Source organism: Grampus griseus (assembly GCF_964374135.1).
Source record: "Grampus griseus genome assembly, chromosome: 2".
Classification (NCBI taxonomy): Eukaryota; Metazoa; Chordata; class Mammalia; order Artiodactyla; family Delphinidae; genus Grampus; species Grampus griseus.
The window spans coordinates 173210964-173355142 of NC_139018.1; the positions used below are offsets into that span (position 1 = coordinate 173210964).

At 41.6% G+C, this 144179-nt stretch overlaps 1 protein-coding gene across 4 annotated transcripts; it reads left to right on the forward strand.

Annotated features, from left to right (window-relative positions):
• Nucleotides 1–4423: 4423 nt before the first annotated feature.
• EPC1 (enhancer of polycomb homolog 1) lies at nucleotides 4424–99623 on the forward strand. Of its 4 annotated transcripts, none has more exons than XM_082647687.1 (15): nucleotides 4424–4690; nucleotides 69998–70157; nucleotides 80830–80975; nucleotides 81381–81587; nucleotides 81964–82112; nucleotides 83018–83177; nucleotides 84186–84362; nucleotides 84450–84539; nucleotides 84622–84770; nucleotides 86344–86696; nucleotides 94504–94622; nucleotides 94703–94789; nucleotides 95618–95759; nucleotides 95869–96232; nucleotides 98253–99623. In XM_082647687.1, the coding sequence occupies exons 1-15, from the start codon at nucleotides 4688–4690 to the stop codon at nucleotides 98323–98325; spliced, it is 2379 nt and encodes a 792-aa protein (XP_082503813.1). In that variant the 5' UTR covers nucleotides 4424–4687; the 3' UTR covers nucleotides 98326–99623. The 4 variants fall into 4 exon arrangements, with proteins under 4 accessions (XP_082503813.1, XP_082503811.1, XP_082503812.1 ...); XM_082647685.1 differs by lacking the exon at nucleotides 4424–4690 and adding an exon at nucleotides 31310–31728; XM_082647686.1 differs by lacking the exons at nucleotides 4424–4690; nucleotides 94703–94789 and adding an exon at nucleotides 31310–31728.
• The last annotated feature ends 44556 nt before the right edge of the window (nucleotides 99624–144179 follow it).

Consider the following 144179-nt stretch of genomic DNA (forward strand, 5'->3'; position numbering starts at 1 on the left):
AATGTGTATGGTCTTAGAGATTTGTTTCTTGCTCATATTTCTTTATGAACATAGTCACAATCAATGTCTATAACAATGCAAATGAAGTGTGGATTTTTAAAAATATAATACCAAAACACCGCGATACAGCTATGTAAATTCAAAATTAGCGTGGAGGTTTTTTTGTCACTTCACCACAGCTTCGCTGGATCTTACCCACACTGAAGCCTTCAAACTCTCAAATTCCAACATTTTAGTCTCTAAATAAGATTCACTTTCTTCAATGTGGAACTCCTCTCTGTAACTTAAAAACTTCGGCGGGATGTCACTCCATTTCTGACCTCCTCCGATGTCATTTTCCCTTTCTCTCAACATGCTGCAGGGCCATTGAGCTCATTTTACTTCCTGGAATACTCCAAGCTCCACTCTGTCTCAGAGCCTTTGCACATGCTGTAACCACTTCCGGGTCTGCTATTTCTCATGCATTTTTCTTCTCACCCTTTGGCTCCTTCTCTTCCTTCAAGTCTATCATCAATGCCATGTTCTTAGAAATAACTTTCCTTATCCTCTTATCTATGTCTTTCCCTCCCTGTTATTCTGGAAGACTGCACTCTGTTTATTTCTTAGTAGCAATTATAATTTGCAATTATGTATTTGTTTACTTGCTTGTTTCTTTGTGTTCCCACGAGACTGTGAGCTTCATGAAGGAGAGGAACTTCCTGCTTGTCCATTAATGTGTATGTAGCACCAAGCATCACGCCTGGCACACCCTAAGCTCTCAAGAACTATTTGAATAAACAACATGAGAATTATTTATCTTATGTCTTTCAGTGATAATTTTTCCAAAACATCTCACTCTACATTTGACTTTTACCAAAACAAAAGATGCTCAGATCACGTGTATAATGAATATTGTCTCAAAAACTCTGAAGAAAATTCGGCCTTTGGGAAGTGCATAACTTGAAATATGTGTATTGTGGAAAATGCATAGAATATTCTAATCTACAGGTAATAAAAGTATATATGGACATGCACATCCATATACTTATATATAGATGTACATATATACTTACATTTACATGTATAACTGTATGTATATATACATATATGAATCTCATGCATATGTAAGGGTGGGGGAAGGGATGGGAGAGAAAAGGACAGGGCTGGGGAGGTGGATAGACAAAATAGTATATAGTGAAAATGGCCCCTAGCAATTTTTTTTTCTGTTGGAAGGACAACTGTGTAGAAATTTCTCAAGAATTGTAATCTACTCTCTTCACTAGATGACTTCTTAAGGATGTTTTCCTGACTGATCACATAAATGTCGTTGAAATCGACTCTCATCAGGTAACTACTGATGAGATTACAGAATAAAACGTTCGAAAAATATCCTGGTTTAGACAATAAATTGTATAGTCACCCTAGCTATTGCTCTCTAAGAATGTTACCTATTTTTTTTTAACATCTTTATTGGAGTATAATTGCTTTACAATGGTGTGTTAGTTTCTGCTTTATAACAAAGTGAATCAGTTATACATATACATATGTTCCCATATCTCTTCCCTCTTGCATCTCCCTCCCTCCCACCCTCCCTATCCCACCCCTCTAGGTGGTCACAAAGCACCGAGCTGCTCTCCCTGTGCTATGCAGCTGCTTCCCACTAGCCATCTATTTTCCGTTTGGTAGTGTATATATGTCCATGCCACTCTCTCACTTTGTCACAGCTTACCCTTCCCCCTCCCCATATCCTCAAGTCCATGCTCTAGTAGGTCTGTGTCTTTATTCCCATCTTGCCCCTAGGTGCTTCATGATTTTTTTTTCCCCCTTAGATTCCATATATATGTGTTAGCATACAGTATTTGTTTTTCTCTTTCTGACTTACTTCACTCTGTATGACAGACTCTAGGTCCATCCACCTCACTACAAATAACTCAATTTCGTTTCTTTTTATGGCTGAGTAATATTCCATTGTATATATGTGCCACATCTTCTTTATCCATTCATCTGTTGATGGACACTTAGGTTGCTTCCATGTCCTGGCTATTGTAAATAGAGCTGCAATGAACATTTTGGTGCATGACTCTTTTTGAATTATGGTTTTCTCAGGGTATATGCCCAGTAGTAGGATTGCTGGGTCGTATGGTAGAAAAATGGAGCTGGAGGAATCAGTCTCCCTGACTTCAGACTATACTACAAAGCTACAGTAATTAAGACAGTATGGTACTGGCACAAAAGCAGAAATATAGCTCAATAAAACAGGATAGAAAGCCCAGAGATAAGCCCACACACATATGGTCACCTTATCTTTGTTAAAGGAGGCAAGAATATACAGTGGAGAAAAGACAGCCTCTTCAATAAGTGGTGCTGGGAAAACTGGACAGGTACATGTAAAAGTATGAAATTAGAACACTCCCTAACACCATACACAAAAATAAACTCAAAATGGATTAAAGACCTAAATGTAAGGCCAGAAACTATCAAACTCTTAGAGGAAAACATAGGCAGAACACTCTATGACATAAATCACAGCAAGATCCTTTTTGACCCACCTCCTAGAGAAATGGAAATAAAAACAAAAATAAACAAATGGGACCTAATGAAAGTTCAAAGCTTTTGCACAGCAAAGGAAACCATAAACAAAACCAAAAGACAACCCTCAGAATGGGAGAAAATATTTGCAAATGAAGCAACTGACAAAGCATTAATCTCCAAAATTTACAAGCCGCTCATGCTGCTCAATAACAAAAAAACAAACAACCCAATCCAAAAATGGGCAGAAGACCTAAACAGACATTTCTCCAAAGAAGATATACAGATTGCCAACAAACACATGAAAGAATGCTCAACATCATTAATCATTAGAGAAACGCAAATCAAAACTACAGTGAGATATCATGTCACACCAGTCAGAATGGGCATCATCAGAAAATCTACAAGCAACAAATGCTGGAGAGGGTGTGGAGAAAAGGGAACCCTCTTGCACTGTTGGTGGGAATGTAAACTGATACAGCCACTATGGAGAACAGGATGGACGTTCCTTAAAAAACTACAAATAGAAGAATGTTACCTATTAAATGCCAGGTGAGAATAGGGATACCAGACCGAGCGTGCATGCGTGTGCGTGTGTGTGTGGGGGGGGGGGGTCGGGGGAGGGATATGTAGAATGCAGGCAGTTGCCCACTCCTTTCTTCAGCCAATTTCTTTAAACCCGGTTCTACCCTTGGCTCACTAGAAATTTAGCTGGCAAAGAATTTTATACCGAATGTGTTCAATTAACACATGTATGCAGTATTTGACATATTTCCACATTTGCTGACTTTTGTGGCTTTACATTTGCAATCAATCATAGCCTAACGTTCATTTAACGTTAATCCTTTTTTAAAGTTTTCAACTTCGTTTTTATTTAAAAGCCCTGTTGCAACCACCAAATACCTGACTCAGCTCGCTGCTAGACACAGAGCGTCAAATTTCCCAGCCCACTTAATTTGAAAGCCTGCCAAGATAGGTGAAAGGCCTTATAAATATGTAAAACAGGAAGTTCAAATTACAGTCAAGTAAATCTCTGGTGATTGATGTTCTTTTCAAAACAGTTTTTTAAAAGAACTAATGAAAAGCAGCACATTTCTAAGACACCCCCCACCCCACCCCCGCCCCAGACCCCCAAGGCTTCACCGGAGTTCAGCCTGGACAATGTACTTTTAGTACTGTATTTATTTTGGATTTTTACCACTTCCTGGAGGCCTGGAGGAGCCACAGTGGGAGGATCCAAAAAAACTCAGTACCACAGCCATTTTGTTTGTAAGGCAGACTGGTAGAATTCTATCAGCCGGCAGACGTTTCTGAAACAATTTTTAAGAAGGAAAAAAAAAAAAAAAGTATGCCTATTGTTTGTAATGTAGCCGCTAAAAAGTATTATTTTATTTTTATTTTCTTTACAAATGGAAGTTGTCGTGGCTAAGCAATTCTATTTTTTTTTTTTTTCCCAAGGAGTTAAAGCTGCAGACGACATGAATTTTGTGCAAGGCTTCTTTGGGTACCTTCAGGACGTCCAATGGGGGAAAAAAAAATTGTTTGATGGGAATCATTTTTCACTGGCCACATTGGTATCCAAATTAGACATCGACGTCGGTGAATGACCATCTGCTTAAGAAAAGCATGCTATTCCCTAAAAACCCACATGCAAGAAATAAGAGCGTTGCCGGTCGTCAAAGGGACATTTTCCTGAGCTCACGGGCGGTCGTGGGCGCTATTGTTTTGCAGTGTCACTTCGTAGCGAGCTCAGACTTTGTCATTTGGGGGGCTGTGTGTTTAAAAGCCCAGTGTAAAATGGCACTCACACTGCATTTTTTTCCGAGCTGCAGGAGGCGGGAGGAGAGGGGGACACTGGCCTCCCAGCCAATCAGGGCCTGCCTGCTTGCCATCGCAAAGTTGTTAACCCCAGAGTCTTCTAAGGCTGCCTCGGCCTCCTCTGCTTTTAATCTTCCGCGGATATTTCTCCGATTTCTCCCAAACGCCCACAGATCCTTGAGAAGCCACCGCGAGCAGCCACCGATCAGGGAAGAAAGTATGACTTTTTATTTACCCAATATTGTGAAGATGTTGGAAGATCCGTGTGCCGCCTGGAGGCTGTTGTTTCTAGGGACACAAGTGTCCAGCCTATATTGTTACAATTCTTTTTCCAGAACTGGCTTCTTCTTCGCCTCCGCTGATGGTAAGTTTGTAATTTTAAACATTTATGTCATTACATCTTTGAACGAGCCGCCAGCTAAGAAGGATTTTCATTGTGTTTCTTCTAACAAAACCAATCTTTGTATTTTTCTTTAGCTTTGATCTCTGCACATTTCCAGCTAATCTTGTCTGGCTAATTTTTACCAGAAGAAAAAAAAAATTAGTGTTTTTTTTTTTTTTAACCCCATGACTAAAGCTAAATATTTATGATATAAATTATACTTTAATTACTGTGAGCTAAGGGAAACTCAGCTATTTCAAGATGGACTTGTTTTGTGCCAGCATGTTGGTAACGCCAAATATGTGCATATCCTCCTTATAAAAATGATGTATTACCTAATTTGTCCAGGACTAAATGATTAGCAGGCGAACTATGGATGTAGTTTGGTTTGAAACAGGCCTATTGTGGTTTTCCTGATGGATTACTTGGATACAAACTACAGAAAAGCTGCCCTTGGTATAATGAAGGTGGAGATTGACATAACCGGGTTTATATTAAGTTATGGCTGTTACTAAATAGTGGATCTTTTATTTGCTGATCAGATCTAAACTTGTGTTCCATGATAGTAATTCTCTGAGGCTCCTCATTAGATAATCTTTGCAGATCTATCTTGTTTTTTCTCCAAAAATGTATATTTGGGAGACATTTTGTAATTTGGGGCATTTTTCTAATTTTTTTTTTCTCTTTTTGCACACGGTGGGCGATCTTTTTTGTTTTGCATGGATCTGTGCTGGTGGCGCTGTATAGCTCTCAACAATTTACGTCAGTTTCACTAAAAGAAAAAAGGAGGAAAAAAAAAAGAGGTGGGGCAAGATTTGATCTATTATCCTCTCCCTTTATTTCCTAAAAGAAAGTTCAATTTGGTCAGAGGAAATTATTCAGTTGTATTAGTTTAATGTTTTCTGTGAACTGTGAAGGGTGAGAACAGACACGTCGTCACAGCCCGTCCGGGGAGCAGCAGGGCCGAGCATGCAGTTTGCAGTTGTGTTTTTTCTGATCTGATTATCTCTAGATCAGAAAATTTTCGATAGTAAGCTGTCAGCTTACCCTCTCTTTCCTCAGTAACATTTTGCATTTTCCTTCTATTACAATATCATCCATTGCTAATGTCTTCAATTGAACAAAACGTTTTGCGTTTTAGCTCACTGAACGTTGTAAAAGTTGAATTTCATTTTGAACCTAGGAATTTCTTAAATAACTATTCTAAGTTTCTCCTGGGAATTTTCTAGGAGTTTGACATATAAGAATGCCTACGTTGTTGTTTGTTTTATTTTGAAGTGATACTTCAGTTGGATTTATGTACATCCTTGCTTTAAAAAGAGCAAATATTTTGGAATAGGATAATTTTTTTAAGAATATGGATACAACTGCTTTTAACTTTAAAAATATTGGTATTTGTATATCTAAATGCAGGGTAAATCTTTTCCATCTTTGTTCTTATTGGGAGTTATCTGATTAGAGAATATGGGATTTAGGCCCAAAGCCTCCCAAGAACAAAAATGTATATTATGATATGACATAGTTTTTACTGGTCCCTGTGAACATTTTAGTTGTTTATGAAGATAGTAAGTATGTCCTTAATTGAAAAAGAAAGTGGGAGAAATCAGTCATTGTACCTAAAAACACATCATTTTGCCAAATAAAACAAACAAAAAAACTGAAATAGTATCCTAAACCACCTTTTCATATGATTGTAGAGATGATTTCTTGAGTAAAAATTTCTGGAGTTATTATTAAGTGTTGTTATTCACTTTGAAATATGTAAATGCTCATTTCACTAATCATTAAAATTTTGAAGTAAAAGAATGTGTGAAAATGACTAGGAATAGTATTTCCAATTTCTGTGTCCCTATAATTTATTTATCTGTGTAGGACCCTTTCCTTGAACTTCAAAACTATTTATATATTATGCCTATATTTTGTTTATACTCTGCTATAAAAATTTGAAAATGTTCACTGTAACATTTTATCTCTTCATAAAATTTAAATGCCGCCATCAAGACTGGTTTTGACGTTATAGATTATTTATAGAATGGAATACTGCAGGTGTAAATATATTATCTAACCCCCTGACTGTGCTGGAGCTTAGTTCCCCAAAGTTAATCTACTGAATAAAATATACTGCCCAATATGTTTATTGCTAAAATATTCTGTTATTCAGCTGGTGACGTTTTTCATTTTAATTTGTGAAAACTAAAAATGTTTATATAATGTAGCCCCTCTTTTAAAAACAGACTGATGCTGTGAAGTCCATATGTAGCTATGCAATGTTCTTTGTTCTCCTATATCATTGACTATTACATCATTGATTATGAGTAACCATTATAGTTACATCTTCACTTTTTAAAATCACCCATAGATATTTATGTTAAAGATATTCTTCTATCTGTGACTCTTACATCACTAAATAAGGAGGTTTAAATCTATGAGGCAAAAACAACTCATTGTTTTATATTATTCTCCATTTTTAAATCCACCTTGGGCTTCATTTTAGCTCTTCATTCTTTGGACGTTAATTTTTTTTTTTTTTTTTTTATTGACAACGTTTTGTAGGCATTTAGTTTGAGTTTGGTGAGATTATGATTAGAATGATTATAATAAACTATGTTTTATCAGAAAAAAGTCTTTATTTATTAAATTTGGTGTACAGGGAACTAACTCAGTTTTTCATAGTAACAGTTGCTAGATCATGAACAATAAAGAATTATTTTTTTAATCTTGAAATGTCATTTCAGTCAACAATTACACACTTATTTTTTCTTGCACACCTTTTTATCAGAGATAGTAGCAAGTAGCAAAATTGACTATGTTAAAATATCGTTATCATTTTTTTCACCCTGCCCATCCCTCTGAGGGAGGGGGAGGGGTCAATGAGTAGTGAAATGGCCAAAAAACAGTTTGCAGAAAGAAGAAAAAAATAATGCCAAAGACACGGAAAATCTGTAAATCAAATTCCAAACAATAAACCTCAGAAATACGAACTTGAAATTATGAGCTTGGTCAATAATGGAAATAAACTGAAAATGTTATTAAGACTTCATTTAGTGAACCAACATAATTTCCTAATTTATTAATTTGTATGCATTAGTATTGCTAAAGATTGGGGAAATTTTCAGGTTAGCAAACCTATTAGGAAAGATGAAGTAACAAAGGGAAGAAACATTTGCAGTGATATCAAGATGACATCATAAAATGCTGAAAATATCAATTAGCCAGAACCAATCTAATACACCTTGGAATAAACTTTTTTAAAAGAAGGAAAGATAGCTAAAAATTTTGCCCTCTGAAAACCAAGTTCAATAGAGACCTGAAACTGTATATATTTCTAATTCCACCCTCTTTTTGTGCGTACTTACCTGTGCTATTTCTTGGACATATCATTACATGTTTTGCAAAGGAAGAGACGGGGAAAGAAAATAAGAGACCAAATGGGTGTTTGTGTTATGACTTTGTTTTTTATCTTTCCCAAAAGATTCTCAAATGGAGACTCTGAAGGGAAAGTAAAGCAAAGATAATGATTTCTTGAAGAAAAAGATGAAAGGAGTATCCTTTATACTTGATTTATTCAGCATTTTTTTCTTTTGGGGGTATGTTTGTTCTAGTTTTTCTTCCTATTATGTGCTATGATGCTAAAGGGCTGAGATACAATATTAAGACAAAGAGGCAAGGATCCCTGCTCTCAGGGAGTTTACAGTCCAATGTGGTTCAACATTTTAAAGATACTTAAATCTAAGATCTTGGATGTGGGAGGTTCCCATCTGAGAATAAAGGCAAAGTAAGATTTCTGGGGTAAAAACTTAAAAAAAATTTTTTTTAATCTATTTATATAGGATTTAACAAGTGTCCTTCTGTCCTTCTACTAAAGGACCATTATTTGGGACACAGTGAGGGGAAGATAGCCCTCAGATTTTAGATATAGCCCAAACAGATGCTATATAAATAGCTGGTTAGCTAATGCAAATTTCTATTGCAAAGTGAGAAATAAAATATTAACTTATTCGCTTGAGAAGAAAGGAGACGGGGATCACTCTGGTTGTAGGAATTTTGGATGTGTCCTTGTGAGGTCCATTTAATGAAAACTTTTTTTTTTAACGTGGTGAAGCCTCATTTTGTACATTTTGCTCTCCTTGTCATGAAATAAATGTCAATGTCAATAAAAATGCTGAGATGAAGCAGGGAAATACAATTATAGTGTTGAAGGATTACATCAGAATTAAGATATTTATTTTTATTTTGAAACCTGAAAATTTTAATGATATTTATGTAACAGAAATTTTTATAATAACCTTTTGTATTTTAATTTATGAAGGTAATATAATTAGACATTTAGCTAATCGGTAATTAGTTAAGTACATCAGATATGGAGCAGGAAAGTAAGACTGCTGTTATATATAGATGAATTGGAAGGGAAGGAACTCTTCATTAAATCTCTACGTGTGGTTTAAGATCACCTCCAGAATAAAGTCACCAAATTAGTTTGTCACACAGCCAATTAAGATACTAAATGTATTATATCATATAGTTTGCTTTTGTACTAACGTAGGATCCTACTGATAATGGTGTGAAAAAATGAGGAGATTTATTATTTCAACTAAATTAATAATCAGGAGGCAAGCCAGTTCTAGGTTGGGTTCAATAGCTCAACAATGTTATCAAGTTCCTTGGTAGGTTCTATTCTTTTACATTGCCGTAATGTCAGCAGTGTCTTTCCTCATAGTCACAAGATGGCTGCTGCAGCTCCAAGCATCATATCCTGATATTACAATTTCCAGAGGGAGGAGAGTTTCTCTTATGTATCTTTTTAGAAGGGAAGAAATTCTTTCCCAGAGGCCCACAGCACACTGCTTCTTACAGTTCTTTGGCCAGGTTTGTAGGAAATGCTCATACCTAAACCCTTCACTGACCGGGAGATTGAAGTTACCTTAATCGGTTTAGCTAGGGAGGATCTTTTGGAAAGGTGAACACCTGCTGAGTAGCCAGTGCTCAATGTGGCTAGCTCCCATTTGCTTTGTATAAACTTTAATGGCTTTGTAAAAACATTCTTCAACGATAAAACATGAATATCTGTTTTCATAGAGAGCAGACTGCTCATGGATGCAGCTAATTTAGAAAAAAATAAACATTTAATTAGAGCTTACTATGTCCCAGCCTCTAGGTTAAATGCTACCTTTATTAAATATCTCCTTAAATCCTCACACAAACTTTGGGGATAGGATAATTATTATACCCATTTCACAAATGAGGAAACGGAGGCTTAGAGAGGTTTGGCCCAGGTTACACAGTAAGTGAAAAAGGTGGAGTTTGAACCTGGAAAGTCTGAAATCATAGCCTGTATAACTACCTATTCTTCTATACTGTCACACTGGATATTTGTGAATTTATGTTCTGTAAATTGGCATATTTTAAATGCACTGTATGATACTCCTGTTTAAATGAATCCTCTAGTGACTAATTTTATAAATCTAGTAATCTTTTCTTAAGATGAGTAGTGCTTACCTAATTTATCAGTTGTACATATCTGAATTTTTGTATTGAATTTGCAGAAGGCACATGTACTGCATCTCATCTCTTCAGGAACATCTCTGAAATTCTTTTAGAAGTTGCATTTCTATAGGGAAAAAAAGATCAGAGAGTAGAGAGTCAGTGAGGCTTTGTTGAAGTGGGTAAATTCATGATTCATAGCACTAGGTTGAAAGAGAATACTGGCTCCTATTTCACAACTTACAAGGTCAATTTTATGTACAAAATGTTTCCATCTTTGGGATGTATGGAAGTTTTCCCCTTGGGGGATTCAGTGTACCTCAAACTTGAGTGTGCACCGGAATCACCTAAAACACAGGTGTCTGGGCCCACACCTGGGGTTCCTGGATCAGTGGGTCTGGGCCGGGGCCTGAGAAGCTGCCAGCCCCCAGGTGCTGCCGATGCTTTCAGTCCAGAGACCACCCTTTGAGACGCTGCTCTAGGGGATCAGATGGTACCTGCCATGGTAAATATTCTGGCTTGAAATATGCCAAACTGTAAAGGATGTCATTTCATAAATGGTGAATATATGAATAAATACATATGCAGGATGAATAGGTGGTCAGGATATCCTGCTTGAGAGCTGAGCGATGACTTGAAGGAGGATTCCTCTTATCCTCAGCATGAACAACACATTTGAGACTTATTTTTCCATCAATTCATATATGTGTGTGTTTTTAACTTCAAAAAAAATTAGTCCATAATTTACCAATTATTTTTAAAACCAAGTAAAAATAGAACTTAGTTGTACTCGGTAGCAAGTTACATCTGAAAAAGACTTGTGTATCTGTGGCATTTTGATGGTTTTTCTCAAGATTTTATCCCACCAGCCACTAAAGCCCCACTTTCATTAAAAGGACACAGTTTTGATGAGACTGAGAAAGAGAGGCCGTCATGCCAATGACCTATATTTAGCTCTGAAACTCAGGCCGCTGCCCCAATGCACTGGAAACCCTCCATCCTCCCAAGACAGAGGTCACAACCTCCAGCTGAAAAACACTCTCACGTGCCAAGGAGCCAAGAGGGCCTTTCCAAGAGTGTAATTGCTTCACTGCTTTGAGACATAAAAAACAAGTTAGGGACTTCCCTGGTGGCCCAGTGTTTAAGAATCCACCTGCTAATACAGGGGACATGGGTTCGATCCCTGGTCCAGGAAGATCCCACATGCTGCGGAGCAACTAAGCCCGTGCGCCACAACTACTGAGCCTGCGTGCTCTAACTACTGAAGCCCACACGCCTAGAACCCGTGCTCCGCAAGGAGAGGAGCCACCGCAATGAGAAGCCCGCGCACCACAACACAGCCAAAAATAAATAAGTAAATAAATAAATTTTAAAAAAAGAAATAATTTAGTTCTGAAGGCTTTTGCTCATTTTTCATTAAAGTCCAAGAAACAAACCTCCCACATAAATGAGTAAAAAACAGTCAGCCAATTCAATGTCCTTAACATTTCCAGTAGCCTGTGTAAGTGTTGAGTTATCCTTGTATCCACTGGAGGCCTTGGCAAGAAGCTGGGATGAAGTACCCCGAGGAGGCAGCTTTGTACTGGTTTTGTCCAGTATCAAAAAGCGTCACTTAGCACCTGTGTAATAACAGACGCACATCATTTAAAATGGCCAGGACTGCCAGAACTGTGCTGTCCAGGATAGTGGCCACTAGCCACACGTGGCTGTATGTAAATTTAAATTTGAAGTAATTAAAATTAAACATTCAGTAGCTACACCTGGCTGGTGGTTATTGGACAACAGGTTTGTGGAATGTTTCTGTCTTAGTCGTTCAAGTTGCCGTCACAGAATATCATAAACTGGGTAGCTTATAAATGACCGAAATTTATTTCTCACAGTTCTGGAAGCTAGGAAGTCCAAGATCAAGGTGCCAGCAGATTCTGTGTCTGGTGAGGGTCCACTTCCTGGTTCATAGATGTGTCCTCGCACGGCAGAAGGGGAGAAGGAGCTCTCTGGGGTCTCTTTTACAAGGGCACCGATCCCATTCATGAAGGCTCCACCCTCGTGACCTAATCACCTCCCAAAGGCCCCACCTCCAAATGCCATCACATCGGGGGCTAGGATTTCAATATATGAATTGGAGGGTGGGGGAGGACATAAACGTTCAGTCTGCAGCAATGTCCATAGTTGTGGAAAGTTCTCTTGGAACTTCAGACCACGGTAGGCTCACAATGTAGACCAGTGGTTCTCAACTCTGTCTGCACTTAGAATCAACCAGAAACTCAAAAATAAAATGCCTGCACCCCATCCTCAGAGGTTCTAGCTGATCTGGGTGGAATCTGGGCGTAAGTATTTTGCAAAAGCTGTCCACGTGATTCTATCGATATTACATAGCCAGGGTTGAGAATTGCTGAGCGACACTACGGAAGAGAGACACTAAACCAAAAATTGGGGTGGTCAGTAGATAGTGTTGCTACTTCTCATCTCAATCTTTCAAAAGCTACAATCCATCTTCTAGGAAGTGAGGAAGGTTCAAACTGAAATAATAATTGGACAGTCCAACCAGTTCTGTCAACATATTCTGATTGCCTAATGAACAACTTTAGTTGGAAGAAAAATGGATCAACTGCTAGTCTTCAGTTACAAGTTACTTGATGCTCTCAAGAGTGAGTCTTGTATATCGAAAGACTATAGATAGTCTTGTATATTGAAGGACTTTTGGTCTCACTTATATAAACACCTCCCAACTTTTTATATACATTTATACATTTACTACATCTGATTGCCTACTTTGGTACTTTAGCAGACATTTTTAAGTTAAGAAAGTCTTACCTGTCTCATAAATTGAACTTCTAAATATGTTGCTTCTTAAGTTCTCTTTAATGTTTATACTTTATATAACTTAGTAGGAGTTCTACTTAAATGTGTAATAAGCTAACCTCTTACTCCATTAGGTCAAATGTTCTGAAACAGAAAAATTACATAGACTAAAAAAACATTTCTGTACTTATCCTAAATCTTTCTGAAGTTAAAAGATTCTTACCTACTAAGAAAAGAGTTATCCTACCAAACAATTTGTGGTGTTGCCTTCTCAAGTTTATTTTTTGTCTGCCTTCTCAGCTAATTGAAGTTTCTTGATGAGCAGAGATTTTGATTAGAACACAATTAGATCCTTGTCTGAGGCACTGATGTGACACAATGAGCCTTATTTATGTTCACTGTATCAAAAAAAACAAAAAACTATTCTCAAAGTCTACTTCCCTGAGATATTGAGTCATATCTTTACCTTTTTTTTTCAAGTCATGTCAGAATCGTTGGTCCCCGTACAAGTGGCTACATCAACTGACAAATATTTGGATTTCGCATTTCTTAATCTTTTAGAATATATAACTGTCCCTTAGAGACCTTTGAACTTGGCAGGCTTCTACATTCTTTGTGGGTTTTTTTGGTTTTTTTTTTAGTTCTCTTAATAATTTTATCTTCTGTAGATACAAATAAACATGTTTCAGATTTAAGGATTTCAGTTTCCCCCACCACATAAGAACACTCCCCATGGGGACAATCTTGTTTTACTTCCCATCTGCCAAAAATGGAATTTGATAATAGACGTAGCTCAGTAGAAAAGGCAGACGTTACTTATAACTATTCAGTTACAATTATGAGAAAACTTAAGAGCTGGCTACTTATACCCATTCCTGTGAAAAATAACAATCATCACAATAATAGAAATAATAGCTACCATTTATTGAGTTTTACTGTGTTTCAGGCACTGTGCTAAGGGCTTAAAGTGAATTATGCTGTGTAACCCTCAAAGCCCTGTGAATACTACCGTCCCCCCAATTTCCAGAGAAGAAGAAAATGGAGGCTTAGAGAAGTACTGTCTCAAGAGCCACAGAATTAGGGAACAGCGGAGCCAAGGTTGCAAGGCAGGCAGTCTGCCTTGGAACCCCTGCTCTTAATCACTGCTACAAGCTACAAGCACTCAAAGAACTCAAATAGAAGTCCCTCCCGTCCCAGGTTATCTTCATAAAGCAGTATGAAAAAGTGGAAGATGTAAATGAAAAAGGCCAAAAAAACCTCCGGTTATCCTGTTATGGGGGGAAAACACAAAAACCCAAAAAACCCTATACTAGTTGATGTTACTTTTCTTTTTTTTTTTTTTTTTTTTTTTGCGGTACGCGGACCTCTCACTGTTGTGGTCTCTCCCATTGCGGAGCACAGGCTCCGGACACGCAGGCTCAGCGGCCATGGCTCACGGGCCCAGCCGCTCCGCGGCATGTGGGATCTTCCCGGACCGGGGCACGAACCCGTGTCCCCTGCATCGGCAGGCGGACTCTCAACCACTGCGCCACCAGGGAAGCCCCCTTGATGTTACTTTTCTTAATCAAGAAAACAAAATGCCATAGCATACAGCTCAGAGCAAGTCATATAATAAAAATACCAAGAAACAAAATAAATAAAAATGTACATATAGCATCATTAGGCTCACTTTAGTCTAAACAAATATAGAACATTCAAGAAATCAATAATTCTTGCAGGCTCCTACATTCTTTCACGTTCTGTCTTGTAGGGCAATCAACTCTTGCAGATATTAACAGATTTAACTGACACTGAGTCTCTCTCATGGCTTTGATCTGACTATGTGGTCACAGTTTCCAAGGCGATTCTATTGACAAGGTTTTTTTTAACTTCCAGATAGCTGACTGGAAGTCTCTCCATACACATTTCTGTTGAAGACATTATGAGAACACTTTAAATACACAGCTTTGACCAATCTGAGTTCCTCGGTCTGCCCTTTACGACGTGTGTAACCTTTGGCCAGTTACTCAACTGTGCAGAACCCCAGTTTTCTCTTCTATGAATCGAAGTGATATTACTTACTCACCTGGCTGCTGTGAGATTACAGTGGGGTTCATGCATGTAAAGCACCTAGAATGGTGCCTGACATGACATAAGCACTCAGTGTGCACTTTAAGTTCATTTTTTCACAGTCACTCCTGATTTTAGGGATCAAAATCAGTCTTACTTGGTGTGATGGGAATTAAAAAGACCATTCTATTCAGGTGTAAGGTTGTTGCAATATTAGAGAGGCTCCCTTTGTCCTCCCCCAGGTCCTCTACAAAAAGTCAGTGAATCAGCTATCCTCTCCAAGAATTAAGATTCCTTTGCTAACTGCTCTTCACTCATTAAATAAATCCTTATTGAGCTTCTACTACATTAAAGCAACAACTATATTGTGCAGGGCCTTAAAGGATTAAAGGGAGAACAGAAGAGAAAGATCTGGGAATTGGGGTAAACCTCGTGGAGCAGGTACTTTTGACCAGAACCTTGGAAGGTGGGTAGGCTTTCAACATGTAGAAATTGAGAGAAGACATGCGGGTAAAGAAAGCAGTGTGAGCATAGGCAAGGAGGAGAGAAAACTCTGTGGCACTTGGGAATACCAGCTAGAAGTCCAGTGTGGGTAGACAGTAAGCTGTAATGCTTGGGGGCTAGAGACTGGGGGGAGATAGACCCATGATGGTAGCTGGGAAACAGCACAGGGAGGACTTGGGAACCTGGATGTTGGTCATTGCCCATCAAACATCAGTTCAAGTGCTTGTAACTGGCCAGAAAATGGTGATGGGTTAAATAGGGAGGAACTACTTCTTTGATATATAAACCTGTTTACGCATTAGGCTGGTAGAGGAAAACTCCAGTGGTCTGGATCTCCGGCCAGATAAGTTTTGGTGGGAAAAGTAAAGAAGTAAAATAGGTTGAAAGTTTGGGACAATTTTCAGTTAAGTGTGAACACTGGGCAGCAGGGGGCAGCAGGGGGCAGCACTGAAGAATTGAAAGAATGCATAAGGGATTTATTTGCTTTTGTTTACTATTTCTTGGCAATTATGAGTTTGTATCTATAAGGCTACTTGTATTGATAATAACTGAGTATTCTTTTTCCCTAAATGAATAGAAATGTAAAGAGAAAAGAAGAAAAATAACAGGCTAGCTGATGGCAGAATGACATTACTCTTCATTTGAGACCATAAAAATAGACGGTTGTCTATGTATTATTTCCTTTCAAATGTATGGGAACTCAAATTTCGTATAAAATTTAAAAGTATACATTTCAATTGGAAACACATCTTTATTTGACTCTTTAAGATTTTGTGCTGTTTTGGAAGCACACTTGTTCAGCCACACTGTGTTAAAGGAACTAGTGAAACAGTGGGGGAAATCTTGAAAATAAAATTTGAGTTAAACAATGAATAGAAATTTTAAGTACACATTCTATTTGACATACCAAATATATGGAATTTCAAATTTTGGTTTTTTATGATTATGAAATTTTATTTTAAAACTGTTTATTCTTTAGATCTAAAATTCAAGATTAGCTACACTAAATTTCATAAGATTTTTCTGGCGTAATTCACCTCTTACTACACTTTTTAAAAGTTTGGATGGTTAGTGATGTTAAGAGTGGAATATTGGAAATTTCCAGGTAGTTTCTTTTTAGCTCTGGAATTTACCATTGCAAATGCTACATTACACCCAACAGAGAAACTCTCTCTCTCCCTCTCTCTCTCTCTCTCTCTCTCTCTCTCTCTCTCTCTCTCTCTCTCTCTCTCTCTCTCTCTCGTGTGTGAGGAAGGTGGTATCACGCTGCTTCACACACTTGGGGAGGAACTTTCTTCTCTCTGTTCCTTCGTGATTCTCTCATTGTCTATCATAGATGTTTAGGAGGTCGTGATCCCTGTGTGGGTTCCTCATGTACTGCTCTTTGCTCCCTCGTTTCACCTTTGCTGTAGGTGCTTCTTTCCACGTACTGCCATAACACCATTGTCACTTTAATAGATACATAAATTACTTTACAAGGTTGTGTTAATTTCTGCTGTAGAGCAGTGATTCAGATATATATATATATGTATATATATATATACACATATATATATATAAATTCTTTTAAAAATATTCTTTCTATTATGGTTTATCATAGGATATTGGGTATAGTTCTCTGTGCTATATAGTATGTGTTGTTGTTTATCCATTCTGTATATAATAGCTTACATCTGCTCACCCCAACCTCACTCCATCCCTCTCCCGACCCCCTCTCCTTTGGCAATCACAAGTCTGTTCTCTATGTCTGTGAGTCTGTTTGTTTCGAAGATAGGTTCATTGGTGTCATATTTCAGATTCCACATATAAGTGATATCATATGGTATTTGTCTTCTCTTTCTGATTTACTTCACTTAGTATGATAATCTCTAGTTGCATCCATGTTGCTGCAAATGGCATGATTTTGTTCTTTTTTATGGATAGTAGTATTCCACTGTATATATGTACCATATCTTCTTTATCCATTCATCTGTCCATGGACATTTAGGTTGTTTCCATGTCTTGGCTATTGTAAATAATGCTGCTATGAACATAGGGGTGCATGTATCTTTTTGAATTAGAGTTTTGTCTGGGTATATGCCCAGGAGTGGGATTGCTGGGTCGCATGGTAGTTCTATTTTTAGTTTTTCAAGGAACCTTCATACTGTTCTCCATAGTGGCTGTATCAATTTACATTCCCACCAACAGCATAAGAGGGTTCCCTTTTCTCCACACCCTCTCCAGCATTTGTTATTTGTAGAGTTTTTCATGATGAATAGTCACATAAATTGATGGTTGACTATTCCATGATGGTTGAATATTGATTTCCAACTTCATTATGGAAAATCTGAAATGATGAATAAACTTTCGGTTTAAGATAGTTAACCTGAAAAATTAGTTCTTAAATATCATGAAAAGAGATGAAAATAAACCACTTTGTAAAGTAAATTTATGAAACATTTCCAGTATATTTTATTTCAATCATTTGTAAATCTGAAAATATAAAGATATAAAATTATTTTAAATGTTCCTTTCAAACCAGGGTATTCCAGAATATTCACACAGGACATACCCTGTTTGTTTTTACACAAATTAAGTTCATTAAGGACAATGCCATCTTTTTCTTTGTATCTCCCATGGTTCGTAATACAATGCTTGCACAGAGATGGAGCCCCGTAAATGAAACAATGTTAGGAAAACTTATTAAAGTATATAAAACGTAACCTAGTTTTTTGATGTAAGATTTAAACGTACTCTTCATACTTTCACCATACTTTTCAAATTGTTATTGGTTACATTGTTACTATTATTGTTGTTATTGTTGCTGTTTGGTATTTTTTTCTCAGTGCTTGAACAATAATATTGTGTTAGTTACTTTCTTTATTACATAGAAATTCCCTGCACTTTTCCAGTGGTAATATCAGACTAACTGCAGACGTTTTATTACCAGACTTAATTATTTTGACCATTTCTGCTTCAGCTTTTGTTTCGAAGTTTGTATCTTTCTTTCCATATTAATCAATATTTATTTTCCAGTTTTAATGATATATTTGTAAGCTACATGGATTTCTCAGACCACATTTGACCACACTTATGGCAAGACTACTTCTACTAAGCATTCTTTGAGAACTTTTTGTTTAATCATCAAGTGTTACTAATTACCAACTAACACAGTATAACATCTTGACTCACTCATTGAAATTACTCTCCCTAAGGCATATCTTCTAGGACTTTATTAGCTCTCATAACCTTCATAAGGGCCTTCTATACTATGTAAACATAGAGTCAGGAAATGCTGAAGGCATAGTTTCCATGGAAATCACATATCTCAAATTTAATTTTCTTTTCCTAGCGTTTTACATTTAGAAAATTTCATGTATCCCCATTTTTTTCGACCAACTACAGCAATGGGGAGATAATCATAAAATTTGAGTTGGAAGCATCGGAAGGGATCAGTAAGTCTTAGGCCTTTTTTTCAAAGTCGAAGATACTGAGGTCCAGGGAAATTAAGATCAAGATCACACAGCTAGTTGGTGGCAAAGCCAGGATTGGAACCTACATCTTTTTCTTTTTTTTTTTTTGCGGTTCGCGGGCCTCTCACTGTTGTGGCCTCTCCCGTTGCGGAGCACAGGCTCCGGAGGCACAGGCTCAGCGGTCATGGCTCACGGGCCCAGCCGCTCCGCAGCACGTGGGATCTTCCCGGACCGGGCCACGAACCCATGTCCTCTGCATCGGCAGGCGGACTCTCAACCACTGCGCCACCAGGGAAGCCCCTGGAACCTACATCTTTTAAAGTAAAATGCTAATAAATATTTAATACAGATGAGATAGCCTAGTGTGAATTATTTTTTAATTCATTGATGACTCAATTATAAAAATGTAACATGGCTTAAAAAGCTCTTTGCTTTTAAAAACTAGTCCTAAAAACTCACGTAATGGAGACAATATTATTATAAAATTAGACTATTTCCTGTATACTTAAAATTGTTTTTTTTTTATTCCCATGGGGAATTAAGAAAGACCATTATATAGAATTTGTTAAAAATTAATGCTGAAGAATCATTGTTTCTCAAGGAGAGCATGAAAGTTTATTCAAAAAAGGCACAGGTTATGGAACAACCCAAGAAAATAAAGGCAAAGAGAATTCTCTTAAGGTGGAAGGAGGCTAGGGGCTTCCCTGGCGGCGCAGTGGTTGAGAGTCCGCCTGCCAATGCAGGGGACGCGGGTTCGTGCCCCGGTCGGGGGAGATCCCACATGCCGCGGGGCGGCTGGGCCTGTGAGCCATGGCCGCTGAGCCTGCGTGTCCGGAGCCTGTGCTCCGCAACAGGAGAGGCCACAACAGTGAGAGGCTCGCGTACCGCAAAAAAAAAAAAAAAAAAAAAGAACATGGAAGGAGGGTAACGAGATGCTGGAGAAACACGCAATACTGTCCCCTACAAGCCTGATGTGAAAAAGTGTGTGTGTGCATGCACGCGCACACAGGCACTGGTATTTTTGTGAAGGGAATGAGAAAGGATGGGGTTTGGAAAATTATTCAAGAGGGAACACTTTTTTATTTAGATAGCATTTCTTTTTTTTAAGGTTTGGGTTTTGAATGTTTTTGTTCAAGAGAAAGGAGGACTAAACAGCTAGTGTAAACCCAGTGTAGCGTTTATGTTGAAATGAAAGTAATTTGGACCTGGGTCACCCTACCTGAGCAACCAATTTTCCACCCTCCACTGGAAACTACTTCTTGGTCTATAAGAAAAATACTCAGGTTTTTTGTGAAATAATATCCAACACTTATTGAAATCTTACTATCATGACAGGAACTGAAGCCATTGTAAGATTTTGTAGGGATTAAATGAGATCGTGCAAACGAAGCACACGGGCCAAAGTAAGAACTCAGTAACTTTGTTTATGTGGCTTATTTGTCTATTCCACACAATACTTGGAAGTATGCACTACCTCAGTGTAGTGTAGAAGTTAAGAATTTTATACAGGTTCACAGAGCTAGAAAAGAGCAGAGTTGAGATTCACACCCAAATCGTGTCTGACTCTGGAGCCAGCACTTTTAACCACTATATTACACTCTTTTAACAATTGTTCTTAAATCTCCTCCGTATCGTCATCTGCCAGAAACCTTGAATGCTGCTTTAAAGGTAAATTAGTGAAGAAAGTCAAGAAAACATTTTTATTTTCTGTTCTAAATGTGGGTTTAGATAAGGAAAAATTGAGAAAACTATAAAAATTTATAACCATAAAAAATATAATACAGGTACATTTTTTATCTCAAAATAATTCAAACTTATCATAGATTTCCTAAATTTTTATCTTGCGCTAGACACTCTCTCTAGAATAACTGAAAAAATATGGCAAGATAAATTAAAAGTGGTGAAAGAAAGACTATTGAAAAATAAATAAAGTGGGTGAATTTTGGTGTTGTCTTGAAGATTTCCTATTTAAGAAAATGTCTAAAGGGCCCTAGACTAGCGATAAAATCTTCTGTGATCAACTGCACGATTTGAACAGCTGACAGATGTTCTGTTTCATTGTGTTATTTGGGGGCAAATATACCTATGCCCTTCCTAACCAACTATGGTGAAGTGGAAATTAAATAACATATTCTTCCTTATTATATGGCATTTTGCAATTGTCAAAGATTTTTCACAATACTATCTCTTTTTTTTTAACATCTTTATTGGAGTATAATTGCTTTACAATGGTGTGTTAGTTTCTGCTTTATAACAAAGTGAATCAGCTATACATATATATATATCCCCATATCTCTTCCCTCTTGCGTCTCCCTCCCTCCCACCCTCCCTATCCCACCCCTCCAGGCGGTCACAAAGCACGGAGCTGATCTCCCTGTGCTATGCAGCTGCTTCCCACTAGCTATCGGTTTTACATTTGGTAGTGTATATATGTCCATGCCACTCTCTCACTTTGTCACAGCTTACCCTTCCCCCTTCCCATGTCCTCAAGTCCATTCTCTAGTAGGTCTGTGTCTTTATTCCCGTCTTGCCCCTAGGTTCTTCATGACTTTTTTTTTTTTTCTTAGATTCCATTTATATGTGTTAGCATACGGTATTTGTCTTACTCTTTCTGACTTGCTTCACTCTGTATGACAGACTCTAGGTCCATCCACCTCACTACAAATAACTCAATTTCGTTTCTTTTTATGGCTGAGTAATATTCCATTGTATATATATGCCACATGTTCTTTATCCATTCATCCGATGATGGACACTTAGGTTGCTTCCATGTCCTGGCTATTGTAAATAGAGCTGCAATGAACACACAATACTATCTCATTTGTTCTTCATAATGGTCTAAGAGGGAGGAGAAAAAGTGTTCTCTTAGATCAGGCATACAAGAAGCTCAAGGTCCAGTAACGAAATCATTTCTATAGGCTCATGCTGCTGGTAAATGGTAGGCCTTACATGAGCATCTGGATCTTCCAACATGGAAGCCAGCGTTCCTTCCAGTACATTAATGCTGTGTCTCACTACACTATGTTGCTACTTTGAATGCAAAATGTTACATAGCATTGGACTCTTTTTTCACACAGCGCTCACCCTGAGAGAAACTGTAGCAACCTGTGCAGAGAGGCCCTGACCCCCTGGGGAGGTGGCTTGACCAGATTTGGAGATTAAGCAGTCACTGGGCAACCGCCTGGTGAATCAATTGGCAATGGGGGGAGGGGGTACAGCAGAGGTCCTTGTAGATTTCAACATAGGAAACAAAACTCCGAAATGGAAAGGAAACGAAAAGATGAGTGTAAGAGTTTACATAGATTAGTTTATATATGTATCTCGGTCTCTGGTTTCATTTGAGGATTTCTTAGTTTTGTTTCCTTAGCTAAGAGTTTTGAAGCCTTTACAATGAATGTTATGTTTTAGACTGTATGTACAAAAAATAAAGCTCAGAAAAGTAGAATGACCTATTCAAAGGAATAGAATAAAAAATATCCTTAAAAAAATAGCTCGGGCTTCCCTGGTGGCGCAGTGGTTGAGAGTCTGCCTGCCGATGCAGGGGACACGGGTTCGTGCCCCGGTCCGGGAAGATCCCACGTGCCGCAGAGCGGCTGGGCGCGTGAGCTATGGCCGCTGAGCCTGCGCGTCCGGAGCCTGTTCTCTGCAACAGGTGAGGCCACAACAGTGAGAGGCCCAAGTACCGCCAAAAAAACATAGCTCGTGGGGGTTGATCGTGACTTTTGTGTCAGGTCCCTGCTAAACCCTTTGCATTAATGATTTCATTGAATCAATGTAACAACATAGATGATAGATTGTATCATGATTCCTATCTTATGGACGGAGAAACTGCAGCTCCAAGAGCATAAGTAAGAGTAAAAAATTAAATTAAATTAAATTTAAAAACCTCTCTGAATCAAAGTTCAACATGCCCTTTTTAGTGGAGACACTTTTGGAAGGAAATGTAGCTAGACATTTTAGTTAATTTAGTATTAAACACCAAATATATTGCCAAAGTATAGCAGCCTGCTCAGTTCTAGTGCCTGTCTTATTTGCACTGTTTTTACCAGGATAAAAATCTTAAGAAGTGTTAATAAAGATACATTTTTACATTTATAAGAACTTTATGTTTTTTCAAAGTTCACATGTGAGACTTCTTAAGTAATTAGATAACTTGATCAGATAAAACTTCTATTTCCTTGAATTGCCTAGGTTAGAATTTCCCAAGGTGTGCTTTTATAAAACTAAAGGTAATAATTGATAGTATATGCGTGGTAAGGGGTTGCAAGGTGAGATAACTTTGGAAAATACTGTTCTAAGTAAATAAATTTCTGCAGGACTTCTTTGAGCCTATACATTGTGAGCCTGTATGTATTTTAAAGAGAAAGATATAATAGGCAGTATTTCCCTCACTTACTGGTTTTATATGGAACTCTTTATGGAACTCTCATCTTAGAACATAACTTCTGGGATTAGTGTTTTATGAAACATATTTCTGAAAAAAACACTAAGCTAACATTTGGAAAGAATATTTAATGAGGTGGTACTATCTCAAATTACACTGAGAAGTGAGGACCACAAAATAATAGACAGTATTATTCCAATGTTATAAAATAAGAAAGTGAAAAACAGAAACAAAGCCAGAAAGACTGGAGGGAATAAAAACATCAAAAAGTTAACTGGCTAATGAATAAATCTATTAACACCAAAATATATAACCAAATATATGTGTTACCACAGTGTCCTTGTGCTGCTTGTAGCTAATGAGCCTAGTGTTTGGGAAACCTAATTCAGAAGAAATTTTAAGATCTGGGTGTGGCGTATGCTCTTGTCAGTAACTCACTTCAACAAGTCAGGTTGGTCGTTGGTTTACTATTTCTGCAACTTTAAAGATGGAAGATGTGGTTCACTTCCTCCTGTCACCAGGATTTTGTGAGGACTCGAGAAATAACGCAATATATTCTCTTCTAATGGGTCACGTGGTGGCGCGGTGCTGCTGATGTGTCCCTAGCTGTGTCCTGAGGCTAAGCTGATTTCCTTGCCTTCAGGGTGCTCTCACTCCTGTGAGCGAGTACCTAGAAAAGTCTCGTAAGGAGGCACTTATGAGGCACTTGACCTCGCTTGACTTGCCTGGGAAATGACTGATGAGCACGTTTCAGGCACCACTCAGCCCGTGATTCCTTCAGTTTTCCGCCCACGTTGTCCTGTGGCAATCGGGATTGCTGCGTCTCCAGGGACCTCCTCATCGATCGCCGCCTTGAATAGTCATCTGGCTTCTCCCAGCCTCCTCTGCTCTTCTCCTGGCCCTGCCTCTGCTGTCTTCTAGATGTTGGTGTTCCCCACGGTTCCATCCCCAGCCCCTTCTCCTCATTCCATGAATCATTCTTCACACCCATAACCACACTCCTCAGGTTTGAAACCATTCACCTGCCCTTCGCATCTCTGGAAGAGAGGAGGAAGCGGACCCGGAGTGCTTATCTCGGCATTCGGCACAACGTTACTCAAACTGTCATAAAGAAGAATACATGTAGTGAAAGTAAAAGTTTTATTTCGCTAATATTACGTTTCAGATGAGTATAGCAGTAAGTTCCTTCCTTGGGTCATAGGAGCAAAGGCAGTTCACGCAATCTCTCTCTTGAATGCCTTCCTCCCTGTCAACGTTTCTTTGTCCATCACCCACTGGTAACTTTGACTTCAACCTTTCAACATGAATTTCGACTTCATTAAACAGCTTTTTTTCTTGTTCCTCTAAGTTCCATCCCTTCACCCCTCACGTACCATTTATACCATACTGATCTGTGTAACACTCAAGTAGTATGTTTCATATGCTCAAGACTGTAGGGCGCCTAAAGGTTCCTGCATTTCCCTCTCTCCTCCCTCTCGTTTATGTCCTTCTGCGCCTTACATTGGACCCACACGTAGGCTACAGACAGTGTCTATCAGTAAGTGCCAGTCACTGGATTAAATAAGGCAACAGTAATTTAAGGGGCTTCCCTGGCGGCGCAGTGGTTAAGAATCTGCCTGCCAATGCAGGGGACACGGGTTCGAGCCCTGGTCCGGGAGGATCCCACATGCCGCGGAGCAACTAAGCCCGTGCGCCACAACTACTGAGCCTGTGCTCTAGAGCCCCCGAGCCACAACTATTGAGCCCATGAACCACAACTACTGAAGCCCGTGCACCTAGAGCCAGTGCTCAGTGACGAGAAGCCACCGCAATGAGAAGCCCACGCACGGCAACAAAGAGTAGCCCCCGCTCGCTGCAACTAGAGAAAGCCCGCACGCAGCAACAAAGACCCAACACAGCCAAAAATAAATAAATAAGTATATTAAAAAAACAGTAATTTAACGAAATCCAGTTTAAATACTACCAAATACATATTTATTTTTTATATTTATTTATATAAATACATATATATATTTATTATGAGCCTCCGGACGCGCAGGCTCAGCGGCCGTGGCCCACGGGCCCAGCCGCTCCACGGCATGCGGGATCTTCCCGGACTGGGTCACGAACCCGTGTCCCCTGCATCGGCAGGCGGACTCTCAACCACTGCGCCACCAGGGAAGCCCCCGTTGCAGCATATTTAATGGGTGTCACAGAAGCAATATCTGAACTGCTGATTTCTCTACAGAGTTGATTTATGCATGGAATTCTGTACATACTATTTAAGAACTATGTTTTGTATAAAATAAAAACAGTTCAGAATATATCCAGAAACAGTCTGCCTCTACCTTAAAAGAATAAAAGGCGAGGGCTTCCCTGGTGGCGCAGTGGTTAAGAATCCGCCTGCCAATGCAGGGAACACGGGTTCGAGCCCTGGTCCCGGAAGATCCCACATGCCGTGGAGCAACTAAGCCCGTGCACCACAACTACTGAGCCTGCGCTCTAGAGCCCGTGAGCCATGGCCGCTGAGCCTGCGCGTCCGGAGCCTGTGCTCCGCAACGGGAGAGGCCACAACAGTGAGACGCCCGCGTACCGCAAAAAAAAAAAAAAAAAAAAAAAAAAAAATGCTGCAACGCAATTTCAACATTTACTTTCTAACATACAACACATCATAAAGGGCTCCCAGTTTTTATTTTCCTAAATGTTATTTTGGAAGAATTATTTGATGCCATTTCTTTATAGCTTATTATGAAAATAAAAAGAAAGTGAAGGAATATGATTACCGCAGGCGAAGATGTATTTCGTACTTTTGCACAATGCTCTCAATTAGAGCACTGTATCATTTTTTTTAATGTTGAGATCATTGTGCATCACACGTCTTGAAGAGATTAACTGCACATTTCCCAAGTAAATACAAGCGCGGTATCTTACTTTATTCTTAGCTCTGTGAGGCTACAGGGATCATGTCTTGTTTATTATTGTTCTTCTGCACAAACGGCTTTGCCTAGCTGTCTGTAACCACCCAGGAAATATTTGTTGAATGCTTGAAGGAGGGAAGAATCTGGACTCCTGCTACCCAAACTGGTATCAGGATTTATTATTATTATTATTTTTAATCTTTTGGCCCATCAGTGAGAGTTTATCTTCTTTGGAATTCTTCTCTGAGAGTTTAACCTCAGAGGAAGTCGGTCCTAAAGTTAATCCATTTACATGATTCTTTGCTGTCAGCAAACAAATATGCCCACGTCTCTCCCACCCTCAGAAACAACGCAATCGGTGGCCCGACACGTCCCGCTTTCCTCTCTCTGCCTCCTGCCCCGATTGCCAAGCCCCTCTCTCTCGGCTCACTCCCAGTTCATGCCTCACTTCACTTTATTATCTGGTTTCTGGGGCTCCACTCTCGAGTCAGATCCCAGGGATTCTGGTCTCAGCGTTGCCTCTCACCAGCTTTGAGAGGCAGAACTTGCAACCTCTCTTAACAGGAGGCACCTCATAGATATTGAAAATTAAGTGAGATGATGCATTTAAAATGTACTTCAGGGCTTCCCTGGTGGCGCAGTGGTTGAGAGTCCGCCTGTCGGTGCAGGGGACACGGGTTCGTGCCCCGGTCCGGGAAGATCCCACGTGCCGCGGAGCGGCTGGGCCCGTGAGCCATGGACGCTGAGCCTGCGCGTCTGGAGCCTGTGCTCCGCAACGGGAAAGGCCACAGCAGTGGGAGGCCCGCGAACCACAAAAAAAAAAAAAAAAAAAAAAAAAAAAAAAAAAAAGTACTTCTGCGCTGCCTGGCACATAGTAAATGTTCGATAAGTGGTAGTTACCGTTCTTGCTGATTGAACACTCTAATAGGAGTTCAGAGATGAGAAAGATTGACGAAGGCTTAAAAATTAGTTTGAATTCACCTAACTACTTACTCATTCTTCAGATTAGGAAATTAGAACCCAGAGAAGTGACGCCGTCAAAATTTCATGAAGGAAGATCACTGAGTTGCATTTTGAAGGATAACAGCAGTAGCTTACATCCATTGAATGTTTACTGTGGACCGGAGACCGTATGAATGCTTGACATGGATTGTTTCACTTGATCTTCAAAACATGCCTGTGAAGTAGCATTTCAGTAGCTAGAAGTAGATGGTCTGAAGCTGGACAGGGAGAACAGACAGAAAGGAATAAAGAAAAAACCTGGAGACAGGAAAGACTTGGCCGATTTCTAAAGCTGGTGATGAGATGTAAAGTCCAGAGTGAAGAGCTTTTTTGTCTTACGCAGTAAGGAGAAATGATGTTGGAGAGAGTGAGGGAAAATTATAAGGCCTCGACAACCATGCCAAAAAAAACACCCACAAAACTGGCTCTATCTAATGAGCAAGATGAATCAGTGAGCTGGGGAAGGGAGGATACAGATGGAAGTGGGGCTTCAGGTTCACTGATTTGGGGGCCTGCACTGCACGATGAATGCCTGAAGGGCAGTCTGTTCTGTATCGTCATATCCCCAGGAATCCACAGCCTCAACAAGCCACCGTTGGTTCCCAGCAGCCACCGTTAGGAGAGCATTAGCCCCGTTGCCTATAAAGTAGGAGTTTCATCGAGGCTTATTGAAGGAAGGAGCGAAATCAAGGAGACTTGGACTTGGAGGTTGTTTCTAGGTGGGACGTGATGAAAGCTGAGGTGATGGTGAAGACAGTGGGAAAGGAAATAAGGAGGCAAATCCTAGAAACAATTTCAAAGAGCATTTAATGGGACTTGGGCACATACTGGGCATAAACTAATATCTAGAGCTGCATTTCAGGTTTATCATCTATAGCAAAGTGCAGCGTCAGCGCTCTAGCATTTGACATATTCTCGTTGTTGTTTAAGCAGACGTTTTGTATGTGAGATCAATCGCAATGAATCACGTTGCAAGGTGATGATCTTATGAGCGATTATTATTACCGTTAAAACGTATGTCTCTTTCCTTTCTACTCCTTCTCCCTCCACCCAGGTTCTTGCCAGTTTTATCTTATACCTGTGTTGTTATCATCTCCTACTGAACCCTGGCCAAGTCCACCTTCTCATCTCCACACACACCTGGCAGTAGCCTCCGCCCCGCTGTCTGTCCATAGAGTTGCCCTCTCCCATGAAGACCTTTTCCTCTACCATTTCACTCCCGTTACCAGTTGGAATATTAGCCATCCTTCAGAACTGAATCACACGCTATCTTCCCCATAATGTCTGATCAACCCACCTGGAACTGACTGCCTTCTTTCTGAACTCCCAGAGCACTGCAGGCCACCATCCTGCCTGGTCATGGTCATTTTGTTAACGGGGTGACCCCTTAGCAGGATCTTATTTGTATCCCCGCCATGATGGTACTGTGTGTTGCCTACTTATTCAATAAAGATTTGTGGCGTGAATCAAAACTGTTTTAAATACTGCAAGTCCCTTCCCAACCCAAAGCTTCCCTTTGGGGAAAGGCTAGTACATACAGCTTTACATTAGTATGTATCTTTTGCAACATGGCGAATGTCATCTCATTCTTGTTGTGGGTACTTAGAAAAAAAGGGAAGTTTGAGTTGGGAATAGAAAAAGTGAAAGGCAGTGCAAGATTAGCCATTTTTGCAAGGGACCTTTGGGTTGGATAAAGGATGCTGAGGAAAATTAAACCAGAGCCTTTATTGCTGCACTCCTGCCCCATAGGAGGGAGGGAAGTGAACTGAATGTAAGAGGCTTGGGACTCCAGCCTGTGGGTCTTTGGGAAGCAAGACCTACAAGTCAAAAATCCAGGGCATTGAGCTGGATGGGGACCGGTGGCAGAAAGAAAATGTCTCTCGGCAGGCAGATCACCTGCAAAAGGCAAGCTGAATTGGAAAGCATGTCTCTGAACCTGCCATGGAGGGTGAGCCTAGAATTTCTAGAGAACAGGAAATTAGTCGTATAGTGCCCATTATTACTTGTGTAGGATATGGAGAATGTTATCAATAGGCTCTTATTTTAATGAAAGTTATATATATATATATATATTCACTTTCTTGGTGGTTCACTCATGACTTAAGACTCTATTTTAGTTCTTAGGTTCCTCAATCAACCGAATTCTACCACTAGGATTTTCAGAAGTCTAATATAGTAGGCTGGCGAGGACTACTGTACTAATATCCAGCCAGTACTTTCGGAACTGTTCAACCTGGCTAATTAAGAGTCATGGTCCACGGTGCGGTGAGGATCCCAGAATGTGACACGCCCACTCAGGGCTCTGGGTTTTCCCACATGCTGCTCCCCTGGCCCAAGATACCCTTCTCCTCTTCATTTTTGCAACCTTGGCCCATACTTACGCTACACCCCGATATCATCTCCTCCAAAAAGCCTTTCCTGAATGCTTTCATTAGAGCCACTCACTCCCCACGGATTGGGTGCCACTTCTGCCTGGTTCCAAATAGCCTGAGCTCTCGCCCTCACACTTACCCCAGGTGTGGCAGTTGCCATCCGTCGGTCCTGCTCCCACCATGTAATCTCCTCCGGGAGTCCTGTGGGTGCTGAGTAATTAGCAGCATACTTAGAGGGCCGTGAAGTCTCAAAAAGTATTTGCTCACTGAATGAATAAACGCATCGTCTTAGTATAGGACATGCAGATGAATGTCCATCTGCTGCATGGGAGGTGAGCTGTCAGCATTAGAGTTTGGGGATAATTTTGGCGACCTGCAATCCGTTTTCTCCCCACCCCAGAGGGTGGTAGCGAAGCCAGCCTGAAAGATAGCACTTCGTTTCTGTGCCTTAAGCCAATAACAGTTCCCATCCAGTTCAGTATTTAAGAATAGTGATCATTTTTACTAGGTATCCCCCGGGGAGAAAAGTGGAGATACAGGACATTTTTGTATCTTGGCAAGTATTTGAAAATTTGCTGTCAAACCTATTAAAACCACCGCAACAGTCTTCCGGATTTTTAAAATATTCTACTGCAAAGAGCTCTCTAGATACTCATTTTCGTGTGTAATATAAGCCACATGGTAGCCATCACATCTACCTAAATCTCTTCTAACAATACATCTTTTCCTCTTTTTTTAAGTCTTCTTTTTTTGGTTTGACAGGAGCATTATAGTTCTTCATATAATTCAATTGTATAAAGTTTTTCAGAGGACAAATGATAAGTGTCAACCCATGGCTATGCTGAAGCAGCATTTTCTTCCAGTGTAGAAAAACCATCCGGCTCTCAAATTTTGAAGTGTCTTGCTTTAAAAAAATTTTCCCTGAAGGTTACGGTGTCCAATAATAATTATTCTCTTTGCTTCGATGACAATAAAAGAGTGCGGGTCGATAAAATGCAGAATGAAAAAAAAAACCCCACCAAAGCCCTACTTTGGAGCAACGTAGGACGCCTCCTGTTTACACGGAGCGCAATGATGGGAACTGACACAGGATCCACGCGGAGCCCATCAAATACAATCCAGAGTTTCGTTAGACGTAAAGATAATGGCTGGTAAAAGTTCCGGCAAAGTAGCATCCTGCCGCGAATGCCGTCTGCATTTTCGTCATAAGACCTGAAGCGCCGCGCCGGCCCGGGCTGGGGGCGCCCGCTCTCCCACTGCCGGGCCGGGCCGCCGGGCAGTGACAGGTGCCCGGGCCGCCGCCGCCGCCGCCGCCGCCGCCGCCGCGCCGCGCCGCGCCGAAAGCCGGCGCGCGAGGGGCGGTCGCTTCCCTGCACCCTCGCCTGTCAGCCAACGGCGCCGGGCGGGAGCGAGCGCGGGCGGCGGGTAGCGGGCGCGCAGGGCGGGGAGGTCGGCCGTGGCCCCCGGCGTCCGAGGGCCCCGCGCGTCCCGGCCCGGCCTGTTGGCGGCCGTGGGGGCGGGGGCCGGGCGGCCCGGCGCGGGGAGCGGGGCCGGGCGCCGGGGGTTGGCGGGACGCGCGCTCCGTGCCGGCGCCCGGCCTCGAGCCCGCGCCCCCCCCCCCCGCGTGCCCGCGCCGCTGCGCGATGCAGTGTGGGGAATGGCTGGGGTTGGCTGAAGAGCGCACAGTGGAGTTTTAATGTCCGCCATGTTGGCCATGGCGTATTGAGGAGAGCGAGCGAGAGAGGAGCGGAGCGGTTCGGCCTCCCACCTCCCGGCGGCTCTGAGTGCCCGGACGGCGGGCTCCGCGCTCCGCCCCTCCAGTCCCCGGCAGCGGCGGGCGAGTGGGGACCGAACCCCCGGTTCTCCATGATCCCGCTGGCCGGGGCCGTTTCCCCAGAGCGGAGAGGTATCTGCTGCGCCTGAGATGAGTAAACTGTCGTTTCGGGCGCGGGCGCTAGACGCCTCGAAGCCGCTGCCGGTTTTCCGCTGTGAGGATCTGCCCGACCTGCACGAATACGCCTCGATAAACCGGGCCGTGCCGCAGATGCCCACCGGAATGGAGAAGGAAGAGGAGTCGGTACGTGTTAACTCCCCTGTCCGACCCACCGCCGGGCCCCGCTCCCTCCGCTGCCTGCGGCGGCGGCGGCGGAGCGCAGACCCACACAAAATGGCCGCCATCTTCTCTCCGCCGCCGACTCCCGTCGCCGGCGGGGCCTTTACCTCGCCGCCCCCGGCCTCTCCCCCCGGCCGCGGCGGCCCGGCGGGGCCTCCTGTTGGGCCACCCGCTGACCCCGGCCCCTCGGACCCGGGCCCCGCGGAGTTCAGGCGCCCGCAAGGCACAAAGGGGTCACGTGACGAGGCTGCCGGCAGCCATTTTGTGGTCGGAGCGCTTGGGCTGGGCCTTGTGCATCCGGAGAGGGAGCGAGCGGGCGGGCGGGCGGCGGGGGGTGCGGCGGCCGGGCCGCGGAGGCCCCGCCTGCAGGCCTCTCCGCGGGCCGCTGGGTGGCGCTCTGGGGCCGGCTCGGCCTTCGCGCTCCGCCGGCAGCGCAGGTTCCGGGCGCTTGGGGGCCGTGCTCTCCCGGCGGCCGGGGAGGCTGGCGGGGCCGGCGCGGCCCACGTGGAGCCGCCAAGGGGCCGGGCGGGGGCGGCGGGAGCCCTGCCGCGGAAGGTCGCGGCTCCCGAGCCGCCCGGATCCGACTTAGGTGGTGCGTCCTCTTTGTGGGACTTGTACCTCCATCCCTTCCCAGTCCTACCTGGTCGGACTCCTCCTCCTGACTTTTCCTTTGATCCTTGAGAATATGTTGCGGGTTTTGGGGAGGGTACTACGTGGCTCTTCTGGAGCCTGTAACGTTATTAGTTGCTTCCCTGATAAAACCTGAGTCCGCCCGATGGCTGGGTTTCTCGAGCTAGGGGAGAAAGGACCCCATGTAAGCAGGTGTTAACAGATCTACCTGTTGGAAGAGGGCTTTCTTTCTTACCCGCCACCGAACTCAGGTTAAGTGAACCCCTTCCTAGAAATCTTAACCTGGAGGTGTTTCGGTTGGGTGGGCTTCGGCATGTAAGTGTCAACGGCTCCCGGACGCCGTACCGCAGCGGCAGCTCTCCCTGGTCGTGGAAGTTGGGCTCAGACCCACGGATAATAGGCTCTTCCCCTCGTTCCCCCAGGTCCTCGGCAGGGTCACTTGATGGCTTCTCACCCTAAGGAATTGCATACCTTGGTTTTCAGGTACAGCCACTTAAACAGGGGGCAGTGTGTTGACAGTTCCAGGAAGTCGAGGAGTCGCTGGATTGGTGCTACAGTTTTGTGGTGGAAAATCGTTCTGTCATACCTCTGTTTGGTGCTGTAAGAATTTTCTAAATGCAGAAATCCTGCTCTGTAATGTCGATTTCGAAAAATAAAGCTGTTTAAACTCTTTGGGTTGTTTGACCTTTTAAAGTCAAATAGTGGTGACCGTCGCGTGCTGCTTCCGAGAGTGCGTCTTAGCGTGTGGAGTAGTTGAGATCGTCCAGCGCGGTCCTGACCTTTAGCACGTTGCCTGTGAGACACCACCTCTCAACGTTTTACTTGTATCAGCGGCAGAGTAGAATGGTGCCGCTTGTTTATTTTTAAATAAGTGATTTGTTTTTAAAAATTAAAGTACTTGTGACTGCAGAATCTCGTCTTTTGGTTTTATTTTTGTTTCCAAGTTTTGCAGGTAATACTTTCAAGTGGGGGTGTCGTCATTACCACTGCCCTGGAAATTAATTGGTAGTTCCTGTTTTGCAGCCGAGGAAGGGGAGAGCTTTGATAAGAACAGATAACCCTGCAGTACACTTTGAAATTCAGTGAAGTCTTGCTCCTCGGAGCACATTGGACTGTCCCAAGGGCCCCAACCTGAAATCAGAGCTGAGCTCAACTGAAGTATCAAGGCTTATTAGGTTTTTACGGATCATTTCTGTTCACTGAAATGATTTTGACATTTTGTAGTTCATTGTTTTCTAACATGTTGAGTCCCTATTTTTGAGGGATTGTTTTTTTTTCCCCCTTCAGACTGACTTTTCCCATTGTCCGTGTAGAATTTGTTTCACTTCACATCCAACCAAAACTATGACCAGTGAAACATAGACTTCAGGAATAGACACTGAACTGAACAGAAGAATGTAAACAGTCCCAGGCAAACAGCTGCTGTCCAGTCCTGCGGCTCGTGCTGGCCGGGGGTGGGGGTGGGAGGAGGCTCTGTAGATCATAGGATTGAAAGTAGCATGTTAGCGCTGAAATGTATGCCAAGCACAATTAAAGGTAATTGAATTCCGAGTTAGCCGGAGGAGAAGAAACTTTTTGATAATTTGCTGAAGAATGATGTGCTTCTTATAAAGGCGAACTCATGCCTCCGATTGACATGGCAGGGTCAGGAGCGATCTAGAAACCTGAATTGAGTGTCTGGTTTAGAAAATGTGTAATCCTATGTTGATCATGAAAGATAGGGCAGAATTAGATGAGGACAGTATTGTATATATGTCACCTCACTAAGAAGGCATTTTATGATCAAATATATCTGGAAAATTGTCATGTGAACTGTACCTGCTAACTGTTACCATATTTTGTTTCTGTGGTAAACGTGGCAGAAATGCTAGGTCTAAACATAGGGAAAATAACACTTATTAAAGTATTCCCATTTAAATTTAATTTAAGCTGAACGCACTGCCTTAATTAGGCATGCCTCTTAATTTTTAAGAAACAACTTTCAGTAGAAGTCCCCTCCTCCCTTCCAAACATGAATTATACTCAACTTTAGAACTTAGTTGTTAGTCCTTTTTTTGATGAGGATTGAGAAATAACTCCAGATTGTAATAAACTGAAGGACTTGACTGCCAAATAGATGTTAGAGATTCAGTGTCTCAATCGGTATAATGTGATACATTGTAACTTGCTGTATCAAAAAGTAACAGTTGATAAAGGCTTTGATTTAATGAATAACAAGTAATTTTCAGATCATGGGAAATCAATAGGATGTCAGCTCTAAATATGAAATAAGTCCCTTAATTTAAACACATGGGGGTGCAGAGGTTGCACCATTATAATTTTTTAACATTTTAATTTTAAGATTATAATCTTAACTTTAAGGTTAGAAATGTTGAAATATACTACTTAGTGCCATGGCTTCACCTTTAAATGAAAGGGTAGTTTTTCCAAGATATCAGTACAATCGAATGTTTTTGTTACAATTGGAGCTTTACGTTTTCCTTTATGGTTACTTCTCACTTCAGCAAAGACATTCTGAAAAAGTTGGTTTTAAAGTGATACTCAACAAAGTGGAGCTGCTTGGTTCCTCTAGTAGTTTAACTTTTTTCATTGGGATGCCAGAGTGTGTGACTCCATATACTGTAAGGGGTGGAGGCTTAACCTCTTCTCCAGCCGAGGAGAAGAGAAGGAAGTGTGACGGTAATTAAAACGTTAATGATGATACCGCCTTGTTACTGCCCTACGCAGCCACCTTTGGGACTGTTGGGTGTAGGGCCCAGCCGTCGCAGTCCAACACCTGGTTTTAATAGGGTTCTAATCAGACGTATAGTCCCAGACCCCTGTCTTTCCTCTGTTCAAACTGTATCCTTCATTAGTGGCCAGTATACAACGTTATGAAAACCAAGTTTATAAAGTAGACAGGTAGGTGTTTTTTGTTTTTAATTAGGGGTTAAAGTGGAAATACGTACATATCTCTGTTAAGAGGAAAAGTAGTTAAGCACTACATTTTCAAAACGATAAAAATCTAGTTTGTTTTATAAAAACAAGCTTAAATCACTTTAAGTGATACGTTTAAAAGTCCGATTTTTCTGACAGAAACTAAGAATCCTTTCTTTCCTTTAAAATTTTGTAAACCAAGATTTCTTAGCCCTTAATCTAGATTCCTCCATTCTGTCCACCGCATTGGAAGTGAAAAGAAATATGTGAAGTCGCACCTGTACTAGAAGCAAAGCTTAATTTTTACAGCTAGTTTGAATTAGAAAGGAATTGAGGATATTTGGGGTTTTCCATTAAGTAGCAAATAATTTAAGTCAAAGATAATTGAGAAGCAATAATGAAGTCTAGTTCCAACTTTCTGTCCTGCCCAAGATATTTTTGAGTGTATCAGCTGGGTTCTGAGGGTTATGTGGAAATGATGCTAGAAGTAGTGAATTCCCATGATACGCATATACAGTTTTGTGACAGTATATTTTTCTCAGGAGAAAATTCATGTTTGTCATGAGTTTCTCAAGGTATCGATAAAGGCAGAAAACCCAAGGTTAAGATTTGCTGTTCTAGAAATTTCAGCAGTCATTTTGGTTTCATCAGTATGGAAGTTATTACATAGACTTAATCAGAGAAGAAAAATTAAAGGCAAAAATTAATCGGCAACTCGGGAAGACTGAGGGCTCTTACCTACAAAAGGAGCCTCTTGAAAACTGTAGGGCCTGGTGCCTAAAGTGTTAATATTAGCTCTTGTTTCGGTGTGCTGTTTGATATTTAAGATTTTGGATTAGTACCATTTGTACTTAGACTTCATTTTCTTATAAAACAATAATGAAAACTAATGGGCTTATGTGTCTAATGGTGTTTTGTGGGTGCTTGTGATCTGTAATGGAATTTATGCAGAACTACCTTTTCTTTCTGTTAATCAACAGGACTTAATTAAAAGTGCCATCTAAATACAGGAGAGCTTAAATCTTGTAAATAAAGAATAATAACCTGTGCTTACAGGTTCATGAATTTGTGGATAGGATTAAATATTAAACTAGCCATTCCTAATAGAATCTACGACTAGGTTTGGATAAACTGGAGGTGTAGGTTTTAGTTTAGTCTATATATTGCATTCGACCATATTGTGGTCTGTAGTAGTAGTAATGGGAGAGAAACAGATGGAAGATGTATGTGTATCTATGTACATACATAATGGCAAGAGATGAAGGTGTGGATTCTGACTATGTGATTCCATTTTTCTGAAAAGTTAAGGGTAGTTGTTATTAGCAATTGGTTAAAACGTAATTTTAAAGTAGAGGGTAGCATTTTATATAATGGAATGATGGTATGGTTTGTGATTCTATTTCTTAGAAGAAGACAACCCACAAGGAAATGAGAATTTTATATTGTAATTTGGGAGTAAAATGACTTCTGAGTCTCCAAGTGCAAAAGTAGTATGAAAGTATGAAATAAATACATAGGCAGAACTAGATAGTGTCTTTTACTTTTAAAGTAAGCTTTTGAACCCTTGAAGTGTGACTTATATTAATATGTTACAATAACTCCTCTGTAAGAATAAATCAATTTACAGGGAAATCACCGAGAAAAGAAGTGATTCAGATGTTTTAAACAACTTGCTAGAACTACTTTCAGTGAATTACTTGAAGCTTAACTGTTGACTTCTGCCCATTATCTTGGTCAAGTTTACTAAAGCCTCTGATAATAGTTAATGATTTTGAGCAATTTCGGTATTTTAAACAGAGTGGATACTTAACTTTTCACCTTTAAATATATGGATTGAATTTCATCCACCAGCCCCACTGTAGGTAGATGAAAATCAAAAACAAACGTGCTGTTCATAAATCTACTGTGACCCGTGATCTTAGTTGTCTCTCTGATGAGTAGGGATATAATCAGTTCTTTAAAAGATAAAGCCCTTCTTCGATTATTTGTTGTCATGGAGGTTATCCTTAAGAAGTTGGTTCAGCTTCAGATACGCCTGGTGACAGTTTGCTGAGTTTTGCAACACATTATTAAAGCAAATCATTTTGGTTGAATTTCCTTCCGTATAGCAAGTGCTGGCTGAAGAAGTATGACGCAGCCTTAGGGTAAAGCCAGGGGCAAAGGTAAACTGAGGTTTGAAATATCCTGTGGGTGATTTACTAAAGGTTCAAATCTTCTTTCTATATTGGGATGAATTATTTTGATTATCTTAGAATCACAAGTACCAGTTGTATATCCTCTGAGAAGAATGTACCTTGGCATTTGTGGCCTTTGACAAGTCAGTTAAGCTTACTGGATGAACTTTAGTTTCTTCCTGTGCCAACGCTCTCCTGACCTACCTTATGAGGGAGGTATAGCTCTAGGGAGTGAATCAGACGGTATCCGTGAAAATGCTGTACACATGCATTTCATTATTACCAAATACTAAGTGAATGTTCACGATGGCCTTGCTTTTTGTTGCTGTTCAAAACTACTTACATTTGTACAATCCCTTGTATTTAGGATTGTCTGGTATAAATTTGTTAGATGTGTTGTCTATCCTCAGAGGATTGTATGATGTAGTTGTGAAACGTTGTGTCTTTAAATTTAGGTAATTATTAATTGGGAAGAGCATCAAGTTGGGAGTTACTAGACCTGAGACCTCAACCAGCTTCTGACTGTGTGTGCACGCGTGTGTGTGCGTGCACACGCATGCTTGCGTGCTCTCACACACCCGGATTTTCTTAACTGCAAGATGAAGTAGGGCCGTGATAGTTTCCTGTAGTAGTGAGCATATTATGTTACCAGTGCATTTAGGTCTGTTAACTCATGTATTTTATGTGTTTTTAGAGTAATCATTACATCTTTAATTAGTTGATGGCTTCATTTGCACTCTACATAAACACAGTTTACACAGAGGTAAAGGTAACCTGGGTGCATGGATAATTGGTTCCAGTTTAGTCTAGAAGACTTGTGTTTTTTAAAGCACTTAAAGAATAAGTGCTGCAGTAGTCACAGAATGCTTTTACTGTTATGAGAGTTTGAAATTAGAATCAGAATATTGTATTGAAGGTGGCAAATTTGTGCTTTACCTATAAGATAATAAGAGTCTGAAGGGGAAACAAAATATAAATATGGCTGTTTTGAAGTCTAAAGCAAGAATTTGATCATTGTTCTAATGGCTAAGTGAAGATTTTTGAGGTATATTGTACAAAGACTAAGAAAATATAGATAAATCCAATTTCATTCACTTTTGTAGCAAATATTTATTGTGCACTTACAGTGAACTAAGGCCTCCTGTGGGCTCTGTGGATCCCAGCAAACAGCTCCCTTTTTCATGGAGCTCACATTCTAGCACCTAGGCTCTATGAGGGCAGGACTTTTTGTTTGCTTTGTTCACTGGTGTTTTTTCAGCACCTGAAATAGTGCCTGGCACATAGTAAGTGTTCAGTATTTGTTTAGTTGAATGACTGAATTCTAATGGGAAAACGGAGACAAAAAGCGAATGAATGAAAGTGGCGGTGGATCAAGACAGTATAGAATTTCAGGTGGCAGGAGGAGGATAGAGATTTCTTTGTGCAGAGGGTCAAGGAACGCTGGCTCTGAAACTTGAAGTGGGAGGAGCCAGCCCTGCGAAGGCTTGCATGGAGAATGTGCCAGGCAGAGAGACTGCAGATGCAGGGAGCCCAGGTGAGGGACAGAGGCCAGTGTGGCCGGAGGGCAGCGAAGAGGGTTGAGCAGTACGAGGATCCAGAGGACCCAGTCAGGGGCCTGTATCTGGTGAGGTATTGCAGGCCTCTGCACGGAGCTGGGGTAGTTTTGAGGTGAAGTAACAAGCCTTTAGAGAGTTTCAGGCAAGGCAGTGACATGATCCGATTTATGTCTTTTCAAGGTTATTCTCTCTGCCATGTGCAGAATGAGTCGTACCGGGCAAGAGTGGCTGTAACTAGGGTGGTGGTAGGGAAGAAGAGAAATGGATAAACTGGAGGTATGGTTTGAGGGTAGGACCAACAGAACTTGGCTGACAGATTAGAATGTACTAGACGGAGAGAAAGAATCAAGGATTAATCCCTGATCTTTACCTTGAGCAGCTGGGTGGATGGGTGATTAGGCCCCTGCTTCCTGATGTAGGGAAATTTGGGGGAGGGAGGGTTTATAAAGGATGGATTTATTACTCAGTTTGAAGTGCCTCTTACTCATTTGTGTCTAGCTGGGTACGCAAGAATGTAAGCATTAGAGCAGTCTGCACTGGAGGTGCACAGTTCAGAAGTCATGGGCTCTACGATAAATTTGAAGGTCTTTGGGTTACAGGTGTTTCTAAAGCTGTTCATTGAGGCTCAAGAAGAGGAGGAGCTGTTAGAGAATTAGGAAGAAAGTGAGGGTAAAGGTATCTCAAGAAGGAAGGACATTGGTTAAGTCCATCCACGGAGAAGATGAGTGAGGGGAGAGGGACCGTTTGATTTGATTAGATAAGATATGTGCCATCGGCCTATTTTGACAGCGTGGTGGGAAGGAAAGCCTGAGTGGAATAGCAGAAATGCTGAAAGATAAATAAAAGGGTCAGAGCAAGTATAGACGACTCCTTGGAATAGTTGTGCTGGGAAGAGGCACTGAAAAAATAGCTGGGGGGGATTGGGGGCATCAACAAATCATTTCTTTTAAAAATTAGTTACAAAGTTTAGGCAGACGCAAAGTAGGGAAGCAAAGCTGAGTCCTCCATTGCCCAGGCCGCTACCTAGAGAGTTTCCAGGCTACAGGCACAGGTAGGGGAGGCCCCAGATAGAGCCTGCCAGCCTCCTGGAGTTGAAGAGGCAGAGAATTCAGTTTGGGGAGGCTACAGTGGCTTCAGGGCTAGGTACCAGAGATGCACCGAGGTCTGCAGAGAGGTCCCCTGGAGTCTCTAGCCAAAAACTGGTCTGAGCCTGTCTGGGGGGGGGGGGAGTGGGAAGCACCTGGAAAGAAGTAGGAGGGACATTTCTGGGAGCTCACACAGGGCTGGGAATATGTTATGTCCTCAGTGACCAGAGTGGAAAGACCTCCTAATGCAGAGGGCATCAGATAAGAGTTCTCAGAGGGTCATTTCCTTAGTGGTAGGGCCAAATTAGCTCTAGACTAAACTGTTCTGGACTTACCCTAATAAAGACTAAACACTGGCCTCAAAAGGAGCCAACTAATTTCGGATAACTGTGTCCCAGAGTAAAGCCCCACAGCGTTTAGAGGAATACTAAAAGATCCTGCGACATAAAACTTAGTGCTTGGCATCCAGTTAAAAAAGAATCACCAGGTATGCAAAGATGCTGGAAAATCTAACCAATAACTAAGGGAAAAGTTAATCAACAGAGAGAGATGTAGAAATAACCCAGGTAATAGAGTTAGTAGACGAAAATGTTAAAATGGCTATTACAAATAAACAAGTTACTAGAACTAGTGTAATCGTTGGAATGATGTCATTAAAAAGGATGAAATAATCCTATTTCCTCTCCTACTCGAGGACTTTGTTCCTAAAAACTGTTTCCTATCTTTTCCTGGATTGCTTTCATGGAGGGCTTGGTCACTGATTTAAGCAGAAGTACTTTTTCCTTTTTAGAAGTAAGGAAGGATATGATATGACCAGTGGTAGAGTTGGCAGTGGGAGGGTGGGGTATTTATTCTATGATTCTATTGCCTGTATGCAGTATGAGGTGATGTCATCACCTGAGAGCAAGGGGGGGCCTTGAGACGAAGGTATGTGTGGGAAGCTCACCTACTAGAGAAGTGTAACAGGACTGATGGGCTAGCTGGGGGCTCAGGGTTTGTGATCATTTGAAGTGAGACCAGTCTGCTCACTTGGGCAGTTGAATGCAAGCATTCAACTTGAGTTCAAGAATAAAGCAGGTATATAATAAGGTCTTTCTAGGGTTGAGGTTTGCCCAGCAAGTACAAAGGGGGGAAAGAGGGATGAGGGCATTAAAAGTATGTGTGAGGTAGATGATCATGATAGACCTGGATCCAAACTGGTTAAGCAGGGAAAGGAAGGCCTCAGGGAGCTGGTGCGGACCGGGGAAGTGGTCGGACACACCGGGATGGCTCTGCGGGGGAGGGGTGCCGTGCTGGAACAGGGGAGCCTGAGCCAGGAGGGTGCCAGTTAAAGAGTGAGATGCTTGAGTTTCGATTTCAGCGGTGTATCGTCCACGTAGACGTCGTTACTCAGGGTGATGCCGACGGTGTGGGAATAGTTGAGAAGACGACCGTGAGCTCTGCCTGAGCAACAGAGTGGATACGGCAGCTCCGGGGAGAGGGAGTGAGGGTGTGAATAGCTGAGGGGTTAGGGTTTCTGAAAGGACAGTGGAGAGGAATGGTGTGGCCTGGCAGTGGCGGGCAAGGAGGACACTTAGCCCGTCTGTAAGTGTGTGGGATGTGGGAAGATACACAGCTTCTCCTTGGAAGGGCTCCGGGAGTGCTGCTTCTGGAAGACACTGCCAGGCTTAAAATAGAGCAAGGGGATGAGGGAACGTTGAAAGAGGCTGAGACTGTGGAGAGGAGTTTACTGATACGTCTTATTCTAGAGAACAGAGTGGAAGTGTGGGGGAGGGGGGAAGACCAGAAGATTGGGTCAGATTAGGGGACGTTGGGTCAGAGTGGTAGTAAGAGCTAGAGTGATGCTGTCAAGTCGTGAACTCTGGTAATGGGTGTGAAGAACAATGGGATTTATCCGGCCAACCTCAGATGCACAGATGGTTCAGAATCCCTTCCTGCCGCTGGGGACGGGGGGGAGAGCCCAAAGGAGGGGCGGCCCCACCAGACAGACACTGGCCCGATGACCTCCGAGGCCTGTCACTCCTGCCGCTCAGGTGTGTAATAATCTGTACAGAGAAGAGCTTTTGTACAGCGCACCTGTTTCAGGACCCAGGAAATGGGCCTTTACGGTTGTTACTGAGCGCCTGAGAACTCTCCCTCCTCTGCAGTGCTTCTCAACACTGCACCAGTCGCTCACCCTCAGAACATTCTGGAAAATGGGGGGGTTTGATTGTCACAGGTTTGGGGGAGGTGCTTTGGGGGACAGAAACAATGCAAGTGCCACCACGCAGAGCACAGCCCGGCAAAACAAAGAATTGCCTGTTTGACTTTTTGACTGTCCCGCAGAACATCCCAGTTGGTGAGATTTCCATTTACAGATTATCTGAGTCAAGAACCTAATTCCATTTTACTTGTAAAGTGTTTTTTGTGTAGTTTTGGTATACGCTAAAATTTCCAGGGCTGCAACTGTATATAAAGTAAGGGAATGTTGTACTTTATGTTGTAGAGAACTTTTGCAGTCACTGTTACCGTTTTGGAAATAGTAATAACTTTATCAACACTGTTAGTGGTATTTGAGTCAACAGTAGTACAGGCCTGCAAAAAGTCTGGTTTTTTAGCTCTCTGTAGACATCTCAGCTTCTGTAGTTACTTCCTTTTGTCTTCCTGGGTACATATCCCAATTATTTACATGTTGAAACACATAGTATTTTATTATAACTTACTTTCCTTTAATTTCCACTTGGTTTTGCAGTTAGATCTTTGGATTGATTATATTAAAACGTGCATAAATAGAAGAGTGGAGTAATTTGAAAAAAGGGAGCATTGGGTCTGACAGGGTTGAAAACAGCTGTTCTGCTGGGTTCAAAACACGAGCTAAGTTGTGGTCTGTGTTACTTACATTTGCCCCAGGTCTCTCTAAGTGTGGTATGAGAATGAAATGAGCCTGTGTAAAGTGTATAGCGTGGTGCTTTACTTACAGTAAGTGCTTGGATCTTTTTTTTTTTTTTTTTTTTTTGCGGTACGCGGGCCTCTCACTGCCGCGGCCTCCCATTGCGGAGCACAGGCTCCAGACGCGCAGGCTCAGCGGCCATGGCTCACGGGCCCAGCCGCTCCGCAGCACGTGGGATCCTCCCGGACCGGGGCACGAACCCGTGTCCCCTGCATCGGCAGGCGGACTCTCAATCACTGCGCCACCAGGGAAGCCCGGATCTTTTTTACTTACTATTTTAGTTTAATTTTTGTCCTTGAAGGATGGAAATGTGTTTTTTAGGTAGGATTTTAAAATTTCAACAGATTTCCATCATAGCAAATGATTTTTGATATGGAGTGTTTTGATAGAGAGTGGGTATGTTTTTTATACGTATCTAGTTGTATTTATGTCAGAATGTGAGATAATAAGCAAGGTATCAAAAAACAAGGTCTTAAGTCGTGTCAAGGAAGTCAACTCAAATGGATTATTTTCTCAACTTAAATACATGCTTGGTTTCCCAGCCTCAAATGTATGAAATGTGTTTCAAAGAATTTGCTGGAAAAAAATGTTTTCTGTACTTTTTAACAGGTTCTGTACATTTTAGTGATTTTTGGTTCTGTTTTTAAAAGATGTTTAAACGTTTTTAATCAATTTTTTTATTGAAGTATAGTCGATTTACAACGTTGTGTTAATTTCTGCTGTACAGCAAAGCAATTCAGTTATATATATGTGTGTGCGCGTATGTGTATATACATAAATATATATATACACACACGTACACACACACATTATTTTTTAAAATATATTCTTTCCCATTATGGTTTATCATAGGATATTGCATATAGTTCTCTGTGCTGTACAGATTTTTAGTTCTGGAGGCTGCTCTTTCACGTACATCCGTGCGTTTGGGTCTAAGAATTTCTGTTAAAAGATTAGGATGTGCTCTAATTCTGAAAGGTTTATAATTGCTTTTTAACCAGTCTCTGTACTCTAGTTTTCAATTTTACGCCCCCCTCAAAGTTGTCAGGATGATATTTTTGAGTCTGGTTGTTATTTTGCTATCTAAAATTCTTAAATTGCTCCTTTTTCTGATAGAATAAAATGCAAAAACCTTTCAGTGGGGTTCCCTGGGCCCTGCAGGATCTGACCGCTGCCTCCATCCCCAGTTTTTCCCCTTTCCCCTCCTTCAGCCCTGTATTCGTTGTTTGTTGCTGCATAACAGATTACTCCCAAACTTAGTAGCTTGAAACAACGAACACTTAACTTTCTCACACGGTTTCTGAGGGCTAGGAACCTTAGGAGCAGCTTATGTGGGTGATACTGGCCCCCGGATCTTTCACAGAGTCCCAGTAAAGTTGTTGGGACAGCAGCCCAGTAGGGCTGCAGCAGGCTTCCCCCAGAGGAATGGGTCCAAAAGAGAGAGAGAACACACAGTCTTCTGTGACCTAGTTTTGGAAGTTACACGTCGTCACTTCTATCTCTTGCTGTTGGTCACACAAACCAACCCTGGTAAGTGTAGGGGGCGCCTCACACGGCTGTGCATGCCAGGAGACAGGGAGCATTGGAGGCTGGCTACCAGTTGACCACATGCAGAATACTCTCCCTCCCTCCCAAAGCCCGCAAAAGTCTCGTCCCCTTACAGCGTAAGGATCTCATCCAGATTGGTTTCAGGTACAGCTGAGGCGTCTCAAATGTAGTTCATTGCGTATAGCTTCTCAGGTACAAATTCCTCTCAACCTGTGAAGCTAAAGAGACATCTGCTCCCACCCTCTGCCACCACCAGTATACAGTATTGGGTCAGGCTTGGGATAACTGCTATAAAACGTTCCTATTCAAGGGGAGTTCTTGGTCCATAGCATTTCTGAAATCCCGCCAGGCAAATGATGGTAATTCCTTGGCTGAGTGTCAACTCCTGGGTATAATTCACGCAAGCTGTCAGTTTTGCCCTTTGGGCATTCGGTTCACCCTTCCTTTTTCACAAAGGTAGAGCCTAACCTGTTTGCTACTGGGTTTTCTTAACTTGCTTCCTGCCAGCAAAGCCCTTAACTTGTTTTTAGGACTTTGAAGGCCTCTTCTCATTTTGTATTGTCTCTCATCTCCATTAGTTCAAGCTGGTAATGTTTCTGTCTATATAATTCTTTTAAAAACTTTGTGGGTCTTCCATGCGTTGTATTGGTCTTCTATTTAATTTTATTCCATTAGCCAAAAGCCACGCCCATGAACCTCTTTGAGGTAAGCCTTTTACTACCTCGAGCTCCTGCTGAGACAACGCCCTTAAGCTTCCTCACAGCCTTATTGTTTGAGTGAGAGAATCTTTGAAGCACACAGTTCTGTGTAGCAGCCTTTGGTCTGACGGAAGAGTACTCTGAGACACCATCTTGGATCTTTCTGAGGTCTTACAGAGGACTTCCTAGTCACTCCCTCAGCGTAGTGTTTAGGCCGTGTTTGTCTGTCAGAGCCCTGGATTTGATCTTGGGTCAGAATCCATTCCTGAATTTGAGCACCGTCTTCAGTCTGGTGAGACTGCAAATCGTCCAAACCTTCGCGTCCTGGCTCCTCTATAACGGTTCTTCATTTCATCTTCTCATTTTTTACCATATATGGCAGAAGAACAGGGCAGCACTTGCAGCTCTCTGGTGGAAAGCCTCCTTAGCTAAGTCACCCAGTTCATTAGGCAGATTGCCCACTTTTCACACACCTGACGGGGTCGGTGTCAGTAAACCGTCTGCTCCTTCCTGACGGGGATACCCCTTCCTCTGGTTTCCAGTAACGTTCGCCTCACCTTGTGAAACACCGCAGGGCTTTTACTAACAGCTTCTTCGCTGACAGTGTCCTCAGAGACCGGGGCCCAGTGCCAGACCATTCCAACAGCTTAGGGTTGTGTTATTCAGTGAGGACTCTCTGTACTCACGTATGTGCGCGTTGTCCGTTGCTGCGTGACAGCTTATCCAGAGTTGCGCCGCTCACGACCGCAAACACTGATCCCGGCTTCTGAGGATCCGGAATCTGGGAGTGACTTTACCGGGTGGCTCTTGTCGGCAGAAGCTGTTGGCCTTGCAGCCATCACCGGGCCTCTCTGTGACTCCCTCCCGTGTGTCCACACAGCCTGACACCTGCACCCCGCGCCCCCCAGCAGGCCAGCCAGGAGCAGGTGCGCGCCCGCCCGACACGGGAGTGCCCTGGGCGTGGCCGCCATCACCTGTGCCACAGCCCTGGGTCACACAGGCCAGCCCTGGTACGTGCGGGAGGGCCGCCCCAGGCTGTGAGCACCAGGGGAAGGTGCCTGCATCGCTTGGAGCCTGGCCGCCCGCCGGGAGCCCGCTGCTCGGTAAGGCGGGCTTCACGCCCTCTCAGCTCTCGTAGCTCCCCTGTCCGCGCGTGCTCGCTCCACCCCCCTGACCCCACGTGCCTTTCCGGGCCCCATGTTTAGTCAGCTTTTCTGAAGCCCTTCTTGACTTAGGCTCCCCGAGTGACATCACCGGGAATTTTAGAGAACAAATTCAGTTATATGATTGTTGCTTTCACTGCGGTTGAAGCCCTCTGAAAGCAGAAGCAGTGTTGTATCTCAGAAACTTAACACTGTTCTGGCACAGATGTTTCTTTAATCAGTGTTTATATAGTTCTGGAAAAATCTAGGTACTTTATGATTATCTGCACTCTAAAATGGTGGTCAGTTACCTGCTTTACCTGCCTTTGAGCTTTTGGAGCAGGCTAGTAAAAGTAGGATTTAAGCTATGGCTTTGCATGTTTTTCTCTGCGATCGTGAGGGACATGAGACATTCTAATAATCCAAAATTTTAAGCCAGAGAAAATGTCTTGGCCTTTCCAGTGGTAAGTTTTGTGAAATGCTCTGCTGAAAGCACTTATTTTATATGGTGTTGATGTATCAAATATTTGTAAACTTACACTTACAAAGTATAATGCTAAGTATTATAGGGTCCACAGACATGTCTTTTCCTTTAAGGAGCTTAGACTTCATATGGTAAATAAACCATAATCTGAGGCAGTCGTTTTAAGTCCTGGTTGTAAAGATCAGAAATGTCTATTTTTACTTTGGGTAAATCTGTACGTTATCACTCAGAGTCTAACAAAACTGTGTAAGCCAACTTCTAACGTTGAGTTCCTGAAAAGTCATCTCTTTTTTTGCCCCCCCCCATTTGAAGTAAATATAGGTAGAATCATGCAAAAATCAAAATCAATTATTTTACTGAAAGTTTTTACATTAACATTTTTACATTAAAGATTTTTACATTAAAAGTAAGTTTTTACATTAAAATTCTTTCTCTCTGATCTGAAAGTGGCTTGAAAACCAAAATTTTGGTTGCAGTTATGTTTTTATCACTGTCTTTGAATTTTCCTTTTCATCTATCATAGTGGTATCTTGACACTATTTGTGAAAATTCTGTATGAACTTTTTTTGCCTTAGTGAATTTTTCCTTTGTAATGCAATTCCAATGAAATAAAAGCCATCTTTTTTTTTCTGTCTACCAGGAAATATCAGAATCAATTCCATAAAAATATGTTCCTTGATTCCTTTGTCTTGAGATTTTCTATGCACCACTTTAGAACATCTGTTGAGTTCTACTTTATGTATCGTCTGAACTTTTATGCTGTGATTTTGTGGAATATACCTCAGAAATTCTTCCTATCTTTTTGTAGTGATGAAACATTTTTGTTCTGTTTTTTTGAAGATGGACAGAAGAAAGAAATGCTTGTGGCAGGATTAACTTTTTTTTTTTCCCTCATGTTTCTATTTTTAGGGCTAATTTATTTCCATATAAAATTTCTCAGTTGAACCTTAACTCTTATTCATATCTAAAACTGTTTCTCAGGGGTGCCTTATACATTGTATCACTAGCCAGAGGCCAATTTTAAAACTATAATGTCCCTTAATTTCTGGGCCCAGCCATTTTAAGTCCTTCCTGGAATAAATCTTACATTTGAACTTTTAAAATCTGTGATTTCTAAGATTCTGGTCTGGAAAGTTTTCAGTAAGTAGCCTGCCTTACCATGTGGGAAGCAATGGAATATACTATGTGTATCTCTTTAAAGTGTTCCTGGGGTCTGTTGGAGAGGTATCTTGTGATATAAGTGTGTTATGCCAGCCATATCATGTTGGTGTCATGCTGTCCTTTCACTCAGTTTAATGTATTTGGGTTTACTGTGAATCAGAGTGGAGAAATTAGAGAACTACGATAAAAGTTCAGAGAGGCTAGCAAGAGTTTAAAATATCTTGAATAAAAATTGCAGTGTAGTGGTATTTAATTCCCTAAAGAGTTCACACGTTATCATCTTCAGTGGCACTTCCCTAATTCAGGGTACTAACATCTCTTGCCTAGATTTCAGTACCTTCCTAACAGGTCTTCCCAAGAGTACAGTTGCTGCTTCCCTGATATTCTTAGCACAACCAGGGGTCCTTTGAAAACTGAAATCTCATTGTGTCACTTCCTACGAAAGACCTGTAAAGGGTTTCCACTGCTCTTCAAGTGGCTTATCTGTGAGGCCTTACATAATCTGGCCCCTGCCTCCGTTTTGTTCCTCCAAAGCCTTCAGGTTCCCTCCAGCAACAGGATCATTCCTCATTTATCCCATGTACCAAAACGTTACTCCCCTGCGGGTTGGCTTAGTGCTCTCCCAGTGATCCCTCACATCTCCTCTCAGGGTCACTTGCTGAGATATCTACCCATTAAGATAGGTCGGTTACATGCTCCCATAGTATCATTCTTAGCAATTTACTTTTGTGAGCTTCCGGTCCATTTATGGAGATGTTTGATTAGTCTTTACCGCATGACTCGGAGCTCCCAGTACCTTTCAGCATTGGAGCTTAATGCCACCATTACTTGTTGAGTGAATGACTGGATTGGCCTATTGCTAATTTATTCATATGTTTCTAGTTCAGTCTATCCCAGAACTGTGTTTAGAGATTAGAACATAACTCACTCTGTAATTTAGAATTCCATGAGGATAATGATGGTTCCATCAAATTCTTGTACCGTGTGATCACTCTGTGATCAGACAAGTCACTTAACGGTAGACCTCATGTTTATCAGTTGTAGAAGGAACCTGACATAGTTGATCTGTAAGTTTGCCTCTGACTCACGTGTTCAGTGGCGTTAAGGGTTTCCCTCCATTTATCAGACAGGGTAGGCAGGGTTGTACTGTGAACACACAGCCGTGAAACCTTAGTGGCATCATAACAAAGATTGGCTTCTAACTGCACTGTCGCCTGGGTTGATTTGGGGGTTCTGTTTTATGTGCCCCCATTCCAGGACCCAGCTGACAGGACAGCCTCCATTCTGAACCTTGCTGGGCACTATACTAGAGGGAAGAGCTCTTGGAGGTCTCCTGTCTTGTATCAGTTACTCACATGCTCTGGCCAGAAGCCAGACACGAGGGTTTCATCACCTCAGCTCACAACTCATTGGCCAGAGCAAGTTACATGGCTCCACCTAACCGTATCTTTGACCAGGAGATACAATTCTGCCATAATGACCAGATGGCAAAGAACAAAAACATTTGGCAAACAGCAGTTAATGACAGACCTGCCCTTCTGGTCAACCAGAGATTTGCATCACTGTCGTTCCCACAGACAAAGTGTACTCATCTCCCCCGCAGTGAGCCCAGCCTGAAAGAGACCAGCTAGACAGCATCAAGCTTGGAATATTAGGATTTCCAGGTGATACACATATTTCCCTAGATCAGGTTTGGATGTGCTTCCCCTTGACCTGGAGATCTGTGAGTGAAAATATTATCTGCCCCCCCGCCCCCCATGCAGTTTACTTTGGAAAAACAGAGGCCTGATCAACGCAGTAATGCTCCCCTTTGGACAATGGAAACAGCAGTTCCTGATGCATAGCAACTCAAGACTCCCACCAGGCTGGCTTTATAAGGGTCTCCTATCCCTGGATGTGAGGAATATTCTTACGTAGGTACCAAGTGCAGGCTCCTGGAGGGGCTCCCAGTCCACTGGTTTGTGTGGCTCTTGGCATTGATACCCAGGAGATGCTTCCTTTCTTTCCATCATCTTCTTAGCCTCATCTGAAGTAGGTATTGGGGGCCAAAGCCCTTCACAGCTTGCTGCCTTCCTCTAGAAGCTAGGAGACCTGAGGGTACTTTTAAATCAATCTGGGCTGTTGATTTTTGCTTGTTTGTTGGCAGCACAACATTGTAGGCTTGTAACGTGGTTCCGTTTAGCTCAGTGTGCAAGATGGCCTGTCCTCTCAGTTCTTTACAGCTGTCTGTCTGTCTCCTAAATGCTAATCCCAGAAGCCTGTTAGCTTTTGCTGGAAGAGCTGCATCCTTAGTGTCTGTCTCTGTCTCTCTTTTTTCTCTGAGCATTTTGTTCAACTGAAAGCACTTAACTGTGTGTCCAGTTTTATCTGGGTCTCTGCTCTGAGACTCTAATCCATTCGTGTGTTTTAACCGTGGGTATCCGGGCCATACCTTGGTTTGAGAGGACAGGCCATCTTGCACACTGAGCTAAACGGAACCATGTTACAAGCCTACAATGTTGTGCTGCCAACAAACAAGCAAAAATCAACAGCCCAGATTGATTTAAAAGTACCCTCAGGTCTCCTAGCTTCTACAGGAAGGGAGCAGGCTGTGAAGGGCTTTGTTAGTCAAAGGCCTTCTTGATTTGTTAATTTACGGGTTGAGTTGAGAAGCACTTTTCAAGCACTGCAAATCCTCAAATATTTGGCCTCTTCTCTTTTATTCCTCCTTACAAACTAGTCAATTTTTAAAATTTGTTTCTTTCTTGTAATATCAAACAAAGCAACCAACACACCATTTTAATATCCAGGTTTTTTAACCTCTTCTAGAGCTACAAGTTTATTAATTACATGATCTTTCCAAGATCATGGTAACTGACTTTTACCAAATATTTTGTACTACCTACTATGGAATGCCACCCTTTCAGCCTCTTGAGAAGTTTCCTTGCTGCCTGACCCCCAAGCTAATGGCATGTATTTTAGTCTTTGTGTTATAATAGTACCCCACTTCTGGGACCAGTTTATGTCAGTCAGGATAGCCAGGTTATGATGAGTGATTACAGACAGTCTCAAAAGTTTAGTTCTTGTTTGTGTCTTGTTTGTTTATCATGGATCACCTGGGCAACCAAACTAATGCAGCAGAGGTCTCAAACATGGTGACAGGTGGGAGGAGCGCTTTGAAAACGTTGCATCTTCCACCGGCAGTTAAATACTCTGGTCCGGAAGTAACGTGAGTCGCTTTGACTCATAGCTCAATGGCCAGCATTAGTCACCTAGCCCCAGCACCTACAGGAGGCCAGAAACGATTTGGGGACCAAAACTAAAGGCTGTCTTATTACACGTTCAGTGTTCACCTTTGAAGATGAAGAAAAGAGGGTATTTATTGTAAATTACATCCTATAACTCCCTGCATTTTTGTCGGTGTGCTGGCTTCTCATGTTTAGAAGACATTTGTGAAGACAGAGGTGTAACTTCAGCAGTTAATTTGCCTTTATAGGGTTTAAAACACACACACACACACACACACACACACACACACACACACACACGGTAAATTTGGAATTCGTCTTATTAATTGATTCATGTATATAGCTACAGTAAAATAATTTCTATTAATAATTTAAGTTGTTATTATAATTTGCCTGTTAACAATAATAATACCCCAGGGCTTTATGGGTATAACTTCATTTAATCCTCAGTGCAACCTGATCAGGTAGGTAGCTTTTTCTGCCCTTTACTAGTAGGAAAAAAGGTTAAATTGGTTTCATTATTTATAGTACAAAGAGCTAATAAGTGGGTGCTGGGTTCTGTGTTAAGAGGTTTCTCTCCATGTCTTATCTCATTTTATCCTTATAATGGCAGTTACCTCATTTCACTAATAAGGAAATTAGAATTTAGAGATGTTAAGTCACAATTAGTAAAGGGCAGGATTGGGATTCTAATCCAGGTTTCTGACATAGAAAAATGTGTGCTCTTAAATAGTATGACTTCTTATATGTCTTTTTTTTTTTTGATAGAGTATTCTTTCCTTTTTTTTTTCTTTTTTGGGCTGTGCCGTGTGCCTTGCAGGATCCCAGTTCCCTGACCAGGGACTGAACCAGGGCCCCCTCCAGCAGTGAAAGCACTGAGTCCGAACCACTGGACCGCCAGGGAATCCCGAGAGCGTATTCTAATAAAGTCAATTTTTTTTTCTGTACAGTATGTTTTATATAAGAAAATAATTTATGGTACCAAATAACATTAAATTAATCAAAATCACTTGAAATTATGAAATATTTATTTTCGTCTATCAATGTGTTTGTTCCTTTAAATAAAGGAGGAGTGAGTTTAAGTGAGGGAAACAAACATTATTAAACAAAAAAGTTTTGAGATTATCAGAGCCCCTTCTATTTTTTAGCCACTCTAGAAGACACAACTTCAGAAATTACACAGGAGTTTTATGGTTTTGGTAAAACCAGGGGACTTGATTTCAGTTAAGAAAAGGAAGGAAATTTTGTAAGATTATTTTTAGCTTTGGTCCTGAGTGAATAATAAGTACAACATATGAACTATCACCTCTTCCCGTACTAACCATGTTATAGTATTTTCCACAATTACCTTAAACTTGGACAAATCTTAGCATTCCTACAAGCCCTAAAGTAGTTTTACATGTTTTTTTAAACCATTTTTTAAGTTGAAGTATAGTTAATTTAGTTTCAGGTATACAGTAAAGTGATTCCGTTTTGTGTGTATATATATATATAATGCATATACTTTTTCAGATTCATTTTTATTACAGGTTATTACAAGATACTAAATATAATTTCCTGTGCTATACAGTAGGACCTTGTTGTTTATGTATAGTAGTGTGTATATGTTAATCCCAAACTCCTAATTTATCTCTCTCCCCTCTCCGCTATCCCCTTTGGTAACCATAAGTTTGTTTTCTATGTCAGTGAGTCTATTTAAAGTTTTACATTTTTGATGGGTAAAACAGAGTATTAATAAAAGTGTATCAACAGCCGAGTCTTGATTGCTACATTGACTGGTAGGAAACTACAATAGGTAAATCTGTTATTTTTGATAGAATAACAGGGGATGGTGCAGTGTAGTCTAAACTTGACTTTATTTCAGCCTTCTTAGTTCATCACAGAGTCCTTCGCTCTCTGGAGTGGTAAATCATTTGGTATCCTCTGACTATTTTTATAGTAGATTATATAATAGTACCTAAATAAAGTACTTCTAAAGCCAAGTGAGTCCTTCATAATTTCCTTTTAACTAAAAGCTGATTCCCTTCTTTGAGGGAAACTCATATTACTAATTATTTCTATAAAAAGAAGATTATTTTGGCTCCGCATTTGGTGTATGTGGTGTCGAAGATACAGTAAGCAAAAGTGTTGGAAGTCCAGGGGAAGAAATAACAAATTTTAATGCTTTTTCTATTGCCCATACAGCAAGATAAAACAATACTTACTAGAGAAGACTATACTTTACCCTTTACTATGAACCTCCGTCTTTGTGGGCGATTAAGAGTAGTTAGTTACACAGGGGAGCATATGTACCTGGCCTAGGCTCTCCTGTGACGTAATCTTCCTCCGCTCCATCCTGCATATCCAGGTGCCTGGGTGTTGTCAGCAGTTAAGCTTTATGAGCTGTCATCTAGTAAAGTACTCAGAAGAGAATCCTGCAAGAGAAGTGAGGAAATCTGCCCTTAGTTCCCTAACTTACCTGGTTGTAGCTTCCCCACGCTCCTTGTACCCACGATGCTGTCAGTCATTTCTTCAGCTGTTTAAAGTCCTTTCTGCTTCTCTCTTAGTATTCTGAGTCCTCCCCGAGTACCAACCAGAGCTCAGCCATTCATGGGAAGGGCAAAGGAAGGCAAGAAGGAGGAATTAAACTACAGTAGAAAGACCGTGGGGTTCTGGAGTCAGACCTCAAGCCAAATCCTACTTTCACCACTCGGACAAGTGACTTACCTTACTGAGCTTTACTTTCCCTGCAAAATAGGTATTATAATAATACACCTTCAGAATGAAGATTAAGTGTCTAATGTAGGGTCTAATATAGTGATTTTTTTTACTTAATGAGCTTCCCTCTTTTGTCATGTTCATCGTGTAAATAGCAAAGCGTGCTCTGTGTGTGCCAGTGATCCGCCAGACTGCTGAATCTCAAGCATTAAACAGCGTAAATAACTGTATCTGCATGAAGAGTCTGCAGACTTTCTGTGGACAGTCAGATAGTAAATATTTTAGGCTTTGCAGGCCTTACAGTCTCTGTCACAGCTCTTCTGCTGTTATGGAGCAAAGCAGCCGCGGGCAATATGTAAATGAGCACGTGCGGCTGTGTTCTAATAAAGTATTTGCAGAAACAGGTGGTGGGCCAGATTTGCCTAGCCGGCGACAGCTTGCCAAACCCTAGTCTGTATTATTGTCCGTACAAGGGAGACCTATTGCCAGAGATTTCATAGTCTTACATCGTAATACAGCCCTCCTTTTTAAAAATAAATTTAGTAAACTTACCTCACTGTGAGTTGAACAGTGGAGTCAGGAGGTTATATTTCTCCAAACGGATAAAGTCTGTTATTGTAGAAGAGAGTGTTTCCTGTACCACTGTTTAACTGCAACTTTATTTTAATGTTTGCCTTACTCTTTCTGTTTTTTGAATTTTATTTTATTTATTTTTCTATAGCAGGTTCTTATTAGTTAGCTGTTTTATACATATTAGCGTATACATGTCAATCCCAATCTCCCAGTTCATCCCACCACCACCCCTCAACCTTACTTTTTAATACTGAAAATTAAAGGCTTGGTCCCACCAAACATTTATATAAATCACACTAACAGTGGTCAGTACATAATTAGGAAATGTTGACTTCTATATTACTCATTTGGAAAATCATGGTGCATTTCAGCAAATGCAGAACCACTGAGGATGCTTCTGTAAAGAAACTGTTCAACGTTGTCTGTTACTGTCTGTGCGTTTTCCAAAATTATTTAATCACAGAACTCATAGAACAGCTAATTATGTCCCTAGAACTATATTCAGAAGACGGTATTCTGAGGCTCTCTGGTCTCACTGACTTAGGAGATCATGCAGTTACTTAGCAATTCTGGAAGAAGAATTTACATCTCTTGCTCTTGAGTATACAGTCTACTATTACCCCCCTCACCATTTCGTTCTGCTCTTAGCTTAAAGAAAACAACTATTACAGTTGACCCTTGAACAACATAGGTTTGCACTGTGCAGATCCACTTATACATGGATTTTTTTCTATAAAAACTACACCACTACAGGCCTTCCCTGGCGGTCCAGTTGTTACGACTCTGCGCTCCCATTGCAAGGGGCACGGGTTCGATCCCTGGTCAGAGAACTATGATCCCACATGCCGTGCCGAGTGGCCAAAAAAAGACTACACCACTACAGATCCGTGGTTGGTTGGATCCATGGATGCAGAACCGCAGATGCAGGGAGCCCACTGTAAAGTTATACTCAGATATTCGACTGACGGGGGGGCAGAGTCTATGCTCCTAGCCCCCGAGTTGTTCAAGGGTAGTCAGCTGTATTTGGAAATAATTTCAAACTTACAGAAAAGTTGCAAGAAAAAGAGGAGTTCACCCATATATACTGATTGTTACCATCGTGTCCCATTTGCTTTGTTTATGTTTTTCCATACACCCATTCTGTCATACATACACATGCACACGCATGTATTTTTTTTCCCAAACCATTTGAGATTAGTTGCCTATATCATGGCCCTTTACCCCTAAATATTTCAGCAAGTGTTTCATCTTTTATGATGTGGACATTTTTAAAGATTAGAGTCCCTTTGGTTTTTTTTGAATAGGGTGATCCCATTTTGGGTTTGTCTCATGTTTTCTCGGTTACATTCAGGTGTTGCATTACCAGCTAGCACATTATATAAATGATGTTATATTCTCATGGCATCACATTCAGAGGCACATATATCTCTCTGCCCCTCATTGGTAATGTCCTTTTTTTTTTTTGTGGTACGTGGGCCTCTCACTGTTGTGGCCTCTCCTGTTGCGGAGCACAGGCTGCGGACGCGCAGGCTCAGCGGCCATGGCTCACGGGCCCAGCCGCTCCGCGGCATGTGGGATCTTCCCGGACCGGGGCACGAACCTGCGTCCCCTGCATCGGCAGGCGGACTCTCAACCACTGCGCCACCAGGGAAGCCCCGGTAATGTTCATTTTGATCACCCAGTCAAGGTGTGGCCCAGTGTCTCCACTGTATCGTTGCTAGTTTTCCCTTGAATTCGTAAGTAATCTGTGGGAATCTACATCCTTTTGAGAGTCGATGTAGTAAAGTTGATAAGAGCTTATACTCAGGTCACAGCTGGGTTCGAGTCCAGCTAACTCTATGAACACAGGCAAGTTTATGATCTGTGAAATAGGGGAGGTAGTTGCCATCTCTTTGTCTGTCTGTCTATTTATGAGCTTTAAATGAAAAAATGAAATAGGAATGTGAAGCCCAGGCCTGGCGTGTAATAAATGCTTCGCAAGTGTCAGCTATTATTTTAGTTCTGGAAATACGAATTAGTAGGCATAGTAGTAAAGCCTACGGCTTTATAACCCAAAGCTAAAAAAGACTTCCCGAAGTCATTTCTTCCACGAAGATTAACATTTTATCCAAGATGAATGTGTTTTTAAAGTATCTTCTTACTGAGTTTGTTCTTTGTCTTGGTGTTCTTTCCTACCTGCTGTACCCTGTCCCTTCTGGTATGTGTGAGACAGGTAGTTAAGGGGTGAAACCACTGTCAGGAAATATTCTTTCTGGATTCAGAGTTGTTTGGTTTCCAGTTTCATAAAGATCTTAATTGAACAGACAATTTAAAAATCAGCTGTACCTGTTTTCTGTGTTACTACCACTGTGATAGTCTCCTGTAACTGTCGTCAAAGACTTTCTAAAAGAGGGGTAGACATGCTAGTAGAATTAGAAAGAAATGAGAGAGGTTTAGATGGACTTAAGACACAGGGAGCAGCCTCACATGTAGATATTATTAGAAGGTGCCACTAGGTGCTCCCTGTGGCTGGCGTATGAAGTTCAGGGTAGAAAGTGGTATGGTGGTGGACTGGCAGAATTAGCTAGAGCTCGACCATCAGGGACCCCATTTTGCCACGCCAGGATCGTAAAGGCAATAGAGAGCCAAGGATTAAGTGTGAGAGTATCGTGATCAGACTTTTTTTTTTGGCCATACCATGTGGCTTGCAGGATCTTAGTTCCCTGACCAGGGATCAAACGTGTGCCCCCTGCAGTGGAGTCTCAGAGTCTTAACCGCTGGACCGCCAGGGAATTCCCCATACTTTTTGAGGAAGACCACTGACGGTAGCTACAGAAGGGAAGTGGAGAGTAGTGTGATGCTAGAGGTGAGAAGGCTAGCTGCAGCCTGGATGTGACAGTGGGATGAGAAAGCACTGAATAATTTCTAGACATGAAGGAGAAGTTTATAAGATCTGGTGCCTGATTTGGAAATGGGGACGTAGGAAGCAAAAGGGAGCTGGAAAAATCAAGGCTTCTGACTGGGTGACTGGATGTACGATGGTGCGATTCACTGAAATTGATAAGACACAAGGAGGAACAGGTTTGGAGAGTCGGCAGATGGGGACGTTGATGTTAACACGAGATATGTCAGTGGAATATAGAGTAAGAGGTCTTTCTACATGTGCCTAACGTTCAACAGAAATCTGTGCTAGAGAGTAAGATTTTGAATTGTGTCATCAGCGTGCAAATGGTAGTTAAAGCCATGATAGTGGATGAAATTGCAAGAGTGAGTATGTGCAGGGCTAAGGACTAAGACTTGGTATAGCATTTGTTTGTATTAGCCTATAGAAACATGTTTAGTTTTCGATAAGTTTAAATTAGATGTTCAGTTTATTCAGTGCTGTTGCTTTAGGGTCTAACCCCCCAAAATGAGAAACATGTTTGTATTTTATTTGACTGCATGGGTTAAAAGGTATTAAATAACGGCAGATGACTAGCTCTCTGGGGTACATTGGAGGTGCAGAAATCCTCAGCATAAAGATTATAAACAGAAACAAGAGCTTTTTGAGCTGTTTTAACTTTAATTTTTAGGGAAACATTCTGATTAGATTGTAATTTTATGAGAGTAGAAAGAAACTAATTTCAGTCCCTTCCCTTTCACATTGCCAAACATCACACTGGGCAGGCAGACTCTTAATAAGCACAGCACTAACAGCCCACGTCCAAAGGGATGTCAGGGGTACAAATAAGGGACATGAGAAGGTGAGGATCAAAATTAAACTGAAGGGCTTCCCTGGTGGCGCAGTGGTTGAGAGTCCGCCTGCCGATGCAGGGGACACGGGTTCGTGCCCCGGTCCGGGAAGATCCCACATGCCGCGGAGCCGCTGCGCCAGTGAGCCATGGCCGCTGAGCCTGCGCGTCCGGAGCCTGTGCTCCGCAGCGGGAGAGGCCACAACAGTGAGAGGCCCGCATACCGCCAAAAAAAAAAAAAAAAAGTAAAAAAGTAAACTGAATTTTGCCTAGGGCTGCCTTTCCTGTGCTTCTTAGCAACTTTAAGTCCTGAATATAAGTACCAAATTGACAAATACTTCACACTGACGAGAAACAAGAAGACTGGACAGTTTTACCCATACCTTAGCAAAGGTCTTCCTTTACTGTTTTATAGTCTAGAAGTAAAATAATTTCAGAGTACTGAGCTTTAAGTGAGAGGAGTAGAGAGTAATAGAATCTTTTACCATTTATTTCTTGTAGAAAATATAAGTATCGAACTGCTCTTTTTCTTGCCAAGTAGTCTAATCTGTCTTCAGCTATTTTAAGTGTTTACCCCGAGTATTTTAAGCACAAAAGCAAAATGCGTTTGTCTTTTTTTATTTTTTGCTTTTATGAAATTTAATCGTATTTTCTTTCAAGGAAGTCCATTCCAAACCAGAACAGTTTGTGGACCTTAAATAACTGTTGTAGGGCTTCCCTGGTGGCTCAGTGGCTGAGAGTCCGCCTGCCGAGGCAGGGGACACGGGTTCGTGCCCCGGGCCGGGAAGATCCCACATGCCGCGGGGAGGCTGGGCCCGTGAGCCATGGCCGCTGAGCCTGCGCGTCCGGAGCCTGTGCTGTGCAGCGGGAGAGGCCACAGCAGTGAGAGGCCCGCGTACCGCAAAAAAAAAAAAAAAAAAAAAATTGTTGTAGTTTCACTGGCACATTTGTTCAACAAACATTTATTGTATACTTGTATGTGTTAGGCACAATACTGGATCTGGGGTAGACAAAGCAAAAAAGAATTCCTATCCTTCGTGCATCTTACATTTTGGGGAGAAGAGACAGACGATGAACAAAACAATAAGTAAATTCAGTAGTCTGTGAGGAGGTAAGTGCTACCCAGCAAAATAAAGCAGGGTAGTGGGATAGAACAGGGTTGAGGGGGAGAGATTCCGTATTTTTTGCAACATTTTACTATGAAAAATTTCAAACGTACTGTGAGGTTGCAAGCATTTTATAGTGACCACCCATGTACCCCGTGGCTAGACTCCACCATTAACATTTCACTCTACTTTGCTTTATCACACATCTGTTCATCTCTGCATCCATCAATACTTCTTGTTTTGATGCATTTCTAAGTAAATTACAGACATCAGTGCATGTTTCCCTAAATACTTCAGCATACATATCATTAATTAGAGTTCAGCATTTATTTACTGTTTTTTTTTCTTCTGAGGTAAAATTTACATGCAAAGAAATTCACAAATACTTGGTGTATATTAGCTGGATTTTGACAAATTCGCCTACTTGTCTAACCCATCCCCCAACAAGATATGGAACTTTACTATCATCCCAGAAAATTCTTTCATTCCCATTCCAGTCAATCCTTGCCCCCAGGCCTCAGAAGCAGCTACTGTTTTTCTTTTTTCTTTCTTTTTTTTTTTTTTACCGTAGATTAATGTTGCTTGTTTTGAAACGTCACATAAATGGACTCAGAGTGTGGACTGTCTTGTGCAGAGCTATTTTCCCTCACCCCAGTGTTTTGGGGACTTGCCCGGGTCATGCCATGCGTAGGTGGTTTGTTCCGCTGTGTTGCTGGGTGGTCCTCCGTTGTGTCACCGAACCGCAGTTTGTGCACCAGTCCTGATGATGGACGTTCGGGCTGTTTCCACTTTGGGGCTATTACGAATAATAAAACCGTATGAACATTCTCATTCAGGTCCTTTTGTGGGCTTGCATCCTCATTTCTCCTAGGTAAATACCTAGGAGTGGGATTGCTGGGCCCTGTGCAACGTGTATGTCTGGTTTCATGAGATCCGCCGCCCCTTTTTCTCACTAACCGTGTCTGAGAGTTGGAGTTGTTCCTCATCCTCAGAGTTGTTCGGTGTGGTCAGCCTTCTCAGTTGTAGCCATTCTGGGGACCGTAGAGTGGAAGAGCTGATGAAGAATGCTCTGTCTGCAAAGGGGACTTTTGAACCAAGATTTGAAGAAAGTGAGGAAGCGCAAGCCATTCTGAGTTTGACAGAGAGCAAGGAATCTAGTATGACAAGAGCAGAATGGAAGTAAGGGTTGCCTGGGCACAACAAGGAAGGGGAATGTGCACATCCTGTTGGACCTTGTAAGCAGTTTTAAGAACTTTGGCTTTTATTCTGAGTGAGATGGGAAATAATTGGAATGTTCTAACGGAAGAATGGCATGGTCTGACTTGCATATTAACAGATTACTCTGATTATTGCATGAAGACAGACAGAAATGGAAGCAGGGAAACCAGTCAGAAGGCTGTCGTAATGAGCCAGGCAAGAGCTGGGTGTTCGGATGCAGAACCTGGGAGCCCTTGCTGGAGCACTGTTCCTGAATAGGCATGGCTGTCTGGTTCTCAGGAAAGTCGTCAGGAAGCAGCCGAGAAAGTGATTCGGCTCAGCCCTTCTGGTGTGGTGGCAGTGGAGTCTCGCCCTCCCTGCATAAATGAGCAGGGGTTCAGTAACTTCTTAGGTGGCTTTTTACAAATTAGTCCTCACTTATTTACCCATAAGAAATCTTATACAATATTGTTGCTTTCAATAACCTGTTTTTAATTCAGTAACCCAAAAGGTCTAAATGTGGTCTTAATTGTTGTTATGGCTGACCGTTAAGGCCATTATTTTCTTAAATAAATATACTTAATGAATAAGTTGATATAATTTAATCTTTGTTTAGGAATTTGCCCAGTATAACCTTGAATAACTCTTTCTGGTTTGGTAATATTTATTAGAACTTACTATAGAGCAGGTAGAAATACCTTTTTCATTTTTTTCATTCAATTTAGTCTTATCCTTATTTTTCTATAATGATATTTTTTAGAATACTGGGTACCTGCAATAAAGGAAAACATAGTTCTAGCTGCTAAGTAGATTACAAAGATAATCTTGTTTATCCCTCATCCTTAAAAGAATTGAGAGTCCCCCATACTACAAGAGAATACATCTTTTAAAGGAAAAGATATAAAGGTTAGTTAGACATAGCATCTAATCTTAAGGAGCTTAACATTTTGGAGATCAGTATGTAGGCAAATAAATGATTACAGCACGATTTCTTACGTAGAGAATGTAGTGCTGTAAAAGCACAGATAGGGGAAGCAGAGGGAAGATCGTTTTATTTTATTTTTTTTAATAGATCTTTATTGGAGTATAATTACTTCACAATGCTATGTTAGTTTCTGTTGGCAAAGTTAGTTTCTGTTGGCAAAGTTTCTATGGCAAAGCGAATTAGCCATATGCATACATATATCCCCGTATCCCCTCCCTCCCACCCTCCCTATGCCACCCCTCTAGGTCGACACAGAGCACCAAGCTGATCTCCCTGTGCTATGCAGCTGCTTCCCACCAGCCGACTATTTTACGTTCAGTAGTGTATATAGGTACATGCCACTCTCACTTCGCCCTCCAACCCCATGTCCTCAAGTCCATTTTCTGTGTCTGTCTCTTTATTCCTGTCCTGCCCCTAGGTTCTTCAGAACCTTTTTTTTTTAGATTCCATATATACGTGTTAGCATAGTGTATTTGTTTTTCTCTTTCTGACTTACTTCACTCTGTATGACAGTCTCTGGGTCCATCCACCTCACTACAAATAACTCAATTTCATTTCTTTTTATGGCTGAGTAATATTCCTTTGTATATATGTGCCACATCCTCTTTATTCATTCATCTGTCGATGGACACTTAGGTTGCTTCCATGTCCTGGCTATTGTAAAGAGAGCTGCAGTGAACATTGGGGTGCATGTGTCTTTTTTTTTTTTTACAAACCCACAATTTATTGTTATATTGTTGCTTTAAACAGTCACATGCATTTTAAGAAAAGGGAGACAATCTTTTATATTTACCCATAATTTGGTTCTTTGTTCTCTCCTGATAAATCTGTTTCCATCTGCTATTGTTTCCCTTCCATCTGAAGAACTTCCTTTAGCATTTCTTTTTTTTTTAAAATTAATTTATTTATTTTTGGCTGCATTGGGTCTTCATTGCTGCTCACGGGCTTTCTCTAGTAGCGGTGAGCAGGGGCTACTCTTCGTTGTGGTTCGCGGGCTTCTCATTGTGGTGGCTTCTCTTGTGGAGCACGGGCTCTAGGCACGCGGGCTTCAGTAGTTGTGGCGTGTGCATGTGTCTTTTTGAATTATGGTTTCCTCAGGGTATATGCTCAGTAGTGGAATTGCTGGGTCGTGCGGTAGTTCTATTTTTAGTTTTTTAAGGAACCTCCATACTGTTCTCCATAGTGGCTGTATCGGTTTACATTCCCACCAGCAGTGCAAGTGGGAATTGCACTGCAATTACATTCCCTCTTCTCCACACCCTCTCCAGCATTTATTGTTTGTAGATTTTCTGATAATGGCCTTATTGTGGTTTTGATGTGCATTCCTCTAACGATTAATGATGGTGATGGCAGAGGAGGCAAGAGCATACACGGGAGAAAAGACAGCCTCTTCCATAAGTGGGGCTGGGAAGCTGGACAGCTGCCTATAAAAGAATGAAACTAGAGCACTCCCTAACACCAGACACAAAAATAAACTCCAAATGGAGTAAAGACCTAAATGTAAGGCCAGACACTATCAAACTCTTAGAGGAAAACATAGGACAAACACTTTTTGACATAAACCACAGCAAGATCTTTTTTGACCCACCTCCTAGAGAAATGGGAATAAAAACAAAAATAAACAAATGGGACCTAATGAAACTTAAAAGCTTTTACACAGCAAAGGAAACTATAAAGAAGACAAAAAGAAAGATCATTTTAAACCAGACTTTGAAGAACAAGTGGGAATTTCCTTGGGAGTGGGGCTGGCGTATGGTCCATCTGTGTGAGCAAAGGCACACAACAGATGTTTAAGACACAGTACTGTCCCTTCAGATGGGTCTTATCTACCGATACCTAATGTCACTCTTAATCAATAAAAATGATATTTTCTGACTTCTCAAATTTGTGATATGCCCTGTTTATAACCAGTTAACCATTTTGCATTAATTACCAATGTTTTTATCAAAGAGACCATTACCACCTGAAAAGGCAGAAATTTTCTAGGGGTAAGCAAAAATAACAAAGGGGAAAGTAAAAGAAAAAACATTAAGTGCTGGAAAGAAAAGAGGGAAAGACGGGTAAGAAAAAAAAGAGATATGTATATAAAACAAATAATAAAAATAAGTAGCAGAGTGACTTGCTGGACTTAGGGTCTGAGGAGGAAGCTAAGATTCCTGCCTGGGTCTCTGTCTCTAAAGCCCACGCTCTTCCAGTGCGCCCGGTGGGCTGAAGTAACAAAAGTGAATATTTGGAGCCTGCAATTGCAGGGTTCATGGGGACACGAAAGTGCGCCTCTGAACTTTCCGAAGATCATCGTTCAGTCTTTTCTGATCCTCTTCTTTATTGTTCACGTTGCTATGTATAGAAAACATTATCATTACTTGCAGCGCAAGAGGCTTTTAAAGTAAATTGCCTAATCGTAAGTTACGATTCATCTGATTCCATTTTATGTAAGGTTGACTATCTTAAAATTCTTTAGATTATTTAATAGTATTTACTTTGTTCCCTGTAAGATCAGATTTGAGAGGGTATACCTTTGTTATTTTATGAAAAATGGGAATTGATCCTGGTGTTTTGATGATTAACTCTTAAATTGCACCTGAGCCTAGTTATTATAAATATTCTATGATATAAAGAAACTTTACCCTCCCAGGGTGTCAAGCTAGTAAGTGGTCTTCACACACAGCTACTTCCTTTTCTTAAAATAATCTTTTAACTCCTGTTCTAGCTTAAATGTCACTTGGCACTAGTGAAAGTGATACTGTCCTTGAAATCCCTTTCCTATTTATATTTCCCATTAACACATTGTTCTTTTCCTTCACAGCACTTATCACACTTTACAGTTTATTTTTAGGGCTGTTTTATTAGTGTCTGTCCTCCCTACTACAGTGTCAGGAACCGTGCTATTTTATTTACCATTGTGTTCCCAGGAGAGGCACATAGTGGGCAGTCAGTAAATATGGACTAAGTTAATTAATGAGAAGCTTAAGCCCAGCTGTTCTGCCCTGTATCTCCAGTTGTTGTCCTATACCAGCATTTCCCAAACTGCATTACAAAAGTTCTCCATGAGCTATTAATGGATACTTTCTGAAAAAATGATTCTGTGGTCATAGATTTGGAATGACTGAACCCTCTGTCATGAGCAACCACAGTTTACATTGCCGTGTTAAAAGCTTTCATTCCAAAAGTTTAAAAATCCAACGTTATTTTTTTTTTAACTGTCAAACTCATTATTGGACTACCTATTGATAATTTGAAATTAAGTATTCCAGTGAACACAGTTTGGGAACGCTGGGTTATTCAGTGCTGCAAGTAGATGTATTTAGAAGTTTCATTGACAGATATTATCTTCCAGGAACATCTGGCATTTTATATAATTGTAATTTAGGATCGGATCATCTTAGTTATTTAGTCAAGGCATTCAATAAGTAATTATTGAATTGAATTCATAGCTCATCTTATTCTAATTTATTTCATGTATTACTTGGCTTCACCATTTCACAGCTTCCTACTCAAAGCAAAAATTTCATTTTCACTTATAATTTAATGTTACTTTAATATAATTTAATGTTTTTTTCTTGGAAGTAGATGTATATAGTTTGGGGTTTTAAAAATACGTTCTTTACCTGGAAAGCTGCAAGTGTAATGTTTTACTCTGGAACTAAACCTGACTTAAATGGGAAGGGTTTTACTGAACTAAATAAATTGTGTCTTTCAGAAATTACCTTTGTTTTAGAAAATCATGTAGTGAGATGTACTCAAATATTTTTTGTCAAAAAGAATTACAAAGAATTTTAGAAAATAAGGGAAATAAAATTATAGAAGAGTATTTCAAAATTATATCACCAGGAGGTGATCTGTTAACTGGTGTACATACTTTGAAACTTGACACATATGTGTGCCTGCTTGCATCTGTGTGGTATGTGTGTGTGTGTACATACACAGATACCTACATACATATTCATTCAACAGATATTTAAGCACCATGCTTTGTACTCGGCACTGTTTTCGGGTGGTTATTTAGCAGTGAACAAAATAGACAAAAATCCCTGCCCTCACGATGCTTAGATTGCGGGGGGGAGGAAGGGGTGACAACAGTAAACAAACCAAGGATATGACATGTCAGAGGACTGTAAGAGCTTTGGAAAAATATAGCAGTGAGAAGAATAAAGGAGCATAGAGAGAAGGATTGTTACGTGTTCAGCTGCTTTTAGACTTTTTCCTATATTTGTGTGTGTTCAATTATGTCTTTTGCTTTTAAAAAAGATTAAATACAAATATCCTGAACATACAATTTTCAGATCTGTCTTTTTACTTAATAAATTGATGGGTTTTTCCATTTCATTAAATATTATTCTGAACCATTTAAAGGCTATGCATGTTCCATTTTCTAGAATATGGTCCGTTTTCTAGACAGCAGCCAGGCTGATCTTTAAAATCCTTCAGCCACTGTTGCTCTTAGTACAAGGACAAGTCCGTAACATGCCCCATGTCCCTGCATGATTTGACCCTGACCCCCTTTGCACTCTCACCCCCCTGTGCTGCAGCCACACCGGCACCTGTGTGTGGTCTCCTTCCCATCCTCGAGTCTTTGTACATACACAGGGCTACAGTAAATAGGAAGGTTTAAGGTTATAGTTACACACCAGTTGTTGAGGAGTGATTTTTAAGGCTTAGAAGAACATATTTGTTGTATATTGTACATATCTTGGCTCCTTATGTTCCTTATGAGGAAATTTTGTCGAATATTTTATAAAACAAGAAAACACATGGAAGATTTTTTTAAAGCAGTATTTACTATAATATTGATAAAAAGTTTGATTTCATGATTCTAGGAAAATGGATATAAAGATAAGGAAGTCTTTCTACAGAATGCTGTTAACACTAGAAAGAATAGGAATGGTAACAAGCATATGGTAAATCTTCAGCTTCTCTAGTAATGAAAGGTACACATTTGCTACCATGTTTTAGGTAGGTAGTGTGTCTCAGCCATTTTATCTTAACCACAATCCCATATGGTAGGTACACAGTATACATTTATAGGTAATAAAACTTGCTGGTATGAATATCTTGTCCCGAGTCCCAAAGTCATGGAGCTAGTAAACCGTGGAGCCAACCTTCCAATCCAGAGCGCTCCCAATTACAAATCATGTTCTTAAGCACCACACTGCAGTGCCTGTAAAAAATCTAAAGCCCTTAGGGGTCCCATTTCACACCTGGAAAGTCATTTTCATTGTGGTCCATCTAGAGAAGTGAATGAAATAGCCAGGAAGTTTCTGAAAAAGAATCATGAGGAGTGGATTTAGTAAACTAGTCAGCACTAGATAATAAAATGTAGTCTGCGGCTGCACTTTGAAAAACACGTTAAATACTAGCAGAGGAGGCAGTTGAGCAGAGGAGGGCAAAAGAACTTGGAAGTACTCCCAAGTGCAAGTGGAATTCTGAGAAAGGCACATTTTTAGTCATTAAAATAGGGAATAGGTTTTTTTTTTTTTTTTTTTTTTTTTTGCGCTACGCGGGCCTCTCACTGTTGTGGTCTCTCCCGTTGCGGAGCACAGGATCCGGACACACAGGCCCAGCGGGCATGGCTCACGGGCCCAGCCGCTTCGCGGCATGTGGGATCTTCCCGGACCGGGGCACGAACCCGCGTCCCCTGCATCGGCAGGCGGACTCTCAACCACTGCGCCACCAGGGAAGCCCGGGAATAGGTGATTTTATGCATGACGTTCCTATACCCTTCGAGATGGCTTGCTGTCACTCCGTATACAAAAAAATAAACCGTCTCTCACATGTTCACCTACACAGAGAAATGCTAATGGATTAAGGACAAAATGCAAATGAAGAATAGTGTGCCTCGCTCCCCCGCTCCCTCCTTGAGTTTGATGTAAGTAGGGGGCATAGGTCACAGAAAATTTCTCTTGCTCTTTGAGGGTATCTGAGAGGAGAAGAGTACACCTGTGATTGATTTCCCCCCTGGGGCTCAGAAGCACCCTGTGTCAGAGGGCACAAGGGCCAGTACACACGCCCATAGGCTGTTCGGAGTCACCCCTCCCCCCCTCACACTTAGTTTCTACCAGCTCCCAGGAGCCACAAGGCAGCCTGAATCAAAGATAAGTTGAGTTATAAAAATGAAAGGTTTTGTTTACACACCCTAGTTTGTGACTATACGATTTATACCTGTTACTAAGGATGACAGAATCATAAAGGAAAAGGTTAATAAATTTGACTAATAGAACTTTCCTGCGTGGAAAAAATCCTCTAAACAAAATCAGAAGTCAAACTTCAGGAAAACAGTTGTCAGTTTTATTACATGGGGGCTAACTTCCTTAATATTGAAAAGGAAAATAATCCACATATTTAAACATCAATGAGAAAAAGAAAAGCAGCACTTTTGAAAATGAACAAACAGCAACACGTAAGGGAAGAAAAACTCATTGTAAAGAAATTAACCTAAAATAAAATGGGTCATTTTAAAATTGAAAAGAGATGTTAAGGAGTTACTGCAAGGAGTGGTAGGAATGTGTGCTGTAACTTCATATATCCTTTGAGCGCTTCCGTCTCTTGTCCTACAGATGCTTTCACGGGCTCACAAAGGTGTCTCATACATATAGTAGTACAGGATTGGTTTTTGCAGCGTTCAGGGAGAAGGATAGGCATTTAAGTTGCTTCCAGGGTTTTTTCCCTATCAGTTCGTGTCTGGTTAAATAAGTTACGGTACATCCACATAGTGGAATACAATGCAGCTGTTGCAAAAATGGTAGTGAAAGTATCAGTATGGAAGAATCTCCGAGGTATGTCAAGGGACCAAAGCCCTAGGGATAAAGCTCTGTATGTTGCGCAGCAGAATCCTAGGTGTGAATTGATACATACGTATATGTAACATTAACAGAGGCTACGTATGAAGACTGGAATTTTTTGTTTTCATACTGTTGGAATGTTTTTCATCCTTCAACTTGTATTTTATATACAGTATTTTAAAAACTAGCTTAAATTTAATGAAATGTTTATCAAAATTCAATGATGATGGGGTGGGTGAGAACAGATATTTCTGTGGCAGCTGGTGAAAATCTTTGTGTGGCACCTCAACCAAAGCTTATTTTGAGCACCTGTAACTGCCAAGCATTGTACTAAACATTTAATGCTCATTTAGCTTACTTAAATCTCCAACCATCCGTGGAAGATTCTATTTTTCTTTTCCTGGAGGAAACAGATTTAGAAGAATGAAGTGTCTTGCCAGGAGTCACAACCTCTGGAGCCTTTGCCTTCAATCCCTATACTTTACTACCGTTCAAAAAGGGCTCCAGAAATTCAGAAGAAAGGTTATTACTCGAAACACAGACCAGGTTTGAATCTGTGTCAGCTTCGTGAATGAAAAATGGAGACAATAATCTGTACCCTTCTTTGGAATGATCATATTAGTTGATTTGTATGACATTTATGAAACACTGTATGAATAAGCAATTAGAATCGATAAAATATTTTTTATACAAAGCCTGCTTTCGTCATACAGTACGTTTGAATGTTTTAACCCTCTTTTTAAAACAGTCTCATCTGTAGAATGCAAACTTCTTTTTTAAAAATAAATTTATGTATTATTTTTGGCTGCGGTGGGTCTTCGTTGCTGTGCACGGGCTTTCTCTAGTTGCAGCGAGCGGGAGCTACTCTTGGTTGCGGTGCGCAGGCTTCTCACTGCGGTGGCTTCTCTTGTTGCGGAGCGTGGGCTCTAGGCACGCGGGCTTCGGTAGTTGTGGCACGTGGGCTCAGTAGTTGTGGCTCGCGCGTTCTAGAGCGCAGGCTCAGTAGTCGTGCTGCACGGGCTTAGTTGGTCCGAGGCATGTGGGATCTTCCCGGACCAGGGCTCGAACCCGTGTCCCCTGCATTGGCGGGCGGATTCTTAACCACTGCACCACCAGGGAAGTCCCTATAAAATGCAAACTTTAATAACAGTTTTAGTCAGTTTTTGGAATCTTTTGTATAATTTAACTCTCAATTTCGGTGTAGTACCTTTTCTTAAATTGAGGAAATAGGGCTTCCCTGGTGGCGCAGTGGTTGAGAGTCCGCCTGCCGATGCAGGGGACGCAGGTTCGTGCCCCGGTCCGGGAAGATCCCACATGCCGCGGAGCGGCTGGGCCCGTGACCCATGGCCGCTGAGCCTGTGCGTCCGGAGCCTGTGCTCCGCAACGGGAGAGGCCGCAACAGTGAGAGGCCCGCGTACCACAAAAAAAAAAAAAAAAAAATTGAGGAAATATACAGTGTATCTGACAAAATCTTGTTTCTATTCAAAATGTTTTTACCACAACTGTATTGTTAGCATCCTTGCAAGGCTACTAAAATTCCTCTATTTTAAAAACAAATGAAAACCTCTTCATGAGGCTACATGTTCTGTTTGCTAGTTTTTTAATACGTAACTTACCTCTTTTTCCCTCTTTTTAGGAACACCATCTTCAGCGGGCTATCTCGGCACAGCAGGTGTATGGCGAGAAGAGGGACAACATGGTCATTCCAGTCCCGGAGGCAGAAAGCAACATCGCTTACTATGAGTCCATTTACCCCGGGGAGTTCAGGATGCCAAAGCAGCTCATTCACATACAGCGTAAGTAATTCCTCTTCTGGTAACTGTACTGTGCATTCTCTTCTTCTGTAACTCTCGGCAGGTTTTTATCAGTTCGGGGCCATTTTCAGTACCCACTTCGCTGACCAGAATCAGCTTGAGAGTTATTAGAGCCCATTTTCACCTTTTATAATTGTGCTTGAGCTCTCTGCCTGACAGAAAAGATAGCATTTTCATCCCAGATTTTTGGCTTCATCTCACTATGGGACCTTATGCTACTGTAGATGAGTAGGATAAAGAATATACCTTAGATGTAGAGATCATTTTCTTACTCTTCAGAAATAGTAATGTTAATTGCCTTAAAGAATTTCTTAATAGAAGTCAGAAGTCAGCAAACCTTTTCTGTAAGTATTTCAGGCTTTGCGGGTCATTCAGTCTCTGTCACAGCTATTTTACTCTGTGTTCCAATAAAACTGTATTGACTAAAACAGATGGCAACCCAGTATTGGCCTACGGGCTGTAGTCTGCCAACCCCGTCTGTGTTTCTACTAATATTTTTCGTTTTTTCTTTTTTGGCCGAGCTGCGCGGCTTGTGGGATCTTAGTTCCCTAACCAGGGATCGAACCCAGACCCTTGGCAGTGAAAGTGCTGAGTCCTTACCACCTGACTGCCAGAGAATTCCCCTAATTTTTATAAATATAGCATTTTTAATTGGTAACTTGTCTCACTTGGTACTGATAGGCTCTTCATTGGAAATGATCCTTTGATAGCTAATCACATTTGATGAAGAACAGCTGAGAGCTTGTAGACTTAGGCAAATATATTTCATTCACTCAGTCCCCACATAGTGGACAACTTAAACAGATAATTGAAAGGTTACTAAGGTAAAATTGCTACAGCTTTCATTGTGGTCTTGCTGACCTTTATGATCAAGAGGTTTTTCCAGGGGCCTGTTTCAACTTTTTCTCAGGACAATATAAATCTGTTTTGTTCTTATTGTTCTTTCTACGGACATAGAGAAACTAGCTTTAACCAGTTTCCAGCTTATTAACTACTTTTCTGACTCATTTAACCTCTCTCCAGATGATCTAGTTCCTGTCCTGGATTCTAAGCATTTTTTTTTTTAACTATTTCTTGAATATGAAAACTAAAAGTAGACATAATGCCTGTATTGACTCTTATCAGTTCTGTATTGGCGTTTGATAGTTTTAACTTGTAATGTTTTTTCATCTTTACCTCTGACTTGTACCTAATCTTCCTGACTTCCTTTAGAAAAAAAAGAAATTTTTCTAATTTATTAAAGGCTACTTTGAAGTGAACCAAACAAGCAGCATGTGTTTTCTTGCCCACTCACATGTTTAATAACATGTCAGACACAGACATTCTAAACAATTTTGACCAATATTAGGACCTAAAAATCAGTTCTCTGGAAAATCATGTCAGTGTGAAAGTACCAGAACTGATCCTTCCTCTACACGTGAACTAGAGCCACACTGCATTCCACAGCCACAGGCTGTATTATCTCACGAATACAGGCTTTTAGGTTGAAGCAGCACTGAGCAAGATAAAATTACATCAATCAATTTACATTATCATTACTATCAGAAAAAAAAATTTGAATGCATGTTTTACAAATAGTTGCTTATTGATGACCAAAATTCACAAACCACATTTTATTTGTAGCTCATGGATTAAATTGTGGTCAGAAGAGTCAAAAGGGACTGTATTTAAAAAGGAATTGACTTTGTTGACATTGTAATCAAATAATAGTAATAAAATGGGAGCAGAATTGTGAATTATTTTGGGAAAAATTTTTTTGCATCGGTACAAATTTGGAAAGATGTATTACATTGGAATGTTAATAAAGACAGCTAAATTAGTGTTAGCTGCCTTTGGATTTCTTTTAACATTTTGTCTTGGATGATTATAGATTCACAGAACATGTGAAGCCTTGTATAATCACCACCACAATTAAGATAATTGTACCATCACCCCAAGACTCCATCTTGTTGCTCCTTTAAATGCACCCCTAGCCCCGGCAACCACTAGTCTGTTCTCCATCTCTGTAATTATGTTTGTTGATGAAGGTAACATAGATGAAATCATGCAGTATATATCCTTTTGAGACTGACTTTTTCCTCTTAGCATAGCCTCCTTGACGTTCATCCAAGCTGTTGCATGTATCAGTAGTCCTTCTTTCCTCTTGCTGAGCAGTCTTCCGTGATCCATGTGCACTGCATGTTTCACTGCTCACCCACTGAAAGACATTTGGGTAGTTTCCAGATTTTAACTATTGATATTTCAAATAAAGCTGCTATGAGTGTTCATGTACAGATTTTTGAGTGAACATAAATTTTTATTTCTCTGGCTTAATTACCTTTAGAGTAGTTGCTGGGTCATACATTTTTAGTTTGACAAGAACGTCTACACTGTATCCCAGAGTGGAGGTACTGTTTTACATTATCATCAGCAGTGTATGTGTGATCCAGTTTCTCCTGTATCCTTGCCAGCATTTGAGGTTATCACTTTTTAATTTTAGCCATTCTAATAGGTGTGCAGTGATATCTCATTGTACTTTTTTTTTTTTTTTTTTTTGCGGTACGCGGGCCTCTCACTGTTGTGGCCTCTCCCGTTGTGGAGCACAGGCTCCGGACGCGCAGGCTCAGCAGCCATGGCTCATGGGCCCAGCCGCTCTGCAGCATGTGGGATCTTCCCGGACCAGGGCACGAACCCATGTCCCCTGCATCGGCAGGCGAACTCTCAACCACTGCGCCACCAGGGAAGCCCTCTCATTGTACTTTAAATTTGTGTTTCTCTAAATGGCTAACATGTTAAACGTCTTCTCATGTGTTTGCCATCTATATATCTTATTTGGTGAAATCATCGCACAGGTCTTTTGCCCATTTTCTAATTAGATTGTTTATTTTAATGTTGAGTTTTGAGGATTTTGTTTTGTTTATATATTCTAGACACACGCCTTTGTCATATGTGATCTGGAAATATTTTCTCCCAGTATATAATTTGTCTTTTCATTCTCTTAACAGATTTTCACAGAGCAGAAGTTTTTAATTTTGATGAGATCCATTTACCAATTTTCCTCTTACAGTTCATGATTTTGGTATCAACTCTAAGACTACTCTTTGTTTTGCCTGGGGTCCAAAGATTTTGTCGTATGACCTGTTCTGGAAGTTTCACAGTTTTACATTTTACATTTTTTTTTTATTTAATAAATTTATTTGTTTTTGGCTGCGTTGGGTCTTCGTTTAGTTGCAGCGAGTGGGGGCTACTCTTTGTCTAGTTGCAGCGAGCGGGGGCTACTCTTCGTTGCTGTGCGCAGGCTTCTCACTGCGGTGGCTTCTCTTGTTGCGGAGCACGGGCTCTAGGTGCGCGAGCTTCAGTAGTTGCGGCACGTGGGCTCAGTAGTTGTGGCTCGTGGGCTCTAGAGCACAGGCTCAGTAGTTGTGGCTCACGGGCTTAGTTGCTCCTCGGCATGTGGGATCTTCCCGGACCAGGGCTCGAACCCGTGTCCCCTGCATTGGCAGGCGGATTCTTAACCACTGCGCCACCAGGGAAGTCCCTTCCTTTTACGTTTAAGTATGTGATCAATTTTGAGTGTGAGGTTTAGGTCATGGTGTTCCCCCTGCCTCCATTCTGGGTATCTAATTGTTCCAGCACCATTTATTGAAAAAGTGATCCCTCCTCCATTGATTGCTTTTGCTTCTTGGCAAGAAATTAATTATGCATGTTGATGAGTCTCTATTTCTGGCTTCTGTTCATCCACTATTCCACTGATTTCTGTGTTTATCCCGAGACAGTACCACTGTCCTGATTACTGCAGCTCTATGATAATCCTTAACATCAGGGAGAGTACTTCCTCCTTTATTTTTCTCCTTCAAGATTGTTTTGGGTATTCTAGGGCTTTTCCCTGTAAATATTACAATAAGTTTGTATCTGCAAAGAAACCTGCTGAGGTTTTGATAGAAATTGCACTTAACCCTATAGATCATTGTAGGGAGAGCTGACATCTTTCCTGTGTTGAGTCTTCCAGCCCACGACCACTGTGTGACCCTCCAAGTATTTACGTCTTCTTTGATTTCTTTTATAAAGTTGAGACTTTTTAATTTTCATCATAGAGAGCCATGGTTTTTTAGTACTTCTTTTTAGATTTATACCTGTTTTCTTTGGAACATTTGAAAATGGTATTGTGCTTTTGATTTTGGTTTCCACTTTTTCATTGTATACAGAAATGCAGCTTAATTGTATGTTGAGCTTATGTCCTGTGGCCTTAACTGAAATTACATATTAGTTCTTGGAGATGTTTGCAGATTCTTTGGGATTTTCTGAATGGAAAATCATGTCGTAGTCTGCAAATAGAAATGGTTTTGTTTTTCCTTTCCAACCTGTATGTCTTTAATTGCTTTCTTGCCTTAGTATAGTGGTTAGAACTTGAATATGATTTTAAAATAAGAATGGTGAGAGCAGACATCCTTGCCTTGTTCCTGATCTTAGAGGGAAGGAATTTAGTCTTTCACCATTAAGTATTATGTCACCTGTAGGGTGGTTTCTTTTCGTAGTTGCTTCTATGAGATTGAGGAAGTTCCCCTGTATTCCTAGGGTACTGGGAGTTTGTATCATGACTGTTGAATTTGTCAAATGCTTTTTCTGCAATGACATTGCAGAATGACAATGCAAATGCTTTTTCTGCATTGACATTGACATTGATAAGGCCATGTGATTTTTTTTTTTTCCTTCTTTAGCCTTTGATATGATAGGTTGTATTGGTTGGTTTTCAAATATTGAACCAGCCTTGCATACCTGGAATAAATCCCACTTGGCTGTGGTGTATTATTTTTTTCATACATTGTTAGGTGCGATTTTATTGAGGAGTTTTGCATCTAAATTCATGAAAGATATTGGCCGGTAGTCTTTTGTGTTTGTGTGTGTGTGCTCTGCCTTGTCAGGTTTTGGTATCAGGGTAATACTGGCCTCATAAAACAAGTTGGGAAGTGTTTCCTCTTATTTTCTGGAAGAAATTGTGTAAAATTGATGTTAATTCTTTAAAAATTGGTATTGGCTTTTAGTATACTACAATACACAAGAAAAGGCTAGTTATACTGTAAATTTCTGCAAAGTTAAAATTGAATCTTGAATGCCAGGTGGTCTAAGAAGTTGCTTATGAAGGGTACATTGCCTTGAATTATGTATGTAGACCGGTTCATTTCAATTCTCATAATTTCTATTTTGTAAAACTCTTAAACTAATTTACACAAACTGCTCCTTGGAGTTTTAAAGATGATAATTAGTATTGCCTAAAAAAGTAATGATAAACACGTTTGAGAATTATTGCCTGTTATATTCTCCTTCCACCCCCAGAGTTACAATGCATATTACTTATAGGCTCTGGGAATCTCACAGTTAAAAAAGAAAGTTTCTTTTAACCCAGCATTTTCAAAATATATTCATTACATGTTATCTGTTAACATTTCATTGAACATTTATTTGGAAAATCTCAACGTTTTCCTTGTCTTTTAACAGGCTTAGGAAAGAGAGCATAATTTTCTCCTATCAGAGCTGTAAAGGAAGAAACCTGTATTAAAACCGTCATCCCCTTCTTATAGTTCCAAACTGTGGTTACTTTTCTAAACTATTTCAGAGTGCTATTCAGCATCTCCTGCTCCACAGGGTCTTAATGCTGTTTCTCTTTTGATTGGTGATCTGGAAGCCTTCTAGATTGTACAGCTAGGACTTCTCCTTTCCTATTCATACTGGCAGAAAGGACAAAAACAGTTCTGACCAGGATAGGCAGGAACAATTCTCTCTCCCCCTTCCCCTTTGCACTCGGGTCTCAAGGTTCTCTCCTGTTAATCCTCAAAGGAAATCTTTTTTATCAGGCAGTCTTGGTGTGTATTTGAATACGTATACATGTGTGTGTAGATACAGATCTGTGCATTTCCGGTTCTGTCCACTGGTAGAGCCAAGAAGCAAAAAATACTCAGTAGCAATAAGCACACCTAGCACCTATTCCCTGATCTGTTCCCTGCTAAATAGGGCCAAGAATATGCAGAGAAATGGCTGATCCCAGGGCTGGGGCAGGATAAGTACAAGATAACCCTGGAACATCTTGTTATGCCAGAAATTAAGAACTCACAAAAATGGCAGAGGCATATTCCACTGGCTAATTTAGGGACATTTTAAGCAGTGAAATAGTTGGGTACAGTGAACGACTTACAAACATGGAAAAAGTAGGAATTCATTATCACCACACTGGTAATAAGCCGTGCTAAATGGGGCCTTATTACTATGACCAGAAGTGTAGTCTCGTGGTTTTACAGTACAGAATGTCAAGAGCTGAACGGTGCTGTGCGAAGAGACTGCTGGAGAATCACCTTCGCACTAAGTGCGACCGAGATTGAGCCACACGAGAATCGCCAGTGTGTGCTCTCTGTAAGGGGAAATTCTCATGAGGGTCAGGACATTTCCATGGCCTTAAACTCTCCCCACAAACTGCTCATTAGTTACGGCGGCAGGTGGGGGCGGCAGTTATACGGTGGGGTAATGGGGCAATATCTTGACTGGTGGTCACAGTTACCACCACTTATGAGAAACAGATGAACATCATGTGCCTCTAGGTGTGAGACCCTGGGAAGGACTAAGAATAAAGTCGAGTGGTGTGGCAGCTAAGAGAGTATAACCTAATCACAGTGGGGAAAATCCCATAGACACAGAGTGAGCAACCTGCTAGTAGTGGGAATGGTAATACTCCTGAAACAGACATCATCAGTGTCCTAAAAGACAGCGAAAGGCTGTGGAAATGTTCCAAAGTAAAGGAGGCTAAAGAGACGTCAGGAAAAATAATACCTGATCCCAGAGTGGTCGTGTACTGTAGTGGGAAATGTTATGAATTATTGGATCAGCTGGCAAAAGTGGAATATAAAGTTGATGACTGTACTGTGATTATGTGGAAACACACTCTGAAGTATTTAGCAGGAAAGAGCCATTATGAAGGTAATTTACCCTCTGGTGGCTCAAAATAGTGTGTGTGGGGTGTGTGCGGTGTGTGTGTGTGTATACACATGGAGGGGGAGAGGACACACACATGCAAGTGACAAAGCAAATGGAGTACAATTTTAACAGCAGGTGAATCTGGGTAAAGGATATGCAGGTGTCCCTTGTGCTGTTTTTATTTGGAGGCTTTTATAAGTTTGAATTTATTTATAAATGAAAAGATTTTTAAAAAACAGATCTTTATAGAGCCTCCTTTTGTTTATTACCTCTCAGAACAGGTGTGTCCTTTCTTTATGCCCTGAATCTGAAAGATTACATTTTCTCCTTCCCTTTCCCCATTATTCTTCTGGTTTTACTTTCTCACAGATAAAATCTATAGCATCAACCAACCGTGCAGATATAGCAGAACTTTAACTACAAAGGACTTCCTAGGTAGGATTTCAAATCTTTCAGATCTGGGATTCTCTGTTTACTGTCCCCAGGTACATTCTAGAAGTGACTCAGTAGTTTATAAATATAAAGAAGTTGGAGAATTTCATGATCTAGCTAGCCAGTGATCGCTTTTGTCTTCTTAGGTCCAAGCAAGGATGTCAAATACCTACCACCGCACAGTAAATACCACTATTACGATGGTCTTTTCTGCTGCCCAGAATTTATTCCAGGGTCTTTGCAAGTAGCTGTTACCAGTCACGGGGAGCTAGTGCTTGAGCGGAAACCTGTGTGCCCTCCCTGCTGTGGGAGGTTTCTCCTCAGCCTCGAATACTGTGCCTTCTTTTCCATCAGGAGTTCTATTCTGTTCCCAGTCTACGTTTTGTGCCATTTTGGGGACCCAAATACCCTTTCACTATTTGCTTCCTGTAATTTAAAAATGCTGCTTGGAGTTATGGACATACCTACCTGTGCACACTTAGTATGAGCTGTAATATGGCATTTGTTACATAGACTTTTGTATGCATTTCACCTTTACTACTGGACTCTTAAGCACAGTGGTTTGTACCACTTTGTATCTCCTTTAAAATAATCTAATCAATTTACGTGTACTGTTGTGTTCTTTTTATTAGGTTTATTTTCTATAGAATTTTCTCCTCCATCTCTATAGAATACTGTATTTTGTTTACCTGTATACATATCTGGGTTTATCTCTAGCAGAATGTTTTAAACAGAGTCAGCTTCTACTGTATGTCTCCCATAGTTAACAATTATTGGCTAACTAGGGCTTACTGTAATTGGTAGAACTCAATTAGAAGAGGCAACTCATTTGCCTGTTTCTCTTTAGACCTTGTTTTTTGCACTCAGTAACATGGCCCAGGAAATTTGAAGATATTCCTGTTTCTAGAACCATGATGCATATATGTTACATTTTTTTTTTTTTTTTTTTTTTTGCGGTACGCGGGCCTCTCACTGTTGTGGCCTCTCCCATTGCGGAGCACAGGCTACGGACGCGCAGGCTCCGCGGCCATGGCTCACGGGCCCAGCCGCTCCGCGGCATGTGGGATCTTCCCGGACCGGGGCACGAACCCATGTCCCCTGCATCGGCAGGCGGACTCTTAACCACTGCGCCACCAGGGATGCCCCATATGTTACATCTTTATCAGCTGCAGCTGAGCTGTCAGTTGGACATTTGGCTGAAGCCAAATTACACTTCAATCATTGGCTGTGGTTTTTTGGTCAAATGAAATCCTAAAGTGAGATTTTACATGTTAGCTTTTCTCTAGGGTTTTAATATTTTATATCTGAACAAGATTTGGTTCTCCTCATATTTGAAGGTCTTAGATGTGTTTGCATTAACTAAAGAAAAGCTTCTGGCACAGGCAAGAGCAGCCTCTCAGGCACTTGGTCACTTCAGTGGCAAAGACATAGAGCTCCCTAGGGCGGGAATCTTCCTTTCCCATCGCCTTAATTTGTTGGATGTGACTTGTCATTGATGATATAAGGTATGCCAGGAGTATGTCAAGTGTATCTTGATAATGCATAAGTAAGGTGATACTAGGTAGGCTTGTTTAGTTTTTATGAATAATTAAGCTTTGTAAATGTGATTTGCTCTAAAAGAAAAATAAATTTTATAGTGGAGGGTGCCAAAGCAATGTATGAACGAGACCCTACACACGTATAAAGTACACCCTTAAGTAGGCAGAACACTGATAGTTGGGCCCTATCAGTTTGGCTTTTTGGATTATCTGGATCACCCTCTTTAATAGAACTTCCAGTGATGATGGAAATGTTTTTATAATCTGTAGCGTCTGGTAACAGCAGTAACCACTAGCCACATGTAATACTTAGCACTTGAAATGTGGCTACTGAATTTTGCATTAAGTTAATTTAAATCTAATTGGTCATACGTGGCTAGTGGTTACTCCACAGATGTGGATTTTTTTGGTTAGGGACAAAACAACAAGTGTGTTTAATCCAACAGTTGGGTTTTTTTTGGTTTTTTTTTTTTTGCGGCACGCGGGCCTCTCACTGTTGTGGCCTCTCCCTTTGCGGAGCACAGGCTCCGGATGCGCAGGCTCAGCGGCCATGGCTCACGGGCCCAGCCGCCCCGCGGCATGTGGGATCTTCCCGGACCGGGGCACGAACCCGTGTCCCCTGCATTGGCAGGCGGACTCTCAACCACTGCGCCACTAGGGAAGCCCATTAATCCAACAGTTTTAAACCACTTGGGAATCTCCAAAATCTCTGTTTACATTGCAACAGCAAACAGAATTAGATGGTGGAAAATCATTGAAGGGCTGATGGTGCAGGAAACATGGGTGCAGAGAGGGTAACTTATAGATATTTTTATGAAGGATCTGAATGTTCATTTATTTTAATTAGGAATGTTACAGAAGTGTGATACAGGTCAAAATGAAAATGAAGCATAACGTTATAGTTGCACAAATAATTCGTTGGGTTCCTATGGGCCAGATACTGTGTCAGTCTTGAAGCAGGGATGGCACATGTGGGGCAGGCAGGGTCCCCCCCCCCTTGTTCCTGTCACAGATGTCACCACGCTGACTGCAGATGTTTTCAGGGTTTTTTCCCACTTGAATAGAGTCAATATCCAAATGCTTTTCAGTAGAGTACTGCGTGCAGAGTTGGTGTACAAGATGAACATGTTTACTGCCTCTGCACTGACGTACAGAGATGGATAAGACACAGTGCTTCCTCTCTGGGAGATCAAGCACATTCGAGTGCTTAACAAATAAGATTGTAAAGTAAAAAGGGGAGTGATCTAGAACAGGCTTTTTTTTTTTAAATTATTTGTTTATTTATTTAAATTTGGCTGTGTTGGGTCTTCGTTGCTGTGCGCGGGCTTTCTCTAGTTGTGGCGAGCGGGGCTACTCTCTGTTGTGGTGCACGGGCTTCTCATTGCGGTGGCTTCTCTTGCTGCAGAGCACGGGCTCCAGGCGCCTGGGCTTCAGTAGTTGTGGCATGTGGGCTCAGTAGTTGTGGTGCACAGGCTTAGCTGCTCTGCGGCACGTGGGATCTTCCGGGACCAGGGCTTGAACCCGTGTCCCCTGCATTGGCAGGCGGATTCTTAACCGCTGCGCCACGAGCGAAGTCCCTTCTTTCTTAAACTTTAAGTGTGGGAAGCTTAGATTGTTTGTGAGTCTGAAAACACAGTCTTTCAAAACTCTTTCCTGTTTCTTTAGAGATTGTCCAGACACCCGCGAGAGGCTTTGCCCGTGTGTTCACACAGTAAACGGTTGCTTGTGGTTTTTTCTGTCAGCTTTTAGTTTGGATGCTGAGCAGCCCGATTACGATTTGGATTCGGAAGATGAAGTCTTTGTGAATAAACTGAAGAAGAAAATGGACATCTGCCCACTGCAGTTTGAGGAGATGATTGACCGTCTAGAAAAAGGCAGTGGTCAGCAGGTACAGCTTCATTGTATATATATTAAGTGTGTGTATATGTCTATATAAATCTCTCTTCCATATGGAAACAGTGTAATGCTGGGGAGAGGGTAAGCAAGCAGGCTCCGGACAAGCATGAGTTCATGTCTTACCTCTGCCCGTTACTGGCCTGTGTAATATTCAGCATGTTTAAATTTCTCTGTGCCTCTCTTTCCCCATCTGTAAAATAGATGGATAAACATTGCAGGATTGTTGCAAAAATTAAATAATTTATATACAGCATCTAGCTCATGGTCTGACATGTACAAGGTGCTCAGCATGTCTGTTGTTACTGCTGTTGTTTTGATTATTGTCATTTAAATTTGCAGGTACTTTTGAGCCTTTTATTTGTATTATGTGAAAATGACGTAATGATTTTACATTTAGCCAGTCAGCCTGCAGGAAGCCAAACTACTGCTGAAAGAAGACGATGAGTTAATTAGGGACGTTCACGAGCACTGGGTCAGACGGAGAAGAGACTGCCGAGGGCCGGCCCTCATCCCAGCAGTGAAACAAGAGAAGCGGGATGGCTCCAGCACAAATGACCCTTACGTGGCCTTTAGAAGACGTACCGAAAAAATGCAGACTCGAAAAGTAAGAGAACCTGGGGAAATTCTGTAGTAATGTTTTTGATGTAAGAAAATTTATTTATAATTATCAGTATCTCAGTATCTGAAGGCTGTGTTTTAATTTGTGTTTAGACAGACTTTCTATATATTGTAATGAAAAATATTAATTTAAAATGTCAGCCTTAAAATTCATTAGAGTTATTAATGATATATTTTAATGTTAATCCATTAAAAACCATATTCAAAATTGATTTCCTGGTAAACCGTGTTCCATTTCAGTGTCTTTAAATTCTAATCTCACCCTTCAAATAAATATATTCTTATATATCACTAGCTATACTCAGAATGCCAGTAGTCAGAAATGCTTATTGACATTAAACAAAGCAAATTCACATTTACAGAATCGTAAAAATGATGAAGCCTCTTATGAAAAAATGCTTAAGCTGCGTCGAGATCTGAGTCGGGCTGTTACTATTCTAGAGATGATAAAAAGAAGAGAAAAGAGTAAAAGGGAGCTATTGCACTTAACACTGGAAATTATGGAAAAGAGGTAAAGTGTATTTTAATAGCATTAGCAGCGTGGTGCCATTAGAATTTTGTGTAGAGTTAATTTATGTCCTAAGCAATTATCTGTAACTCCAGAAATATATTCTTTTAATAATAGAGACTACTGAACTGTGTGCTGTGGCATGCTTTGCATATTTTACATACGTCCCTCTCCTTATTTTCACTTCTAACGTGACTGGGTTCAGTCACTTTAAGGTTTACTGAAGTCATGCCAGGTATTTACGTCTTGGAGTCATATTCTTTTGCCCTTACTTGAGTTGTGTGCAGGGCTGTGAGGGAGAGAACATTTGTCACTTCTAAAGCTTTTATTTTATTTACTAGATGGTACTGAATTTTTTCTTAACACTTAACTGAGCTTTTTAACAGGGAAGTATAAAAAGGGGAGAGGGCAAGGCCCATAATCTTAACACTCAGGTAATCCTTTAGCAGGGAGCACAGTGAAAACTTCAAGCCTCACTCCCCTATTTCGTAGTCCCTACTCCCAAAGAAAACCACTAATCAGTTTATTGTGATTCATTTCAGAAAAGTTAGTTTCATAGCACAGGCAACTCAAATTAGCAGAAAGTTCCTCCGTACCATTTTAGGCATGAATTTCAACATCTCCACCGAATCTTTCGCCAAAATTGCTATGTTAAGATTTAAACCTTTGTTTTCTTTCCCACAGTTACCTATTAATGGTGCCAAGATAAAGCTATAAGCCAAAAAGCAAAAGAAAGAATAGGAATTATGTAATCTTTAGTTTTAATAAGCATTCAGCAAATAGTTTACCTGTAATGTTACCTTAGGTCTAATCAGGATTTATAGTTATAGCTCAGTTAGTTATTAGTCGTCACGAGGATGAGTACTTCCTGAACTAACGTTTTCAACTTCCTTTCTTTGCCATTTCAGATATAGTCTGGGTGACTACAGTGGCGAGATCGTGTCTGAGGTCATGGCGCAGAGACAGCCCATGAAACCTGCTTACTCCATCCCCGTTGTCCCCCTCACCAACAGCGGCCAGTTCAAACACCAGGAAGCCATGGACGTGAAGGAGTTTAAAGCTAATAAGGTGATAAAAATTTCTGTGGGCGGTAGTAGCTGATAATGTTGAGTGGTATTTTATCACTAGATTCAGAGTGAAAAAGAAAAAATATGTATATAAACTCTACCGTGAAAGCCAGCTTTTGGTTTAAGACTGGCCTTTAGATATAGCAGTAGAACTTGTAAAGAGAGATACCTTATAGTTGAATAATTAACTTTTCTTTAAAAACCGTAATGCCATAAACTGCATAAATCTTGGTATAAATATTTATGTCAGCCGTGATACCTGCCATAATCTTTTTCTTCCTAACAAATATCATTTCTGCCTCTGATCTTTCTTGCCTGTTGCCTGTACCTCAAATTCATACCTCTCCTAGCCTCTGCCCTCACCTGCCATACACATTTCTAACATGCACTGTGTTCATTGCTCTGTCACTCTTGCCTCTGTGTTTTATTCCCGTGTTGTTTCCCTATATAATGATTTCATATCTTTATCCTCTAAAACTGCTCGCAATTCTCTCTCATTGTTTAGCTAGCAAGTCCTTACTACTCTTTATTTTTTTAATATCTCAGCATTATGGATTTATTTTTCACTATGTTAACAGTTATCTGAAGTTTGCTTTGTGTATATGTTTCATTATTACTTTGCCAATATTGATTTGTTAATTCTTTAGAATAAAGACTAGACATCCCTTTTTAAAAATGCTCCCCTAGAATTTTCATAGAAAACTAAGAAACAGACACAGGAGCCAGCAGTAAATACTAATTGTTGTTCAAGGATTTCAGCAGCTGGAGAACTTCTGTTCTCTTCTTTTACTTGATTATGATTATGTTTAGGTTGTAGAAACATATTCCTGTTTTCACAGAGACCAACCTCTAAGACTTTACAATAGAAGATGACAGAATGTTAAGGGTCTTGTATCTCTTATGAGTGGGAATGCCTTCATTTTAGCAGTAAACTTATTTTTAAAACTCCCCCCAAACTTTCAGTTTGTTGAACATGGTTTCTAGTGTGTAATTCATGACTGTATTGCAGCAAGATAAGGCCGAGCTTATCCGACCTAAGCGTAAATATGAAAAGAAGCCCAAAGTCTTACCTTCGTCTGCTGCCGCCACTCCTCAGCAGGCCGGCCCCGCCGCGCTGCCTGGCTTCAGCGCTAAAGACCTGAACCAGTATGACTTTCCCAGCTCGGACGAAGAGCCTCTCTCCCAGGTCAGTGTAAGCATTTCTGATTTCTCATGAACACACACGAGGAATGTGGGAAGGCACATGTTCTGACGCACTTCCTTTTATTTAAAGGTTCTGTCTGGCTCTTCGGAAGCTGAGGAAGAGAATGACCCCGATGGTCCTTTTGCTTTCCGTAGGAAGGCAGGCTGTCAGTACTATGCTGTAAGTTTCGGGTTCTCTTTTTAAGTAACAGACTGTTCACCTGGAGCCGACAAAAAAAATAATCCAGATTTTTCTTTTTAAGCCTCACTTAGACCAAACTGGCAACTGGCCTTGGACTAGTCCTAGCGACGGAGGATTAGGGGATGTGCGATACCGCTACTGCTTGACCACCCTGACCGTGCCCCAGAGGTGTATCGGATTTGCACGAAGACGGGTTGGGCGCGGTGGAAGGTAAGGCACTTCTGTGTTCCTAGCAGAGGGATGTTTTAGATGGTGGGCAATGGGATCTAAAGCTTAAAGTGAGGTGGTCCTTCTAAAGAGCTCGTTTTGTTCCTGTCTGCTATTCTTAACTGATTTTTTTGACTGAGATACTTCACCATTTTGTTACCTGTTTCTTATACAACCGTAGCTTTTAATGCATAACTAATGGTTCCCTAACGGATCTGCTTTTCTTCCCAAGATCGAAAGCCTCCGAGATAGATGAAGGCAAGTGTAAACCAGGATTACAAAAAATCGTTTTAGGAGTTCTGAGAGATATTGAGAAAAAGGATTAAATAAGCTCAGAAGTGTCATATAACTGGTACACTGAGTTAACTCGCCAGTGGAAAGGCTCCAGGGCCCATGCAGGACCTGATCTTTGTTTAGACCTGATAGAGCCCTTCATACTCTGGGTGCCTTTATGTGTGAAGTTGTGTGTGGGAGGGGGGAGGAGTTGCAGAACACATGAAAGGGAAGGAAAAGAAAGGCACTCGTATAATATTAGTGAAAAAAAATTAAAAGGCAAAACAGGTAAATCATCAAGGTGCTTTGAGGAAGAAAGCTAAGGGTATAATTTACAGTCAGTTAATGACTTATACACATTTCTTTCATTTTTGAATCTTTTTTTTTGTTTTTTGGTTTTTTTTTTGCGGTACGCGGGCCTCTCACGGTTGTGGCCTCTCCCGTTGCGGAGCACAGGCTCCAGACACACAGGCTCAGCGGCCATGGCTCATGGGCCCAGCTGCTCCGCGGCATGTGGGATCTTCCCGGACTGGGACACAAACCCGCATCCCCTACATTGGCAGGCGGACTCAACCACTGCGCCACCAGGGAAGCTCTCATTTTTGAATCTTGATTGCAGTTATTATCACTTCACCGTTAGTTTAGAATTATCCAGTCACTAAAATACATTTTATTAAGTGCTTTTTCAACCCCATCATTATGTTTACATCATAGTAGTGAAAATTCTCTACATTGGCTATATTTTATTTGATACTAGCATGAGTCAGTGTTAACATCCTAAGATGGAATCATTTATAAGGTTTATATAAATAAAATGAAAATATATCCTCTCGAGTGGTAGCTTCAAATATTTTGTCTATAAAAAATTTTAATAGTGTAAAATATCCAAAGATCACATACCTTTTACTGCTTTTCTCCTACCCACCCCCTCGGAAAAAAAAAATGAAGTTTTGCTTAAATAAAGAACAGATATGTTAGCAATATTTCATGAATGTTTTGGTGCTTTATAATGGAAGTGAAAAGTCAAATTCGCTTGTATGCAGTAAAGCCAAATGTAGAACTGTTAGAAGACTCCAGCTGTGTAAGATGGGTCGTATACCTTATTCTCTAAGGCGGATTACTTTCTTCTTTAATCGAATCATTATAAAGTGAAAGAACCTTAACAGAAATTGAGATTTTAGCCCATAGAGCCAAATAACGAAGTAATCAAATTTATAGCTCTTAAATGTTCAGTATGAGGTGGCTTTGGGGGACTTGGGGGAATAGCTGTTTTACATGTCTGTTTGTGCCTTATTTTTAACAGGGTCTTACTGGACAGAGCTCACTCGGACTATGACAGCATGTTTCGCCATCTGGATTTGGAAATGCTTTCCTCACCACAACATTCTCCAGTCAATCAGATTGCCAATACCTCAGAAACAAATACCTCGGACAAATCTTTCTCTAAAGACCTCAGTCAGATACTAGTCAATATCAAATCATGTAGATGGCGGCATTTTAGGCCTCGGACACCATCCCTACGTGACAGTGACAGTGATGGAGTCTCCTGTAGAAAATGGTATCGGAGTGTAAGTCGAACAGCAGCAGCACAGCCCGGGACCCAGACATGCAGCGCCTCTGCGCAGAGTAAAAGCGGCAGTGGCTCAGCGCACTTTGGTATGTTCATTCGTTACGACGTGCGTTTCTGTAGAAGCACCGGGTTCATCAGTTTTTGGAATATGTGGTCTATTATACTTAAAGCTAAAAGTCCTTTTCTCTTAAAATAGAACTTGTTAAAAATCAAGGTTTAAGTATTTATTTGAGTCCTGATTGTACGTGTGTCTTCATTTAAACATTTCCACATACGTAAGATGTTTACTGCTATTTAACATATAATATTTGTTTCCTGGATATACTTTGTGAACTGCCAACCAAGACCCAACTATTATGTTTCAAATAATAAAAAAAGAAAATGGACCATAAGTTGATAGTGTTTTATATTTGGACACTTTTCTGGTCTTTTACTTAGACTGCTTTAAAGTAAGCCAGCAAGTCGATAGATATACAAGCTTTCTGTGCTTACACATTCATTCAGAATAACTTGTAAGAGGGAAGCTAATTTTTCAAAGAACAACGTTTGTGTAAGGATTATTTTAATAATTTTGGAAACATTTTCAGGTAATACCTACTTTAGCATTAGGCCTACATTGTGAAATGTGTCTAAAATAAATGCCATCTACTTAAAATATTCTTCAAAGTTTAGTTTTCTGTTTTAAAGCAAATATCTGTTGCTTGAGGCTTGTAGATTATAGAAATTCACTGTTAAAATTGTCATACAGATTTTTATAAAGATGTTTATTCTGTCCCCCTAATTATCTGGTAAGGCTACAGTTAAACCTAATAAATATGAAAATGTGCTTCTTATTCTTGAAGACCTTCAGAAAAGGTTCCATAAACTAATTTACTTTGTGTTTAGAAATAAAGTACTTCTGCGGAGCGGAAGTCGTTCAACTCATAAGAAAAATAATAACATTTCAGAAATCAAGTAGAAGATAATCTAACTTAGTCTGAGGCCTACCTAACAGATTATTTATAATCCCATTAATTTCAGAGTCTATATCATGAAGAGTCAGTTTCTCTCTGCTTTTATAGTCTTAAAAATCAAAATGAAGAATTTTTCAGTATGAAGGAGGACATATATTGGTGTGAGTGTAGAGATTTTAATAGTATAAACTTGTAATATGTTTCCCTGATAAAGATTTTTCAGTTGTTTAAAATTCTTTTGAGACTAGACGTAGAAAATTGGCTTGTTCTGTCAATTCCTCGTCTTCTCCACCTCTTAAAATAAAGTCATATAACTATCCTAAGGCTCTTACAGTGATTTTTTTTAATGTAAATTGTTTGCCATACTACCTAAGTAAGCGTTGATACTGTAAAACTTACTTGATTTGTGTTTGCCGAAGCATATTAAAAGGTGAACATGGAACAGTAGTATTACCAAAAGTATAGCTGGAAAAAATCTTTAATAACCGTATAATTTTCTTTTTAATCATTTCCTTCCCCTGTATATGTGATAAAATTAAATGGGTTTATCAATTTTTTCCTGTTGCATCTGATTGTTTTCAATTTTCCCTTAAATTTTACCAGATCTTCCTGTATAGTTAGAGAATAGATACCTGCAGGTTGCTTTAGGGCAGTGCTTCATTCTTTCATGTTTGTGGATATTCCAGAAACCTAAAGCTTTTCTCTTTGTGCTCTATAAAGTATGTAACAGTGGACTCATATCATGTGTAGCTTTAACTTAAGGGAATTCAGCTATAGGCCCCTGGGGAAAAAATTAAAATTTTAGCAGTTCAGATATTATACAGGATTCTAAATAGAGTTGAACTAAAAGAGTGAGCCACGCTGGGAGCGGGAGAAGTGAGTCTATTACTGTTCCTCTTGCAGCGTCAGTGCCTGCATTGCTGCCTCGCTCTGTTAAGCATCTCATCTTGTCGATGTAATTGTAGTTTTAAAGATTTTTTTTTTCATTTGGTGTAGCCCCCAGATACAAACCAAACTGCTCCGTCTGGCATTCAGCCACAGAAACTCTGATCTAGCGTGATGCCAAAGGAAACGCGGCTGTGTCGGGCTTGTTGAAAGGAGGAGATGGACCCGTCGTGGTACACGCTAAAGGAATTTTTAAGGCTTAATTTTTACCACACTGACTTTAGAACTTAACCAGTCATTATATGACCTACGAGTCAGCTGATATACTTGCCTGCCGCCTAAGCCAAATATGTGGGTTTTGATTTAGCCATTTTTGATTATTCTATCATTGTTTTAAACATTAATATTTATGTGTATGCTGTGACATAGTGATGCCCTCTGGACTGATTGTCCCTTTTCTAAATAAGCCTCTCTAAGGGCCTGTTCTCACTTTGAAATAGGAAATTCGAATGAGGCCGTCAGGAGCCATGTTTTTGGTAAAGGCCTGAGTTCTAACACGCCAGCTTTCGTAGCCTCTGTGTCAGCTGCTGCTTGGAGTCTTTTTTGCTTGCTTCCCTGTCTTGACCATTTTGCAGAGTTGTGCAGTCAGACCAGTAGCCTGGTTAGTCAGTGCTAGAGTGCTTGGGCCTCTGGGTACTGTACAGCAGAATGTCACAGTGTTAGAATTTTTAGGACTGGATTTTAGTACGTAAGGATAAATTGTGTATTTTAAATAATCTTTAGTTAATATGTGATTTGGACAGTTTCCAAATACATTTTTCTATTTTTTTTTTATGTACAAAAATATCTTTGGGGAATTCCCAGGCAGTTCAGTAGTTAGGACTTTGCACTCTCTCCCTGCCGAGGGCCCGGGTTCAATCCCTGCTCGGGGAAGTTAAATCCCACAAGCTGGGCAGTGCAGCCAAAAGAGAAAAGAAAAAAAAAAACTTTATTAAAAAAATCTTTGAAAGCTTAGTGTTTGTTCAGTGACTAAGTATTCATTTGCATGTGTTTGAGGGGATATCAGATTCAGAATTAATATCTTTTTTCATAATTAGGAAGGACTCTGTAATTCAGAAAGACTGAAAACAGAAAAGTGATTTTTTTTTTTTCCAGAAAAGTGATTTTAAAACCATTATATGTTCAGGATTTGAATTCCTAGTTCCCAGTGAAATTTCATCAGCATTTTAAGTCATTTTTCCAAACTCCCATATCTACAGTATAGATTTGTATTATTTTCATAAGTCAATAAGAAATTGTAGCAAGAATGATAGGTTCTAATAAGTCTCAACATCTGTAGCTTACTCAGCAGTGCGGTTTACTTCTATTTGTAGCATAAATTTTTAAAACATTTTTATTGGAGTGTATAGTTGATTAACAATGTTGTGTTAGTTTCTGCTGTACAGCAAAGTGACTCAGTTATACATATACATATATCTACTCTTTTTTTTTTTTTTTTTTTTTTTGCCGTTCGCGGGCCTCTCACTGTTGTGGCCTCTCCCGTTGCGGAGCACAGGCTCCGGACGCACAGGCTCAGCGGCCATGGCTCACGGGCCCAGCCGCTCCGCGGCATGTGGGATCTTCCCGGACCGGGGCACGAACCCGTGTCCCCTGCATCAGCAGGCAGACTCTAAACCACTGCGCCACCAGGGAAGCCCCTATCTATTCTTTCTTAGATGCTTTTCCCATATAGGTCATTACAGAGTATTGAGAAGAGTTCCCTGTGCTCTACAGCAGGTCCTTATTAGTTAGCATAAAATTTTAATATTACGGTAAAAAAGGAACTCTAGATTTGAACACTGAAGATTTTCGTTGTTAGATTTTGTAGATTTGTGGGACCTTATCCTTACCTGGATGTGTTTCAAAACTCAGAATTACTTCCTCAGCAGATTCTGGAGTAACACCCATAGTGAAATACATTAATAGTTCTACAGTCGTGTACTGAAGTGCGAGAATAGTCACACTCAGTGGAAAGTTTGACCACAAGTAACCTCACGTTCAAGATGTTTGCAGCCAAATGAATTCAGGTTTGGTCGTGTTTTGCCGTCATATGAATTACAACAAACTTTTGTTTTCAGATTGGATGTTTTAGGTAACTGATACGTGCTCACGAACCTCCAGTCTGTCAGTTCAGGCTCACTGATGAGGCGGTCGTACTGTAATACTGTCTGGAGTCATTTCAGCTTCTGTTTATTTCTTTATAGTTACCCTTCTCTCCTGTATTAAAGTAATTTTCTACCTGTGTACTGCTCAGAGAAATTTCTAATTGAGGAGTACCTTTTAAAGCAGGTGTTTGGGTTTTTTGGTTTTTTTTTTTTAACAAAATAAACATTTTGGTAATCTAGAATCCATCTTCTCAAACTGAATTTTCAAATTGTTTACTTTTTCCTAAGTACCTGTCACCTTCCTCCCCCCACAGCCCTGCCGCCCCCGGTCATTCCATTGATCTGCTCCAGCTACAGGAATGTGACTTAAAGGCCAGCAGGCTGAGCACTAGGCCATTCCTGGCGCTGGTGTACCTACTGCATGATAGGTCCTTGCATAGGACGTGGACTCGTAAAGTTTTAGATTATTTCATCTAAATTCCTACCCCAGAGGATTGTTAGAGGCTACCCACAGAGCGGTGGTTTCTGGCCTCTGCCTCGGCACCTCTAGGGACAGATTAAAATTCAGCAACTTTCTAGATCAGGTTATTCTGCAGTTGGGAGTCTTGTTTAGAAAGTTTGTCCATATATCGAGCAAAAGCTGCCTCCTTAAATTTAAATCCATAGGTCCTGTTTGCCCTTGGAAGCACACTGAGTGCGTTTTCTTGCTCTCCCACATCATAGTGTCCTCCAGATATTTGAAGTCCTGTCGTGCTCCTTCCCTGTTCTCAGCTTTTAATCTTGTCCCTCCCGTGACTCTGCTCCGCTCCCTAGACCCCTGTCTGTCAGATGCTCTATAGATGAGATTTCTTTTAAAGCATGATGCACACTGTTGGTACCTAAAACGTTTGATTATTTTTTGTAAATCATATTAAATCTGAAACAAACTTTTGTCTATTTCTTTTTATATTTAAAATCTCATTGGTTTGGGGGTAGTTTTATTTCCCCTTCCACTACTAAATATCTTTGTGACCTCGGATGAAAGTTTCTTCATCTCTAGTGTGAGATTATAGAAGGAAATCACCAAGAATCCCTCCTGATCTAAAATTTTTTGGTCCTTTGAAATGATTCTGATTCTAGGTCTGGTGATCTGTCCACAAAACCACCTTGTCCATCTTTATGTGAATTGCAAACTTGACTACCACACAATATCTGGAGGTAGACATACAACCTAAAAACTTTACCTTGATAGAGATACAGGGAAATATGCTCATTTTTGTTTATTTCCACTTAGCATTTGGTTAGACTTTGCTCAGTTTCCTGGGTAAGTAATAGTGCAAAACCCAGCTCAGATTTTATTTGCCCAAATTTACTGCCTTACCTTTGTCCAAGCTTTCCTACTCATTCATACAGCCTTTTGGATTGGAATTTTATTTCTCAGAAGAAGTATAAAATCTTAGCATCTCATGGCTTGAAAAGGACCTTAATGATGACCTAATTTAATCTCTTGTATTTCAGATGAACATACTGAGCCCCAAATGATTAAATAACTTGCTCAGGTGAACTCAGCCAGTTATGACAGAGCTGAGAATGAAAGAAAAATCGAGACCTCTTGGCCCCTAGACCCATGGTTTTTATTACCATCCTTCTAGCTTATGTTACTCTGTGCGTTTCTTCTAGAACATCTATCAGAAATGTCCAGGGGAAATTTTTATAACTAGACTCTGGAGTATAGAGATATGTAAGAAATAGGCTAACGTAGGGATCTCAATGAGCGTCAGTGATCTAAAATGTCAGTTGCATTTTTATTTCTAAATCTGTATTTGGAGGAAGTTAACAGTTGTTAAAAAAAAAGTGAAATTCACAAAACCCTCAGAGACTGAGGACTGAAATGTTGATATAAATAGGGAAAAAATATTTGGAAACTTTATTCAAATCGATTTCCAATTTAATATTGCCAATGTTTAAATTAAAACAAATACCAGCAGAATTCTGCAAAAGAATATTTTCATTCATATAAATGGAGTTTTGTATATAGATCTTTACAGTGAATGCTAAATTATTGTTTTCTAGATGTGTAATGACGTGACCTTCCAGAAATGGTCCTTTTTTTTTTTTCTTCTTCTTTTTTAAGTTTATTAATTATCTCCTACCAGGAAATTCAAGGTTTAGGCAACACACTTAAGCTTAGGAAATTAAAGTAGAAATCACAGAAACATATTAGCGAACCTGTCTAATAAATTAAGGATCTTTAGTTTTAAACAGTTGCTTTTATGGATTTTTTTCCAACATAGAGATATTATTTTAATTATAATCACTCTTTCAGGGCAGCTTTTTTTTTTTTTTTTCAAGTTCTGGTTTAACACGTTTCTGTTATATGGAAATGGTCACGTTGACAGAAAGTTTATGTCAGTATTTAGGGATTATCCTATTATCAATAAAAGCTTTTTCCGGTAGAATTCAGATCTGAGAATTACAAACATAGTAGGAAGAGAAACTCATCAAAGGACATATATCAACTAAACAGATTTGTAACACCCAAAATAAGAAAATGAAAAGTAGAATTTTTCCAACAAGAAATTATTTTTTGCCTTTGTAACCCAAGAAATTAGTTCAGCGCAAGTATAAAAGCCTGTGTAAATACTAATAACTTCTGAGGTTTTCTTAAACATTATTTCACAGTTTTCTGATGCGTTCAAAACGTGGTAGAATTTCTACTTAACATCTATCTAAGCATTTTGTAGGTGTCCTAGGCAGAAGCTGTATCCTGGGGGATAAAGATTCTTATGAGTTATAAGTGAAAATTGCAAAACTTGATGAAGTAATACTCTAAAGAAATTTTCAAAATGTCTTTAACTAAAGACAACAAATTAGCTGACAGTATTTTGAAAACATTAAACTTTAGATTGAGGAAATATGCATGATTTATAGATTCCCTAGTACCCAGGGATGCATGATAACCCTTTTTTTTCTGTTTTAAATAGTTCTTACGCAACCATCACAGGCTTCTTAAAAGAAGCCTTAAAGTCAGATGTTGTGATTGTATGTGCTTTTTTTTTTTCTTTTTTTTAAATTGGCAAAAAAAAAAAGGAAAAAGAAAAAGAAAAAGGTTTCCTTTTTAAAAACTGCACACACTTTTTGGGGGAGTAATAAATGAACATTTTTTTGTTTGTTTTTTTTAGAACTGAGCTCTCCATAGACAAACATAAGTAGCATAACACAGTGTCTTTCCTCAGACATCATTCTGTACAGTAAACCAACATAAACATCTCCGTTCTTATTGACTGGATTTTTTCCAGGTGGGTTAATTGGGTGGGGAAAATTAATTAACCTTTGGAGCCTCTTTTCTTCCTGTTAAACTTAAAGGATGGGTTCTTTAAAAAAAAAAAAGTAATAAACCAACAACCTTATATTTCATATGAAGGAAATCTTTGTAATGACTAAAATTAGAAAATATGTAGAACAATTAGTATTTCTACACAGAACTGCTAGGGATCATCTGAATGCATTGGGACAGTAGTATGAATAAACTAGAAACTAAATGGTGATTATCAGATTTCTTCTCAAGCTCAGTGCAAAGTTGAATTTCAAATAATGCGGATGAAAAAAGCTGGTATTACCTTTTACACTGTCTAGCACAAGTGTCACAGCTTACAAAAAGTAATGGTTTTGAAACTTGGGAAGTGAGCACTTCTCTTTCCTGTGTGCAGCTCGGAAAGTTTCATTTTGTTTTTCTTTAAACTCAAGCCACTCTCGTTAAGTGTGGTTATAAAAATGCTGAAATTTTCATTCGGAAGTGATCTTTAACAGGATGCTAAAATGCTTTAATTCTGCGCAAATTTTTTTTAAATGCTAAAATTTGTTTTCGTGTACTGTATGATGCGTGCGATAGCTGTGCCTTTTTGTAAAGTGTTTTCTCATTTTATGTTCAGCATTTACAGCCGAACAATACCAGCAACATCAGCAGCAGCTGGCACTCATGCAGAAACAGCAGCTTGCACAAATTCAGCAACAGCAAGCAAGTAGTAATTCCTCCACCACCACGTCACAGGTGAGGGATTTGTCTGTCTTATGATTATCCCTCATGGTTTCCCACCAGAGTTCATCTCTAATTACCAACTGTTGTCATAGAGCCTTGCATCTAACCAGCAGGAAAGTGGCTTTCACCTGAATCTACATCATAGCCATTCTGTACAGGGTTTAGAAAGAACGTTCCAGGTGAGTATAGAAGCTGTTGCCCTCTGCTATCTATTTTAAAAAGTAAAACTAAAAAGCATAGATGAGATGAAGACCCTGTCTTCAAGTCTGACCTGTAGTCTGTGAATGTACCTCTTTAATATACAACCCCACCCAGCTCTCTATGTGGAGAGTTTTAATTATTATTAAAATTTATGCTAAAATAACCTCTTTTACTATTAAATCACTTTTGAACTTAAAGCATGATAAATGTTTGCCACTTAAACATATTTAAGGCTTAACTAAAGGCTGAGATTCGTGTCTCTAAGCATCTTAGAGGAAAAATTCATTAAAAAAAATTCAAGACGCTTCTTAATTTCTAGGCTGAGTTAGAATGTGATGTTTTGTTCCTTCTGTTCCAAAGGGATAGTTATCTTACTGTCCCAAAGGTGCCTTTGGTCACGTGTGTATATGTATGTGTAAGTTAGATGAAGGAAGTTTTACATACTTATTCAGATTATATGAATTGATTCATTCATTGACTCATTCATTGCAAATCACGGAAATGTTTTACTAGCATATTTCGTGTCCAACACTTTGTGTTGGAGGTTTACTGTTTCCACCTTATAAAAGGTTTATTTTGGTAATTCCATATTATATATTGTCACATAAGAAGATCAAAATTCATAATCCTTGAGTTATAAGATGATTTGAACATTAATCCAATTTATGCCTGTCAGAGAGATGAAGATATTTCAGTGGTTTGCAACTTTCATTTATATTCAGACTGATTTTGGTAACCTGTGTAGCTTTAGTAATAATTTGAGACTAAGTGATGCTGATTAGATTTGTGTTGTATTTTCTTTTTAGGGTTTTGTTTCCAAGACTTTGGATTCTGCCAGTGCTCAATTTGCTGCTTCTGCTTTGGTGACATCAGAACAACTGATGGGATTCAAGATGAAGGAGGATGTGGTGCTTGGAATCGGGGTGAATGGCGTCCTTCCAGCCTCAGGTAAAAGGATAAAGACGTTTGAGGTGTTTTGATAGTGTTTGTAACGTATGTCTGTAGTAAACAAGGAGCAGAGTTGCGGTTGTTCAGCTGCTTCTTTCCTTTTCCCTAGGAGTATACAAGGGCTTACACCTCAGTAGTACTGCACCCCCGGCACTTGTCCACACGAGTCCGTCGACAGCAGGGCCAGCTTTGCTACAGCCTGCGAACGCGACACAGACGGCGGGTTCCCACAGTGCACCGAGTCACCCAGTGACTGCTGCCAGTTCTGCAACAACTCAGGTTCTGATTGGGAACAACATCCGATTAACTGTACCTTCATCAGTCGCCACTGTAAACTCTCTTGCCCCCATAAACGCACGACACATACCTAGGACTTTAAGTGCTGTCCCATCGTCTGCCTTAAAGCTGGCTGCCGCAGCAAACTGTCAAGTTTCCAAGGTCCCGTCTTCATCCGCCGTAGATGCAGTTCCACGGTGAGTAGTTATTTAAACCCAAAGTGTTTGAAAAATATGAAATCTGACTTAAATTCTGTGGCATTGCTCTCTACTTATTTCTTTGTGTTTTTTGCTCTTTTCCTTATATACATTAAAAATGTATAGATGAGAATTCCTTATTTATGTAAGAACTAAACAGATAAATGTTGTAATTCAATATTGCTGAGAATTTGAACTTTCAAGGGAGTATAGTGAATATTGCATGTATGATTGGGACATGACTTAGTATAATAAGAGCTTATAATAGTCTCACTCTTTATTTCACCTTTGGATCGAAGGAGTTCTCTTTAGAATGTTTCTCTTGCTTATGATTTCTTCCACAGCTTCTCACATAGAAGTGATAAAACCCGCCATGGCTAGTACACTAATTAAGCCTCTCTTAATAGTGTAAATAATGTGTAGGGTTACAGTATTCATGCCGGGTCAACTTTTAATCAGACCGTTATTTTCTATGCTAACTTGTTTTCTTAGGTTTCAGTAGACAGTTTAGAATGTTTGCTCAGGCTCTATTCTGTTTTAAATATTAACGGGAATTAAAATCTTGCTGTCTACTTGAGGGGAAACAAAAAGAGAAAGACAGGAGTTTTCAGTTGAGTTAGAAGATGAGCATAAAAGTGTGAAAAGTTAAATAATATTAATTGTAAGTAATAGGTAAAAATTGTTCTAGAGGTATCACAAAATATAATATGCTTGTCAAATTAGCACGTATAGAGTGTGGCTGTAATTTCCATATAAGAGATATTTTTTACACCAGGGATATTCTGGGAATGTTCTACCAAAAAAAAAAAAAATCAGATTTCATCTTGGCTGGGCAGAAGGGAGGAAGAAAAGAGTTGGGGAAATACGTATGTGTTTCAGAGGTTACCAAGTAACCTAGTTTGTCTAGAGATTTGGGAAGATTAGTGGTAGAGGTTGGAGTGGTTGGCGGCCGGACTGTGAGGCGTCTTGGCTGCCGCTCTGACGCGTAGACTTCCTCAGCTGGCAGTGGCCCAGGGCAGGAGCAGGCTTCGTAGCAACAGACTGCAGCTATTGGTTTCTGGACCCATGCATCCCTTCTGCTTCTGAACTTATTCTGCTTCTGAAGCACTGAGCACATCTGCTCAGTGCTTATCCATTCTTAATATTCTGGGTCTAGTCATAGGTAGCCAAACAACTATAGCTCTTACTTAAATATATAATACGTGGTTTTCATCACGACAGAATTATATAACCACGGGAGACTCGAAGTGTAAGGGAAACGTTCGCATCACTTACTTTAGCCCCTCTGTTTAAAGATGAGGGAACTGAGTTTGCAGGGCAGAAGTTGAGACACATGTAGAGAACAAACGTATGGACACCAAGGGGGGAAAGCCGTGGGGGGGTGGGGATGGTGGTGTGATGAATTGGGCGATTGGGACTGACATGTATACACTGATGTGTATAAAATGGATGACTAATAAGAACCTGCTGTAAAAAAAAGTAAGTAAGTAAGTAAGTAAATAAAGTAAGTAAGTAAGTAAGAACTGAGACCCAGAGGAGGAACTGAGCTCCCAGAGCACGTCAGCAGTCGAGGGGCAGGGGCAGCGGGGACCCTGGTCTTCTGATTGCTCAGCTCCACGTAGAGAAAAAACTTGGACTTAAAAGTCCTGACATAAATGACCTTCACTCACATTGTTCCTTTTTAAAACTCTTAGGAAAGGTTTAATAGAGGAAGAGATTGAAACTATAAACTGAAGCTTGGTTATTCTTTATGTGTTGGAACATCTAGCTTGCTTGGGTGCTACTACAGGTTTGTTGGTAATGTAGCTGACCATGGAGTGTGCAGCGGACCCAAGCCTGACTTCCGGTTGTGTGTTCCTAATAATAAACCGTAAAAGTTCAATTCCTCTACTTGCTATCCTGTCCCAAAAGAGTCAGATCTCTTTCTATTATTAAAAACATGTAAACTTTTTATTAGGAAGATCCTCTTGATTTGTTAGATTGATTGCAGATAAGTAATTTACGGAACTTTTTTCAACAGGGAAAATCACGAATCAGAAAAGCCAGCACTAAACAACATAGCAGACAATACAGTAGCGATGGAGGTGACGTAGCTTCCTCGGGATGGAGCCGCAGCCTGGGGACTTGATTAGGTGCTATGCATCAGTAGCATTTTGAATGCAAGGGATGATGGAATGCAGCACATGCGTTTCTGTGGCAGCTGTGGGGACTTGACAGCAATGCTCATCTCTCATGCTTCAATTTTTCTTTTCTTACTGTTAATAGGGAAAAAAATCAGCATCTGTAAATTAAGAATACAGCAGTTATCTGTACAGTACTGCATATTTGTAATACCCTGTATATATGTTACTTGAATACAGAGATGTCCATTTGTGATGCTTTGCACTTGGGGGTGGGGGGGAGGGAAATAAATTGCAACAAAGAGTGTGAGATGTGAGAGTGTGTGGAGATGGGGTGTCATCACATCATGTGCATGGTGCAGAACCTGCTGTTTTATCTATTTATTGTGCCGTGTTTACAGTTTTGTACACTGTACCTTCATTGGTTCCTGTGCTGTAGTAAATGTGTTAGGTAGCTGTGGACTCCTTGGTATTTTGTAAATGGTATAACATAACTTGGTTCCCCTCTGGGTCCCTGAGTTTTCTGTGTATCATGTGAAAAAAAATGGTGACATACATACAGAATTTTACAAAAAAAAAAAAGGCATCAGTTTTTAAAAAATGGGGAATGTACTGTTAAATGGGGATCTTCCTGGTCTACTATCATTAGGACAAGTAACGAGCTAAAAATGAAGTCTCTTGAATCTTCCCATCCCCACCTGCCCACAGAGCTGTGGGCAGTTTCTGGTACTTAAAGCACTAATGTTATGTTGCTGCTCTGCAAACAGCCCAGTAGTCCCATTTCCTTCCACACCAGAAAGTGTTAAATCAAGTATGCAAATGGAGTCCTTACAACTGGAGTTTATGTTGTCTTGCCCTTTTTTTAGCACAAGAAAAAAAATGTACTTTTTTATTGTCGAATTGTTTCAAAGACTTCATTCTTTACTTGTTCTTACAAAAAGGATATAAGGGAGAAGAATGCAGTAATTGCTGTACGTGTATCATCATTCCAGTTTCTAAAAACAGCCAGCCAGCTTTTTTCCTTCTAAGATTCTCCAGAAGGCTGCGAGGCCAGAACCACAAATATCGGGTGCCTTCCTTTGGAAATATTTGACCTCTCTTCTGTGAAGAGAATGGTACTTAACAGACTACTACTAGTGCTTTGTCAGTACCGAAGTCTGAATGCCCAGTCCAATGGCATACATTATCCTTAAGGTTTTTAATCCCACCTGGAAAAATTGTGATAGAATTCTCACAAAATAAACCCAGGGCATTACATGTTGACAAACTAATGTGTAGTGGTCGTTTGCTTTTCTTTTCAACCCAAGAACTTTTGTGTGACTTTAACTAAAATCATTCAGTAAAGGCGGGGGCAGGGCCGGTCATGGGAACGTGAGCAATTACTTTCCAGTTCATTTTTTTCAACAATTATTTATTGAATGATTACCCAGTATGCTTGGGACTGTTTTAGGTCCTACTACAGTGAAAAAATTTCCTGCCTTCATGGAATTTATAATTTCATTGAGTGATAAAAACAAGATGAAGATGTAAAATTTAAATTGTATTAAGGTAAGTATTTGGGGGAAAAGTAAAGCAAGGAGAGGGGAGAAGCGGTGCCAGGATGGGGTGGAGGTTGCCGTTTCCGGTAGGGTGGGCAGAGAAGCTCCCACAGAGATGATGGGGAAGGGGGGGGGTTGGAGAGGATACATACAAGGGTCGGGGTGTGCCTGGTTTGCTGAAGGAACAGCAGTGTGGCTCTGGTGCACAGGCAAAGAGGAGAGGAGTAGGTAAGGTAGGTCAGAGGGCATCGGGGAGGCTGCTCGTGGCGGGCCTGATAGGTGACTTTAAGGACTTAGGATTTTGGAGCAGAGGAGTGATGTGGTCAGAACAGGCTCACTCTGGCTTAGGTGTTCAGAATACAGTAAAGGACCAAAGTTTCTCCAAATGTGATGAAGACAATCCACAGACCTCAGGAAATCAACGACCCACAAGCACACACACGAAGAAAATCTGTTAAAGCATATAATCAAATTGCTAAATGTCAATGATAAAGAGAAAAACTTTAAAATAACTAATTTTTAAAAAGACGTATTACAGAGAAAACTAAGAGTGACGGCAGATGTTCACTGGAAGACATGCAAGCTGAAAGGCAGTGGAGCAATATCCTTACTGAACAAAAAAACTCTCAACCTAGAATTCTAAACCTAGCAACATTGTTTTTCAAAAATGAAGGTGAAATATTTCTTCATACATACAAAATCTGACAATTCATCACAAGCAGACGTCCGATACCAGAAATGTTAAAGGATGTCCTTGAAGCAGATGAAAATGGTATCAGAGATCTGGGTGCACACAAAGACCATCAGAAATGGTAAATATATGTGTACGCATTAAAACTCTTTTCGTGATCTTTTAAGTCTTTAAAAGATAATCAGCTTTTTGAAGCAAAAATAATAAAAGTGTATTATGGCATTATAACACAAGGAGAAGGAACATATATGAGAACAGTAGCACAAAAGTCAGGGAAGGAAGAGGGCCTAGGGGCCTGATCCTACACTCAGAATGGTATAATATCCCTTGAAGGTAGACTGTGCTAAGTTAAGGATGTATACTTAAGTCCTAAAGCAACCACTAAAATCACAAAAAAGAGGTGTGGCTAATAAGCAGGAAAGAAAATAAAGTAAAATCGTAAAAAATATTCTATTGACCCAAAAGAAAACAGAAAAAGAAGAAAAAGGAAATGGAGGACAGTTAATAGAAAACAAACATGAACGTGGTAGATTTAAACCCAGCCACATCAATAATAATATTAAATGCTGATGGTCTAAACAACCCAAGTGAAAGGCAAAGATTGTCAGATGGTATAAAAAAAGAAAAACCCGTCTATATACGGCCCTCAAGAAACCCACTGCAAATCTAAAGACACAAATAGGACAAAAGTAAAAGGATGGAGAAGGATATACCATATTAACACTCATCAGAATCTAGAGTGGCTATATTAATATCAGACAGTACATTTCGGAGCAAAGAATATTACCAGGAATTTTAAAAGGTCATTTCATAATGATAGAAGGATCACTTTATCAAGAAGACATAACATTCTTAAACATTCATCTAATTACAGAAATTCAAATATACGTAAAACAAAAGTGATGGAATTAAAAGGAGAAATAGGCAAATATGCAATTAAAATTAGAGGTTTCAGTATCCCCTTTCCAATACTTGATAGAACAAGTAGACAGAAAATCAGTGAGGGCTTGAACCACGTTATCAACTAAGTTGCCCTAATTGACATTTTTAGAACATTCTATCCAACAAATGCAGAATACACATTTGCTTCAAATGCACATGAAATGCTTAGCAAGGTACACCATACTGTGAGCCACAAAGCGAACCTCAATAAATTTAAAAGGATTTAAATCATACAGTGTATTTGCTCTGACTAGAATAAAGTTAGTATTAACAGAAAGATCTAGAAAGCCCTTAAATATTTGGAACCTAATAACAAACTTCTAAATATCATATGGGTCAAAGCAGAAATCAAAAGGGGCATTAGACCATATTTTGAACTATGGACACTGAAAACTATGGAAAATGGAAGTATACATATCAACACTTGTGAGATGTAGCTAAATCGGCACTTGAAGGAAATTTATACCAAAAATTAAGACATAAATCAATAACCTAAACTTCTACCTTCTTACAAAACTAGAATAAGAAGTGCAAATTAAACCTACAGCCGAAGAAAGGAAATGATGAACATCAGAATGGAAGGAAAATTTAAAGAGAAAACCAATGAAACCAAAAGCTGGTTCTCCGAGTAGATCAATAAGATTGATAAACCTCTAGCCAGACAAATTAGAATAAAAAGAAGATACAATTTACCAGTATCAGGAGTATAAGAGGAAACATTACTACAGATTCTACTGAAATTCAAATACAAGGAAATATTAAAAACTATATGCCAATAAATTTGACAACTTAGGTGAAATGGAAAAATCCCTTAAAGGACACAAATTACCAAAGCTCTCTCCAGAAGAAAGACTTAAAAACAAAAAAAACTACAACAAAAGAAAACTACAGGTTACTGTGCCTCGTGAACATTGACACAAAAAATGCTTAACATTTTTTAGCAAGTCAGTTGCCACAATATATACAAATGATACGACATTATGACCAGTAAGAATCAAAAATGACTGTGTGGCATATCTAGGTGACTAATGCCTGAGATAACTACATAGTTTCTCATGGTCCAGGAGTGGCATTGTAAAGCAGCTGAAATTTACCCCATGCTTCTAAGGAGGTGTGGATAGAGCTTACTTAGACGGAGCCAGAGCTGTAGAGAGTCAGCACCGGAGGACAAGGGACACAGTTCTGTATCAGCAGCCAAGGATCAGATGGGGCACCATATATCCTAGCATGTGCCAATGTGTGTTCAGATGACAAATGAAGCCCAGGCAGCTCTAGTTCAAATTCTGGTTGTACGCCTAACTGTGTGACGTTGTGTAAGTTACTTAACCTCTCCCAGTGTCTTAATCTCTAAAACGAGGAAAATAATAGCACCTACATTGTTGGGAGATTTAAATGAGACCATGCAAGTACAGTACTCACTCAGGCCAATGTTTAAAAAAAAAAAAGATAAAGAATGTAGTCCCTGTCCCTAAAAAGAATTAAATTTCATTTTGTCAAGATGATGCAGTCAGGTGGGAACTGGGAAAATAACTCACAGCTTAATACTTGTTCTGGGGTTTTGTTTTTTGTTTTTATTTTTTACGAAATAAGTTGACACGCAGAGGTACCCTTCGTTTCTTGCCCTTCCTATTATTATGAGAAATTAAGTAAGTCTCTCAATTTACTGAGGCCTAAATTGCAAAAGGAAAAGACCCATGAAAAGTCGGGACAGTAATATGCTGGAGCCAGCTCACATTGACTCATGAGAATCAACTTAAATTTTCGGGAATTTTATGAACTGGTTGTTAAACAGCCATTATTAGAAAGTAAATTACATAAACTTACAAGTAAATAAATTATACAAAGATAATGATACAAAAAAGGAAAACTACAGAACAATATCCCTGATGAATATTAATGCAAAATCTTCAACAAAAGATGAGCAAACAGAATTCAATAGCACATTAAAAGAATTATACACTATGACCAAGTGACCTGAAATGCAATGAGGGTTTAACATACAAAAGTCAATCAATATAATGCACCACGTTAACAGAATGATGGAAGAAACACATGATCATCTCAACTGATGCAGAAAAAGCATTTGACAAAATGTGACACTTTTTCATGATACAAACACTCAACAAACTACGAATAGAAGAAAACTATCTCAACATGATAAAGGCCTATAGGACAACCTCAGAGCAAACATCGTACTCAGTGGTGAAAGACTGAAAGCTTTTCCTCTAAGATCAGAAACAAAACAAGGATGCCTGCTTTCACCACTCCTATTCAACATAGTACTGGAAGTCCTGGCCAGAGCAATTAAGCAAGAAAAAGAAATAAAAGGCATGCAAATTGGAAAAGAAATAGTAAAACTATCTCTGTAACAGATGACATGACCTTATATAGAGAAACCCCTAAAGATTTCTCAAAAACACCTGTTGGAACTAATACACAAAAGTAGCAAAGTTGCATGATACAAGATCAAAACACAAAAATAAATAGTGTTTTTATACACCGACAATGAACAATCTGAAAAGGAAATTGAAAAAAAATTCCATTTACAATAGCATCAAAAAGAATACAATACTTAGGAATAAACATAAACAAGGAAATGAAAGACGTACACTGAAAACTACAAAACGTTGCTGAAATAAAGACATCAATAAATGGAAAGAGAGGCTGTGTTCATGGATTGGAAGACTTAATATTGTTAAGATGTCAGTTCAACCCCAAACAACCTACAGATTCAAAGCAATCCCTATCAAAATCCCAATGGCAGTTTTTGCAGAAATAGAAAAAATCCATCCTAAAATTCATACAGAATCTCAAGGAACCCGGAAGAGCCAAAACTATCTTGAACAAAGTTATAGGTCTCACATTTCCTGATTTTAAAACTTACCACAAAGCTCTGTGATCCAGCAATCCCACTCCTGGGCATATATCTGGAGAAAACCATAATTCAAAAAGATACATGCACCCCAATGTCCATTGCAACACTATTTACAATAGCCAAGACATGGAAACAACCTATATGTCCATCAACAGATGAATGAATAAAGAAGATGTGGTATATATACAATGGAATACTACTCTGCCATAAAAAAGAAGAAATAATGCCATTTGCAGCAACATAGGTGGACCTGGAGATTATCATACTAAGTGAAATAAGCCAGAGAAAGACAAATATCATACGAGATCAGTTATATGCGGAATCTAAAAAACTGATACAAACAAACTTATTTACAAAACAAACAGACTCACAGACATAGGAAACAAACTTGTGGTTACCAAAGAGAAAAGGTGTGGGGGGGAGGGATAAGTTAGGAATTTGGAAGTAACATATACACACTACTATATATAAAATACATAAACAACAAGGACCTACTGTGTAGCACAGGGAACTCTACTCAATATTTTGTAATAACCTATATGGGAAAAGAATCTGAAAAAGAATGGATATATGTATAACTGAATCACCTTGCTGTACACCTGAAACTAACACAACATTGTAAATCAACTATACTTCAATTAAAAAGTATTTTTTAAATAAAAGAATATATAGAGAACTCCTATAACTTAACAACAAAATAATCCAATAAAAAATGGGTAAATGATTTGAATAGACATTTCTCCAAAGAAGATTACAAATAACCCCAAGCGTATGAAAAGGTGCTCAACATGCCTATAACCATTAGAGAAACGCAAACCGAAACCAGAATGAGATGCTACCATCTCATACCCATTAGGATAATGACTCTTAAAAAAAAAGAAGGAAAAAAACAGAAAATAACAAGTGTTGGTGAGGACACAGAGGAATTTGAACCCTTGTGTACTGTCGGTGGGGATGTAAAGTGGTTCAAATGCTAAAGAACAGTGTGATAGTCCCTGCAAAGATTAAACACAGAACTACCATATGACCCAGCAATTCTACTTCTGGGCACATATGTATAAGAAATTGAAAGCAGAGTCTAGAAGAGCTCTTTGTACACCCACATTTACAGCAGCATTATTCCCAATAACCAAGAGGTGGAAACTACCCAGTGTTCATCAACAGAAGAATGGATAAAGAAGACATACTATAGACATACAGTGAAATACCATTCAGCCTTTAGAAAGTAGGAAATCCTGTCATATGCTACAACATGGATGAATCTTGAGGACATGCTAAGTGAAATAAACCCGCCACAGAAAGACAAATACGGTATGATTCCACTTACATAAAGGATCCGAAGTAGTCAAACTCATAGAAACAAAGTAGAATGGTGGTTGTCAGGGGCTGGGGGAAGGGAGACATGGGGAGATACTCTTCAATGGGTACAGAGACTGGGTTTTACAAGATGAGAACAGTTCTGGGGCTTGCACAGCAATGTAGATATACTTAACGCTACTGAAATAAATGGTTAAGATGGTAAATTTTATATCGTGTTTTATCACAAAAATTTTTTAAAATCAAAGATAATAAACAGACCTCATCATTTCCTAGTTACTTTGCTCTATCCAGTTTACACTCTTGAGCTTACTTCTACTGTGTTTATGAGGTAGACATACTATGTACAGCTGGGCCTCTGCACATCACTTCCCAACTCGGCGTTCAATGATATCTCGTTGATAGCTTGGAATCGGCCATGATGGGAGAATTTACCCCCGCAGAAACTGGGAAACACTAAAAATTGTTTGTTTGGAGTGCTGGTTTCTGAACAGGTACCAGCCACCACTAGGCTCAGCATAGATGTTGGTCTCAGTCCTGTCTGCCACTGAACGATAAACTCACCACTGGCACAGTTCTCGGGATAATGAGGGTGAGTGTTGAGACGTGTGAAGAGCTTTGCTTCTGCCACTGGCCCCAGGGGAAAGGGATGTAAAAAGAAAAAGATCACAAGGACCTGATGGGGAGAGTGTGTCGAGCCTGCAGTTCTGTGTCTCAGCCTCTACACAACTGCTGCATTGCTCACAGTGGCCTTGCTGCGCAGGACAGCCCAGATCAAACCCCTGCAAACGGGACCAAGCCTGCACACCCAGCTCTATGCAAATAGATCTCTCTATTATCAGCAGAGAGACAGCCCAAAGCAAGTGGTTCTGGATTCACCCTAATGCCACCAAAGGCAAAAAGATCCAGATCGTTGAGGACATAGGTGGTAAAGTCCGGCTGATAAGGTGTCCTATGCCTCTTTCTTCAAAGACTTGCTACTTGTTTGCTAATTTGGCAACTTTGACGAGCACTATTATTATATTAGCACTAGGAGGAAGTCACTGGTGCCCCCTTGTGGCAAACTTTGCAAAAGAGCAAACCCCCAACTGCCCAGAAGACGCGGAAAAGGAAAGGTGACAACACCAAGCGCAGAACAGGGCGACCTGCTGCTCTGGCACTTGTGTTATGAATGGGGGCAGTGGTGGGACGCAGGTCTACACTGTCTCTAGGAATGTGCTGAGGCAATGTAACGCTTCAGAAAATGTTTTTAAGAAATAGAGGCAGCTTGTCCTTGTAGAAGGAGGATTGCACTGCAAGTGTTAACTGAAGCTGTACCAGCCTCACCTGGGCATGTTTCTCAGAGTCTGGTCCTCCATCCGACTGCCTGCATCATAGTTCCCAGTACGCTGATAAAAAATCACATTGCCGGGACTTCCCTGGCGGTCCAGTGGGTAAGATTCTCGCTCCCCATGCAGGGGTCCGGGTTCAATCTCTGGTCAGGGAACTAGATCCCACATGCATGCTGCAACTAAAGACCCCACACAGCCTAAATAAATAAATAAATATTTTTTAAAAAATGCACATTCCCAAACGTCACCCAAGCCCTACAGATTCAGTTTCTCTTGGAGTGAACGTGCTAAACCAGCTCCCCAGGTGTTTCTTATGAACACTGATGTTTGAGAACCACGTGAATTCAAAGATGAGCAAGAAATTCAAGCGGGTTGTTAATGTTGTCATAGCCACCTGTCACTGAAGGGCTCTCATTGACTCTGTCCCTGATCAAAGGAAACTGAAGGGGCAGGACAATTAAGTATGATATGTGCTCCTGGATGGATCCTGGTCCAGGAAAAGGGTATTCGTGAGGCAACTGATGACATTTGAAAAATGTCTGGGGCTTCCCTGGTGGCGCAGTGGTTGAGAGTCTGCCTGCCAATGCAGGGGACGCGGGTTCGTGCCCCGGTCCGGGAAGATCCCACATGCCGCGGAGCGGCTGGGCCCGTGAGCCATGGCCGCTGAGCCTGCGCGTCCGGAGCCTGTGCTCCGCAACGGGAGAGGCCGCAGCGGTGAGAGGCCGGCGTACCGCAAAAAACAAACAAACAAACAAAAAACATCCAAACCGGGTGAGTAGAGTCAGCGCCACCTAGAATCCTGCCTGCACAGTTTCACTTCTCCCTCCCCCCTCCCCCCATCAGGAGACCTCACATTCTAGAACCCCGTTCCCAAAGGGGAGGGCTGGGCTGCTTTTGGGGCAGAACTACAGCAACAGTTCTCACACTGCTTTGCCTAAGAATCATAAGAGGTAATCCTCCTAGTTCTTGGGCAGGATCCAAAAAGGAGCATTTAAAAAAAATTTTTTTTTTTATTAGAGTCTAGTTGATTTACAATGTTGTGTTAATTTCTGCTGTACAGCAAAGTGACTTGGTTATACTTATATATACACACTCTTTTTCATATTCTTTTCCATTATGGTTTATCACAGGATACTGAATATAGTTCCCCTTGCTATACAGTAGGACCTTGTTGTTTATCCATCCTGTATATACTAGTTTGCATCTGCTCATCCCAAACTCCCAGTCCATCCCTCCCCCACCCCACTCGCCCTTGGGAAATTCTCTATGTCTATGAGTCTGTTTCTGTTTTGTAGATATGTTCATTTGTGTTGTATTTTAGACTCCACATATAAGTGATATCACATGATATATGTCTTTGTCTGACTTACTTCGCTTAGTGTGATCATCTCTAGGTCCATCCATGTGGCTGCAGATGGCATTATTTCATTCTTTTTTATGGCTGAGTTGTATTCCATTGTATATATGCGCCACATCTTCTTTATCCATTCCTCTGTCAGTGGACATTTAGTTTGCTTCCATGTCTTGGCTATTGTGAACAGTGCTGCTGTGAACATTGGGGTGCATGGATCTTTTCGAATTAGAGTTTTGTCCAGGTATATGGAAGATGCATTTTTAATAAATATTCCCAGGCAGGTTGGCTGAGGGGCGTCTGAAGAGCACCCTCTAGGAGCAGTGCTTCTCAAACTTCAACATGCACTCCTAGGGAATTGTTAAAATGCACATTCTGATTCAGTGGGTCTGGGTGGAAGGTCCTGCATTTCCAACAAGTTCTGAGAACATGCAGATATTGCCTGACACAGAACCTGCTCAGAGAAGCAGGTTTCCCTGGTTTTCAGTGTTGGTCTGTTGTACCCCTGACTGCTGTGTTCTCTGATACCCTGATACCATGGGCTTTGCTCTGTTCTAAGCTTCCTGAGTTCTCAAAACTACAACTCAATCTAGGAAAGCTATGACAGTAATTTTGTGTAGCCTTCTCCCCGCTAAAAAATAAAGTGTTGTGCGGTGGCTTGAACTTAGATAAAATTGCGTTAGACGACCAAACAGAATGAGATCTTGCCAGTCAGCTCAGAATGAGCCTATTTTTGAAAGCCATATAAAATTCAATAGAAAGTCTGCTGGGACCAGGTGCCTTCCGGTCTTTGGAGACAAAACTGCTAATTCAGGCTCCAGCTGCGAACATAGTTTTCTTCTTAATTTTTCTTTCCCTCTTGGGAAAAAGGCTTTTCAGTTCAGTGACAGCGGAGCTCCAGAGCCCATTCAGAAAGAACTTAAACGGTTCTCTAGTTTGCTATCTGCTGAACTGTGTGCCTTCCAAAGGCCCTAGTAGGGGGGCACCTTCGCTGTGTCCATGGCCGTGGGAGAGATGGCACCTTGGCCTTGGATGATCACACAGAATCAGGGTTTCAGAAAGGCCACAAGAGGCCCCTGAGCTTCTTTAGTTGTTAAGGTTGTTGGAGATTTTCCTCTTATTTAAAAAAATTTTTACATTTTTAATTGTGGCAAAATATCCATAATAAAATATACCATTTTAATAATTTTTTAAGCATATAGTTCAGTGGCATGAAGTACATTCACATTGTTATGCAACCGTCACCACTACACAGCTCCAGAACTTCTTCATCTTCCTAAACTGAAACTCTGTACCAATCAAATGAGAACTCCCACTTCCCCTCCCCCCAGCCCCTGGTAACCACTGTTCTACTCTCTATCTCTATGAATTTGACTACCTAGATACCCCATATGTCTTTGTCAGCTCAGGCCACCATAACAAATGACCACAGACTGGATGGCTTATACAACAGACATTGATTTTCTCATGGCTCTGGAGGCTGGAAGTCTGAGATCAGGGTGCCAGGATGGTTCTAGTGAGGGCTCTCTTCCTGACGTGCAGATGGCCACCTTCTCACTATGTCCACATCTGGTAAGGAGTGAGAGAGGGAAGGAGAGAGAGAAGGAGAGAGAGAGAGAACTATCTGGTGTCTTATAAGAACACTAATCTTATTGGATTAGGGCCCCACCCTTATTACCTCATTTAACTTTTTTTTTTTTAAGGCCACGCCATGCAGCATGCGGGATCTTAGTTCCCTGACCAGGTATTTAACCCATGCCCTCTGCATTGGGAGCGTGGAGTCTTAACCACTGAACCAACAAGGAAGTCCCGTTTTTTCTTATTTTCCCCCTCATTTAACCTTAATTACCTTCATCAAGGCCTCATCTCCAAATACAGTCAGATTGGGGGTTGGAGCTTCAACACGAGAACCGTGGGAGGACTCAGTTCAGTCCATAACATCATGAAAGAGGAATCAGACAGTATTGTCCTTTTGTGTCTAGTTTATTTTGCTTAGTATAATGTCCTCAAGGTTCACCCGTGTTATAGCATGTATCAAAACTTCATACCTTTTTAAGCTCAAATAACATTCCATTGTATGTATATACCACATTTAGTTTATTTATTCATCTTTTTAAAAATATTTATTTATCTTTGGCCGCATTGGGTTTTTGTTGCTGTGCACGGGCTTTCTCTAGTTGCGGCAAGCAGGGGCTACTCTTTGTTGCAGTGCGTGGGCTTCTCATTGCGGTGGCTTCTCTTGTTGAGGAGCACAGGCTCTAGGTGCATGGGCTTCAATAGTTGTGGCACACAGGCTTCTGTAGTTGTGGCATGTGGGCTCAGTAGTTGTGGCACACAGGCTTAGCTGCTCCACAGCATGCGGATCTTCCCGGACCAGGGCTTGAACCTGTGTCCCCTGCATTGGCAGGTGGATTCTTAACCACTGCGCCACCAGGGAAGTCCTATTTATTCATCTGTTGAGGGACATTTGGGTTTTTCCCATCTTTCGGCTATTGTGAATAATGAACACTCTGTACAGGAATCTGTTTGAGTCTCTGCTTTCAGTTTTTTCTGTGTATACCCAGAAGTGGAACTGCTGGATCAAATGGTAATTCTGCGGTTATTCTACTGAGAAACTGCCATATGTCCTTAGACTCCTGAGGATGGGCACATGTTGACTTGTGGTTCCAAGGCCCCATCATATCACCTCAACCCAGGGCTGACCCTGGCAGAATCATAATGGGAGAATTTTATCCTTCTCTCTCTGAAATGTGTTCAGCATCTCTAGTGCTTCGTAGTTGTTTGGGGTCTAGCCTCTGGTCCCCGACCTTCCTTCAAGGCACTCAAGAAGGCAGCTAGTTACTTGTTATTGTTGTTCATTTTTTTTAAGTCTTTATTGAATTTCTTACAATATTGCTTCTGTTTTATGTCTTGGTTTTTTGGCCGTGAGCCATGTGGGATCTTAGTGCCCCGACCAGGGATCGAACCTGCACCTCCTGCATTGGAAGGCAGAGTCATAACCACTGGACCATCAGGGAAGTCCCTTTGTTCATTTTAAAATGGAAACACGCACTTCTTATTTAGAAGACAACGTGACAACGTCTCTCAAAGCTGGAAACTCAGGAGGAGTGCAACCCAGTGATGCCATTTCTTTCACTGACAGGAATATTGTGCAGGACGTTTCACCCTCAGGCCTGTCAGCCTTTCCTTTTTGTCTTATGGGTTTCATCTTTCTGGAAAAGTGCTTTCCGTCCCCAAGATTCTACATTTTTTCTCCAACAATTTTTCTAATATTTTTATACTCATTTTACCAACTCTTCTGGAGCTTGCTTTGCGTAGGGATTTGTTTGTTTTCAAATTGATACCCAAATGTCCCCCAAACAATGTATGGAATGAACCATATTTTCCTCACTGATTGAGGTGCTATCTTTGTCACAGACTAAACTCCCTCATGTACCTGGATATGAAATGACAAAAGTGAAGGAGAAGAACCCTGTCTGTCAGGTTTGAATGGTATATCAGTATAAATTCATGATGTGTGTGTGTGTGTGTGTGTGTTATTTCCCAGCTCTGTCCACAGAAAGGGTCTAAAAACAACAAAATTTCAGAACATTGAACATATCTAATGTCTAGCTCTTGGTTTCTATACCATTGCCCATTGGAAATAATTCAGGATCTTTGGAATTCTCCAGCTGATTCCAAAACCCAAGTCAGGGAAAGTCCAAGGTAACATAAACAAGGTAACATAAAACATCAAATGAGATAATGTCAAAGGGACATAGAAGTCAGTTTGAAGGAGATCCCGCAAACCAAATCTGAGACAATCTGAGAAAAAGAAAAGATAAAGAAAGAAAGAAAAAAAAAAGTTAAAGTTATGGATTATAATCTATTGAACTTTAAAGGTCCAGGAGTCCATCGTGATCGTCACAAAAGAGATACAGAAAAGAGAAGGAAAGGAAGAATTTTTCTTTTTTCTTTACTGACATCCAGCTAATAAAGGTAGAAGAAAGGATAAAATAGAAATCACCACTTTGTAACTCCCAGTGTGATATCAGTGGATGCTAAAACCATCAAGTAAAAAGTTGAGAAACAGGATTCACGTGGCTTCAAAGACTCATCCCCCACATTATGTATTAGTACAAAGGAAAAAGATGTGTCTTATGGTAGATTGTTTCCACATGACCACTATAATCCCCCTCCCTGTATTCAACTTACACTGCCGCTCCCCTTCCACGCAGGTCCTAAGCAGAGGCCCCCACCCCACGCTCAAACGTCACCCCCCCACCAGCCTAGGTCCTGCCCTACCTTAAACCCCACCCCTGCCTAAGTTCCACCCCTGCCTAAGCTCCGCCCCCATAGCCAGGGCTTTTTTTTTCCCTTTCTTTTTTCCTCTTTTAGATTGGGGTTCTATTTTACCTTGTTGGTTCATTGTTGTTGATTCTTTTATATTTTTATTTTTCCTAATAAATCTTTATTTTTCTAACTTTATTTTATTTTTTATACTTTGTTAGTGATCTCTCCTTTTGCTTGTTGCCGGACTCCCTCCTGGCTCGCAGTGGCGCACTAGCCCCTTCAGGCTGTGTTCATGCAGCCAGTCCTCTCCCTGCGCTCCAACTGAGCCTCAGCTCCCAGCCCCGCCTGCCCCGGCGAGGGAGCAGACAAGCCTCTCGGGCTGGTGAGTGCCGGTCGGCACCGATCCTCTGTGTGGGAATCTCCCCGCTTTGCGCTCCACACCCCTGTGGCTGTGCTTTCCTCCGCGGCTGCGAAGCTTCCCCCCTCCGCCACCCGCAGTCCCCGCCCGCGAAGGGGCTTCCTACTGTGTGGAAACCTTTCCTCCTTCACAGCTCCCTCCCACTGGTGCAGGTTCCATCCCTATTCTTTTTTCTCTGTGTTTTCTTTTTTGTTTTGCCTTACCCAGGTACGTGGGGAGTTTCTTGCCTTTTGGGAGGTCTGAGGTCTTCTACCAGCGTTCAGTAGGTGTTCTGTAGGAGTTGTTCCACGTGTAGATGTATTTCCGGTGTATTTGTGGGGAGGAAGGTGATCTCTACGTCTCACTCCTGTGCCATCTTGAAGGTCTCCCCAGGGTCTCAACTTTTAAGAGCTCATGGAATTAGATTACGTTCATTCAGATAATCCAGTTTAATCTCCCATTTTAAGGTCTTTAACCTTAATCACATCTGCAAAATCCCTTTATCCATATAAGGTAACATATTCACAGGTTCTGGAGATTAGCATTAGGACATCTTTGGAGGGTCATGATTCTGCCTGTCACACAGAATATATTTCAAATGTTCAATAACTGTCTTTTTTTGCCATAATTCTTTACAAGTGTGAGAGTGTACCACAGTGGGTCCAGTTCACTAGGAGAACTGTTATGTCAGTGACCACATGTTAAACCCAGATAGAGCTAAAGCCAAGAGGACTTGTTCCATCTATTCAAGCTATCATTCCAGAATTACAATCTAAAATCTATGCACTAAGAGAAACACAGAGAAGCCCTCAAATGTCTGGTGGTAAAGAGAAGTACTTAGATATTTAATCAAGATGTTTAAATGGTTAAATTTGTCCATTTTAACTGAATTGTCAACTTTTATTTTTAGCTTTGTGTAGAGATGGGCAGTGACTCCAAACAGGTACTGGTTCACATTGAAGCTTTTGGTTTTTCCCAGTGTCCATCCAAATCAAAAAGAGAAAGTCATTCTGAAAGATACCTTTTTTTCCTCTGAGTTAATATGCATGATTGGATGACTTTGCAGATCACCATAACCTGCAGATACATCTGCTCATCTGAACAACTTGAATTGATTCCTACGAAGCAGTGGTCCACAGGTGAGGCAAGGTGTACACAACGGCCTGAAAACTGGACCCAGGGAGGGGCACTCTGACTACGGTGTGCTTGATTCCTCTTGTTAGTTGACCACATTGGTTTTGAACTCAGCCCAAGTTCAAATCTCAGATCTTGCTGAGAAAATTTTGAACTAAAAAGAGACTCTAACAACTTAATAAAAAGAGATTCTCACAAGTGTTTTTCCAGTCCCCTTGGCAGCCTCAGGTGAATAAGGAATGTGTTTTCCATCACTTTGGGCGTCATGACCAACTAACTCTACACAAGTACAAATTTTGGCAATCTCTTCATGTGGCTTCTTTTAACTAAAATTTGTTGAACAAAGATCGCTTTCATCACTTTTGTTAGGAACTGTCAAAAGAGTAATTATATGTGATCACCTCTCAAACTATGAATGCACGTGAATGAGAATTCTTGGTGCAAGTTTACCTCAAAACTGAAACATTGCTGTAGATCCTTATACTTTTTTCTTAAGCTATGAGAAACTGAGCTGAATATTTATTTCCTGACTGATCTTAAACACTTTTCTTCTTCTCATTGGAGAACATTTTGACAAATTGATTAAATACACGTCTGCTTATATTACGTGGCTTATTTCTTTGTTTGTTTATGGCAAGTGATGCTATTTTTTCACATGTGGTAGTCATACACATTTTTCTTTTAAAATACATTTATATTAGTAAACATGAGTCAAATTAAAAAAATGTATACATTGAAATTTGGGAAACACTGACAAAACAAAATAAAAAGTATTGGGACTCCCCTGGTGGTGCAGTGGTGAAGAATCCACCTGCCAATGCAGGGGACACGGGTTTGAGCCCTGGTCCAGGAAGATCCCACGTGCCTTGGAGCAACGAAGCCCGTGCGCCACAACTACTGAGCCTGCGCTCTAAGGCCCGTGAGCCACAGGTACTGAGCCTACGTGCCACAGCTACTGAAGCCTGTGCGCCTAGAGCCCGTGCTCCGCAGCAAGAGAAGCCGCCGCAATGAGAAGCCCGCACACCGCAACAAAGAGTAGCCCCCGCTCGCCGCAACTAGAGAAAGCCCGCGTGCAGCAATGAAGAACCAATGCAGCCAAAAATAATAATAAATATTTTTTAATATGAAAAAATAAATAAACAAATAAAAAGTATTTACCCAAGTGCCTGCAAATAGTAAACACACAATGAAAGGTAGCTACTATTTTTTAAACATTTTACCTTATGTTTTTAGTTAAATTATGGTGAACTTATACATTTATACTATTTATTTACAATTTAAAGTTGACCCAACAAATAGATATTGCCTGCCCGTAGCGTGCCAGGCCATGGGAATTCAAAGATGAAAATGAAGGAGATAACCCCTGCTTTCAAGAGGCTTTCGTTTTAGTGGAGAGAGAGATACTAAACAACTAGTGACGTCACAATGCTTTATTTCTTATTATGGACTATTTACTCTGAAAGGAAAGTACAAATGGAGTGAGTATTGGCAAGAGAGCTCTCTAAGGCGGAGCCAGGAGGCCATCGAGAAAACGTGACCTATGCGTGTCTCAGGAGGGATGGATGGAATCTGACCTTTTGACCTGGTGAGGTCATCCAGAACCTCTGCCAGAAACCCGACAACCTATCAACTTATCAGACACTTACCCTAAAATAATAACTCATGACAGTCTTCCTATTTATCAGACACCTACCCTAAAACAACTTGTGATTCCTTAAGGATAATGTATTTTTTGACTTACGTCACAGTCCATCACAATTATTGTCAGGCAACTTTTAACAACTTTGCGGCTTTTTGCCTTTATAAGCTCCTGACTCTTTCGCTTCCCCAGAACACTCTTGGGGTTACCCGGATCTGTCTTCCGAATTGCAGTTCTTAAGATCCCCAGGAAACTCTTCTGATTTGCAGCCTCCCGCGTTATTTTTTTGGTTGACATTACAAAGGGCTATAGGAGCACAGGGGAAGTGGGTCTGCCGGGGGGTCTGGAACTCTCTCAGGAGGAAAGCAATTGAGCAGAAAGGTGACTAGAAGCAATGAAGTTTCTGGACGGGGACAGAGGGGATAGAGGCTTCGCAGGAAGGAACCCTGAGGACCTAGCGTGCCAAGCACCACATTTTCGGTTGCCTCATTGTGGCTAGCGGAGAGCCGCTGAATGATTTTATTCTGGGAGGTAAAACAATCTGCATGTTAGAAAGCTCACTCAGGCAGGAGCCATGTGGAGAAACCACTGGAGGGAACGAGGCTAGAAGCAGGAGTGGCAGGCAGCTGTGTAACAGCCCACGTGGGAACTGATGCGGCCACACCAGGGCAGAACGAGGAGAGGGTGGGCAGATGGCGCGCTGGGCCAATGGAAAAGCTGGCTCCGTGGCGCCTGGGAGATGCAGGGCAAGGGAAGGCCCTCTTCAGCGCTTCCCACAAACCTACCAGATTTCTAGAGACTCCTGCAGTCAGTGCCGCTTTCTCTTAGTCAAAGCAGAACAGCATTCTTCGCAGCTACAGGATGGCACTGTCATGCAAAATAACAGGAACTGTTTGGTTTCCAAATCAGGCAACTGTTGATTGCCTTGTCTTTGGAAATCAGTATTCCATTCACAATACTGCAAATGCCTGCTAATGAATGTGACTTGAACAGATGTTAAAATAATGTTTTGGGCAATGAGGGTGCTCTGTGAACAAGGTTAGAATCTTCCCATTACAATTTTCCAACACCACACACCTGGCATCTTTGCTAATTGAAACTGCTGGATATCATTCGCCATGAATCTTCCTCATAGGGCTAATGTAGCGTGAAATTATGCCAATCGAAGCAAAACAGAACGCATAATAAACACTGGCAAAACCAGTGACTGTGACAGCAGCTTGCATATGGAGAATAAAATCAAGTTTTCTTCTTGGAACACGTGGCCAATTCTTTTTTTTTTTTTGCCGTACGCGGGCCTCTCACTGCCGTGGCCTCTCCCGTTGCGGAGCACAGGCTCCGGACGCGCAGGCTCAGCGGCCATGGCTCACGGGCCCAGCCGCTCCGCGGCATGTGGGATCTTCCCGGACCCAGGCACGAACCCGTGTCCCCTGCATCGGCAGGCGGACTCTCAACCTCTGCGTCACCAGGGAAGCCCTTTTGTTTTTTATTAAGTAAAATGCACAAAGCAAAATAAGGAATGTTTACTAAATTGCATTGTAAGGTAAAAATTCACTGGTTATGGAAACAGCAATAGGATCACAAAAAGGATTCTATTCAAGATTTTCTCTGGTTTCTGGAAGGTGTTTGTGACAACCTGGTGCAGCTCTTGCACGTTAAATACTCAAGGCAAATCTGGCTGTTTAGGGTCCAATCACCAAAGACATACAACTCTCCCATCAGCTGCAGTGCTTCTCTGTTTCTTTGCCCTCACCTAAGGGTCAGGTAAACCTTAATAATAATAATAGTAGTAGTAACATATTTACTGAGTGTGTGCTATGAGCCAGATATGGCCTCAGAGCTATGCATATATTATCTCAATCCTCTAGACAATCGTATGAGGCAAGTACCATTATTATTCATACTTTTTAGCTGAGGACACCAAGGCACAGAGAAGTTTACTAATTTACTGATTTGCTGAAAGTCAGACAGGGCAGAGTCAGGACTCAGACCTGGGGACTCCTGACTGCCTTCTGCACTGCCTCTAACTGAGAGGAGAGCTTGGTGTCATATCTTGGGTTTATACCTTAAGCAGAGTCTCCTGCCTGTGAAACTAGAAAACCTATCACACAGTCTTCGTGTCAATGAAATACAGCTAAAAGACATAATTGTAAGGTAAGATTTCATTCGCAGTGATGACCTTACTGCCACCAAAATAAGACTGAAAATACTTGGGCATTCATGTAACTTAGGAACCAAGAGAGCTAATCAATGAAAACTGCAAAATCAAAGTGGAGACTTCTTAACCTGAGTCCATCCTCATTAGAGTATTTAAAAATATTTAATATTCTTTCTTGTTTTTTGCTGGATAAACCTCATCACAAATTTATAAAGTTCTAGAAAACATTCTTTGAGAATTTTAATTAAAATGAGTACTACAAAGAGGAAAATCACGTCTTCTCTCGGTATCTGGAGGGATTGGTTCCAGGACCCCTCGGAGATACCAAAATCCATGGATGATCAAGTCCCTGATATAAAATGGTGTATGTTTGCATACAATCTACATACATGCTCCCTGATACTTTACGTCGCCTCTAGATTCCTTGTAATAGCTTATACAATGTCAATGCTATGTAAATAGTTGTCAGTGCGCAGAAAATTCAAGTACTGATTTTTGGCATTTTCTGGATTTTTTTTCCGAATACTTTCAGTCCACGGTTGGTTGACTCTGTGGATGTGGAACCTGAAGATACGAAGGGCTGACTGTACTTTAAAATCACAATTAAAACTAAACAAGGCTCTCCAGAAATTAACTTCAACCATTACTTGGATGTAGGGAATTATAAACCCAGGAGTACCACAGCAGAGGGGAAAAGGAAACTAATAAATACTGTTGGAACAAGTCTACAGCTGGGTAGCAGATGGACAAATCTGAGTCCCCAAACTGCAAACTATTACAAGTGGATTTAAAAAAAATTTTAAAATATAAAATCTATAAAGCACTAGCACAACCAGCTGGAAAAGATAAATAAACTTATGAATGAATAAGTCAAAGTCATCATCAGTTCTAAGATGTTTGGATATTTTAAAAATTTATAATCGCATAACGGAACATATTTTGTACATGTCAAAAGGAAAACAACAGTCAAGAAATTACATATGTGAGAATACAAATGACATAAGTGTCTGTTAAGTACATGCAAATAACAGAAACAAAAGTATTTATTAAATGCCCATATTTCATTCCAGGAGTGATTCAAAATAGATGAATTCAGAGTGTACAAGGAGGTAAATCAACTATACTCCAATAAAAATTAAAAAAAAAAGTGTACAGGGAGGGAAACAGAAAGATAAAATCAGTACTAAGTAAACTATAAGCATACATTTTACTTTTTCATAAGATTTAGGTTTTTTTAGTTTTATTTTATTTATTAATTTTTGGCTGCGTTGGGTCTTTGTTGCTGCATGAGGGCTTTCTCTGGTGAGCGGGGGCTACTCTTCATTGCGGTGTGCGTGCTTCTCACTGCGGTGGCTTCTCTTGTTGTGGAGCACGGGCTCTAGGCGCGCAGGCTTCAGTAGTTGTGGCACGCAGGCTTCAGTAGTTGTGGCTCGCAGGCTCAGTAGTTGTGGTGCACGGGCTTAGTTGCTCTGCGGCATGTGGGATCTTCCCGGACCAGGGATCAAACCTGTGTCCCCCTGCACTGGCAGGTGGATTCTTAACCACTGCGCCACCAGGGAAGTCCCTCCAGGACTCTTTTTAATCCATGCAGACGTACCTATGAAAGCAGATTGCTGACCCAAGACCCAGCCACGTAAGAATCAATTCCATAGGACTGAACTGAGGGAAATCTCACTCTGGTGTTTTGTTTAGAATATTGCTGGTATTAGTTTTAATACTCAATTTCCATGCAAAGACTAGGAAGTCCTGTCTCTGTCTTTTTAAGTTATAGCTCTCAAGTTAGTATCCCATGCTTTGGTAAACTGAAACATTTGTACATTTTTATTTTATTTTATTTTTTTAAATATATTTTCATAGATCCAGGGAGATTTTTTTAAATTAATTAATTAATTTATTTATTTTATTTAGTTATTTTTGGCCGTGTTCGGTCTTCGTCTCGATGTGTGTGGGCTTTCTCTAGTTGCGGTGAGCGGGGGCCACTCCTCATCGCGGTGCGCGGGACTCTCACTGTCGCGGCCTCTCTTGTTGCGGAGCACAAGCTCCAGACGCGCAGGCTCAGTAATTGTGGCTCACGGGCCTAGTTGCTCCGTGGCATGTGGGATCTTCCCAGACCAAGGCTCGAACCCGTGTCCCCTGCATTGGCAGGCAGATTCTCAGCCACTGCGCCACCAGGGAAGCCCCATTTGTACATTTTTAATGTACAAACTTTTGTACATTTTTAATGGTATCTGATTCTCACTCACCGCTCAGAATTCAGAAAACACTTTTACTGAATCACCTCTTTTTACACTATCATTATTTGTATAGGTTTAATAATAATTTGTCCTCCTTTTTAGCAGAAAATAATGGAAAGCTCACTTGTGCGATCAGGATCTTATCCAGAGTGCTCTATTTGAGAACGATTCTGATTCAGTCAGGTCTAAATAGGTGTTGCTGGTGAAATCTGGTATGTAGAGTGTCTTAGGAGTGGTAGTTGCCCAGTAGTGTATGGTTCTGGGTTGCAGAGTAAACTCAAGTTGGCCTGACAGGTAATTAATGTTCTCGCTACACGCATGTAAATAATTAAGCCAAGCAAATCTAATGAGACCAGCTTTCTCGGATGGAAAACAATCTTTGGCGATTATTTCTGATTGCAAGTGAGGGAAACTGTCAGAATATTTATGCAAAACTTGGAAACAGACAAAAGAGATTTCTGGGTGTTCTTTCAGTGCAGTGCTAGGTTTGCCCTTTGATTTTCTTTCTATTGATTGGGTTGTTTTGCAACTCTTTAAAGGTTAACCTAAAGAGGTCTGGTAGTGATGCAAATAATCTGGTGGAAGAGATAATCACGGGTTCCCGTCTATTGCCCTGTAGCATATTAAACAGTTTTTAATCTAACCCAGCAATTTCATCCTAAAAATCCTTTATTAAATTGCCTGTAAGTGCCCCACTCTGCAAATGCTCCTGGAGCCATTATTAACATCTTCCCGGATTCTTCATTAATTAATGAATTGCAAAAAATCTTTGAAATGTGTTTTTATATATTTGCATTAAGGTCATGATTTTACCTATTTTAGCAGAGATTCAAAATGTTTGTTAAATAAACGCACAGCCCCACAGATGAAGAGTCAAGCTGTGCACTTTGAAGATGGGAGAAACGAGCTGAAGTCTAGCCCAGGCTCCCACCACTAATCCTGTTCCCTGTCACGGGGCTGCATCCATCCACAGGAGACGCATCTTTTTCTTACACAAAGGTGTGCCTCTGGGGATGAACATATACACATACTATATATAACATAGATAAACAGCAAGGACCTACTGTACAGCACAGGGAATTATATTCAATACCTTATAGTAACCTATAATGGAAAAGAATCTGAAAAAGAATACATATATAATTGAATATATATATACATACATATATATAAAGCTGAATCACTTTGCTGTACATCTGAAACTAACAAATAAACTGTAAATTAACCATACTTCAATTTTTTTAAGAAAAGATATGCCTATAAGGCTGTTTTCTCCTAATTTGCACAAAGGCACCGATAGGCCAGTGGTAGCCCTAAATGTATCTATCAGGGTAACAAAAATATTTTAAAACCCAGTGAAGTAGGTACTGCATGAAAACTAGTATAAATAATTTGCGGGTAACCTGGAAATATTTTCATTCTCTGAAAGGAAATCGGTCAATATGTAATAAGCTATGAAACTCACTATAACTTAACTCAATGATTCTATTTTAGGGTATATAGATTAAAAGGATAGATTCTCCCCTACCCTTCTCCTCCTCAAATAGATATGTGTAACAATGAGGTACCACCTCACACGGGTCAGAATGGCCATCATTAAAAAGTCTACAAATAATAAATGCTGGAGAGGGTGTGAAGAAAAGAAATTCCCTCCTGCACTGTGGGTGGGAATGTAAATTGGTGCAGCCACTATGGAGAACAGTATGGAGGTTCCTTAAAAAACTAAAAATAGAATTACCATATGATCCAGCAATCCCACTCCTGGGCATATATCTGGACAAAACTATACTTCAAAAAGATACATGCACCCCTATGTTCACAGCAGCACTATTCACAAGAGCCAAGACATGGAAGCAACCTAAATGTCCATCAACAGACAAATGGATAAAGAAGATGTGGTACATGTATACAATGGAATACTACTCAGCCATTAAAAAAAAGAATGAAATAATGCCATTTGCAGCAACATGGATAGACCTAGAGATTATCATATTAAGTGAAGTAAATCAGACAAAGACAAATATCGTGTGATATCACTTACATGTGGAATCTTAAAAAAATGATACAGGGCTTCCCTGGTGGCGCAGTGGTTGAGAGTCTGCTGCCTGCCAATGCAGGGGACACGGGTTCGTGCCCCGGTCCGGGAAGATCCCACATGCCGCGGAGCGGCTGGGCCCGTGAGCCATGGCCGCTGAGCCTGCGCGTCCGGAGCCTGTGCTCCACAGCGGGAGAGGCCACAACAGTGAGAGGCCCATGTACCACAAAAAAAAAAAAAAAAAAAAGATACAAATGAACTTATTCACAAAACAGAAATAGACTCACAGACATAGAAAACAAACTTATGGTTATCAAAGGGGATAATGGGAAGAGGAGAGATATAAATTAGCAGTTTGGGATTAACATATACACACTACTATATATAAAATAGACAAACAACAAAGACCTACTGTATAGCACAGGGGACTATATTCAGTATCTTGTAATAACCTATAATGGAAAAGCATCTGAAAAAGAATATAAATATATATGTATAACTGAACTTTGCTGTACACTTGAAACAAACACAACATTGTAAATTAACTATACTTCAATTTAAAAAACTAAAAGAAAAGATATGTGTACATAACAGCACATTAATAACATCAAAACATTCCAAACACTATATGTAGTTACACAATGGACTGTGTCAATGCCTAGGAGTGTTTCTATAAACCAATAGTACATGAAAAAGAGTAGAATAAAAAAAAATGCAGGGGCTTCCCTGGTGGTCCAGTGGTTAAGACTCTGCGCTTCCACTACAGGGGACGCAGGTTCTATCGCTGGTCCGGGGAACTGAGATCCCATATGCCGCAGGGCGTGACCAAAAAAATAAATAAATAAAAAAAATAAATTACTTGATGGCAAGATCCTGTGGCCCCAGCCCTACAGCCCCTGGCACCTGGCAGGCATGGTGCTCCGTGATAATAGAATAAATTTGTACGGGATATACACACTAAGGAGAGCATTGTAAAATTATGATGTGTGTGTAACAATCCAACTCCAACGAGGCTGGAGAGGATTAGAGCTGTGTTGTCAAGGCTGATACCAGACTGTGGCGTTTGAACTTCACGCTGTGTCTAAGGAGAGCTGCAGAATGTTTTTCAAGAAACAGTTTGATGGCAACAGTATTACTGGAAGTCGTGGTGAATGTGGGATAGAGTTGGCTCCAGCATTCCCAGTCTTGAAAAGTGGCAGAAGATTGAGAGTGAATGATTCTCCATTTATACAGTAAAGGGGAGTTTAAAGTAATGTAAATAGCAACAAGATTGACGTTGATTCTTTTTCTGTAAAGTTGAGTAAATTTCTAATTAATCTTTTATATATATATATTTATTGAAGTATAGTTGATTTACAGTGTTGTGTTAATTACTGCTGTCCAGCAAAGTGATTCAGTTATATATATTGATAGATAGATTAGATAGATAGATAGACACATTCTTTGTTTAAAAAATAAATTTATTTATTTATTTGGCTGCGCCGGGTCTTAGTTGTGGCACGTGGGATCTTTAGTTGCAGCATGCATACGGGATCTAGTTCCCGGGCCCCCTGCATTAGGAGTGCAGAGTCTTAACCACTGGACTACCAGGGAAGTCCCCCTTTTTTATACTCTCTTCCATTATGGTTTATCATAGGATATTGAATATAGTTCTCTGTGCTATACAGTAGGACCTTGTTGTTTTAACAATCTTAATTTAAAAAAAAGCAACACCTGGGTTGACCTGGTTCTCTGTTCAAGTGGCCTTGCACGGGATTATCGCTAGAGGGCAACCTCATCACATGCACTTGACATCTTTAGAGCATGCCTGGTCTAGTGCAGCCCTCGGACCAGCAGCATTAACCCCATCAAGGTGCTTATTAGAAGTGCAGGCTCTGGGGCTCCCCCGAGACCCACAGAATCAGAATCTGTACTTTGACAGGCTCCCCGGTGGCTGGGGTGCACGTCAGAGCACGAGAAGCCCCGCCCGGGGCACACAGGTCTCTCCCACCTTTTTGTTAATGGTGTGCCAGCCTCAGTCACTCGTTTGCTTTATCTTTCTCATCCCTGCCCTGTGCCTCCACGCTTTCCTGTGGCCTTCGTCCACGTTCACTTTTATCCCACAAACGGTGGCATATGTCCACGGAAAAGCAGGACAGGAGCAGGTTTAAGAGCTGAGCCAGCAAACCCCACAGCTGTGCAGCCCTTTACGAGGACCAGTGCTTTTTTAAGGCCAACACAGAACAGCTGTTTCCACCCTCTTGCATTTCTGCGGGATAAGAAGATCAATTCTGTTTTTGATTTACCAAAACAGAAATAGACAACAGCTGCCTTTTAAAGCGTGTTTACCACGGAGGTCACATTTTAAAGTCAGATTTAGCTCTTGAAATCCGGAAAACCAAACAGCATCATCAGCCAACCCCCCACTCTAAGGGCAGGGCAGGAAGGGGTCTATCTCTGGATGGGTCGCGACTGGGTCTCCGTGCACGGGAGCCTCACGTGGGACTGGCTCGAGGTGTCTCTGCCCTCGTTCCTCTCCACCAGAAGCTGCCAGGTTTAGGGCAATAAGGTAACTCTTGGCTCCATGTCTGCCTCTTATGCTAGTGGAATCCTACCAGCCCACATCCGTGTTTCCCCGCATCTTAGCTCTCAAAGAGGCAGCCTTGCCCTCAACGCAGGGACGTGGCCTTGCAGCGAGGGGTGGAAACAGCACGCTCCCAGGGCAGCAGCTAGAGCCTTGGCCTGTTCCCTCCGCTACAGTTCAACTCCATTCTCAAAATGGAACACAGCAGTTCTCAAACTTTCCAGGGCATCAGAATTCCCTAGAGGACTTGTAAAAACACGGGTTGCTGTACCCTACCTGCAAAGTATCTGATTCAGTGGGACCTGGTGCATTTCTACCACGTTTCCAGACTGGCGATCACACGTTGAACACCTAAAGAATCTTTTTTTTTTTTTCTTGGACCCATCTCTTGGTTTGTGGGATCTTAGTTTCCTGACCAGGGATCCCACCCGGGCCCCCGGCAGTGAAAGCGTGGAGTCTTAACCACCAGACCGCCAGGGGAGTCCCCGAGATGCTCTAAAGCATCCCAATGCACTACTGTATGCTCCTGCAGAGAGCTGAAGATTGTTGGGTCAGGCCTGGGGGACGCGGGTAGACACGAGCCAGCAATTCTGGCTTTTGGTCCCCACTGAGAAGCCCATTTAAAACTCTCTATAAGAAATAGAGACACAGACGCAGAGAACAAACGTATGGAGACCAAGGGGGAAGGGGGGTGGGAGGGAGGAATTGGGAGACTGGGATTGACACCTATACACTATTGATACTGTGTATCAAGTACACAACTGATGGGAGCATACTGTAGAGCACAGGGAACGCTACCTAATGCACTGTGGTGACCTACATGGGAGGGAAGTCCAAACGGAAGGGGATATCGGTATGTGTCTGGCTGATTCATTCTGTTGTGCAGTGGAGGCCAACACAACGGTGTAAAGCAGCCATACTCCAATAAAAATTAATAATAAAAAAAAGATCACCACTAAAACTGTCTATAGAACTAAGTACAGATCCACCATGACCGGATTTAGCCCAAGCCCACCAAGGGCAGGGTTACTCTCTGAATATTGGGCTTTTTCCAGGCAAACAGGCCTCCTGCTAAAGAACCTGCCTCTGGGGCTTCCCTGGTGGCGCAGTGGTTGAGAGTCCGCCTGCCGATGCGGGGGACACGGGTTCGTGCCCCGGTCCGGGAAGATCCCACATGCCACGGAGCGGCTGGGCCCGTGAGCCACGGCCGCTGAGCCTGCACGTCCGGAGCCTGTGCTCTGCAACGGGAGAGGCCACAGCAGTGAGAGGCCCACGTACCGCAAAAAAAATAAATAAATAACCTGCCTCTTGCCTCTCCCTCCATAGCCCACAAGGTGGGACTACTGGGCTGCCACAAAGAAGGCTGGGAAAATCCCCATGATATGAGGGCATCCATCATGGTTCTAAGGGCACCAAAGGCATCTTAGCTTCAGCTTACAAATGTAACTGTTTCAGGTTACCCTTAACCAAAGCACAGTGTGACTCCAAGAACTACTGATGGCCCTTCTTGCATCAGGAGAAGGGTAACTGAGTGATCTGAGGTCAGCAGTCTCCCCAGCATAATTACTTCAAAGAATATTTTCCTAAAAAAAAAAAAAAAATATATATATATATATATATATATATATATATATATATTCCTGCAAATACGGTTAGCTCTTAAACCTGAAATAAGCATTGTCACCAGTTAATGCTGAAGACATTGTGAGATAAACAGACATTTAACATTCAGTAAACAGTGATCACTCCTCCCGTGCAGAGTTATATGCCTGGTACTGGCTGGGGCATAGCTTTAGACAGTTTTCCCACCTAAAAGCTCTTTGCTGCCCACATATTTACGTTTGCCATTATTTGGGACACAAACAAATAGATTTATATTACTTCAGCACATTAAAAGCCACCATGTATTACAGGTAGGGAGAACCCAAGAAATCTTTTAAGGTACGAATTCGTCAGAGTAGGTTTTAGGCCAAAAGTCTGCCATCTCGTGGCATGAATGATTAGTGCAGACACAGCCAAACCAGTTGTAAGAAAAAGAAAGGGAACTAAAACATTTTAAGGGCCTAAGTTTTGCCAAGCATTGCGATAAGCAGTTCATTTCTTTACATCTTCCAGTCTCCCCCAGTCTTCTTTGTTATGACTATGTCACTGCTGTAACTTGTCTTCACGAGCAGAGGATGAAAAGCAAAAGAGAAACTTCTTGTAAATTTATATGTAAGTAGAAGAGAGAAAAAGCAAGAGAGGGATACAGAATTAGGGAGTTCAAAGACTCGCAGATGTGAGAACCTTTTTCCATGACCATGTAAATTAAATGAATTAACAGATATAAACATTGTCTGGAACATAAGAACTTCCCAAAGGGTAGCTATGATGTTGATGATGTTGGTGATGATGATGAATGATGGTTCTATAATAAGCTTCTTTTTTAATACAAATTTATTTATTTATTTTTGGCTGCGTTGGGTGTCATTGCTGCGGGCGGGCTTTCTCTAGTTCTGACGAGCGCGGGCTACTCTTTGTTGTGGTGCGCGGGCTTCTCATTGCGGTGGCTTCTCCTGTTGCGGATCACGGGCTCTAAGCACACGGGCTTCAGTAGTTGCAGCACGCGGGCTCAGTAGTTGCGGCAAGTGGGCTCTAGGCGTGCAGGCTTCAGTAGTTGTGGCGCATGGGTTTAGTTGCTCCGCAGCATGTGGGATCTTCCCCGAGCAGGGCTCGAACCCGTGTCCCCTGCATCGGCAAGCGGATTCTCAACCACTGTGCCACCAGGGAAGCCCCTAAAATAAGCTTCTTGAGGTAGAGACCACATCATATATGATTGCATCCTTTACTCTCCTCCCTTGAGCCTAAGCAAGACAGGTGTGGGTTTTCCTCTTGATAAACCTTTAGCTGAAAGTCATTTCTTCCCTGACCTACTCACATTTCCAGCAGATGCTCAAATGACGAGGCTTTCATCAGAGGGAACAGTGCTTATTCTTCAGGACAGATTTCTGGGGAATTTTCTTCCTAAAGTCACTATTACTGTAGCCTTCTCCTTCCAAATCAAAACCAGAAATTACATCACAGCCTACCTCCCTGTTGTATATTTAGCTACTTTAGACATAGATATTTGAGATGATTTTATCTAGTTTTCTCATTTTACAGGTAGAGAATGAAACCCTGAGGTTAACTTAACTCCAAGGTACCACAACTTATCAGTGGTTCCTGCCTCTGGGCCTCCAGCTTCATGTCCTGCCCTGTAATCCACACAGCCTCCCCTGGGATGGTAAGAGCTAGGATGGAACTGCTATCCCGGGCCTCTCTCCCTGGTACAGTAAGAGGGTTCTGCTGCATCTTGATTATTTATTGATGGATTTGGAATCTTTAGGGGTAAAACTGTAATGGACCTGGCAAACGTCCATCCTGGAAGCCAGGATCCTAAATCCCTTTGACTATGTTTTTTTGGAGCATAGATTTTTAAAAAAGGTGTTTGAAAAGGGCAAATTAAAGGAAAGAAGGAGCAAAAAAATCCAGGAAAATAAAGTTAATTAGTTTAACCTCAGGAGCTGGGGAAATAAGATATTGATTCTGGAATCACCTTGACAAGAACCACATGAAATGAAGGAGACAGCATTTTCCCAATTAGACGATACATCGTGTTAAATTAACCAGATTTCTTTGATAGGATTACAAAGTACCGCATAGAGCAGCGTAGAACAGCATGTTAGATACTGCACTCCTGTACGTGGTGGATTTCAGAGAAATGTAGGCGATTCTCATCTCATGGCATGTGGATTTCAGCAGGTGCCTCAACTCAGACCTAGATAGGAATTACTTGTAATCAGATAATCCTTCAAGTACAACCAGGTGGCTGCCCCCACCCCCCAGGGTTAGGTTATTAAGTGATTGGTAGTGAGGAGGCTGGCCTCTCCTGGGCTGGGCCCCGGAACACCATTTCTGTGGCCTTGTGGCCCAGTGGGAGAACTAACTCCTCTTGTGCCCCTGCCCCCAGCCCTGCAGGGGCTGCCTGAGCAGTAGCTGAGTCTGTGGATGTGAAGTTTCCAGCTGGCATCTTTCTACCTACCAAGGGCTTCTCTCCTAGCAACCATTTGGGTTCCTTGTCCTGCAGTTCCCTGACGGGCTGGTGTGGGTCACCCCACGTTGGGAAGGTATTCTTTTTTTCTTATTTAATTAATTAATTAACTTATTTATTTTTGGCTGCGTTGCGTTTTCGTTGCTGTGCGTGGGCTTTATCTAGTTGCGACGAGCGGGGGCTACTCTTCATTGCGGTGCGCGGGCTTCTCATTGTGGTGGCTTCTCTTGTTGCGGAGCACGGGCTCTAGGCTCGTGGGCTTCAGTAGTTGTGGCGCATGGGCTCAGTAGTTGTGGCTCGCGGGCTCTAGAGTGCAGGCTCAGTAGTTGTGGTGTGCGGGCTTAGTTGCTCCGTGGCATGTGGGATCTTCTCCGAGCAGGGCTCGAACCCATGTCCCCTGCATTGGCAGGCGGATTCTCAACCACTGTGCCATGAGGGAAGCCCGGGAAGGTATTCTTGATGCAGGGAACGCCGCTGGAACCTTAAAGGCAAACCACGTGTGATGCTGAGCCAGGCAGGCTCTTTACATCATGATGTTTGGTCGTCTGCTTCCCAAGTCTCACGGGTAAATACTCGATGATACACTCTGAGGTCTTCATTGACCAGAAGCAATATGACTGTGGATCCTAGCTTTTCTTAGGTTCCTCTGTTTTTTGGCCACGCACACGGCTTGTGGGATTTTAGTTCCCCGACCAGGGATGGAAGCCAGGCCCTTGGCCATGAGAGGGTAGAGTCCTAATCACTGGATGGCCAGGAAATTCCCACAGGTTCCTCTTTTCAGTATTTCAAAGTGAAAAAGATCTCCCCTCAGGAACCTTAAATTCATATTATTAAGTGAAAGAAGCCAGTCGGAAAAGGCTCTATCCTATATGATTCCAACTATATGATGTTCCTGGGAGAGAAGAAACTATGGCAACAGTAGAAAGTCCAGTGGTTGCCAGGGTTTGGTGGGGCAGGGATGAATCGGTGCGGCACAGGGGATTCTGAGGGCAGTGAAAATGCTCTATGTGATGCTATAATGGTGGGTACGTGTCATTATACATTTGTCCAAGCCCACAGAGTGTACAACACCAAGCGTGAACCCTAATGGAAACTATGGACTTTGGGTGACGGTGATGTTCAGTGTAGGTTCATCCTTAGTAAAAAAAAAATGTGCCTGCAGGTGAGTGACGTTGGTTGTGGCGCAGGTGGCACGTGGGAAATCTCTGCACCTTCCTCTCCGTTTGGCTGTGAACGTGACACTACTCTTCAAAAAAAAGTAACCCCCCCCCAAATAATAATAAAATAAATAAAACAGAAACTTCCTCGATCCCAATTTCCCCCCAAATCAGGTGCCTTCCAGGAAGCCGGAAATGAAATCTGATCGTGATGGATAATCTGCCTGTTTCCCCGCGTCCCTCGCTCCCTTCTCACCACCCGGTACATTTTCAGGCTGGTTCCCTGGGCACGTGGGGACCATCCCCGCAGACCAGCCCGGCAGGTTCCCCCAGGGCCGCATCTGTGCCGAGCTCTGTGCTTCCCTCCGGCCCACGGGTGTGCCCAACACCAGGCTCTCAGATTCCCTTTCCCGACCCTGGCGGGACCTCCCCATCTCACACTCACGCGCACACACGCGCACACACGCGCGCACACAATCCGCAAACCCCAGGGGTCCCTTACACACAAGTTCCCTAGACAGGGCTTCCCTGCGAGCCTTGCCTCAGAGTTAAGCCCAGCAGCGACCCTCAGCGCATGGCGGGGGGGGGGGGGGGGGGGGGGGAGATGGCGGATAAACACACCACCTCCCCCAGCCCTGGGGGCGGGAGGTCAGTTCTCAGGCGTGGTCCACAGCCTCTGCAGCGTCCCCAGCAGTAGGGCGGCCACGTTGCCCACAGCGGCCCTCCGGCCGGTCACTGCACCCGGATCCTCGTCTCAGGGCCTGTTTGGGGGGAAACTCAAACCACAGTGGGCCTCCCCCCTCCTCCCCAGACACCGCCCAGTCCCATCCCTCCCGCCTGCGCCTCGCATGAGGCAGAATCTGGCCACGGTCACGTGCTGTCCCCTCTCGGGACCCGGCGGGAGTGTCCCCTCCATCCTGAACCCTCAGGTCTCCTCCGAGGGGCTCCTGTCCCTCAGCACCCGGCTAACAGGCCCGCAAGACCGTCTCCACACGGGTGCTGTCTGTCTGTCAGCTGCAACCACTTGGTGTGCTGGCTCCACCCGGACTTACTGCACGTACTGCCTCCTCACCGGCTCGCTTCCCAAATCTTCTAAAGCCCATCTCCCTTCCCGCTTCCTGGAAGCTGTTCCCTTGCAGGAGACCTTGGGGTCACCCAAATCCTCCCTCTGGGTCATATTTCCCCTTGATTTCTCCACATTCTTTCAAAAGTCGACGCTCCCGGGATGTCCCTGGCGGTCCAGTGGTGAAGCCTTCGCCTTCCAGTGCAGGGGATGCAGGTTGGATCCCTGGTTGGGGAGCTAAGATCCCACATGCCTCGTGACCAAAAAACCAAAACACAAAACAGAAGCAATATTGTAACAAATTCAATAAAAGACTCAAAAAAAAAAAGTGGTTCACATCAAAAAAAAATCTTAAACATTTTTTTTAAAAAAGAGCTGATGCTCCCACTTTTCTTACAGGCTCTCCCTTCTCGGCCGGCTGTCCCCGCTCTGCTCTCTCTCCATCCCCCTCTCCTTTCCTGCATCCTTGAGTTCTTCCTTCTGTTTCTCTCCAGCTGTGTCCCCCAGGCCTGTCCCTAACCCTCCTTCCTCATTTCCTGTGGACGTTCCCCGCTGTGTTCTCTTCCTTCAACTGTCATCTTTCAAGGAGCGATTCCCAGCTTGGTGAGGCTTTTCTGGTGCCAGGCTCTCTCTGGAACCCATCCCTCTGTCTGCATCTCCCTGCAGGGAGCATGCGACCCTGTGCTCTGTGGGACTCCGTCCCCAGTGCTTTGGGGGCAGCAGGCAAGGTCATCGGGCGGAGCTGGGACGGTGGTCCAACTGCCCTCGGGCTCCCCACGCTGGACAGGTAGGCGGGGGTCTCCACTGAGGGGCTGTGATTACACAAGCCTGGTCTTGGCTTCCCCCCTTCAGTTGGGGGGGTCCAGGGGCCTGACCTGGGGGGCTTCCTCTCTGGGGACAGTGGTGGAGTGTGGGTGGGACTTCCATCCCCAGGGTCACCTCTGAGTTGCTCCCCAGAACCAGCCTTGGAGGGCTGTCATTAGATGCCTAAACAGCCCCTGGGTTTACAGCCCATCCGAACTCTTCCCTTCTTCTCAATACCCCCACACGAGAGCGCCTTCTACCACACGTATGCTTTTGCCCAGGCGTCAATTCCAACAGCAGTTGCAAAAGCTCTCAAATTTGAATGATTTGGGGCTCACTCCTTGCTGCCCGTATCCAGTCAGTTGGCAAGACCTACTGGCTCTGCGACGGTTCCCTCACATCCATCACTTCCTCTCAGTAGAGCCAGGTGAGTGCAGGGTCCACAGGTAGACTTTGACCATGGCTTCCCTACTGGGCCGCCCAACCCCTGCTTCTCTCTTCCTCTTCGATCTCCCCACTGAGGGTCGACTGTGGGGTCCCTGAGAAAGCCTGCAGAAAAAAGCACCGATTCCACTGCTTGGCTTTCAGCCTCTTTGTGACCTGCCCCCCAACTGCCTTTTCGGGGTTTCTCCTTCTTTCTGTGAATCAGACTAAACTGCTCACTTTACCTTCTTCCACATATCTTCTCAGCCTACTCCTTTGGCTTCGCCCATCTCTTTCTGTTAAAAGCGTGTTCATCTTCAAGGCTCAGTGGAAACCTCACCTCTTCCCTGAAGCCTTTCCTGACTACATTCTTTTCTCTTCTTAATCCTTAAATGCCCCAAGTCTTAAATTCTACCTTACACAGTAGGCATGTGTTTTGTCTCCCTGACTAGACAGTATGTTCCTTGGGGTCAAAGACTTTGTTGGTAACTTTGCATCCCACGTACTAACTTAATGCAAACAAGAAACTCAGTAAATTTCCCTGGAACAAAACGCCCAATTGCCCAGAGATAGATCTACTCTAAGAAGATCTATCACCAACACCAAAGCCCAGAGACTAACACTTGTCAGTGTGACTACGTCTCGGGTTTTCTTTTTGTCTCTTCTCTGCTGTGATCAGCGGCTTATAATAACATTGACGTGTTAAGCCTCCCTATCGTTGGGTGGCTCTGGTTGGTTTCTATGAGGACTGTCAGTCAGCAGCTCTGTAGTTAAGTACAGATCACATTCTTTTTCCGCATCAGTCTCTGGCCCCTCCCGCTCCCCTGGGGCAGGAGGTGCTCACAAGCTGTGGCCAGGAGACTGTTCAGTGTGCGCACATCACGGGAGAGGCTCTGGGGCTTGGGGCTGTGTTGATGCTCAGAGACAAGATGTGGCCTCGAAGGAGACGTTCTTCATCCCTGTGTTTGCCTGCAGCGTTCCCTGTGGTTCTTGTGCCTACAGTGTATGCCTGCTGAAACACCCCTGCCTCGACCAATGGGCTGCCCCCTGCTTCATGACCTAGACTGTCTCTAACCTGGGAAGGAATCCCCGTCTCCTCTCCCCATGTGTTGCTCTTCCATCCACTCCACTGACAATAAAAACTTAAAGTATTTCATTCCATAATTGGAGATGACATTGCAAATACCAGCAAAGCCATCCAAGCCACATGGGTTTTTCTAATTGAAGTACAGTTGATTTACAATGTTGTGTTAGTTTCTGGTATACAGCAAAGTGATTCTTTTCATGTTCTTTTCCATTATGGTTTATTACAGGATATTGAATATAGTTCCCTGTACATACTATAGTTCCCCTGTGGTATGACCTTGCTATTTATCTATTTTATATATAGCAGTTTGTATCTGCTAATCCCAAACTCCTAATTTATCCCTCCCCCGCTTTCCCCTTTGGTAACTGTAAGTTTGTTTTCTATGTCCGTGAGTCTATTTCTGTTTTGTAAATAAGGTCATTTGTATCATATTTTAGATTCCACATATCAGTGATATCATTTGGTATTTGTCTGACTCACTTCACTTAGTATGATCATCTCTAGGTCCTTCCATGTTGCTGCAAATGGCATTATTTCACTCTTTTTTTATGGCTGAGTAATATTCCATTGTATACATGTACCACATCTTCTTTATCCATTCATCTGTTGATGGACATTTAAGTTGCTTCCATGTCTTGGCTACTGTAAATAGTGCTGCTTTGAACATTGGGGGACATTATCTTTTCAAATTAGAGTTTTCTCCAGGTATATGCCCAGGAATGGGATTGCTGGACCATATCAAGCCACAAGTTTAAACTAACACTATAGTGCTAACTACTGAGTGCAGGCAAGAGGTGGGCAAAGAGTCTGGGGTACCCAATCCAGTCTTTGCTGACCTTGTCGAGAGCAACATATGTCATGTTTCATGGCCGGGCTAAGCAAGGGTGTAACTGAAGGAGAAGTGGTCAAAGTGCTTCAGAGACCAGCTTGGGGAGGACCAAAATACGGCCAGGTGTTAACTCCTGACCGTTAAAGCAAGACCATTCAAGCTTCACCTTGTGGGCAAAGCTGTCCTCCCTTAACACCCTTCCATTCACGGCTGTCCCTGCTGCTCAGGGTCTCTCTTTCTGGTCTTCCTCATTCTCTGCTTCTCTCTTGGGAATTGGCTTCGGGCCGGACATTGCTCCTGCTCTCACCTGAGAAGGGTGAGCAAACCTCCTGGAGCACCGCCATCCCCAGCCGCCCAGTTTTCAAGAGGCTCCACACCCTGCCCCAGCCCACCCCTAAAACACACAGCGGGAAGAGAAGAGGCCACGCAGATGCCGTCGATTCACCAACAGCCGCGACCCTCACCACACCCTCATTCCCTGCGACTCAGATACTTGGTGGGACAGCGCAGTCGCAGGTTTTAGACAAGATTCTGTGTGGGTTTGCTGGTGAAAGTCTCCAAGGACTCAGCTTACTCCGCCCTCTGAATACCCGTGGCTTCAATTCTTTCAGAAGCCGGAACTGGGAGCCTGGACTCCGGGATCAGACGCTCCTGAGTCTGAGTCCTGATTCCCGCACTTGCCGTCTCTGTGACTAGGCAACGGACGAACCCACTCAGTTTTTTTTTTTTTTTTGCGGTACGCGGGCCTCTCACCGTTGTGGCCTCTCCCGTTGCACAGCGCAGGCTCAGCGGCCATGGCTCACGGGCCCAGCCGCTCCGCGGCATGTGGGATCTTCCCGGACTGGGGCACGAACCCGTGTCCCCTGCATCGGCAGGCGGACTCTCAACCACTGCGCCACCAGGGAAGCCCAAACCGACTCAATTTTATCCTCTATCAAGAGAGAAGAAAATGGCACACACCTCCTTCGTTTGTTGGGAGGATTGAATTAAATAATCCATTTCGGAGCTCGGCACAATTCCTGGCACATGAGAAGCACACAAAGTATCTTCCTTATTATATTATTTAGAGAAGTAGATTAACCCACATTTTTCTTCAAATTTCATTAAACCATATTCATTCTACCATCCCTCCACCTACCCAAGCCCGGGCCCCACCGAGCAAACCCAGGAATTGTTGTTTGTTTTTTCTTGAATTGAAGTGTAGTTGATTTACAATGTTGTGGCATTTTCTGCTGTACAGCAAAGTGACTCAGTTGTACATATATAGACATTCTTTTTTTGTGTGTGTGTGGTATGCGGGCCTCTCACTGTTGTGGCCTCTCCCGTTGCGGAGCAACAGGCTCCGGATGCGGAGGCTCAGCGGCCATGGCTCACAGTCCCAGCCGCTCCGCGGCATGTGGGATCTTCCCAGACCGGGGCATGAACCCACGTCCCCTGCATCGGCAGGCGGACTCTCAACCGCTGTGCCACCAGGGAAGCCCTAGGCATTCTTTTAATATTCTTTTCCATTATAGTTTATCCCAGGAGATGGGGTATAGTTCCCTGTGTTCTACAGTAGGACCTTGTTGTTTATCCATTCTAAATTTAATAGTTTGCGTCTACCAACCCCAAACTCCTGGGAATTGGTTTTGAACCCAGTTAAGGTCCTTGACGTCCTGTATGTTCCCAAAAGTGTGGTGCAGAACTCTTTTGAAATTTTGTTCCAGTTTCTGCTTTTTCTGGTCATCGGGATAGATGACCACACACAGGTGGCCTTGTGTTCTTTCCCAGGAAGCCCACGGGCCAGTGTTGCAGTTACAGGTTTAGGTTCTCTGGGGTAAGGTGGGGTTGGGCACCTCTGGGGAGCTGATGCTGGCTGTAGCATCTCCTCTTTTCCAGGAGGTTCCCTCAGGGCTGATCCAGCTCTGTTGGAGGGTGGGCGAGTCTAGAAGAAACATTTTTAGGAATTCCCTGGTCGTCCTGTGCTTAGGACTCTGCACTTTCACTGCTGAGGGCCCGGGTTCAATCCCTGGTCGGGGAACTAAGATCCTACCAGCTGCGTGTGTGGCCAAAAAAAAAAAGAAAAAGAAGAAACATTTTTGAGATTGTTTATGTTGTGACCTACCTGAGACAAATTGGCCATTCATAACCATCAGGCCCTTGTAAGGATTCATGGTTGTGAGTCATCACACAAAGACAGAGGTAGGTGAGTTTGTTCCATAACACCATTATCTATCAAGCAGGTGGTTACAACAAAGGCAAGTCTCAGAGAACTGTCACACCTACAAATATTTACTAGCGAGCTGGCAAATCCTGGTCGTGGAGCCTGTTCTGTCAGTTCCATGAAATGGCAGCTCTGTTTTCTGAGACATTCCATCCAGGACCTTGCATGAGAAGTTTGCCTAAGGTGGGCTCCATGATATCCTAGCAGGAGGATTCGGCAGGCGTGGTCAGGACCGGGTGTCTGGAAGCCTGGACACAGGACTGCGTCTGGAACCTGGGGCTCTGTTCCAAAGTACGCAGCAACAGGCTTGCAGGGGCAGGAGGATCCCAGCAAGGCCACGATGTTGGAAGCCGTTCCACGTGGCTTCACCCCAGTCATTTCACCAAATTCAAGTCAGTTATAAAACCCATTATGCTAATTATCAAAGCCCCACGGTGATCAGAGAGAAAGCTAACTGAAAGGCCTAGAGATTTCCTCTCTGGAATATGGGCTTCTGATTAGTCTTTCAAGCTAAATAAACACCCCTCAATTGAAACCCCAGTTAAGAATGGTGAAGATCAGGGACTTCCCTGGTGGTCCAGTGGTTAGGACTTTGCCTTCCAATGCAGGGGGTGTGGGTTTGATCCCTGGTTGGGGAGCTAAGATCCCACATGCCTCGTGGCCAAAAAAACAAAACATAAAAAAAACAAACAAAACAGAAGCAATATTGTAATAGATGCAATAAAGACTTTAAAAATAGTCCACATCAAAAAAATCTTTAAGAGGGCTTTCCTGGTGGTGCAGTGGTTGAGAGTCCGCCTGCCGATGCAGGGGACGCGGGTTCATGCCCCAGTCCGGGAAGATCCCATATGCCGCGAAGCGGCTGGGCCCGTGAGCCAGGGCCGCTGGGCCTGCACGTCCAGAGCCTGTGCTCTGCAACGGGAGAGGCCACAACAGTGAGAGGCCCGCGTACCGCAAAAAAAAAAATCTTTAAGAAAAAAAAAAGAATGGTGAAGATCAAAATTCACACACACACACACACACACACACACACACACACACACCACCTTTGCTGAAGTACTTAAAAGTAAATTACAGACCGTATAACAGCTTACAGCCCTTCAAATGCCTTTTGTTGAAAATTTGTTTTATTGAAGTATAGTTGAATTACAGTGTTGTGTTAATTACTGCTGTACAGCAAAGTGACTTGGTTATACACATATATACATTCTTTTTCATATTCTTTTCATTATGGTTTATCATAGGATATTGAATATAGTTCCCTGTGCTCTACAGTAGGACCTTGTTGTTTATCCCAAATGCTTTCTGTGCTATCCAAATCAGAAAAAAAAAAAAAAAAAAAAGGCACTGCTTACATTTAGCTACCAATTAAAAGAACTAGCCACAAAATCAGAGAATGAAGGTCACATCTGGGCTCAGTCTTGTGACCAATAAGGTAGCTGGCTGCCTGCATGACCCTCATCACTCGGTCAGCTGACCTGCCGTCTCTCCAAGTGTCCCCAGAATGACTACACATTAAGATGTGGAAAACTCTAGGGGCCTTTGAAAAGGTAGAGCTTGGGGCCTTGACCATCTGCTGCAATGGCTCATGGGAAGCTGATGGGGGAAAGGTCCTGAAAAAGGAGCCTGGGGGAGATAGTCCCTGCTCACGGAGGAGTCATGAATGAAAAGAGGAGGCTAGAGCTAACAAATTCGACAACCTAGAAGAAATGGACAACTTTCTAGAAACATAGAGCCCACCAAAACAAAATCAAGAAGAAATAGGTAACTTGAACAGATCAATCAGTAGAAGTGAAACAGAAGAGGGGGCAGCCTGGCAAGACAGAAAGCTTGCAGAACGTGACCACTCAGTTCCAGCCAAACACCACAGAGGAAACTGTGGTTTCACCTTCACTCCCACCAGCAAAGGCTGAGTGGGGAGCCTAGACTACTACCCTTCCCGGGTTTGGGGTAATGAGACACCTTCTGGGGTGGTGTCAGAGGAAGCCCATCAGAGAGTCAAAACTTTCACCCCTGCCCAGAGGTAATGAGGTCACCCATCCTGGTCTCATTAGGGGACACACAGGGAGAGTAACAAGGCATCCCTGTGCCTCCCACCCAGGGTGGTATCAGGGAGGACTAGCGGGGGCCTAAACTCCCACTCCTGCTCTACAGTAACAGGGATCCCCTCTCCCCTAGGTATCAGGGGAGAAACAGTGGAAAACCTGAACTTCAACTCCAGAGCAGTGTCAGAGGGGCCTGCTAAAACAGAAGATTTAAATAAGATCCAATATTACTCAGCCATAAAAAAAGAAAAGAATGAAATAATGCCATGTGCAGCAACATGGATGGACCTAGAGATTGTCATACTAAGTGAAGTAAGTCAGAAAGAGAAAGACAAATATCATATGATATCACTTATGTGTGGAATCTTAGAAAAAAATATATATACACACACACACACAAAAATAAGATCCAGAGTTTCCCATCATAATACCTAAAATGTCCAGGCTTCAGTGGAGAATCACTCATCATACCAAGAACCAGGAATATCTCGACTTGGATGAGAAAAGACAATCAACAGGCCAATACCAGCTTTACACAAACGTTAGAATTATCTGACAAAGATTTTAAAACAGCCATCATAAATATGCTTCAAAGAGCAATTACAAACATGCCCCAAATAAATGAAAAATAGTCTGAGTAAAGACATAGAAGCTATAATGAAGAACAAACTGGAAATTTTAGAACCAAAGCCACAATTACCAAAATGAAAACCTCATTGAATGGGCTCAACAGAAGAATTCAGGGACAGAGGTAAGAATCAGTGAACCAGAAGGCAAAACAATGGAAATTACCCAATCTGAACACCAGAGAGAGAAAAAATGAACAGAGCCTCAAGGACCTGTGGGAAAACACCAAAAGATTTATGTCAAGCAAGTCCCAGGAGAGGAGGAAAAGGATGAGACTAGAAAAATATTTATAGAAATAATGGCTGAAATATCCTCAAATTTGGCAAAAGACATAAACTGACAGATTCAAGAATCTGAGAGATCCCAAACAGGAAAAACTCAAAGAAATCCACACCAAGACACATTACAGTCAAACTTCCGAAAACTAAAGACAAGGGGGAAAATGTGAGAGCAAGGAGAGAGAGAAACACCTTACCTATAAGAGAGAAACAAATGGAGTAACAGCAGATTTCTCACCAGAAACCATGGAAGCTAGACGAAAGTGGTACCACACTTTTCAGGTGCTGACAGAAAAGAACCGTCAACCCAGAATTCTATATCCAGTGAAAAGTCCCTTCAGGAATGAAAGGGAAATCAAGACATTCTCAAGTGAAAGAAAACTAAGAAAATTTTAAACTAGCAGAACTGCTCCAAAAGCAGGGCTAAAGAAAGTTCTCTAAACAGGAAGTGATAGAATAGTGGAACATCAGGAAAGAAAAGAGAACAGAAAGAGTAAAAATATGGGTACATATCATAGACTTTCCTTCTCCTCTGGAATTTTCTAAATTTTGTTTGACAATTGAAGCAAGAAATATAACACTGTCTGATATGGTTCTCATTGTATGTAGTGGAAATATTCAAGACAATTCTATAATGGGGAAGAGTAAAGGGAAGTAAAGGGAGGTGAAGTTTGTACACTTCACTCAAACTGGTTAAATCTTGATATCAGTAGACTGTGATAAGTTATGCATATAAAGGAGTAGCACAAGAGAGATTTTGTAGTGATTAAATACTTCTATATCTTGATTGCAGTGATGATATGAGTCTACACATGTGGTAAAATGACATAGGACCACACACATGCACATTACAATAACATAAATATTCTGGGTTTGATATTGTATTGTATTGCACTATAGCTACAGAATATGTAACCATTGAGGAAAACTGGGTGAAGGGTACACAGACTTCCTTGTACTATCTTTACAACTTCCTGTGAATGTATAATTATAGTTGCCCTTCGGTATCTATGGGAGATTGGTTCCAGTACCTGCTGCAGACACCAAAATCCATGGATAATCAAATCCAGTCATTGGCCCTCAATATTTGGGGTTCCACATCCTCAGATTCAACTAACTGTGGAAAGGGTAGTACTGTACTTACTATTGAAAAAAACTGCATATCATTGGACCTGTGCAGTTCAAACCCATGTTGTTCAAGGACAGACTGTATTTCAAAATTAAAAGTTTTTTTATGAAGTGAATATAGGACATCATGATAACATATGAATGGAAGGCAGTAGACATTCTTAAAAATGAGAAGGTTATATCTTTTTTAAACATCTTTATTGGAGTATAATTGCTTTACAATGTTGTGTTAGTTTCTGCTGTATAACAAAGTGAATCAGCTATATGTATACATATATCCCCATATCCCCTCCCTCTTGTGTCTCCCTCCCACCCTCCCTATCCCACCCCTCTAGGTGGTCACAAAGCACCGAACTGATCTCAGTGTGCTATGCAGCTTCTTCCCACTAGCTATCTATTTTACATTTGGTAGTGTATATATGTCAATGCTACTCTCTCATTTCATCTCAGCTTACCCTTCTCCCTCCCCGTGTCCTCAAGTCCATTCTCTATGTCTGCATCTTTATTCCTGTCCTGCCCCTAGGTTCATCAGAACCTTTTTTTTTTCTTTAGAGTCCATATATATGTGTTAGCATACGGTATTTGTTTTTCTCTTTCTGACTTACTTCACTCTGTATGACAGACTCTAGGTCCATCCACCTCACTACAAATAGCTCAAATTCGTGAGAAGGTTATATCTTAATCAGGACTTTTGGGGCTGTAAGTGACAGAAATCTGAATCCAGCCAGTTTAAGCAAACCAGAAATTTATTAGCTCACATAACTTCATCTCTTAGTTTTTCTTCTCTCTGTGAAGTGGTCTCATTTTATCCTGTAGTAGCCAGCCTTCCTTCAAGCGACATGACTAAAGAGTAACCATCTTAGAGCTGTAGATCCAAGAGACAAGGGGTTCTGTCTGTCTGTCTGTCTGTCTCTCTCTCTCTCTCTATTATCTTTACCTATCTATCTACCTATCTCTATCTGTATATCTATCATCTATCTCTATCTATCATTTATCTCTATCTATCATCTCTATCTATCTATCTATCTATATCTGTCTATCTATCATCTATCTCTATCTATCATCTATCTCTGTCTATCATCTATCTCTATCTCTATCTAGCTAGCCATCTATATCTATCTATATATCTACCTATCTAGCTAGCCATCTATACCTATCTATCTACCTATCTATATCTATAATCTATCTCTATCTACCTATCTATACCTATCTATCATCTGTCTCTATCTATCTCTATCTACCTATCTAGCTAGCCATCTCTATCTATCTATCTAATCTATCTAATCGATCTATCTACCAACCTACCTGTCTATCTACCTACCCATCTACCTACCTATCTATTTATCTACATAAATGCAACACCCCAGGAAAGGACCCTGACTGACCTGTCCTGTCACATGCCCATCCTGGGCCCATTACTGTGGTCAGGAGGAGGGCTATTGTGACTGACAGCCTGCCCCTCCCCTTCCCCACCCACCAAATGGGAGGGAAATGCTGTTAGCAGAAGGGAGAAATGCTGGGTGGCAAATATATTAGATGTCCACTACAGAGTATCCAGTTGTCTTACAGGGATTATAGAAGTGAGGGGATGGTAAGGTTTTGAAAGGAGAGTAAATAGGGTTCCTGGACCTAATTCCGTGTGTCTGGAGGCTTACCCACACCAGCAAGCAATTTGTGGATGCCAGCAGCTTGTCTGAGAATGCAACTCAATTCTGACACCATCTACCCTGGGATAAAATCGGATTTCACAGGTAAGGGGCTCAGTCCCACAGGACCACCCTCTATTACAGATGCTGTTGCAAGCTTGGGTTGTTACCTGTACTTCTAACCCACTGGTTATAAATCAGAGGTTCCCCCGACCCCCTCTTTGGGTTCAATTAATTTGCTAGAATGGCTCATGGAACTCAGGAAAACCCATTTACTGCCTAGATTACTGATTTATTATAAAAGGATGTTGAAGGATACTAGTCAACAGCCAGATGAAGAGATCCATAGGGTGAGGTCCTGAACAAAAGAGCTCCTGTCCTGGTGGAGTGTGAGGCCAGCACGGTGGCACGTGGAGGTGCTCTGATTTCCCCATGTGGAAGCTCTCCAAAAAAAAAGAGCCAGAAAACTGTCTTTGGGTTTTGTTGTGGTTTTTTTTTTTAATGGAGGCATCATTACATTAGTCATAATTGACTAAATCATTGGCCACTGGTGATTGATTCAACCTCCAGCCCCTCTCCCCTCCCTGGAAATCAGGGAAAGTTCCAACCGTCTAATCACAGGGTTGGTTCTCCTGGCAACAAGTCCCCACTTAGATGCTTCTAAACATCACCTCATTCACATGACACGTTTATCACTCTCAACACAGGAAATTCCAAGGGTTTGAGGAGCTGTAAACTAGGAACTGTGGCCGAAGACCAAACATAGATGAAAAACATATTTTTGTCCTCTGAATGACCAAATATATATTTTTTTATAAATCATAGTATCGCAGAGAGAAAGACCACAAAAGACATAAAACAGGGCACAAAAGAGGTAGGAGGGTAAATATCAGAAATGGGAAAGGAAGCAGCAGGGCTGGCAAATGGCTCCAGGTCAAAGGTCCTTCAGGCCAGGACGGGAACCCATCCAGCTTTCAGGGAGGTATTTGAGATAAGAGTCAAAAGAGTTCCTTGGAACTTTGAAGAATTTTTGTGAATTCTCTTTTGGAATTCAGAAACCCAAGCAAGTTGTAGGCAGACAATAAATGTGAATGATTTAATTTCTGGTTAGAGGAAAGACAAGGTAAAAACCATAGGAAACTTTTTGCTTCATGGACCAGTCTTCAGATAACACAAAGCTGAGAGCCAAGTCAGATGGATAAACAGGCAGAGAAATAACAACAATAAAAGGAAGAGAGCAGAGGGGAGAGGGTGGAGTGATGTGAGCCTGTGTCACTGGAGGAAACATGGTGACGGCCACCTGATGTGAGTTTAATTCTTGCATCTCACAGTTACTTGTATCAGAGAAAGAAGATGCCCCTGGACCGTAGATCCCACAGCCTCTAAGGGGAGGCCGGGTATACAATACTCCTATTAAATGACTTGGCTGGAGGGTTCGACACGCTTTCCAGGAACTCCCAGGTGTTCAGGGCTTCATTGTGAAGAGGTGGCTATAAAACCCCCCACCCGCATGAAATTATAACCGGCAGGATCAACGACTTCCTCTTCTTTTTTGTTTTTTTGGGGTTTTTTTTTTTTTGGCTCTGAACTATGTGTTTGCAAACAGAAGTATAAATAACAATCGCCGGCCTTTTCTCTATGCCTACCGTGCCAGAAATTTTCATCTCGTTGGATCACTCCAGCAGCCCTTCGAAGTGGGTCATATGATTATTGCCACCTGCAGAGGAGGGCACTGGGGTGGAGAGCCCGTATTCAAATGCGGATCTGATGCCAGAGGCTGCATTCTCAGCTTCCTCCCCAAGGCTTTCTGCTGAAGCGGAATCCTAGCTATTTTCCCCCAATGCACGTGAACCTGCTTTTTCACCTGTACACAACTGGCACTTTCTAGAGGCAGGGGGTCAATTCAGGAACACTTTGCGATGCATTAGGATATTTTCATACCAAATAGAATGATTTGCTGTTGTTATCAAAACAGAGATGAACTGTCTGAG

Excerpts from the sequence above, each read along its gene's own strand:
- EPC1 (XM_082647685.1), top strand. The coding sequence starts at position 31,576 with ATGAGTAAACTGTCGTTTCGGGCGCGGGCGCTAGACGCCTCGAAGCCG. Across the intron at positions 84,540-84,621 it reads CAGGCTGTCAGTACTATGCT|CCTCACTTAGACCAAACTGG; the intron begins GTAAGTTTCGGG and ends TTTCTTTTTAAG. Across the intron at positions 94,623-94,702 it reads CCTCCACCACCACGTCACAG|AGCCTTGCATCTAACCAGCA; the intron begins GTGAGGGATTTG and ends CTGTTGTCATAG.